This window comes from Carassius carassius, chromosome 43 (assembly GCF_963082965.1).
Source record: "Carassius carassius chromosome 43, fCarCar2.1, whole genome shotgun sequence".
Classification (NCBI taxonomy): Eukaryota; Metazoa; Chordata; class Actinopteri; order Cypriniformes; family Cyprinidae; genus Carassius; species Carassius carassius.
Genome location: NC_081797.1, coordinates 6,157,936 through 6,302,114, shown reverse-complemented (window position 1 = coordinate 6,302,114; position 144,179 = coordinate 6,157,936). Strand labels below are relative to the sequence as shown.

The following is a 144,179-nucleotide window of genomic DNA, read 5'->3' as shown; positions in this document are numbered from 1 at the left end:
CCAAGTTGCAGCTGCTCTCAAAGTCAATTTACCATTTAATCTCTGGCCCACCTAACACTACTTCAAATAAAATAATTTTACACACATCACCATGCCTAGAGACGAGATACGACACTGTTGCTCGACTTTCTCTAGCCTGTGTACCTGATTAGCATTGGCTTCTTGATAAAAAAACGTCTTTTTCTAGGCCTATTAGACGAAGCTAGTCGACAAACTAGTGTTTGAAATGAGAAAAAGCTTCAAACCTTCCAGTCAAACAGATGTGAGATCACATACACACCTGTAAGACAGGCATGCGACATGTAGTACAGAGCGATACTCCCTCTTCGCTACTGAGCTGATTATCAGTAACGCACAGTTCAAAAACACGCCCACGCGTGCAAACACCGATCCGCTGCAGACACACGGCGTAGCGCCCACTCGCTGTCGTGAAGCTGTCCGTCACAATTAGCAACAGACAATCTTGAAGTGAGCTGACTCAGAATGGGAACATGCGAAACAACTGGCAGAGTAGCCGAGGTTAGCGCAGAGTGTCATAGATGGCACACAGCTCTGATTTCTCCTTCATCTTTAGACAAAAAACTCTTATCCGCACACTTGTGGATGAGTCAAAAAATATACAATCACAGCTAATCATAGCTTCTACTACAGCTATGCAGGAAATACCTAACTTTTGTGGGTGTACACAGCCGCTACGCAAGGATGTGAATGCTAATGATAGCTAGGCAAGCCTGATCTTCTGACCAATTCATAACAATTGCAGTTGCATTCTATTTGGTGTTATAGGCTTCAGCATTAACTGTCTGCTTCAAAGCTAAGCAAGCTTGATTTAGTCACACAATAACTTGATTGTGTACTTGTCATAGTAATTCATAACAGAGCAAAGTAGCATTTTTAATGGTATAGTGGCTTTAGCATTAACTGTTTACATTTATGATAAGCAAAATTGATATAGCTGTCAATTCATAACACAACAAAGTTGCATTATTGATAGCTTATAGGCTTAAGCATAAACTGTCTGTTTGTGCTAGCAACACAAGATTGATTTAGCTACGTAAGTTAGCTTTCATGCTTGCCTACCTAAAAATGTATCATAGGATTTCATAATAAATTTGTATTTTTCGTAGTTTAACAGGCATTAGCACACATTTCTTTTTCGTTTTTCTCTACAACAGAGAATGTCAGCATTTGAGCCAAAATATAAAAATGTATACCTTGTAACCTGAATAATAAAATTGGGTTTAAGTTCACTGCATTACCCTTTTGAGCATTGAGTTTTATTAGTGCAACAGTAATAGCATGGTTTTACTACAAATTAAACCAAAAAACATGATTACTATAGTTAAACCATGATAACCACAAATTACCCATGGTTTTTCTACACTAACCACCACGGTATTTGTAGTAAAACTGTGGTTATACAAATGGTAATGAATATGCCAAAGAAACATGCTTACTAAACTTTTAATAAACTATAATAAAACCATGGTCAATTAACATAAGGGTCAGGAGAATAGCCACATGCTAATAAAAAACACTCATAGCACTTGCACATCTCACATTTCCTCAAGAAAATCTAGTTCTAATCTTGTTTATGTTAGTAAAATAATTGCCAAACTCAATATTTGTTGAAAATCAATTATTTCAGTTTCAGATTGAGACTTGTAGTTTGCCAGATATATTCAAAAAGTTATAAGAGGATAACATATTAGAGCTAGCCTTGTCCAGGTCTTTCTTTTTCCTGAGACCATATGTGACATCAATAGCCCTGAATTTCAATTTACTGACAAATAACACAATTCTGAATGCTTTTCTGCTGTGTAAGGATGCTTCATTCCCATCAAAAGGCCCATAAGAGAAAGTACTGCTACCAAGAAGCTGGTTTAGATCCTTTTAATACAAGCAGTTGTCAGTGGAATTACACAGTAGTTTAACATTAACCCTTAATCAGCATATTTCAAGTAGAAACGTCCTCAAACCAACATACTGTTTACCCGCATCAAAACACTAAGCAAGTCAAAATACAACTACAGTGTAGCTATTATTGCTAACAGTATATTGTTAAATTGTGCAACCGAGTAATACTTAATATTATGCCGATTTTTTAACAGAGGTATGTTAATAAGATCAGAGTTACATGCTTAAAACATACTTAATGCATTAGCAACTATCTAGCATCATGGCAGTACTGCTCCCCTTCACACTATATAACTGATGATAGAAGAACCAGGTGACAAGAACCGAAATTGAGAACCGTAACGAATCAAGATTTGGATTTGTCAGTGGAACAGCCCCAGCTCAATCCCAAACTCTTCTCCTGGTTGTTTATAATGAAGATCTGGTGTGCTAAAAAGGAATATGGAAAGTGATCAATAACAGCTGCTAGTGCTGTAGATGATCAGCCTGATACATTACATAAGGCTAGCCATAAAAATGACCAATATAGGGGCCGGGCCGGTCTCATGGGCGCAGATTGATTTCAAGTCTAAGGCTAGACAAGATTAGCCATTAGCAAGAACATGAAGTGGAAAACCTAGCCTGTCACACACAATCTGAAACCAGAGAGGAGGTGGAAGAGGATTTTTGCGAGTTATAAGTGAGTTGTATTTCAAAGTCCATGTTAGCAGGGAAACAAGGACCTACTGGAGAGACAGGTAGTCAAATGAAATCCAAATTTAATGTGGCACTCGATGGATTTTATCTTATTTTACATTCCTCTACTCTTGTCATATCACATTTTTCCTTCTTCTATCTCTCAATCACTCTATCATTTTATCTGCAATCGGCTGTGTCTTTCTTGTCTGACTCTTTGTGGTTAAAGCTGTGAGCATGCCTAGCAAACCGTTGGGTAAAAAAAGTCCAATTACACCAGGCTGAGAGCATTTTATAAAAAGACACGCAGCACATGGATCTTTATTATTTATTATATTCCAGAATACTGAGCACTGTCTGGTTTTTAGGCGACATTTCGTCCAAAATGTGCTTCACGTCTGAACAGATGAAGCAGTCCACATGTGTGGGCACACTTTTTTTTTTTCCTCTCTCTCATTACTCACACACACACACACACACACACACACAAGCAAACAACCTCCCTGCATGAAACAACCTTCCCTGATTTCATTATTCATCAAATAGGAAGAAATGAGACGGAGAATTGGCGCCTTTTTCACAAGACATGTTACAACACTGTCACCAAATGGCGGAGTCATATAATTACACCTTCTGTTGCGATCACACAGTAGAAAAACACACACACTTACACACAGACAGAAAAAATCTGATTAAGGTCAGCTTGCCTTGGCAGCCCTTGTCTTTATTTATTTATCTTCGTAAACACACGCACACTTTATTCTGGGAATGTGAAGCATAGCATAATTAGCAGAACATGGCTCCCTAATTGGGCTTTAATTGATATGAAGTGTGTCGCCAGGGCTGAGGCCCAAGTAGCAACACATGCTGAGCAAGTGGGCGTGGCTTCGCTGTCAATCAATCCCACTGGCACGGCTGACGAGGAGTCATTAAAAAGAATGGAGGTATGTTTTATTTGAGGACATGTGTTTATAGCTCTAGAATGATGCAGGAATATACAAAATCAGAATACATTTCAGTGTTTCATCCTCTGCAATGACTCAGTTTAATCTAGTAACTAATTTCTGCCAAACCACACAGTTAGCAAAATGCTACATTACATTTAAAGGCGGATGTGGGATATTCTGACTTGATATCTCCAAAGCTCAGACAAATATACATAGATATGGTATAAATCAACACAATGGCATTGCTAGCACTTGTTTCGCAGGTGTACGATTACCAAAATAGAAGATAATTTACCGTTTTACATGCCTGTCTTTGTAAATGTATGCTGAATTGGTTATATCACAGCAGAGCATAGGAACTTGGACTCAGTCATGTGTTTAAATTTGATTAAAACAGAATTTTTATCACTGTATCTAGTCATATGATTAAAGAAACAGGCCTGAAAAATGATTAAAGAAACAGGCCTGAAAAAGGGATTTGTGATATCAGCCAAAAAGGAAAGTTGTCTTAAAAAGTGGTAATCAGTTTTAAAAACTGGAGAAAAATAAAACATGGTCATGCATTAAAAGTAAATTGTGTACATCTTGATTTAAAGTTGACTCTGTAAAAGTTACCCAAATGCTGGATCTCAATGAAGTTTGCAGTCCGACTTCAAATGCAGTTACTTTTTCAGATGTATTTCTGATTTACAAGTCAAATGGAATGCAGCATTACCATACTGTAAAACAATAGCTCCATCCCAACTAGAACACTTCCTTATATAGTAAGTAAACCAGATTTGAATGTCCCAAATGTTAAAAAAAAGAATGCCAAGGGTATCAAAAGTCTGCATGCTTTTTCATCAGTTATTTCCCACAACATGTATACTGCAAATGGAAGGTTTGTGAAGATCCTTTCAGCTCTCTATTGACTTTAAAAAAAAATAGTTTAAAAACAGAAATGAATGCTAAAGCGGTTTTAACTACGTTATTTCTACCACTAACATGCAAATGCAAAGAGTGTGACAGAAATATTTCTGACACGGTTTGTTTTTATACAAGCAAGTTAGAAGAGAAGTGTCCTACAGTGTTTTATTTTTATTTTTTTGCAGGGGAACAAGGACCTTGCTGGAGACCTGGGTAGTCAGTTATAAGATTTATAAAAAAAAAAATATATAGATTTTTTTTTATTGATGTCAGTGGTGGCTAATACCAAGTATTATTGTAGGAACTTTGGATGTCCCCTATGGTAACCATGGTAAGTTTATGTAAAGGGAAATCTAAAAGAAGTTAATTTTGACCAGCATTTGCCCTGCTCAAAAGGGACACTTCAGGACAGGCTAAACTTAGCTGTCCTTTAAGTGAAAAAAAGAGGTCCTCACCTGGGAACAAACAATCGTAAATAACACTTAAAAGTGTATGCAGCAGAAAAAAGGGCACACCTGCATGTCAGCATTGTGTGGACAGCTGAGTTCCTCTGAGAGCCGCCCTGCACTGAAATTCTCCTCAAACGATCATTTAAGTGGCCGCTTGTGTCCAGGACACACACACCTTTCGCACAGAGTGGCTTTCATGAACCCCTCGGGGGAGATGGAGATGTCAGCTTGTGCGCTCTCAAGCTCCCCGCCATCACAACCTTCAAGGACACTCAAGTTCTGTTCTGAGGACCAATTAAGCGCTTTCCTGATAATCAATTAAAAAACAATTCTCTGTGGATTTAATAACAAACTCATTAGGCACTGCTAAAAGGACGGAACTGCCTTTTAATTAGACCCACACCTGATTAATGCACAATTACCACAGCCAGTTCATTCATCTCATCTTGGGTGGGATCAGAATGTAAACACAGGTTCAGATAGCTCTCAGTCTCATATTTTGTCTCCATGATAATGAAGAACATAATGATAGAGGGCATGACCTCAGTCTGAGAACACTACTGATGTTTTCCTGTATAATTTTAATGGTCTGCATACAGTGAGCTCCAAAAGTCTGAGAACTGTAGTGAAAATGTTTCTTATGTGCATTTGTCTTTGTTTTTGTTTTTTAAAATCACAATAAGTTCTTTAGAAATCTAGACAGTGCTGAATTAATATCTATTTTGATTTTATTTTATCTTTTTTAGATTTAAAAAAAATATATATATAAAATATATATATATAAAAATATATATATATTACTCAAATACAATGATGTTAAATAAAACCAAAGTACTGTACTTAAAACATCATTTTAAGTAGTTGCAATAAAATAAAAATATTTTTAAAAAGTAACAAAAAACATGGAAATTAAAAATAGAAATGATGCCATCCATGGCAAACGAAAAGAAAAAAAAAGTACTACAACAGAAACTTAAATTATTATTATTTTATGCATTTAGCAGACGCTTTTATCCAAAGTGACTTACAGTGCATTTAGGCTAACATTTTTTTTTTTTTTTTTACCTGACATGTGTTCCCTAGGAATCAAACCCACAACCTTGCACTGCTAATGCAATGCTCTACCGCTTGAGCCACAGGAACACTAATAAAATAATAAAACTAATATTTTACACATGTATTATATATATATTATATAAAGACAAAACAACAAAATTACTGAAAGATGAAAATGAAAAACAAACAATAAAAACAAAGTGATTTTCAAAACATTCCTCCAATATGGTCTCAGATAGATAGATAGATAGATAGATAGATAGATAGATAGATAGATAGATAGATATGGACTCAACTTTATATGAAAACTATTTTATTTATTGGTTTAAAACAGTACAAAAAGTTTATTTAAATAGCTTTAAAAAAATACATGATGCTCTTTACACTATCGCCAGTAGAGAGCACTGCTTGTACTTAAAGACAGATTGAAAAACTAAAACAACTGGAGCACTACCTAGTAGTGTTGAATTCTGCTTAAGCACCTGGAAGTCCCCATTACACTAAGTGTTAGTAGTATAAAAGTGCTCTCACTATTTGAATCAGTATTGTCTGGAAGATTGAGAACAAGCAGAACAATCTGGAATTAAATGATCACCACTTTTTGGCAGTGGGAATAAGGGGAAAGGTCAAGTGGCTCTTAGAAGATAATTTTTTTTTCTATACAAGAAAATGTTTCAATAACTTCAAAAAAAAAAAAAAATATGGCACGAATGATTGCATTTGAAGCATTACTTAAGTACTGCCCATTGCCATTATTAGTAATTTTATTATAGATTACCCAATCAGTTATAAACTATTTTAGTGTTTTTTGTTGTTGTTGTTTTAGTTAATAATTTAGCATATTTAAAATGCATTCTGAAAAGCATTTAAGTCTGCATCCCTGAAAGTGACTGTATATAATTCACACAGTAACAGCTGCAGACAACGACTATGACAAGTTATAGAGAAATAGCGTCTCTGCAACTTCAAGATCCTTTCAGCTTTATATTTCACACTTAGATAGTGAACTCTGGTAGTCCATTAACCACATTTTTGGGCATCCTCGTCCAAATAAATCTGTGAAGTCACTGTCAAAGCCAGCACTGAACATTATAATCTGTAGCTTTGCGTCTAACATCGCAGAGAGCAGTTACAGGTTTCTCATCCAGGTCCTTCACCCCTGTTGTGAGGCATATGCTCAGCTCATATATTTGGCTAGAAGACCAGTGAGACTAGAGTCTCTTCTCTGTATTTCCTTGCTACCTTCTTCCTCTTGTTCAAGGCACTGACAAATACCTCCTGAAGTCAGGATGAGACTTATGCTGTGAACGATGGCAACCCTCACTTAACGATCGCGCGTGTGCAACCTCAGGAGCCTTCCACCACATTTCGGCAGCATTTTTTAACTCCGGCAGGATGTCGGGAACCACAAACTTCTCTGCCAGGAAGACCACAGGCAGCACGGCCAATAGAGAAGCCCAACCCACCACTCCCAGCCAATAGGATGGACCGAGTCGACTGACATCATCCCTGATCTCACCAATATGTTCATGTGTAAAAAGCGCCCAGCTGAGAAAAAAGAAAAACCCTGTGGGGAAAAAACAAAAGGGAGAAGGTTAAACATGTTCATGTTACTTGGCTTATGGAAGCATAAGAGTGAGGTACTGACCTGTAGGTACAAGTGTGAACAGCAGCAGGGTGGTCGGATCAAGCACCTGGCCTGCCATCAGCAGCGAGCGAGTGTTTGAGTAGGAACGCACCGTTTGAGACGTCCAGCAGAGAGCAAACATGAGACACAGCAGTCCAGAGCTCACCGACATCAGGAAAGCCACCACTGCAAACACTCTCTCAGCCTCCAGAGCTGTGGAAACCAGACAGAGACAGAAACTCCTTTAATACTGATGCATGTCATACGGTATAACATACTCCTTGGAGCCAAAATAAGAATAAACAATGTCCCGATGATTATGTCCAGACTCAATAATAATACTTTCTTTCTTTTACACATACACACAAATATATGATATAGTTTTTATGTGTATATTTATATCTATAAGATATAAAAAAAGACTTATTTTTATATATAGAGACAAATATATATATATATATATATATATATATATATATATATATATAACATTTATTTATTATTTTTAAATTTCAAAAAATGGTTCCTACTGACTTTCATTGTATGTTGTCCAACAAACTACTTATTTTTAGATATAAAATAAAGATGAATATCTATGAATGAAAAAAAAAATGTGGGAAAAAAAAAAATATATATATATATATATATATATATATATATCATTTTTTATATTTTTTTTTCTTTAGAAACCCTAAAATATATAAATGTAAAATGTATAGTCTATAGAAACCCTATAAATTTCCCAAAGAACAAAGAAAAAAGCATACAGGTTTCAAACAACATAAGGGAACAACACACCATTTTCATTTTGTGTGAACTGTCCCTTTAAAGTGATACTCCTCCCCAAAATGAAAATTTAATCATCAATCACTCATTAATCATACCTCCATGTTGTTCCAAACCTGTAAAAACTTTGTTCATCTTCTGAACACAATTTAAGATATTTTGGATGAAAACCGGGAGGCTTGTGACTGTCCCATAGACTGCCAAGTAAATTAAAACTGTCAAGGTCCAGAAAAGTATGAAAGACGTCGTCAGAATAGTCCATCACCGTAACATTATGAAGTGTCAATGTCAATGTCAATGTCACCTTTATTTATATAGCGCTTTAAACAAAATACATTGCGTCAAAGCAACTGAACAACATTCATTAGGAAAACAGTGTCAATAATGCAAAAATGATAGTTAAAGGCAGTTCATCATTGGATTCAGTTATGTCATCTCTGTTCAGTTAAATAGTGTCTGTCCATTTATTTGCAATCAAGTCAACGATATCGCTGTAGATGAAGTGATGAGAATACTGTTTGTAAGCGAAGAAAACAAAAATAATGACTTTATTCAACAATTTTTTGTGAACCGTCTCCTCTGTGTCTCTCCACATCTCTCAAACTGCCTACGATCTTCTGTGTCAGCCAGCCATATTTTTGTTTTATGTGCATACAAAAAGTATTCTCATTACTTAAAACATTTCGGATGAATCACTGATGGCAGATGGATTATTATGACGATGCTTTTCATACTTTTCTGGACCTTGACAGTGTTAATTTACTTGGCAGTCTATGGAACAGTCACAAGCTTCCCGGTTTTCATCCAAAATATCTTAAATTGTGTTTTGAAGACAAACTAAGTTTTATGGGTTTGGAACGACATGGGGGTAAGTGATTAATGACAACATTTTAATTTTGGGGTGGAGTATCCCTTTAAGAATGTCAAGCATAAAACCATGACAACAGATTTCAGTCTGAGTGCGCTTGAAGAACAACATCTCATCATGAAACTATTTTAAACTGAAACTGATCAGTCATTACTTCATCCTTCATTATTTATAACATTCTTCATTTGTCTTGTTCTGAGGAAGAACTAAACCGAGGGGAAAACCAGACAGGCTACAACTAATAAAACATGCGAGTAATGCAAGTCCAGCGTGTCATAGCCTGTCTGCTGCAGCCCACCAAAGCGTAGAAACCCCTCCGACACAAAACCATATCATTATTTTACGCCAACGTTGGAAATTCAGTAGAAGTTCACAGGTTCTCTCTCATTTGACTACTCTGTGCTTCTCAGCATGTTAAATCCTGCAAAAATGCCACAATATGCTCTAACGCTTTCAGTTCCCATCAGACCTTCTGGCTATATCTTTTAATACTCCAAAAAACAAAGCTTTTAAAGGCCTGAGAGTGAAACACACATCAGAAAAGCATCTAATTGGGCTTTTTACTGTTTTTCAGTTATGCATCTTTTATAGAGGCCAAGTTTTTAAGATGCAAAGCCATTTAAAAAAAAAAATGAGGGCCACACGTGGGCTACTAAAATATTGCTATTGCTCACATGACAGGTCGAAACCAAATCAAATAGCGCTAAAGGGCGTATGCATACTGTTTTCTGAGGTGGTACTAGTACCAGTCATGATTTACTCCTTTCCCTAGACAGAAGATAAAACATGACTTCAAAATATATTCACATGTAAATTTTATGTTTAAAATGTAAGGTGACTCAATATTGTAGTATATGTTACAATTTAACACCACAAAATATAATATAATATAGCATATTATTCTATTTTTTTAAGCAAACATTTCGAACAACACTTGGCAATGACAAATAGCTTTTATTCCCTGAGATAAATGAGAATAGCAGCCAAACAACACACACCTTTAGCAATGTCTTCAGTGGTCCAGCTGTCATCCAGTCTGGTCTCATTCCCTGAGGTCCACAGACCCCGGTCATCCAGCCACCGAGGTGTCCAGATCGCATAGCTGATACACAAACAGCCCATCAAGCCGAGACAGGACTCAATAAATCGAAAACGACTTCTCGAGTCGACCACTTCTGGTCCTTGCATCGCTCTGTTGAGAAAAAGCAGATGGTTGGATATAACAATAACAAAGTTGCCAATTTAGCTGGAAACTAAACTTAAACTAAACTAAAATTACAGTTGGTAATATCAGACAGAATTAGGCAATCATTGTTAGGTTTGCTTACCTTGAATGGCTTAAGTCTTTAAAAATGTGTTTAAATGACAGAGATTTGACAGAGATCGCGTTCGAATATCAAATGAATCAGAGAAACGATGTGCAGAAGCTTTTCCCCCACAATGCTGTAATACGACACTGTAAAGGTTTCTCTCTACCCACGGTGGAGACCCATTCGTAATGGAAACTCCCCCTCTCATAAACATACAGTACACTGTCCGTGCTTAAATTCCCCCAGAAACCCTGCGAGTGTTTCAGTGAGTCATGTGGTTTGGAAAGTGAAAATGAAATTTTATAAATCACTTTACTGTGCTCAAAGGAGTCTGTGGGTTGAATTTAACCAAATGTCCAATACTGGAGAAAAAGAACAGATACAAAACACTCAACCAAGCAATCAAAATAAATATACATCTCATAAATATATTGTGTATATAATGTTTATAATTATTATTTTTTATTAGATTACTATATATATATATATAGTGTGTATTAAATGTCTCCCAAAATAAGACAAAATAAGTATAGTTTACTCTGATCATCCTATTCAAAAATGATCCTCCCCCAACTCGTACTGCATTATGTTGACTTCTTGAGCATCAGTAAATGTTTTCACCTTATACAGTAGTTAGGTATGAGTCCCTCAAATGTCCTCCATGTGATAAGATGGATCTCAAAATCATGAAGTCACTGTTGGAAAGGGTTCAAATATACAAAAAATGTTGGAAAAACAAAAGAATGTGCAGGAGGTGGAGGATTTTCCTGAAGAACAGCAGGCAGATGAACTGCTCAGGACCAACAAGGGACTAATGAACAACTATCACAAAACAGAAAGACAGTCGTGGATCATCCAGGAAACGACACGCAGTGTTAAGATGAAAACTTTTGAACGGGTGTGTCATTTTTAGAAATTCAGTTATTATTTTGTCTTGTAGAGGATATATAAACATCTGTTATGTGAAGTAGCTTATTCAAGACAGTATTAAACCAACAATAACATGCGGTTTTCATGATCCCTCTTATTTTGTTAAAATTAATATTTTGCATATTCTGCAAGACGCATGTAAATGTATGAGCATATATATATATATATATATATATATATATATATATATATATATATATATATATGTATATATATGTATATATATGTATACACACACACACACAAATATATGCATGCATACATGTGTGTATATGACTTTACAATTTTAAGCTTTTTGCTTTTTTGCTTCTTTTAGTATTAAGCAACACAACCAGAACCACAGTAACTGTAGTAATACATCTGGAGGGTTATTGTGTCGTCATGGCAACGACTAAATGGCACAGGAAAGAACCACTCTCTATTTTCCAGCAAGGAGGACTCACAGGAAACCCATGAACAAGGCTATTTCCTGTTGCTCACTTTCTGCCACATACCTCAGGTCAGCTTTGCCGTACTCTCACCAATACAAGCAAGACTGCGGCATCTGATCTCAGATCATTGTAAAGGAGCAACATAACACAATGGAAATATAATTCAACATAAAACATTTTAATTGATGATTGATTGATTGATTGATTGATTGATTCAGTCAGGAGCCCTTAAAACATTTAACACCAATGAAGATCTGAAACAAGGCATTTTCCATGGAAGCTGAAAAATGATAAGCAACCACGGGTTCAAAAAAAAAGAAGTAATTTTTGGAACAAATTCATCATGTAACGATAAGAAGATTCATAAAGTAAATAAACACATCCACTTTTATCCTTAAACTGACAGCCAGGCCACAACAAAATCTTAAAATGATTTAAAATCAATTTAGAGGGGTCATATACATTATTTTTCCCCTGAGGTTTACGGTTTAAGGTTAGTAATTTTGTGTGCGCACGCCAAAAACAGGTGTTTGTTATTTATTTTTTTACACATCGGCGGTCAATAAAGTTATTCCTCAATAAAAGTCTCTTTTCAAAGCTGAAACTGATTTCTGCCGCTCAAACTGTTAAGATCTGACTGAAATGATCAGGGATCTAATTAAAAATAAACATCTGCCTCTCGTTTCTAATGTTGGGATCCTTTGAAAGGACGTGCAGAGTTGTAGGTGCTACACACAGTTAGAGACACTGCATAAATACTTCTTAATGGCTATTTAATAAGTCTTTTAAGTAAAATATCTAAAAATCTTTAAAACTAGATGAATTTACTTAAGAAACAACACTTCATAAGATATTAATACTTTTAATAGACTCTCTTGAATAGCATTTTGCCTCGCTGCACTATCAAAAAAAAAACCCACTTATTATTACTTTGTACTAAAGATATAGTATGCAGTGCTGTTTCTTAAGTAAATCCATCCTGTTTTTTTTAAAAGATATTTTTACTGAATTTTGTTTTTAAACTTATTTTAAGAATAAAATTCATTGAGTTGTTGTTTTTTCACAGGAAATTGCAATGAGAAGCAAATTTTAGATACTGAAATTTACAATATATTTCCCTTATACAAAATTCTAATCAAAAAATTAAAGAAATCGATTCCTCTCAATAAGACCCCTTAAAATCAACTCCAAGATAATAGAGTAAATGCTTAGAATTTGATATGAGAGCAATTAAAGGGGCAGTCTCCAATTACTGTGACAGCCAGGGTAATAATTAAAGTACAAAAACATCCAACAATAATAACATTTTCATATACTGCTGTGGTGACTCTCCATAATTGTTTCAGTCTCTAATTACAGGGATCGCCGCTGTGTTGTTTCTGCAAATAACAGATTTTACCTTTAAACTGTACATAAGGTGAAGGTATCTTTCATGAAAAAAAAAAAAAAGTATTTGTATTTGACAGTTGCGTTGCACATACTTGTTTCTATCAACTGTTACTCTATTTCCTTGCTTTTTCAAGCAGGTCTGTGAAAACATCCAATTGTGTTGGGTCCTGTCCAGCAGCTAGCTCAGGCTTGTGCTTCTCCAGCCAATCAGATGTGTCGATCTGCTGTCGCAGAGTACCAATCAGAGAGTCCAGACTCTCTGAGTGGATGTCCGATTGGCCATTAATAACTGCAAAGTTCTCATCAGCCAATGAGACGGGTTCTGCCTTAATGTGTACTGTGTCATGTTTGGTTTGAACGCTTGAGGACTTAAGTGTCTGGTCTTTGCACTCATCTATCGTTTTAGTGTCTTCCCTACTTGCTGTCCCACAGCTGTCATCCTGTTCGTCACTTGTTGTCTGCTGTGTCTCAAGCACTGAAGAGCCCTGAAGTTCTTCTAATGCATATTTAAACCTCTGCATACCTGTAAAACAAGGATTTGAAAGGAATAAATGCCATAATCAGATCTTATCCCACTCCAAAGGAGACACTACAAGAAGACGGGGACTGAAATGGAAATGAGCGATCGACAGACCTAGCTTTAGTTTGTGCAGCTGATCAGTGAAGATGATTCTGAACCAGCCTGGAGACACACAGCTGAAGGCCTGACCGCAGCTCAGGAGAACCTTGTGCTTGAGGAAACACCTCCACAGAGACAGCTCCTCAGCAAACGTCTTCACCCTCAGATACTACACAAACACCAAAACATTATATAAGAAATCAGCTGAACATGACTGATTTCCAGAGTTTGGATGCATAAATCTGTTCAAAAGATGCTCACCTTGCTCAAGTCTGCCCAGATGAAGAAACCTGCACTCCTGTGCAGGAAAGGTATGTCCAGTTTCTTCAGCTCTTCGGTCATGAAGCTGTGAGCCTCTCTAAGCCTGCGTCTGTTCTCTGGAAGGAACTCACCATTCAGCCAGTCTGGAAACAGCAAGAAATCTCTCTCAGTTAAGTGCTGTTGCGAACGAATAAATCTAAATGATCTGTTCATGAACTAGACTGTTACTGTATTTGAGTTTAACTCAAGATACAAATCAGGTTCTCACGCAGTGAAACAAACATCGTGGAGCAAAGAGAAAACTGTCAACATGCCCAAAAACGAGACAGAGCAGGTTACTTTAGGTCTAACTCAAAATCTCTGCTTTAAAAAAAAAATCATTTAAGAATTTCAAACAATAAATACTTCTTTTGTGGCTCTTTAATGTGTCATTACAGATTGCTGTAGCGCCTCAGTTCAAGTGGCAAGTGAAGCAATCATCTCTTCCTCTTTACTAGTTATAGTATGAAATAAACATGAATGAACATCAGAAGATATTGTTTCAACCATGGAAAGACATCACTAAACACCATTTTTCAAGATCATGTTCATGCCTAAAATGGCAGATTCAGAGTTATGATTCGTCAAATCGCCTGTCAATCAAAATCACTGCGAAGGATAAAATGCACACAAGAAGGGAAGGTTATCAGTGAATAACGAAATACACGTTTCACGTATAAAGACAAAACATTGTTGTCATTTACACAGAGCCATCATGTATTATGCATGTCACTTAGTAAAGAAGTACTATGCGCAAACCTATAAACTATACATGTACGTATACATTTTCACAAATTTGCTTTTTTTTAAAAGCTTACAGGGAGACAGCATGGTAATAACAGTATGATTTAAAAACATTTGCACTTTGAAATTTGTATTCAAAAGTTGACGTATACACAGTTTTCATTTTTAGTTGAAGACGGTGTCATGTAAACACTTAAGTCTATAAAAGCATAGAAAAACAAAAACAACAACAAGAAAAATAAAAAGTATACTATCCTTTTGACGGTATGTTTTGGGACATACCAACACTAATTTTACATGGATTTACACGGGAATTGTGAATCAGCCATAGAGTGAAAAACAGAAAAAACACTGAAAAAACATTGACAAAGCCAGGGAGGAAATGTGTACCTCTGTCTCGGAGAAGCTGTGCCATCTGGTACTGTGTGGGTCCTGGGACTCCATGGAAGCAGCCCAGCTGATCCAGGGCCTGAACCAAATCTCTATTCTCAGAGTAGACCATGCCAACTCTCATTCCTGCCATAGCAAAGTCCTATATGCATACACAACAACATTTGAATGCAATAAAGCAATGCCAAGAATCTGAGGAAATGCTTTTCTTACAGTTGGAATAGTGACATACCTTACTGACGCCCCACATAATGTGGGTTCTTTGGGGATCTGGCAACCTGTGGAAAAAATTGTGATGCAATCAATTCACATGTACCTAGGGCTGAATGATATGGCCAAAATTTATATCATGATATATTTCTTAATTTCAGTTGATATATAAAATAATTCAGATATCGATTTGAATAATATTTTAAATAGCCCCAGAAATATTTTAAAAAGCCAAGAACGTCCACAATGGATGTCTGTACCTACAAATTCTACAAATCTATAAAACCTCTTCCTATAAAACCATATCATATTTTAGAAATAAAAACAGTACAAATAAATTAAAGTTCATCTTTTATTTATATTTCATACAAACAAAAAATGTGAAATCACCGTCAAATAAACAAAAAGCCAAATAAACCGTCAAAAATACTCTCAGACTCACCTTATTAATATGAAAATATTTAACTTTAAAAGTATAAAATAGGATGATTATTCTTATAGACTGAAAAAAAATGTGCTTCAGCCAGGATAAAGAAGTGCTCAGAGTTGCAGCAGAAAACAGAAAAAGCGAAAATGCTAATTCATTCTGCCAGCAGGAGGTGCTTTTGGAGCAGCAGAAACATTGTTTTCCCCGGTAACGGCTGTACACAAAATGCTCTGCTCATAAACACTACTTTATCAGATAAAATGAAAATGACATTGACACCTTTCCAAACAAAATGAAGTAAATTAGAATTTTAAAAAGCACAGAAATAAGAGAGAGAGAGTTTATGTGCATGTCTCTCACCCATCCAAGCTGAGAACACTGCGAAATGTGTCTGTCTCGTTGAAAACGGAGAGCATGTAAATCTCATCCACAATCACATGAAGCTTGTGCCTGGAGCAAATGTAAGAGAAAGAATGAATAAATTAGTCCTGCTGAGGGCAGAAATTCAAATTCAAATGACATTCCTGAACACAAATGTAATTTCTCCTCAATAGAGTGCAACTTAATGACCCATGTGAATCCATTTGGAAAACAAAGTGCGATCACAGACCCATAAGTTTGGCAACCAGTTTTTCATCAATTACACATCATCATGCCATTCTAAAACTTTTTTGAAGAAAGCCATTTTTTTCAACAAATAGGGTGCTAAGCTCTCAAGTGCATTTTGATACTTTTATGGTAGTTCCTCATCTCTGCTCTATAAATGTTTTTACGATATGGAAAAAGAGCAGCATGAACATTCTGTTGTGTTACAATAAACAAAGTTATGTGGGTTTGTAATAACATGCCATTAATATTTCTGTATTGATAAAATGTCACTGGCTTCCAGATATTAAAGATGATGATAATGAAAAAGTTGCTTTGGTTCAGTGCTTGTAAGAAACAGTTTTAACTCACATTTTGGCAAACTCTAGAAAGCTGATCATCTCTTCAGACGAGTACACTTCTCCCAGTGGATTGTGGGGGTTTAAAAGGATCAGAGCTTTGATGTTCAATCCCTATATAAAGAAAGTACAATTTTAAGAGAGTCATACGATGTGAGTTTCAAGTACGTACACGTTTAAGTAAAAAAATAAATAAAAATAACCTCTTTTTTGGCCTCTTTAAGAGAGTTCTCCAATTTCTCAACAGTTAGCTGGAACGGTCTGACATCACTTCCTGTGGGCTGTACCAACACAATACAAATACAAACAGAAATATAAGATGTATAGCTACAAGAAACAAAAACAAAACCGCAGAAAACGGACTGGACTTTCGCAAACCACCTGACTGTAAAGTGGCACATGGTGTAGTTTGACACTGCTGTACAAGCCCACATCCTCTGTTATCACACCATAGAAGGGGGACGGGATGAGAATGGCATCTGTAAACACACACAATATCAAGTGACATTTTAGAAGATATTGTTTATTGACATGTTTATCAAAAAGGGTTTGATTATATAATAATTAAAAAAAAACCATTTTCTCAATATATAAAAATGTTGGAGTAGATTTATAAAGGCTTTCCAAGGCTTTCAGTAAATTTTGGTAGTAATTGGTAGAAAAAAAACAAATCAGCGTACCAAATTTCTGAAGGGTCATGTGTCACTGAAGACTAGAGTAATGATGCTGAAAATTCAGCTTTGCACCAAAAGACTAATTTACATTTTAAAATACAAGAAAATGGGGGGGGGGGCTATTTTAAATTATAATAGTAATTCACATCATTTCCCTTTTTCCTGGCGTTCTGATCAAATCAATGCAGACTTGGTGAAAATATGGAGAAAAGAAAAAAAAATGACAACCCCAACAAATTTAGAGATGAGCCCAGACATATTCTGTGGTGACCAGATGGTCTGATACCTTCTGGGTCACAGAGCGTAGCTGCCAAAGCCGAGAACAGTGACCCACAACCGTTCATAACAACGACCTGCGGAAGAACCGAAGGAAATAAGCATGCGGTCTGAATTTCTCTTTTTACAGAAAGAGGAAGACTAACAGAAATAATACCATACAATAATTCAACACTGATGTAGAAATAGCAGAAAAACTCACGTTCTTGGGTTTTAGCGGTTTGGGAGAACAACTGTAGTCTGACAGGAACTTAGCAACTTCCTCTCGAAGGCTTTGGGGAAAAGAAAATCAATACTGTGAAATGAAAGCCGAGCATGGGATTTTACACAAAATATACAGATTACAGAAAAACGAACGCAGTTAAAAGAAGTTAAGGATAAACGGTGGCTTACAAACTGTGGCCTTTCCAGTCGGGGTATTGTAAGAAAGCAGGTTCAATCTGAAGCATGTCGGGTCGCATCAGCTGTTAGAGATACCAAGAATCAATCAACAATGACTGTAACATGTAATATCCAGGCTCAATAACATCTTTTTAAATTCCTGTGCATTTAAAGGTTTTTGGAAAGTATTTCTTGTTGTAAGAACACTGAAATGACAATGTGAGTGGTGCTTGTCTGTGCAAAACTCGAAAGGGTAATGTAGATGGTTGCTAGGACATTGGTATGCAGTTTCTAAGGCGTTCTGAATGGCATTTAGCTTGTTTTAATTCAGTTGCTATAGGGTATTTTGGGTGGTTGCTCACTGGCCAAAAGAGCACATTCCCCAAGACTCCATGATAGTGTGATATATATTTTAATGGGATTTTTTCTTTCTCAATTTCATACTCCACCAGGCGTAAATCACCGCTAATGAAAAAGGATCTTTACTAATGAATGCTAAACAAGTAAATCACATCTCTTACTCTTTTCTGCAGGAGGTCAAAGCACAGCTTGTTTTCACTGGTTCCTAAGTTTATAATGCCCTGAAATAAATAACATTAAAAACCACAGCAAATTACCAAACAGCAGAAGTTAGACAAACACAAAAAAATGTATTCAAATGAGCAAACTACACAGATTTGTTTATGAAGTCCCATGAGGTTTGTGGCCTCTGCAGTAACCAAAGCAGTGCCTGTAAAACCAAGACTTGATTTGTCTTTAACATCAGAAAAAATCAGTTCACTCATACAGAGAATGAACTGAGTGAGTGACTGTAGAGAGTAATATATTTTCACAAATGTTCTCGAATCCAAGCAGTTTTTTTTCTTGAGTTCATCTTTACTTAAACCTGAATTTTGTTTAAGAAATGAATGTCAAAAATTATTTAAAAAGGAACATGAATGTCACAATGCAAGATGATTTCAACTGAACTAATTAAGGAAAAGGGATTATTAAAATTGTACAAAAAAGGCAAGGCACAGTTACACTTTAATTAAAAATTAAATATTTTAACAATTTAATTTAAACTAGATTTATTTTAACCCCCCTTTCCACCACAGAGATTGTTTGGTTCTGTATGGTGCAGTACAATTTCTTTTTATCTTCTTCTTTTGGTCTAGTCAGTCATTTGTTTATTTCTGCATAAAGCATGCAGTATACATTTTTCTTGATTTTTCATTAACACCTACACTACAGTTCAAAAGTTTGGGGTCAGTAATTTTTTTTTATGTTTTGAAAGTCTCTTTGCTTATTTTTTAAATAATATTAAAATGTTAAATATACATTTTAAGATATTTTAAAATGTTATTTATTCCTATGATCACACCAGTCTTCAGTGTCACATGATCCTTCAGAAATAATTCTAACATGCTTATTTGCTACTCAAGAAACATTTATTATTATGATGTTGAACAGTTGTTTTTTAATATTCTTGTGAAAAATTTTAATATATTTTTAAGATTCTTTGAAGAATACTAACCCCAAAAGAGCAGCATCTATTTAATTTGCTGCCACATTTAATCAATTTAAAGTGTCCTGTCAAATTAAATGAATAATTTATTTTACAAAAATCTTACAGCTGTGAGAATATATAAAAGTATATAATTTATCATATATATATTTTTATGCCCTACAATTCATGCAGAAATGGTTAAATGATTGAAAAATAAGACACCTTACTGCAGCGTATACCTACTGTATACAAAAAAAAAAAACACAACAACATCTGCAGTAACTAATAATATTAAAGCAGTACTGTTTCCAGGGAGACTAACATGAGGGTTTGAATTCTCGTCATGTTTGTTGGCACGATACTGATTGTAGCCTTCCTGCAGGATTCCCTGATGCAGCCGCATGCTATTGCCACGGCGGGAAAGGTACGGGCTGAACTGTGTCGTCTGATCACCCCAAGGCATGCTGGGTACAACTTTGGCACTGCTGGGAAACACATAGGGGAACAAGGTTTGTGATGTGCTGGGCACCGGGAGCGTTTCCCTGCTGGTGGAGTCACTCTGGTCTTCCGTCCCACGTGATGAACTCAGGACTTTGGTCAACATGGACATGAGACGAAACTCATGATCTCTCTCCTGCTTCGCTCGCCTCTCCTCCTGCTGCTCCCTCCGCTCCTCGGCCCGTGCCTCCTGTCGCATCCGGTCCTCCTCCAGAGCCAGGAAACGCTCTTCTGCTGTCTGCTGCCAGCTTAGATATCCAGCCAGAGCATTTGATAACACCCCATCGGCCCCACGTCCCACTCGCCGACGCTTCCTCTGATGGAACGATCCGGAGCCCCCTTCCTGGTCGCCATGGCTACCTCCGTCTCTCATCACAATGGGAGCTGTTGCCGGGGAAACACCCGCACCGGAGGAGCCGGTCATGTTCTGGTCACTGCAATCTGTGGTGTGATATCATCAGATATTAAACATTCAATCAGTCAATCAGAGATAAAAGACCAAATAAACACTTCATTAAAAATTAACTGAACAATTATGTCAACATTTTATTCAAGCGACAGTTGGTGTGATAACATGCCAGTGCTGTCAAGAACATCTGCGGTGCTGAAAGTAAAGCACTGGATGGAAAAACCCTGCCAACAGCAGACAACATAGAGTTTGGCATAAATACTGCAATGAAAATATTATATACAGTTCCTGAAGGTTAGCTGATAGATAATATTACTAATTTTACTGTATTTTTGATCAAATAAATGCTTCCTTAGGTAAGCAAAAAAAAGTCTTTCAAGAACATTAAAAAAAACTTGTAAATAATGGTGTACTGTGTTAAGCAGGTGGTGTTTTGTTACTGTTTCTCTGTAGTTACTGAAATCAAGGCAGATGTTTTTTTATATTATTTAAACATGAAAAAAAAAATCTGCTTATAAATTGTATACTGTTATTGGATATTGTGCCGATTTAAATATGTGACCAAAGTAAAAAAAAATTTTTTTACCTGGCTAACAATTAATGATTTGTAAAATTTGTAACTGTCAAAATGAAAATAGCCTGTGATAAACATTAGATTTAGTTGAATATTTCTAACCAATTTGCAGTGTATAATATTACATTGCATGCCAACATTTTCCCAAAAAAAGAATTTATAGCTGTCATGAATAGAGGCATTATTTTCCAGGTGTTATTGCACATTAAAAACACTAGTATGTTTCCGCTCATATACATGTTCACCTTTATGTTCATATGCATATGTGAAAAATCATTTTAATAAAATTGTGGTGGGGCCAGTGAAAATGCTGAAAGGGCGAAGTTAAAATCTTAACTTGCCTAAAAAAAACTCAATTATTGAGAAATACGTATTTACATACTGATCTATCTATCTATGCAACAAGCGTCTGTAAGATGTGTATATTGTTTGTAAGATGTGTATATTGTTTAGAACATTATGCAGATGATGTTTGGTTTCTGTTGCACTGTGACGTGTATTTACACATCCAAATCTGTTTATCCATACATACATACATCTCAACAGACTGTTCAGGATACCTGATGGGGAACAGATGACATGCGTGTTTCCCTGCTCTCCGTCCATCTCAGTGTTCTCCTCTGTGTTCGGACCCGCATGTTTGTGCTCAGCTGCGCCTGCCTCATCATCCTCATCAACAGGTCCGAACTCATAGAGCATCTCAGGAGGGCCCGCCGCTTCATCATCCGAGCTCATCACCTCCGTCTTGATCTCCAGAATCTCGCCTGCTCTGGGCGGGTGACCAGGCGCCTCTGACCCCTGCATTCCGGTGACCTGGTTCGTCACTGTGCCGCCCCATAAAGGCAAAGTCGAACCGGAGGTAGCGGCGGATCGGTTGCTCTGCGCCCTTTCCATCAGCTCGTAATACCTCACGGATCTCAAAGTCTTCTGCTTGTACTCCAGCTTTAACTTCTTGATCTTCTCCCTGCATTGATCCCCGGTCCGATTGATGCCCTTCTGCCGCAGAGTGCTGGCGATTCGGTTGAACACATGCTGGTTTCGGAGACAGGTCACTAGCTCGGTTTGGACCGGCACGTCTGACCAGATCTGCAGCAGCTCCAGAACCTCTGGCTCGGACCAGTTGCTGCCGCGTTCGTACTTTTTACCGTAGACGTGAATCAAATGCATCGCAGCACTACAACTAAAGCTACAGTGTTATGTTTATAGATTGCGACAAGTATGTTCACGCATTGGTATGGTACCGCGTCTGAAGAACTAAAAGCAAGTGCATTAAAATATTAAAACTCCACCGTGTGAGTTACTGTAATCAATCATCTAAAACGAGGAGCGCTGGTACTTTACCCCGACCGGAACCAGATCCCTTTACTTTCTAATAACAGTCTCGATCATGCATTTTCAGTCCGATGCTTTTGTTCTTTATTCAAACAAGTCCTGATACATCCGGGTTCACGGCACATGCGTGCTGCCCTTATTCCGGGATAAATTTGGACCGTGACAACAAAGAACGGCGCTGCGCATGCGCAGAACGAGGAATGGTGAAGCAAGAAACCCATTTGATGCATAGGCGCGCCATCTAGCGTTTACACTAGTATTTTTTAAACATTGCATAATATTTACTTATTTACTTTAATTTAATATTTTGGAATGCTATTAGATAAGGATCAAATTAACACACACACACACACACACACACACACATATATATATATATATTTCCTTTAGTGTGTGTTAACATGAATTTCAACAATTACAAAAACATTATTGAATACAGAATTAAAATGCGTTTAGCCTACATTATTTGGACATGAACAAACAGATATCAGTTGAAGTATTTTAATTAATCAACGTTATCAAAGATGAATAAATATTGTAACAAATGTATTGCTCATTGTTAGTTTAGTCAATGCATTAATAAAGTGATACACATTTTCTTATGGTGATTCTCATTATTGTAATATAGATACTATTTCTATTACAAACTATTTCTTTTACAGTTAGCATAAATGAAAAGCAATCAAACAAACTCTACCATGGAGTATAAATAATGAAATAATGTATTCTCCCTTAAATCCATCCATTCAGTCCTAAACAAGAATGAAAGTACGATGTAAATGAAACATTCATTTTTTATTATTTGAGGAAGCAGCAGGGTTAAGACGTGGACCCGTACTGCCTTTTTTGTGATACTTTGGCAATAAAATAAAAATGATCGAGGGACAAACTAAATCAGCTTAGCAGGAGCTTGGTTCAGTGAAGATGAATCCTTGAAGGAAATTTTGTTTTCATTTGTGACCGGCATGCTGCTGCTTTCGGAGTAAAAATACTGACAAGACAGTAAATCTAATATATGTCTTTCAATGCAAACATTATGCTTATTACATTCGGCTCTCCACACTGAGAAGGATCCAACTGTAATATGATTCATTCACAGCAATGCAAATTCTGTCATCATTTATTTATTAGTCACCATTCACAATTATTGTGTACATATGCTTTGAAAATGAACAGGTTCTAGCATGAACATAACATATTCACATCTGTGAATATTCACAACTATTCTGAAAGCTGAATAAATAAGCTTTCTATTGATGTATGGTTTGTAAGGATATGACAATATTTGGCCGAGATACAACTATTTGAAAATCTGGAATCTGAGGGTGCAATAAATAAATAAATAAATAAATATTGAGAAAGTTGCCCTTTAAAATTGTCCAAATTAAGTTCTTATGAATGCATATTACTAATCAAAAATTAAGTTTTGATATATTTACGGTAGGAAATTTACAAAATATATTCATGGAATATGATCTTTACTTAATATCCAAATGATTTTGGCATGAAAGAAACATTTATAATTTTGACCAATACAAGTTTTTTTTTTTTTGGCTATTTCTAAAAATATACCCCAGTGACTTGAGACTGGTTGTGTGGTCCAGGGTCACATATGTGCATTCACTACTGATACTGTATTTAAAAGAGGTCTGTGTTTAGGTAAAATTCTAATTATGAACAGTGTGTCTGAATCCTGCAGATGGAGCCCGCGAATTGCAGACCTCACATGCCATGACGTAGGCATACTTCCTGGGAATTGTAGGCCATTTGTGATTACCGTGGATTTGTGTACGGATGTATTACGGAGCCCGTTATGTCTGTGGAACAATAAAGAAGACGCTACCGGTGGCACGTGACACCACAGAGATTTTGTCTGCAAACATTTAGATATTAAGTATACCATGTAAACCGGCAGACACAAGATTAATAAATAATTAAAGATAAAGAACTACAGGAAGACGCGCGCTGTTGAAAGTTTCATCGATCTGCGCGCTCTCGCCGCGTGATGCTGAGTTGAGTTCGCGGGGGTCTCGCGGAACGACGCGAATACTCCGTAACGGTCTATCAGTGGATGTACTTTAAATTTCTGTCGTGAGCGGAGTTCATTTCGTAGCTGTTGTCTGAAATGTGAGCCCGTTACCGAGATTCCGAGGCTGTTTAAAGCACAGTAATGACAGCTCGGTTCGTGTTGGAGGAGGGGTCAGCGGTCTCATTTCTGAGGTAAATGACAGTTCGTGTGTTTGTCGTTGTTTAATTTAATTAGAACGGAAAACTGAGGTGAAGTTAGAGAATAGAAAGTTTTTATTTACTATTTTATTCTTGTCATATTAAGCTTTTGCGTTTTAGTCCAACTTCTGAGAGCAGTTTCATATAATGTGCTCTGCATAGTCTTTGTAAGTTACAGCAGATTTGTGTTTCCGCTCAATTTACCGATGACAAAACGTGACTGATTAATTTTTTTCTTCTTCTAAGTTAACTTAACGTTACACACATTGATTTGAGAAACCTAATAGATGTATAATTCTGTAATATAAAAAATGTGACCAAAAGGGAGAATGTTACTTCACTCAAAAATCAAAATTCGTTCACCTTAACGTTACTAATGTTGTTCCAACCCTTTATGGCTTTATTCACAAGGTAACACACAAATAGAAATGTTCTCCAGAATGACACCGGTCACCGTTCACTTTCTTTGCACCTGTTTTCTATACAAATAACAAATAATGAACGGTAACTGGAGGTTGTCATTCCACCGCACGCCTCCTTTTGTTTTCCACGAAAGGAAAAAAGCACGTAATAATATTTTCAATCTTCTAAAGCGACTCCGAAAGATTTATTATTGTATTAAACGCCCGGTGTTTTCAGCGTAATTGAATGATTTCTGTTGCTCTGAATGATTTACGGTGCACGTGAGTGTTTAGAGCTTGTAAATATACTCAAAGCGAGCATAAAGACACTATTGGGAGACTCTTTGTCTCACGTAGTCCATATGATGAAAGAGTGATGGTCCTTAAAGTATATCAATCATTATATTATATAAATATTATAAATGTCGTTTGACTCGTCTTGAAACATTCATTCTTTTGGAAGGTTTGCCTATGAAACCTAGATTTTCCAAAGGGCTTTTTTGATCCGGTAACGTTAGTGTGGTCATCTCCTGTTCTGATCTTGATGAGAGAGAGGGAAAAAAGAGGTAGAGATAAACAGTGCTGTCTCTCTCCCTGTCTAATGAGTGACTAAGCACTTCGGTTCCTGCCCTCACAGAGCAATCATGGATCATTAAAGCTTTAGTAGTTGTGGTTGTGTTTGATGAGGAGTTATTAAGGCATAGTAATTACTGTTCTTTCTTCCCCAGAGAGCATGCTATAAAAATTTGGCCCTCCTAGCCAGCATACAGTAGCATCACCTGGGACGGCGCCTCTCGCAAGCATGCAATCTGTCAGATCCTCGGAGACAGCTAGATAATCTTTCTTTCTATTTGATTCAGGCCCTAACAGGGGGCTCAGAGTGATTAAATATGAAAAATAAGCCATTTGAAAGAAGATTGATGGCCGATCTCCAAAAAGATCCCAAAGTTCTTCATGACTGACTTCACATTAATTTGAATGTCGTTTTGGCTTCGTGACCTGTTACTGAAGCAGGAATTTGTGATTAACTAGAAATGCGCTCTGTAATTTTTCGGTTCTTGGGAAAGCTTGGATAACCAATTATTTTCATTGTTTCTGGTCAATGTTGCGGTTGCAACGCAATTACCAGAATTCCCTCTGGCCTTGTTCCACGTCCTGCTTGTAAGCTGAAAAAAGCTGGTCTTCTGCCTTGTTTCCAACACACAAAATAACACAAATACCTTGTCAGATCTAATAAAGAGAAGAAAGGACAAGCCACAAGCCCTGTTTATGTCAGCTGGCTTGAAATCAACAGCCTTTCTGTCACATCTTACATGTGCTGTGTTCTAAAGGTGAATCCTTCATTACCTCCTACGTTTATCCATTAGATGAAGCTTTCACAAGTGGCTGCATTATTAAATTAGTCTTGTCGAGACAAGCAAAGATCGAATACGAAGGATGGTTAACCTGAATGGCAGTTATTTGACAATGCTGAAAATGAGGCAGAAAATAATTTTCTGAGAGTTGACCTTTTTTCCATTGCCTGTCTTATAAACTTATTTTAGCTGCTAATTGACTGAATCTTTTTAAAATTAGCTTAATGAAATGTATTAATTGGTTTAAACTATCGATTAGGTTTAGATATGTCATGCTTTGTTTTTGCGATTACAGTGAAATGTACAGTATCTCTCTTTCTCACTGTCTCGCTCATTTTCTGTGCTTGCGGAGGTGTGACATTCGCAGGTTCCATCGGTAAGACACACATGGTTATTTTCCTCCTTCCTCTCCAGCTCACTGGTCTGTGCCAGCCCTTAATGAGCTCTGTAATGCAAATTTTAGACGTGACGATTTGTTTGTTTCTTCAGCAGGCCTTTTACAAAGATACTCACTTCTTCCTACCAGGAGCTGCTATTTAAATGCTAAACTCTGCATTGTAGCCAGTGGAATAGTTTTGCTAATGGCATTCTGTTGTTTTTAAACCTTGTTTTAAATGACATTGTTCAGGTTGGCTCTATAATTTCAACACCATTCCTAGACCTCGTGCATCGCGCCTTTGCTTTAGAAGGAAATAGTATGAATTTGCACGCTTGCTGTCTTCGAAAGCGCACGCCAGGCTTAATTGTTCATGCTCTGTTTTGTTGTAGAGGGCGTTGGGGGTTATATATCCTTATTATAAGTTATAAGTCCTGAGCCAAGCTTTGAGCTTACTTACACCGTCAGCAAGAACTGAGCTGTCTCTAAGGAGCTGCTCAACTCGCATGGGACTCTCTCTTGCTGTGTCGGAGAGCTTCTCTGATGGATGCTGAAATGCTCAAGCCACACGGTCATCGTCCCAATGTATATGGTGTCAAACCTTGTATAAAACACCTTCTGTTTTTCCATAACTTCTGATCCCAAATTGTTCTTCTGGTAAAAACAGGATTCATTATAAAAGGGCATTATAAAAGTAAGTGTAGACTCACACACACAGTTTGAGGTCATAGTTTTCTTAAAGAAATTAGTATTTTTATCCAGCAATGTTGCATTAGTTTGATCAAAGGTAACAGTATGATTTAGGGTTTACCCTGAATAGTCGAAGATTCGATACTTTATTAGTATAAGCCTGATTCAACTATCAAACTCACAGTAAAATTTTTGCAGAGGTGGTAACGAAACAAGGAACATGCCATTTTGGCTGTATATGGGTGCCCAATGTCTGATTTCACATAGAACTACCAGTTTTCTCCCAATAAGGTAATATACAGCCTGTTATGATAATGCTTTAAATAAGAATGTGAAAAGAAAGAAGATTTTAATAAATAGTTTTTAAACATGCGTGAATAAATCCAACCACCCCCTTGACAGATTTAAGTTTCACTTTCCATGATCCGTGACCGACAGGAGCATCTTGGCAGCAGGGATTTGAATCTTTAACAAGACTCAATTTGACACAGGCAGAGTGAAAGACTGGATTTTTTTCGATCAAGTACTGTACAAAATTTCTAAACATTTCAGTTGGTTCCAATTACATTTTTGAATGCTGTGAACATAAGCTCCGAAAAACTCAAGATATTATCTATTCAATGTCATATTGGCGAAACTGATCTGGCAAACTATCCAACGCTATTTGTTTTTGTGCTCTAGAGATATTCAAAAGGTTTATTTTTGTCCAGTGTGAAACCTCTCATTATAACAAAACTTCATGAGATCGCACAATGAAGTAAGATGAGGGACAGCTTCACATATTTAGGCGTTCGCGTAGTGTGTAAAAAATTTCAGGATTTTCAGGATTTTTTTAATTTTTACTTAATGTTTGAAACAGCAGGTTATCAACTTAGAATATCAACTTATATGAAGTGCCACTATGCATATCCCACAACATTAGGCTAAATGAAAAAAAAAAAAAACGATTCAGAATAGGTACAAACAATAACATAGACAACTTAAACAGCAGCAGGAGTAAGCATAGGCGTCGATTTCGGGGGGGACGGGGGGGACACGTCCCCCCCAGATTTCGTCATGAGTCATTTTGTACCCACCACTTTTTTTTTTTTTTTTGAAAACCTCGAGTTCAATTTAGCCGTTCTGCTGCTGCGCTGGCTACACGCCTTTCTGTTCATTAAAACTGCAACAACTGTAACATTGGGATACGTTCTAGGTTGGGGGAGGGGGAGGGGGAGGGGGAGTCATCGTGTCACTGAGGCAGGTGCAGCTCAGCTGACGTGCGTAACTGCTAGCTAGCTAGCTAATAACATTTTTTGTCAAAAAGAGTGACAGAATGGGTTATTCATTTAGCCGATAAGATACCGCACTTACTGTGCATGTCTGCTTGGCTTTAAAAAAAGCTCTGATGTCCTGTCCACTTCTTTTTGACATAATGCTGTTATTATTTTCTCTATATGACTATCGCGCTTCTTTTTTTTAAAGAATGTTTTTCAAATGAGTTGACAGTTTGGAATGGACAGTGAACGAGCGGGAACGAGGCTACCTAGTCTTTGCTGGGATTGGCCAGAATTTCTGGCGAATGTATCATAGACGAGCAAGTCATTTAGCCTTCATACAATATCACAAGGTTGCATCCTAGTGCCATGGACTATAACATATCAAAGTGATAACCTGTAGAACAAATGGATGTTGTTGTACACACAGCATGGGTCTGCAGACCATTGACACAAAGGTAAGACGCGATAACTTATGTTTATTAAGATTTGCTGGTATTATGGCTAGGTCTTGTGCATTTGCACACAAGGGATCGGCTGTTTTAATTCTTCTCTTGCAATTAATGTTACGTTAGACTTCCTTAGCCACCAACTTAATTAGCTAGTTACGGTTTGCGTTCATACAGCAAGTATTGGGGGAGATGATTGTTGAGTAGTCAGTATCTTGTTTAATTATTGCTTGAATCTATTGCTGAATTCTGGAATAGTTGTGATGATGATGATGATGAGGAATGGATCAAGTTTTAGTCAAAATGCCTGATGTAGATTGGATGGATGCATGTTGTTGTGAATTGAGAGCAGTCAGATCATGGTGTGATAGTCAATAGTGTTCATCTGTGCTACACGTATTTTTGCTTTTTCAATCTTGATAAAATTTGTAGTGCTTAAGTTGTGTTGTGTGTAGATATGGTAAATTGTACTGGGAATTAAATCAAATTATTACATGGCTTGGTTGAATTTAGAGCTGAAACAACGAATCGATTTAATCGATAAAAATCGATTATTAAAATAGTTGTCAACTAATTTAGTCATCGATTCGTTGCTAAATAACTTTTATTTGCCGTAAGCGGCTCATTTCGTGCATATTTCAAATCTGCGGTGACCAAAGTGTGGCAGTAATGAGCCACTGGAGGTTTTACTCAGCCAGTACAGCAGGAGAAGTAGCGAATAGCCAATAGCTGGCCTCGTTTTATGTCACGTGCTTCCCGAACAGCGTCTCTGCAGCATTTAGCGGGATGTGGGAGACTGGGAGTACTTTACTTTGAGCCTTCAAAAAAGAAGAGTAACCTGTAAACTCTGCACTACTGAACTGTTTAAGGGGACGTTCACATATCGCGTCTTTTGCGCGCTCAAGTTCGTTATTTCCAACACCGCACCGCATCGAGTTAAAAACATCTCAACTTTTCAGAATGCTGCAAGCGCATCGCGGGTCATGTGACAAGAACTAACCAATCAGCTTCATCCTTTCCCGTAACAATGTTAAAAGCTCAGTCAAGATGAAAGGAACAGCTGATCATAGTTGTATATGGATTTCCATTTTGAAATAAATTTAGTAGCAGAGCTACTGCAAGCGATTTTTGAGCTGCAAATCCATTTATCCTTTGCTGAAATTTCCGCGTCTTCAAGGAGAGAGCACGTCATGGTTGCTTAGCAAAGGCAGACGCCTCAGGGGCGCTTCTGCACGAGCGCTTTGGAAAGGAGGAGAAAGCGGCGCGCCTAGCGTTTTCCACGCGTTTTTAGGCGCGATATGTGAACGGCCCCTAAGACTTTTATTTGTGCAGATTCTCCAGTACAATGTTGTTTGCAAATGTTTAGTCGTAAAAGCTGATAACATCGCTTTTTAACAGTTAACATTTAAAGCTTTACAAACATGTTCTGTGATCAGTTTGTCGTTTAACAGTTCAAAATTCAGTCGTGCAGCCTAATTATGACTGAATGAGAGAGGTAAATGTTTAAAGATATTTGAAATGCACTTTTTTTCTAAGTATTCACTGCTCTTTTTCACACAGCAGGTTTTTTGTGTGTGACATTTTTTTTTTTTTCTGGACAACCTTCTGATGGATTTTACTTTAAATTGTGAGTTCCATTCAGGTTTCATGCCACTGGCACTTTATTCGAAGGATTGTTTACAATTTCACAGCAAAAGCTATAAAGCTGTTTCCCAGTAAATAATAAAATACAATGCACTGCAATTTTATTCTGTTTTATCCTTATTCTTCGTGAAAATATGTTCTGAAAGATTCCTTAATAAGCTTCGTTCGGGATGTTAAACTACTTTAGGAGCTCTAAGGACTGCCATGGTGAAAACATTATTTTAAATCTCCTTGTGAAATTTGCTAGAGTATGGGTCAGTGTTCTGATTGCAGAAGAGTTCGACAAAGGATTACTAACACAATAAAACAACTCCAGGTATATTTTTGATTAGGATATGACAGTGCAAAATGGTTAAAATCTCTTAAAAATCTATGCTGAAGGATAAAGACCATTTATTAATAATTTACTTGGGGAAAAAATGGAAAAAAACTAAAATATAAGCACATAAACCGATTAATCGATTAATCGTACAAATAATCGACAGATTAATCGATTATCAAAATAATCGTTAGTTGCAGCCCTAGTTGAATTCCACTGTAGAATGAAGTCTGTTATTTCTTGATAATAACACCGTTGCCATGAAAAACAGAGCACTGCTATGGACGCGGCAGGATTCTAATCGTAGAGACGGAACTATTTTCCTTAGCGGAAGCAATACAATCGTGTTTAAATCAATAAACTCTTTTTTAAATCAATATTTTGTGTCAAATTATTGATTTATTTGGTGGGTAGCCATGTAATAAGCGGGATAATGTAGAGCGAGGCCCGATTTTGGTTTAGATTTTTTCCCCCGTTTTCAGTGGTTATAAAGCAACATGAAAGAGAAATTTGGTAATCATTGTTTAGGTACATTAAACCACGTCATGGCCATGTCATATTGTCAACATGGTACTTATATGATGATATGAAGCAGATTAGTGGGTCATATATCATATGTCTAATGCTTTGTACGGCTTTCTTCTTCATAAAACGAGTCGGACATCACATTTTTGTATACATTTTTATTTATTTACATTAATAAGATACAGGACGTCTTTCAAAACATGACCTGCGCGAAAGAGAAAAAGAAAGCATCATTGTACCCAGCACTTCTGAAAATGCACTTCTGAATGTGTCTCTGTCCCCACCACATTTCAAACCAAACTGACGCCCATGGGAGTAAGGCATATAGCCTAGCCTAATTCATTTCTTAACATTGTTTGCAAGAAACACCAGTCTATCAACTTGATCTGGATTAAGTGCGGCTCTCTTTATTTACAATGTTCCCCCTAGGTTGAGAACACGTTCGGAGTGCACAGACGTGCCTGCCTGGCTACTAGCTCTTATTCGCTTGATTTGGTCATCAGCCTATGCTACAATACATCTAGAGTGCCCTCTACTGGATAAGATGGTATAAGAATAAAATAAAAAAACAAACAATCTAATCATAGACTGTAAAAAATGCGCTACACATGGCATTTTAAAAACCGGATATTTTATTTATAGTTCGATTACGTATATTTCACGTCATGTTCGAATGCATATTCGAATATCGAATAAAAAGTGACAGCCCTACTATACATTAGGCGAATACTTCTTGCATCTGTTGATTTCATCTTATTTGTGGATTATTTGGTTTTATTTAGTGCAAATATTCAGTTTCATCTGCTCTGATAAGTAATAAACAATATGATATGTGGCCGTTTGTTACCCCGTTTGTATCTGTGAGGCGTACATTACACATTTTCCCTGTGTGTTAAGGTCAGTATTTATGACTGTGAATTAATGTAATGTATTTTGCCCCTGCCCCCAAACATATGATTCGATTATAGGTCAACTATCAGATTCTGATTGGACTATACAAATCCATAGTCGGGGACACCCCTAGTATGATTTCCATTCCAAATAGGTTGCGTTATTTCAAAGACTCCTGGTATAAAAAGTATCACCATTTCCAACAAAATTTTAAGCAGCACAACTGTTTTTAACATTGATCATTTTAAGAAATTTTTATTAGGAATGCATCCATTCGATACTCGGGATCGGTATCGGCTCCGATACTGGCATTTTCTGTGGATCGGGTATCGGTCAGACGAGACTGATCCAAATCCGATATTGTGCGTATAATATTCTGTGTTATTGTTGAGCTCCATGAAAGGCACAAAAACATTATAAAGCACCAAAACTTTTTCATGCACATATTTCAAGTGATCTGAAGCTGTTACATTCATACAGTTCAATGTGAGGAATGATGAAACTCTCTTTAAGAGCACACAGTAACTGAGGTTTAAAACTGTTCAAAGAAAAGGCTCAATAAACTACTGCACAGATTTAATACACTACGTATCTACATCTCTTGCCTTTTTTACTAGTGATGTCCGGTTCGCGAATGAACTCAGTTCTTAGTGAACCGGTTGTACCAGTTCACCAAATTGGACTCAATCGTTTGAAACGGTTCGCATCTCCAGTAAGCATTAATCCACAAATTACTTAAGTTATTCACTTTTTTTAATGTGGCTGACACTCCCTCTGAGTCTAAATAAACCAATATCCCGGAGTAATTCATTTACTGAAACAGTACACTGACTGAACTGCTGTGAAGAGAGAACTGAAGATGAACACAAGTAGAGCAGTGTGTGTTGTACTAACTTTTCTATGTGGACTCGGAGGACTGCACACTGTGACTCCGTGTCGTTTCAAGCTCGTCATTGTGCACGGGGTGCGCATAAGCGCTCTGTGCCACTCTGTATTGGCGCCTTTAGTATTATACTTTTTTTTGTATAATATTTTCTACGCAATCAAAGATTATTAATAGTCTTTCTTGTTCTGTCCTATCTATGATATGCTGCCTTTATTACAGTGCTAAACATTTAAAAGAAACGTCTTTTATATTTCTATAGAAATGTATATACTTTTACAACAATACAAAGAGCAATGTGTAAATTTTACCAGATTTTAGACTTATTCACTTTTATGTTTTAATAAAATTATTTTGCACCCTTGATTCTTCTAGAATCTAGAGTATCTGTTGCTGCTGAATTATCTACAAACCTAGTTTATAGTATTTTTGTCATAGATTATGATATATTTTTCATTTGTTATTTTTCATTAAAATGAAGTTGTTTATATGTAGTAGATTGTGTTTAACACACAAAAGAGTGATGGTCAGGTCAACACAGAGAAGTATAGGAATTCTACATTGATTTAAAAAACAAAAACAAAAAACAGTGCTGGCATCGGATTGGATCGGTATCGGCAGATACTCAGAATTTTTGGTATCAGATCGGTTCTGAAAAAATGGTATTGTTGAATCAATAATATTTATTGAGCAGAAAATTAGGATATTAAAATGATTTCTGAGAGATCTTGTGACACAGAAGACTTGAGTAATGATGCTGAAAATACACTTTTTCCATCACAAAATGTAAAAATTATACTTTAAAATAGGGGTCCACCGAAATTTCTTGGCATTATCGGTTTCGGGCCGAAATAAAAAAAAACAGCCGAAAACGTAAACCGAAAATGAATGTCACCCGCCCCTCCCATCCGTGAGCAAGCGCTTAGGTTTCACTCACGGTCGAGCTGTTATCACGCATCTGCCTATCAAAGATTAAGCATGTCAAAGGGCTGTCACAATCAAAAAAAGCTTGTCACAAAAGCTGCACAATCGATCGGACCAACCAACACAAGTTTCGAAAACGAAAACAGGGAATCGATTTTAACGGCCTTCTCTCGGAGCGCGTCCAGCTCGTCACTATACGCTCGCAGCGAACGCGCGTCACACAGCAACTGCAGGTTCTGACACACACACACACACACACACACACACACACACTCACACAGAGCCTATTAGTGCATAATATCAATGTAGCCTTCAGTAATGTTTTTCATTGATGTTATGGCAGTCCACATTGCTGACTTGTGCGCGTCTCAAGCGGCCTCTTTATGTTCGCCCTAATGCCTGTTTAGTTGTCGGTGGATTTGCCTATATCAGACATCCCAACCTGCAAAAAGTCATTTCAGGGAGGTACCCCCCCCCCCCCCCCCCAAAAAAAGGAAGGAAATACATCTCAGCTTTACAAGAATTGATCCTCTTTCCTTGAAGTTCTTGATGATCCTATAAATTGTTGATTTAGGTGCAATTTTAGTAGCCACAATATCCTTCCTTGCCTGTGAAGCCATTTTTATGCAACGCAATTAGGGCTGGGATAAACGATTATTTTTTTAACGATTAATCTGGCGAATATTTTTCCGATGCAACGATTAATCTAACGATTAATTTTTCAGAACGATTCGATTTCGATTATCTCCCCATTAATTGACTACTAACAATTTATACATGTTGATTTACATATCTGAATGAAAAAAACATGAATTCCTTAACATTGCAATATATGTTTATTGCTCTTAAAATTACAAAATAAAAGACTGACTAAGAATTGCATTACTTTGCACTTGTATAGAGATAGCATTCAATAAAACCTTGAAGCCTTGAAAACACATAGCTTACTGAAACAAGCTTACTGAACACATAGGGCCTAGCTTACTGAAAAAAAGTTCTTCTTTCGGATGAAAATAACAACAACTTGATGTCTAGCATTCAATAAAAAAGTTCACCCAAAATACTTGTTTAGAGCAATTGAAAGAATACAGTAACCAATGTAAACTTGAGGGCTTTAAGCTAATACAGTGCTTTTCCAAAAAAAAAAAAAATAAGTTTAATGATTTTGATTAATATGCACGAGGGAGAGAGAGAGCAAGAAGCGCTCTTGTTGTTTGAAGACTGTGAGTGCGCGCGCACAGCCGGGGCTCTCTCTCGTACGCGCCCTGTCAGGCGCAGCACAGTCATTCTATTCTACATCACTCACTGATCAAATAAGGCTTTGACAGCCGCCAAAAAAAAAGATCAATGCAGAAAAACCCCTGGATTGGTTATATAACGTTGGACAGAATGTTGATCCGGCCATCGCGTATATTCAGCGCACATAAGGCAAACGTTTTGCAAAAGTTTTTTAGAGAAATAAAAACAGGTCGACGAATCGATGCGCATATTTTGCATCGACGTATTTTTTGCGTCGACGTCATCGATGACCTCGACGCGTTGTCCCAGCCCTAAACGCAATGATGGCTGCACGCGTTTCTTTGCAGGTCACCATGGTTAACAATGGAAGAACAATGATTTCAAGCATCACCCTCCTTTTAACATGTCAAGTCTGCCATTCTAACCCAATCAGCCTGACATAATGATCTCCAGCCTTGTGCTCGTCAACATTCTCACCTGAGTTAACAAGACGATTACTGAAATGATCTCAGCAGGTCCTTTAATGACAGCAATGAAATGCAGTGGAAAGGTTTTTTTGGGATTAAGTTAATTTTCATGGCAAAGAAGGACTATGCAGTTCATCTGATCACTCTTCATAACATTCTGGAGTATATGCAAATTGCTATTATAAAAACTTAAGCAGCAACTTTTCCAATTTCCAATATTTATGTAATTCTCAAAACTTTTGGCCACGACTGTAGGAAGAGTTCGAAAAAGTAGTTTTTTCAAAAAATTCAAAATGGCAGCCATATTTCTATGACAGAAAATGACTTCATATGGTGCAATCGAATCGGCATTAGCTCAGGAATCAGAGGAAAAAAGAATTTTGTTGATTGACCAGATGGTTCTAAAGTTATTAGCAAAATAAAAGTGAAACTTTGGACAGGTGGTGGTGCTAGAGGGAATGACTTAGACACACCAAAATTGGTGTACTTAATGTTGGCACTGTCCTCTATCAGAATGTCAAACCATTACAACTTTTCCACAATCGGTTCTATGGGCTGCCATAGACTCCTAGTCGGAGGAAGGAAGAATAATAATAATAATAGGAACGGGAACAATTACAATAGGGGCCTACGCACCTTCGGTGCTTGGCCCCTAAAAATGAAAAAAAATTAAATCAAGAGCAAGATCACGGAAACTGTTATTACCGGCTATTGTAATATCAGCATCAGGTAAGATTACTCACGTTCATTTATGCATTCAGTTACATAATGTTTTAATTACATATGTACCTTTATGAAAATTAAACATACGATTGGTTTAGCCTACTACACACACAAAAATAAAAAAAATAAAAAGGAAAACAGAAAACAAGTTAAACTAAAGGAACCACACATTAACAAGGTTTTGCTATACTAGCCATTTAGTATTTATTGTGTAATAATACTAATGCAATCATTCAGAATGAATGCAATGCACCCATACAGAGCGCGTGATCTCTGTGATGCCCAGATGCACAAATCAGACCCTCCCACCTCTGTAATAAACACGGAGATGTTAGTCCCGTCCGAATTGATACATGAACATCGCAGACGTCAGGTGGTAAGAATCGAAACTCAAACGTAGTTTAGAAAACTAGTCCCGTCCGAATAGGGTATTTGATACTATAATTTTTAAGTGAACTAACTCCCTTTAAGTTTTTAGTGAAATTATTTAAATTCCCATCTGTATCTCACACACAGCTATTCAAAAGATTGGATCAAAAAGATTTTGGAATACATATTACACCACTTTTATAGTTATTTTATGCCCTTTTGATATATGAACGCTTACATTTCTCTTGTAATTACATGAAAGAGCATAGGAAACTGTCAGCAAATTTTTGTTTCACAGAAGAAAGAAAGTTTTACAGGTTTGGATGACACGTGGTGTGAATAAATGATGACAGGATTTGAACTATTCCTTTAAAACGAGCAACATCAGCAGGAGATAGATTTGATGTCCTTTTTTGTGGACTTGCTCTAGATCCAAGCACATAGCAAGTTGGGTACAAATGAAACACACAGCCTTTTCCTTGTCCTACAAAGCGTTGTTTGTATCCCAGTTTCCCTTGGTGTAACACTATCAATAGCACTCAAGACACCTTTATGAAAATGTATGACTCGCCATGGTCCCTCTGAGAATGTTTTCTGACAGAACAGTTATGTGTAGATAACCTGAGCTTTATAGAAAATGACGAGCCTCTTGGTGCGCTAGTATTTCTTTCCAGACACTCTGTCTTATCTTCTCCAGGACATTACAGTGCTGAATTCACAGTGCAGCCCACAGATGCATTAGAAAACAAACTTCATCACCAGAAGGCTTGGAGACGAAGCACTCCTGTTCATGGAGGGACGCTGGACCCTGCTGCCATTTCTGGGGGCGTGCCTGGTCCTCCTTGGCTTGATTTCAGGCCAAGGCATATACACCAACACATGGGCCGTCCACATTGAAGGGGGAGCCGAGGAGGCTGAGATAATTGCACACAAACATGGTTTCATCAGTCATGGGCAGGTGAGTGGTTATCAGAGTTTAATCAAAAATGTATCTCTTGTATCTTGTGAGAGTTGCTACGTTTGTGTATGTGGACATAATGCTGCATGAGGCTTGTAGTGATGTTCTAGTATTCACCTTCTTGCTGTCAAGCTCTGTTGCTTTAAACAAGAGGAAGACTTGATTTGCACAAACACTCATCCACACACATACTGGCACAATCGCTATGGCCCCTTCGAGAAGTCCTTGTAGATGCTTGTCGAGTCACCTTTCCCCAGCGTCTGTCACCGTTCAATTCATTAAGATGGAGATGTGTCAGCTGTGATTGGGGAAATTAATTTCGGCTTATGTTGTATTCTTTTTTCCTGCAGCTCGCATTGTCTCGTTTGTCTTGCCAGATGTTCCCTCTTCTGTTGTTATGGCATTAAATGCTTAGCTGGGAGACGAAAAGCAGGAATGTATCTGACAGTTGAAACATTGTATGTGAATTAATCCTTGTGAGTGCAATGCCCTCTGAGCTCGCTGTGAGGAGTCTGTGAATAGCACTTGTGTGGGAGGACAGGACTGGAAAGAGCTGCCAAAATGAAGCTCTCCTCTCCTCTCTTTTCTTATCCTCCCCTCCTCACTCCTCACCTCTCACATTTACCCTACTGTAAATCAAACTGTAAACACTAGAAGCTTTTAACCCTGCTTGAAATCAAATTTACCTCAACAACTTAAGATTTGTATTTTCTTTTGGCTTAGTTGGTCCAGTAACTTGATTTGCTTGTCCTGCCAACATTTCTGCTGGTGCCACCACAAGTGTATTAATTTAATATTATTTTTTTATTTGTTAGAAATCATAATTACATTTTTGTAAAAAGTCTTATCTATCTATTAGGGGTGCACCAAAATTTCGGCCACGGAAATTTTTGGCCGAAATGGCATTATCGGTTTTGGGCCGAAATAAAAAAAACAGCCGAAAACGTAAACCGAAAATGAATGTCACCCGCCCCTCCCATCCGTGCGCAAGCGGGTTTCACTCACGGTCGAGCTGTTATCACGCGTCTGCCTATCAAAGATTAAGCATGTCAAAGGGCTGTCACAATCAAAAAAAGCTTGTCACAAAAGCTGCACAATCGATCGGACCAACCAACACAAGTTTCGAAAACGAAAACAGGGAATCGATTTTAACGGCCTTCTCTCGGAGCGCGTCCAGCTCATCACTATACGCTCGCAGCGAACGCGCGTCACACAGCAACTGCAGGTTCTGACACACACACACACACACACACACACACACACACACAGAGCCTATTAGTGCATAATATCAATGTACCCTTCAGTAATGTTTTTCATTGATGTTATGGCAGTCCACATTGCTGACTTGTGCGCGTCTCCAAGCGCCCTCTTTACGTTCGCCCTAATGCCTGTTTAGTTGTCGGTGGATTTGCCTATATTTGGCGTTGAAAAACGGATCAACGCCAAATATAGGCAATTTACTAACGATTCAATGAACACTTTGCCTATGTCTCAAAAATCGAACAGGATTTTTTTTTTCACAAAAGTGACAGCCCTATACGAGAGGACACCAAAGTTGCAATATGTAACATTTGTTCTGCAAAAATCTCCAAAATTGTGGATTTTTTTGCACAATTTTTAAAAAACTATTTTATTTGATGGAACATAAAACTTGAAGAATAATTATTATTTATATTTATTGTAAAAAATATTTTATGTTTTGTTATGTAACTGTTAATAAAAGTTTGATTATTATATTGTGATTTCTCAATTCAGATCCATTAAATCCAAGCAATATATATATACATTTTTAAAAGAAGCCATTTTCGGCTTCAGTTTCGGTTTTCGGCTAAATGCATCCTAAATTTTCGGTTTCGGCGCAGAATTTTCATTTCGGTGCATCACTACTATCTATCTATCTATCCATCCATCCATCCTGGTGTGGATTAATGCACAGGCTTGCAAAGGCTGCAGCCTAGGGGCCCCACGTGTGCAGGGGGCATCGGATTGGCCAGACATTTAATTTTTATTTTTTACTTTAAGCGCGAACCAGGCATGGCACAGTGCGTCATTACAGTTTCCAGTTTGGATGGGCCAGACAAATTGTGAACGTTATCCAATCACTGTTTAACCTAATAAAAATTACTGACTAATAGGGCTGGGTACCGAACTTCGATGCCTTTATGGTATCGAACGAAAAACTATAAAAAATTGTTTTATTTATCTTTCGGTGCCAAATTTCAGTTCCAAAATCCAAGCGGCTGTTTTTTTTTTTTTTCTGTTTTTTTGCCAAGCGGCTCTGTCTGTGTGAGCTTGTAGCATACGTGCATGTAAGGACCTAAATTTGCTGTGATTGGCTGTCCACCACCACGTGACGTGACGGGGAGGATTTCTGAAGATACTCGCAGTCACACAACACAAGTGTAGTTGTTTTTTCTCAAAACGTTTCCGTTTTACAATGCCAAAGAGGTCTAAAGTGTGGCTACACTTAATAAAAGTGGATGCCGAGTCAGCAAAGTGCAACAAATGGGATAAGAGCATTGCAACCAAAGCCGGCAATACCACCAATTTAATGAAGCATTTGTTTGGATGAGTGTTTTTCCCTCCCTCCCTGTTTAGTTTGGTCTACTCCATTCCGTATCTTGAAACACGCCCCCTTTCACGTCGTCTAAATAATAGAGAGAGAGAGACAGATTTATCTGGTACAGCGAATTTCTCTGAGCAGCAGGGCACTGTATACATTCACTTAAAACATAACCGATTGTGTTTACGAGAATACATGCAGAGACATTTATTTTGATATATTTGTGTTTGTATGTGTTAATTCAGAAGTTACAATATGCAAAAGATAATTCATTATCTGTATGCGCATTGTCTGAAATGCTGCTCGCAGCGTGTGCTTTGAACGAGCTTTGAACGTGCTTTGAACGATCAGCTACGATCCGTTTCACCCCTTCAAGCGAGTGAACAACGCGAAGCAAGTTAGGAATTTTACATCACTCATGATAGCCCATCGGACTGGAAAACACAATAGCCCCGGGATGTGGGGCTAACGAGCCCTGCACCTCAGATCGATCCAGTTTGTGAAACACTGGTTTCGTTAAACAAAATAAATGATTATTTTAAAAGATTGACTCAAAAGAATCATCGGTTCACTAATCAGATCATGAACTTGTATTACCAAGTCAAAGATTATCTATTATTGAACATCTCGAATGAATGACCTCAAGTTCATTTGTAAAGCACATAAAGCTATCATTTGAGTTTATAAACGTATATTTCATGCATGGTTCGTATGGATCTGTTAACTGAATGCAAAGTGTGAGTTCTAGAAGAATGTTTGTGTCTTGATGAGCATGTATCGCTCACTAAGAGTTGCTAAATAATTTTTTTTTTTTTTCAACGGTGGATCAGTTGCCCTATTGGTTAAAATCCCCAAACTGTTTACTTAAATATTAAATTAATAAATGACATCAAAACAGGCGCGTTTGCGTTATGGTGTGGTGGGCTGCTGTGGGCCAGAGAGTCCAGGGCCACTTTTTGGTCCCAGTCCGCCCCTGAATGGCTCATCCCTATCCAAAAAGCACAACCAGTTGTATTAATAATGTTATCCTGAGTGTGAAGTGTTACCAGAATTTGGTTTAATTAAGGTCGAAAATCTAAGTTTTGTGTTTAATGTATTTGTGTTGATGTTGAAATGGATTTTAAAACATATGGTATCGGAAAAAGTATCGTTAGGAACCGGTATCGAAACTGAGGTATCGAAATTTGCACCAGATCGAAAGATTTTGAACAATACCCAGCCCTACTGACTAATATACTGTTAAATTATCTGTAAGTATATATAATATAGATTTTAATAGCTTGATGCTCTTGAAATATTTTGTTGCATTGTAAAAACTAGTGATGCACCGAATTGAAAATTTAGGATGCACTTGGCCGAAAACCGAAACTGAAGCCGAAAATGGCTTCTTTTAAAAACGTATATATATATTGCTTGGATTTAATGGATCTGAATTGAAAAATCACAATATAATAATCAAACTTTTATTAACAGTTACATAACAAAACAAAATATTTTTTACAATAAATATAAATAATAATTATTCTTCAAGTTTTATGTTCCATCAAATAAAATAGTTTTTTAAAAATTGTGCAAAAAAATCCACAATTTTGGAGATTTTTGCAGAACAAATGTTACATATTGCAACTTTGGTGTCCTCTCGTATAGGGCTGTCACTTTTGTGAAAAAAAAAATCCTGTTCGATTTTTGAGACAGGCAAAGTGTTCATTGAATCGTTAGTAAATTGCCTGTATTTGGCGTTGATCCGTTTTTCAACGCCAAATATAGGCAAATCCACCGACAACTAAACAGGCATTAGGGCGAACGTAAAGAGGGCGCTTGGAGACGCGCACAAGTCAGCAATGTGGACTGCCATAACATCAATGAAAAACATTACTGAAGGCTACATTGATATTATGCACTAATAGGCTCTGTGTGTGTGTGTGTGTGTGTGTGTGTATGTGTGTGTGTGTGTGTGTGTGTGTGTGTGTGTGTGTGTGTGTGTCAGAACCTGCAGTTGCTGTGTGACGCGCGTTCGCTGCGAGCGTATAGTGACGAGCTGGACGCGCTCCGAGAGAAGGCCGTTAAAATCGATTCCCTGTTTTCGTTTTCGAAACTTGTGTTGGTTGGTCCGATCGATTGTGCAGCTTTTGTGACAAGCTTTTTTTGATTGTGACAGCCCTTTGACATGCTTAATCTTTGATAGGCAGACGCGTGATAACAGCTCGACCGTGAGTGAAACCCGCTTGCGCACGGATGGGAGGGGCGGGTGACATTCATTTTCGGTTTACGTTTTCGGCTGTTTTTTTTTATTTCGGCCCGAAACCGATAATGCCATTTCGTCCGAAAGTTTTCGGCGGCCGAAATTTCGGTGCACCCCTAGTAAAAACGTTTTGGTGCATAGGACGGACCTTTCCGCAATCGCTCTCCATGGTTCTGACCAAAGAAGAGTTCTTTGGAACTTCTATTACGCTTCATACCTGGGCTGCGTTTCCCGATAACGCTGTCTCTTAGCACGCTACGAAGACTCTTAAGGTATAACTTAACTAAAGGTATACTACCACTAAGGGTATACCATTGCTAGTTGTCTTCAGGGCTATCATCCACTCACGAGGCAGATGCGCTGGTGCCCTCCTAGCAATGGCACTGGTCGTGCTAGCACCCTGGGGTGGCAGAGACGAAGATGTGCTAGGTGATGTTGATCTCCGCTCTCTTCATCTCCTGGTTGCAGCGATGACTCTGAGACTGTATGTGCGCGTCTAAGGTACCTAAACAACGACAGTTGCAACAGGGCTGAGGACTGGGTTGGAAAATATGTGACGTCATTATGTTTTTTAATTTAATCAGTGTTGATTATGAAAGTGAGCATGCAGCATGAGAAAGATATGATACATCATGAGATGCGCAATATGTCTGGAGACATGGATAAAACATTTTGACCACTTCATTAAGTTTTGTTTTGTAGTCTCTTTTTTTTTTAAAAGATTTTCTTTATGTATAAATTGTATCTTAATTTTGATCAATTGTTTTATCAACCAATTGCCTGTATTTATTTAATAAGAAGCAAATATATAGCAGACAATGTAATAAGGCGCCGACACGATCACTTGCATTGCATGTGAACTGGAGGGCGCCGAAACTCAGCTTGTGCCTCACAGATTTGAGAAATATAGGCTATCTATTATTGAAAGCTTGAAATGTCTACTTTTAAACAAAAATATTCAAAACCAAAATAAATAGGCTACTCTCTGAATATGTAATCCATATGAAAAGTGCATCTCTCTCTGGCGTTCATGGCGAGTCCGCATCGTCAACTTCATCTTTGCAGCAACACAGAAAACACCAGTTTATTACTAAACAATTAAATGCCTCCTTGCTATTTTAGACACATTCAAAGCTCACACAAAGAGCAGCCTAGGGGCCCCTGACCACCTTAATCCTCCCCTGCATCCATCCATCTATCTATCCTCAGTCAAGAGTCTCCTTTCTAATGTAAACTGACAGACCTGAACAAATTAAATCACTAATTTTCGACCGATACAAACCAGCTATTCTGATGAACACATCTAAGACATCCATTACTAAGGAGATAATAAGCTGGAGGGGAGCAGCAATAGATAATTCAGTTTTAATTCCTTTGTTTATGCAGTGTCAGAAGTCAACCAAACATGTTAAAATAACTATTCTGGTGCAACCTCAATTATTCCTGTGATCCAAAGTCATGATAGTGTCTTTAAATGGAATATGTTACATGAAAAGCAGAAATAACTGGTGTCAGATCAGTTGGAAAGATACTCACTAACTGAAGCTAGTTCATTTAAAAGTTTCCATTGGAAGAATGTTACAGAAGTTTAACACTTTAACAAATGTAATTTAATCTATTTTTAATATTTCTGTAAAGCTGCTTTGAAATGGTGTGCATTGTGAAAAGCACTATGCAAGTAAAATTGACCAGACTTAAGAAGGGTCAATTTCTTCTTGATTTGGTCACAATTTTTTTCTTTTCTTTTTTTTTTTTTGTGCTACTACATGGGATTTATCAATGCATGGTGATGAACTTTTATCATAGTTTATAGTTAAATAGAAACGAAAGTGGTTAACATTCAACCCATTCTTTTTCTTCAGTATTTATGATATGAATTTTGTGAACAGGAGATCCTTGTTGCGATTTCTTGTTGTCACGTTTTACAAGAAAAGATAACTGTCTGATTTGCTTACATCTATATATTTCACTTTTTATGACTGAAAAAAGATGGATTCTTTGTTGTTCTTAATTAAAAAAAACAACAAAAAAACGGTAAGATACAATGACAAACTAGCTTACAAAACATTTATTAACAAAAACTGAAGTAAACGTAAAGCAGATTATGAATATACTTAAGATTCATAAATAACAAAACAACATGTCTACACCAGACGTGAGTGACATGATTTGACAAAAGCAAATGAAACCCAGTGATATTCTCTGCTGTGGATGCGGCTCAACGGGACACAACAAATCCATGATGGTAACCTGATGACGTGTTCCATTTCTGATTAAATCTAGCGCTCTGACACAAAGGACCATTTCAAATATTCATATGAGAATCATGGAAAAATTGTTTCCTCAAAAACATTAAGCAGCACAAATGTTTACAACATTGATAATAATCAGAAATGGTTACTGAGCAGCAAATCAGCATATTAGAATAATTTTCGGAAGGACCATGTGACACTGAAGATTGGAGTAATGATGCTGAAAATTCTGCTTTGATCACAGAAATACAGTAGCCTATATGTAAAAAAATGTTAAATAGATAATTTAAATTGACAATATTTCACAATGTTACAGTGTTTACTGCATTTTAATAGATAAATGTAGCCTTGGTGAGTATAAGGCCCCCCAGAAAAAAGTGGGGTTGGGGGGGATTGAATATATTTTTCTCTACAGAAGAGGGACCCAGCAGAAAATGTTTGAGAACCACTGGCCTATTCAAGCACACAACATTTAATTTAATTTAATTCATACAGTCCTACCTCATGTTGCACGTACACACTTTTTGAGAAAAACAATGACTTCCCTCACTTTTTCTAGTTATTTAAGGTTAAAATATTTTGCCTGGGATTTTTTTCATATCACAATATAATATAGATATCACCTAAACAGTGTTAAATATTGTGAAATGAATTTTAGCTCATATCGCCCACCCCTAGTGTTGAGCCCTGCCAGATGGCATATCAGCAACTGCGCAAGCATATTCCTCTCCATCCTTATTAAAAAAAACAAAACAAAAAAAACCTTGTGTTGTGATAGACCAGGGGTCAGCCACATGCGGCTCTTTCATCCCTCTGCGGTGGCTCCCTCTAGCATGGTTGTACAATAAAAAAAATATATCTAAATGAATAAATCCAGATTTAAATAAAAATAAAAAAAGCAAGGTAATCGCATCGTTTTATTATTTTCCAAAATGATGTAAGCATCACAAAGCGATAAACGCTCTTATTTGATGTATTTTTCATCAAAGAGACTTTGGTTTCATTCATACTCAAAGCCGGAGGGCGCTCTTGTACAGAAAGTCCAAAATGGATATATGGATAGAAGCGGTGTTGCCAAGTTTGTGGATTTCCTGCGGAATTGGGCTACTTTAACACTGTTGCTGCTGGTTGTTTTTCATGTCCGCGGGTTGAAGCATCCCCAATAACGTGATATTTAGACCCTGGAATGCAAATTTTACCGGAGGATCCCCCCCCCCCCCTTGAAACATGATTGGGCTAGGTTTGAGTAGCAGTTGGGCGGGTTTTCTTGCAAAAATCTGGCAACCCTGAATAGAAGTAACTTTTGACGCCAGGAAATAGCTAATGTGGACAAAGGCATCCCGATGTAGCTAAGCTGGATAACAAGCATAAACCTTAACTGATGAAACATGAATACAATAAACGATTGCAACAATCATCTTTTATATGAATGAAACGGTGGTAATTGGCATATAGTAGCAGTAGGGGTGTAACGGTATGCAAAAATCAGGGTTCGGTACGTACCTCGGTTTTTAAGTCACGGTTCGGTTCATTTTTGGTACAGTAAGGGAAAGAAATGCAAACATTAAACTGCAGGTTGTTTATTAATATAAACTTTTTTTTAACAATTTGTTTACACTTTTTTAAAATACTTTTTAATAAAATATATATATATATATATAAAAAAAAAAAGAATAAGAAATAAAATACTGCTGCAAAGTTCTCCAGTAAATAAAATACTCTCAGTCTCAAACCAATATCATATAATAAAATATAATAAAAAGTATAAATAAATAACTAGGATTACAGTGCAGCATTACCAATCCCAGCTTGTAGGTCTGCTCATATTTAAAAAATATATATAACTTTTCCAAAGTGTAAAGTTGCAGCATCAACAGTTTCAGATTTTAGACCTGCTCAGATTTCGTTATTGCGCTGGACCGATCGGAATTAAGAGCAAAGGTCTGTATAAAAGCCGACGGGAGCTGCGTTTGAATTACAATCGTTTTTTTCCTAGTTGTAGTGATGTTCACACTCGCGTGATGCCTTTTGAAAACCTTAGGCCGGTGACACACTGGCATATTGCACCTGTCAAACATAGTCTATTTTGCCGTCAATACTGTTGACGGTGTCCTTTATCAGAAGGCTTTATATTTATGCTCAACATGAAGTATAGATATTGTTATCGTGAAGACAAGATCCTGGTCTGTCGGCGGCTTCCCTCTATGTCACCTACAGCAGCAGCAGCGTGCCATCGCCGTGTCAGGCACGATTCTGGTGTGTAAAGACACAGAAAACGCGAAGCAGCCGTCACGCAACTGACACGCAGCAGAAACGTCACGCTCACGCCACGCAGCCAGTGTGTCACCGGCCTTAGAATCAGCTGCAGGGCGGGATTTGCGCTGAATGCGGAGACTTCCGCCACTTAATATGTTCGTTTGGAAACACGAAAATGTACCTATGTTCCGCATACAAAATATTGCATTCGGTCATTCGGTACACACGTGCACCGTACCGAAAGCCCTGTACCGAAACGGTCCGGTACGAATACACGTACCGTTACACCCCTAAGTAGCAGTAATTACAGTACAGAAGCTATAAAATATATTTTCTGCCTTATTCTGATAAAAATGGAAAATATGTTTGTAGTATATAACTATTACACTGATTATACAATCATAACCATACAGATTCACTAGCTAAATATATATTTCAAAAATATCAGAGAAGACAAATGATTGGTTATTGTCCAGCAGTGTATTTTATTTCTTTGCCAATTAAAAGTAAGAGCTAAGAGAAGGCGTTTTTTTTTATCAATTAGACATAAATAAATATTATCATTAGACCTATTATTATTACACTTCTGAAATGATTGCTACTCCCCTTGCACTGTAATATAACTGAATATAACACTCTAGCTATATGCCGTGTTATCTTTAATTGGGGATCAAATATTTTGTGGCTCCACGTGAATTTTATTCTGTGGGAAAGGGGCCAAAATGGCTCTTTTGACATTGAAGGTTGCAGACCCCTGTGATAGACTGATGTGTGAAAGTGCACATCTTGTGTTTGCATGGAATTCCTGGCATTCATTAGTGTGGCATAATGAACAAGCTCTCCCTGCATCTCCATTGATTTATGCCTGACACTGACCTGTCAATCAAACACGGGACACTTTCACAACCAGCATGGTGGATTGATTTTTCATTATTCATTTCAGACTCTCAGACAGATTGTGAGAGTCCTTGAAGGATCCCTGTCTTCTGAGTTGAATTTTTGATGCCATATGGTGCCATCTCTCGTCTGCCTCTCTCTCCTCTCCATTTGATGTTATTTTTCTTCTTCTCAGAAAATGTGACTTGAGCTGAGAGCTTTGCAATGCGGGGCTCTGGGTAAGAAGGCGTGGCATGCAAATCCAAAGCACTGCCACCACGGCCGTGTCTTGGCATGGAGCTTTCTTGCAATGATTCACCAGAAATCCTACACCACTGAAATCATATCGCTTCAAAAATGTGTTATATAGATAGAGGAACAGTAGCAAGACTGTGAAAACGGAAAGAGAAAAAGTAGCAAAAGAGAACAGATGAAAGTGAGAAAATGATTGAGGGAGATGATAGGAAAGTTCAGTAACACATGAATGAATGGAGCGGATGGTGGATAGATTGGATGAAAATGGGCAGATGTGAGATGTAGACCAAAATACTGCAAGAAGAGACAGAATCGCAGAACATTTTAGAACAGTTGACTTACAGCTATTCTGATTTCCAAACAATTAGATTGCGACCTGGTTAAAACAAAAAGATCAAATTGAATAGATTTTATAAGGGTTATTAACTAATAAATCAAAATTCCCTTCATTTTTATATATAGAAGGGGTATTTGTGCTGTAAAAGCAATCCATAAATTTCAAAAATCAAATCTTTCTTTGTTAGTCTAAAAACTATTAATAATGAATTTGCCAATTTGCCAAAACGACAGGTTTTGTAATGTACCACTTTATGATGCAATTTGTCTGTTATTACAGATTGTTTGATACTGAGAATTTATGCACATTTTACCTGCTTTTTACACCTTTTTACCTTTGCAGGGAAGTCATGGCCTAATGGTTAGAGATTCGGACTCATAACCCAAGGTTGCAGGTTTGAGTCTCATATCGGCAGAGATTGTAGGTGGGGGGAGTGAATGTACAGCGCTCTCTCCCACCTTCAATACCATGACTTAGGTGCCCTTGAGCAAGGCACTGAATCCCCAACTGTTCCCCGGGTGCCGCAGCAAAAAGTGGCTGCCCACTAGAGCTTAAGATCTTTGCCCGAACCCGACGGGTTCGGTCGGGTTTGGGCTTAATTTCTATCATCTTACGCGGGCCTCGGGCCGGGCTCGGGCTTGTGCTCTGGTTTGCGAGGTAAACGAGCGGTCATGTGATGTGTTTCGATTAGCGCGAGAAAGATGCGAAAATGGATGCTGAGTTGGTGTAATGGAGGCCTGTCTCTGGTGATTACGTTTTGGTTGCACCAGCAGCTAAAGCAAAGTCTGAGGTGTGGAAAAGTTTTGACCATGTTTATAATGAGAATAATGAGTGAATAATGACGCACCATCAGTGAGCGCAGGAACGCACTGAAGCCATCTACAGTGGATTCAATCATTTTCCAAAAACATGTAGGCTTAGCCTAACTGCCCACTGCTCCGGGTGCGTGTTCACGGCTGTGAGTGTGCACTGTGGATGGGATAAATGTACTGCACTTATTCCGAGTATGGGTCACCATACTTGGCCACATCATGTCACTTTCACTTTTAAATCACAGCAGCATCCATCTATGAGGAATGTCACTGTCAAACATACACAACTGTTCATAGCAGTGGGCATTTACAGTCTGCCACATCTATTCAAACAGAGCATTCTGATGAGGGTAGTCAAAACAGGACAGAAAATAGCCAAATCAAAATTATGTTTTTTTTTTTATGTAAAAATCTTGATAACAATATAAGTGGACATCATAAAACATCACATAAAAAACAAAGGCAATTCATGAGCCTTCTAAATTAGATTAAACACTCTTTATATCCTGGTTAGGACACATTGTAACATAAAATACAACTGTCTTTGTGCTCTGTTAGTCCGGGGTGTCTTTGGTCTTTTAGTGTCACCCCTGAGGCTCAATGTGAGTACAAAACAGAGATTAAGGGTGACAAAAGTTACATCAGGTCAACAAATGACTTGTCCATAATGATGGAAGACACCTTATTCATCTCTGAAAGCGCTTGTCACTCTCTGCGGGAGAACAATGGGACGCAGGAGACATTTATTCAAGCCCATAATTACTTGATTACCTGGCTGGAATCCTGCAGGGAAGGCTTCGGCCTGTACTTCGGTGAGAACAGATGGATAGATGAAGAAAAAAGGAGCGAAAGCGGGGCTTAAATGTCATGTCATGTCATCCCTCAGAGCTATAGGATATTCCTGGGAGGAGGTGGAGGAAGGTAGAGGGGACATGGGAATGAGACTGAGGTCCACATGCTCTCACGCTGGAGGCTGTGAATGTCACTGAACAGGTGAAGAGTGGGTGCATGCATTGTCTCTTAAGCCTGCTTTCAACACCTTACCAAGCCCTGGCCATAACTAATGTCAAATTCCTGCTGTTCAGGTAATTGTACAGTTCACTTAAATACATCTTGACCTGTTCCCTGTCATTCCACAACCAATTTAAGAGCTGTCACAAGTGTGGATACGTTGATTCACAGTAGAGCCAGACACACACACACACACACACATCTATATATATATATATATATATTTTAGGGGTGTAACGGTACGTGTATTCATACCAGACCGTTTCGGTACAGGGCTTTCGGTACGGTGCACGTGTGTACCGAATGACCGAATGCAATATTTTGTATGCGGAACATAGGTACGTGTTTCCAAACGAACATATTAAGTGGCGGAAGTCTCCGCGTTCAGCGCAAATCCCGCCCTGCAGCTGATTATAACTGTGCGTTCACACCGCCGGCGTCGAGAGTGTCAAAGTGGCTGGAAGTAGGGCTGCACGATATTGGGAAAAAATGACATTGCGATATTTTATTTTTCTGCGATATATATTGCGATATTTTTTCTTACAAACAAAAATGGGGTGAGCACACTTACATTCTCATTTTAAATGATTTAAACATCGACACCATTGTGTCAATTGATTCATCATATTCATTCATATTTTTACAGTGCTTTATACATTATTAGGTAAAGGAACTTAATACTTTGTCCACAACAATATTTAATGAGGTTAACTTATAACGTTACCCTCCTTGTGGTTAGTCTTCACGAGATCAAAAAGCTTTTTTGCTTTGCGGCCACTTTAAATACAAAATAATCATTCGATCTACGTCAGAGTGTCTGAGCGCTCACGAATCTTTCTGCAGCGTCGTGAGCAGAGCGGCAAGAGCGTTTTTTGACGCTCTCGACGCCGGCGGTGTGAACGCACAGTAAGGCCGGTGACACACTGGCTGCGTGGCGTGAGCGTGGCATTTCTGCTGCGTGTCATTTGCGTGACGCCTGCTTCGCGTTTTCTGTGTCTTTACACACCATAATCATGTCTGACGCGGGGAAGATGCGCTGCTGCTACTGCAGGTGACATAGAGGGAGGCCGCCGAGGCGCCGACACACCAGGATCTTGTCTTCACGACAACAATATCTATACTTCATGTTGAGCATAAATATAAAGCCTACTGATAAAGGACACCGTCAACAGTATTGACGGCAAAATAGACTATGTTTGACAGGTGCAATATGCCATGATTTTTGCGTACCGTTAAACCCCTAATATATATATATATATTGTTTTGCTGATTCTATCGGCTGATATGATTCTATCTGTCGCAGATATATCAGTATCAGCGAATATGCTGCCGATATGCCACTGATATTAAAGTTTTTGTTCATCCCTTCAGCTCGAGGAACACTCTCAAACGGCAAATCGAGTGTTCATCTTGAGGCCCCCTTACAAATGAGACCACCCCCATGCCGATAACCCCCAGGCGGTAGTGATGTGATAGTTACAGGTGGTTAAATTCGTGGTCAGGCACTGACAAATCTGGCGATCCCAGGGGCTACAGACGAGCAGAGGGTGGCATTCGAGAGGGCTCCTCGAGCTGAAGACATCCCCAGGATTTGGTGGAGGTCTGTCGGCACGTTTGTGAGATAGTGACACCAGTCCACATTTTCTCTTCAGTAAGGAGGCCCTTGTTCAGGCAGCAGCATTCAAACATTGTTTTAATTGATTGTAAGTGCCCTACAAAGTGGATTTCACATGATATTCCATCATGACACGTTACTTTCAAAGGGCATTAAAGTGAGTGACACATGAATTTAAATTGTATTTATTTACATAGGTATATTATGTCACACTTAACACTTTTTTAGTAAGTTTTGTCTGTGTGTGAAGACAATAGCGTAAATCCGTGAATGAATGTTCCGAAGTGAAATAAACTTCAACGGAATAAAGTTGAATGGAATTTTATTTAAATAAAGTTGAATAAACTTCAACTTAACTGTTCAGTGCACTGATGTCAGACTCGTTTTGGATAATAAAGTTTATTGTTAAATAACCTGCCTCCATTAAATATCTTTGTAACGTCATTATAAGTGTTTAATCACCTGATTTGAGTGATCATTGCAAAAAAATGTGTTTATGTAGATATTCTGTTTATGTATATACTGTCTTCTATATATACCAGTCAAAAGTTTGGACACGAATGGGAAAGTGTCCAAACTTTTGACTGGTACTGTACTATAATATACACCAAGAATATCAGCCGATATATCGATATCAGTATCAGCCCCTAAAAAAACCCATATCGGTCAGGCTCTAATTCACAATATAACACAAGCTGAACAGGCTGTTATAAGTCAAATTGAATTTCCCAACTTCCTGACTATTAGACATTTCAAGGGCCTCCCACTGTCCACACACCTGCCACTTTTCACCACTTCTATTGTAATGAGCATACCTTAGGTACATGAATGTTCAGATAGGGAATGAGGGGAAAAAATGAAGAACAACTGGTTCTTATCACTGCAACAATAAAAGGAATGAGTTTAGGGAGCAGTTCGGGAAAATGAATCCTAAACCTGAGAGTAGTGAACAGCTGCTGAACCCATTCAGTGGAAAAGATATGAAATAATTAGCAGTGGAGTAACGCCATATGCTCTAGTTTTGCATTAGTGTTGTACGTGGCTGTGGTTTCAGAAACCATGGACACCTTCTTTGTCTTAAAGGTCAGTAGTCATTTTGCAGACCCTTTTATCTGAAGTGATTTGCTGCACATAAAAAAAATGGATAAAATGTTGCACCTCAAAGGGTTTTTACCCACTACATTTTGGTTATCTATTTCTTGAGAACCCTGCAAGTTATACATCTGTCACTCCACTTCTTGTCCCTAAAAAGCATTTGATTATTTTTAGTACCTTCATAGTATTCAAGACTTTGGTGCTGAATGCAGAGGGCATTGTTTCAGAGAAGAGGAAGGCTGGGGATTTGCTTTTGGAAGAGGATTCTAGCATTTGTGAGGGTTTAATTTGGGATTTGAGCAGCTTTCTTTGTCCCGACTGCAGTTGGTGTTGTTTTTGCGTTGTGCTTCGTTTATGTCGCGAGTGTGTTTTAGAATAACAGCTTAGCAGGCAGCTGATCAGCACACTTCAGTGACGCATTTCACCCATATCTCCCCACCTCTCTGCGTCTGCACACAAAAACACTTGTGATTGCTCCCATCGCTGAGCACAGCTCTCAAAGGCCTCTCTACACTCATAGCTGCTGTTGGGGAAAATGGTGGCTGGTGTATTGTGGGCTGATTGCATTTGCCACAGTACCTTGATATCATTGTCTTCTGTTTGTTTTGAATGAGACAGGTCCTGGAATTGGTTACACAGAGCAAGTCTTTGGTTTCTGTGGTTCTGAGAGTAGTGTAAACTACTGTTACGTGCCCCTCATGTATCTTTTCTCCTGTATTGATTCTTAACATTTAGCTGAACACACCAGTACACATACGACTAAGGGTTATGTTTTTGACAGTAAAAATTATAATGGATATGTTATATGGTGCATAGATTTAGCAAAATGCCCCTCTCTACAGTTTTGTTTTCTATCTTGACTAATAAGTTTATGGTCATCCAAATAAATGAGACGTTATGTGACATTGTTTACAAGACGTTATAAACTGACGTCTTTGTATCCTTTTAAGTCCTTTTAAGACAAGTCATGTCACTCGGCGGCCATCTTTGAAACGCCTCTCCAGCATGCAGGTGTAACTCCTATCTCTTTAAATGGGGAAACATCAAATTCTCCAAAACTGTTCACAAAGCTTATGATTAAATGTCATATATTTGAAATCAACATAGAAATCTGACAAGAACTGATTTATAAATGTTGTTACTTTTACTTAAATAGCGTTATTAAAAGCTTATTTTTTTCATGCTAGATCAGCCAGTCCGCACGCGCAGTCCTAAGAGCATGTCTCAGAAAACTGACTGTTTCTATAGCAAACGGGACTTCTAATGGCAGCTGCAGTGATGCGCTGACTTTAGCGATTGGCACTTTCATTCAGAAGGCGGGGCTTCCTGTGATTGAGTGGCCATATTGGACATTGTATTTTTCCCCGTTCAAAACTATACGAGTGCCATGACTTGGGTATTCTATAATCTTTTTATTTATGTGGAGGAGATGATATGTTCACATTGCCGTGTCTGTTGAACTGAGGTGCTACAGTGATCTGTCAATCCACATTAAACAGCGCCAAAATGGCATTTATTGTTTGAATACTGCAATACAATGGACAGAATTTGAAATTTGAGACTTTGTTTCATATTTAAAGTACCAAAACACAATGCTTATTGCGATTTATTGGATGGGAAGTGCACTTCAGTGTTCTGTCCATTCATTGAAAACAGGGTGGACTAATCGATTCTTGGGATTTAAGAATCTATATCATTCCATAAGAATGAGAATCGATTAATATCGAGATATCAATATTTTTTCCCAGCCCTACATAAAACCCAAAAGGGAGCAATGATTTGGTGCAAAAAAGCTAAAAGAAATGTTTATGTGATGTTGAAAGAATCTCAAATGGCTCAAGCATAGTTTCAACTTATTAAGTGTTTGAAACATCCACTGTGAAGCTGATGTTATCTTAATAGAATTATTATGATCTATCGAAACAGCACTGTTATTGCCCTATGATTTCCGTGATGCGGAATACATGGAATCCAGTCATAAAAACAGAATTCACAGTTTAATGCGGAATGTCACAGAATTTGTCAAATTTTGAATGAATCAAAAGTAGGTCATTACACTTGATCTGTAATGACTATTACACTAGACTATTATCTGTAAATATTAAGCCGTAAAAGTCAAATTAAATATGAATCCTGCATGTTCTGCGTGTCTCTATTAGTGAATAGAGCAGATGCGCGGTTTCATTTACTACACACATTCTGAAGCCCACGTGAAACTCGTGGTGATTACAGCATCTGCTGTCTTGAGTAAACTAGTGTCATATCACATACACAGAACTGTAAAGGTATTCCCAGCAACCCATCAAAATAAATGTCTGGTTTGATTTGAAGACATTGTGCCTATTACTATTTTTCAGTAGAATGTACATAGGCTACTACTACTACTACTACTACTACTACTACTACTACCTCTACTAACTTTATTACTACTACTTCTACTACTTCTTCTTCTTTCTTCTTTTACTACTACTACTACTTCTTTTATTACTACTACTACTACTTTAGATAAGATTAGATTAGATTCAACTTTATTGTCATTATGCAGAGTACATTAAGTGCAAGAATATAGTGTTTTTTTATACATTTAAGAGCAGAGTAAGTGAAACTGATTTACAGAATGAACAGTGGAGTTGCTATATACAGTATTAAGCATGTATGTGAGTATGTACAATGTAAGTGTGATGCAGTGTGATAGCTTGAAAAAATATATATATTTTGTAGTCTGTGCAAAATATGAGTAGTGCAAATACATGTATGTAAAGTACTGTGACCAGTGCAGTAAGAAAGCAGGTGCAGGTTAGATTAGTTGTGTGGAGTTCAGCCTCGGGGAAGAAGCTCTTCCTGAGCCTACTAGTGTGAGAGCGTAGGCTCCTGTAACGCCTGCCAGATGGAAGGAGGGTGAAAAGTCCATGATTAGGGTGAGAGGCATCCTTAATGATGTTCCTTGCCCTGCCCAGGCAGCGCTTATGATAAATGTTCTCAATAGTCGTTAACTGAGTTACCAGTGATCCGTTGAGCAGTTTTCACCACCCACAGGAGTGCATAGTGGTCAGATGTGGAGCAATTGCTGTACCACACTGAGATGCTGTTTATGAGTATACTCTCAATAGTACAGCAGAAGGATTCCACAAGGCTCCTGGGACTCAGGTGAACTTTTCTTAAGGCCCCGTAAGAAGTAAAGGCCCTGCTGAGCCTTTTTGACCAGGGTGGAGGTGTTTAGGGACCAGGTGAGGTCATCAGGTGACCAGGTGAGGTCATACAACTACTACTACTACTTCTTCTTCTACCACTACTACTACTACTACCACTAAAATGAAACAAACATTATTTTATAAGGAATAATCACACAAAATCTCTTCCTTGTTTTAATTTTAATTGTAAATCCCCTTTGTTTGCCAAAAAAATTAAGTTTGCTTAATTCTCAATAATCAAAAGATAAATTAAATATTATGTCTTTTATTTGATAACCAGAAAAAAATAAATACATAACACAGAATTTCTGAGGGCAATAAATTATAAGGCTACTTTAAGAAAACAAAAAAGAAATTAAGTTGTTTTATGCATTCAAATAATTAGACATGCTAAAACACAGAATATGGTAACAATAATAAATATGGTTAAATAAATTGATCAGAAAATGTGTAAGTTTCATGATTTTAATTGAATAGACATGCATTTTGATTAATGCAATTAAATGTAACTGTTAAAAAGGAGTCAAAAAAAAATTAACTAGAGAAAAAAAACAACCCAGAAACCAGGAAAAAAAAGAAAAAAAAAATGGAATTTGAAAAAAAAAAGAGATGGAATTTAGGAAAATATTAAATGGATTTCATAGGGCCCTACACTGTGTCTAGCAGGGAAAATGATAAGATATCAAATTAGAAGAGGTAGGCTATTAAGTTTCTAAAGAAAAAGTGGCATTTTGGAAGCTTTAAAAATATTTTGAGTTAAATACAAGTTAAGCTCTTGTAAATTTTTGTATCTGTAGCTTGCTGTTGATTACCAGACAAAACAATTTTGAACACAGTTTGTAAAAACAAACAGAAAATCTATTTGTAGTCGAGGTCTGATTTTTTTATTCTATGGCACACAAAAGATATTTTGAAAATCTCTCAGTTGAAATGCCTTCTTTTCAAATTTACATTTTGGGCGAATTATTTATTTAATAGCACATAGGCCTATTCTTTGTCTTATTGTTACCAGTTGTGGACATTAAACATTTAATCACATTCTTTCATCTAAATACAATAACTTGCTTCTCTCTGTAACAACTTTCCTTTGTATCCTAACTATTTATTTTTCATCTGTATTTTTCCAGCACACCCTTTGTCATGCATCTTCAATTACTATAGAAACAACTTTTCACAATCCAATTAATTCCTTATGGGGAAAAAAAATTACTCTGGACTATGAACATGTTTAATGCACACTTTAATGTAGTATATAAATACAGATTATTGCAGTGTTTCCCATACATTGATATATTAGTGGCGGTCCGCCACAATAGCAGAATTGAGCGGCACAAATAGATTTTCCAAAAGGCTTTGACTTCGTTAAATAAACTTAAGCACTGCATGTTTCAAAATCTAAACTTTATTTCTGAAGGAAACCGACTATCTTTAGAAAATTTTTGATTTCATTTTCATTTCATTTTGCATGTAATGCCTGATTAAGCGAGATGTAGAACACAAGATCCAGGGGGCGTGGTTGGATTCAAATCCAACTCCTCCCACCTTACATATACCTAAACCTACCCGTCTCCACCCCCTGATCCCTAAACCCACCCATCTCCACCCCTAAATTTACAAATCTCCACCCCACAGATGTGGATCCAATCACGGCCCCTGGATCTTGTGTTCTGCAGTGAGTGGCTACCGGATAAAGCAGCATTGTGTACAGCAATTTCCAGGAAAATATCTGTCTCTTTCTGCTCTAAAAGAGCCTCCTACTGGCAGAGAATGAATTTGCATATATATATAAATATATATATTTCCCTGGGGGAAGGATCGCCACACATAGAGTGTAAGTCTGTGGGAAACACGGTATTGCACATCATCTTTTTACTATGTTTTCATGTCCCCACATCCACATTTCTTTAATCTAAGTTAATCACAAGTCCCCACATGCACACATTTCCCCTCCAAAACCCATCATCAATTCACATATACTGATCATTGATGATGAACTCTCACTGCCTGGCTGTCTGTTTCTTTCCTTTACTTTCTTTCTATATACCAGGTGCCAGAATACATCCAAAGGCTTTTCTCTCTGCCAACTTTTCAGAAATCATTACTCTAAGAGGGCTAGAGAGCTAGGAAAAAGTTGGACACCCTCCTCAAGGCTCTTAGTGCACTAAGAAAGAAATGCATATTGATGGACCACTCTGCAGTCACAAACACACATACACACACACACACACTAGTGTTGTCACAATACCAAAATTATTGTTTCGATACCGATACCTAGTCAAGAATTGCGATTTCGATACTTTTTCAATACTTTTCCTGAAAAGGGAAAATACACATACACATTTTAAAACCGGGACAAAATTCTAATCATATAACACACTAATAAATGAACATATGAACAGCAGATTATATTAAACATTTGAACAAAATATGAAATGTCAAAATATAAAAAATAAGAGCAATGACATTCAAGGTAAAGAAACAATAAATTTAGCAGCATTATCTCAGTTATCATAAGAAACATAAGAGTAATAAATTTATCTTGATTGTAAACTTTGAATAAAAATATGAACAGAGATTATATTAAACAATGTTTCTGAACTATATCAATTAAAAAAATTATATCAATTTAAGCAATGGCATTCAAGTAAAAAAAAAAAATTTAGCAGCAATATCTCAGATATTGTAACTTATACTGTCAGTTGTGCAACCTTTTCTTTCAGAGGAGAAAACTCAGCCAGTGAGCTTTAATGAGCGTCATCTTTATTGAGCGTCATCTTTTTCTACCAGTCATGGACCGGCGGCTACAGTATCACTTGTGCTCGCACATGCAGCCTAGTGATGCGCGGGTCGGGTTTTTTTCCAACCCGTGGGTCCCGCTTTTATGAAATTATTTGGCCCGCCCCAGCCCGCAAATAAAGTAAAATTTCTTTAATCTACGAATCTTTTAGGTGAACGAATCGTTCTCGTTCAGGTAATCCACTGACTCATATTTCTCGTTCACTGAAGTTCCCGCCTCCACAGCAGCGCGCGAGCACAGCGCTATTAGCAGCACATGCGCAGCTCGTGAACAGCTCTGTGAACGGTTTCATCCTGTCAAAGAGTTACTCAAGATGTGACGGAGCATGTGATTTGTTGAATGTAGTGAACGAATCCACCCTTCACTGAACGAGATCGAGAGATCTTCTCATTCGTGAATGAGTTGAATGAACTGATACATCTCGTTTATGAACGAAATGAATGAGTATACAGGGTCAGTGAGCCAAGCATGTAAATCTCGATCAGAAGTCAGCAGATACAAAGCGCACATATTGATGCTATTCAGATACGCTCGTTTTCATATTTAGCATTCAGAACACAACTCCACGTTTAATCCCCGATTAATGTGAATATTATATATGAACTGTGTGATCAAACAATTAAAATGTTAATTATGCAAGAAAACCTCGTGCTTTGTTCATCTGAACAACTTATTTAAACAATTTAATGCGATTATGCACACATTTTAGTAAAGCCAAATCAGTTTAGTAAAGCCACTAATGCAGCCATCTCGCTGTAGTGCTTTTTTGCTGCTTGCATAAGGAGAAAAAACACAGCCGTCCATAGGGAGGCACTGGAAGCGTGCGTTGCACACACCAACATGAAATACGTCTCTTACAAATCTGGAACGCAGTCATTCTTTGAAGTATCGATACTAATAAATTTAGGAATCGTGACGTTTTTAATTTCCGAGAATCGCGATACTTTTGAAGTATCGGTGCACCGTGCAACACTAACACACACACACACACACACATCAACTCAAAGATGGAGCCATGATGAGACAATATCTGAAAAATTAACGTCTATATGACAGCATGGGTGTTGAAATGCAATCAGAGGTTTGTCGAGACAGTTTAGAGCAAAATTTACCACAGCGACCTCTGACAGCCACAATGAAATGCAAACAAACACAAATTGCACAAATAGAACACTTTTGCATTCCTCTTGAACTTCGCTTTAACTGTTTTGCACGTATGATACACTGACATCTTTCACAGTGTTAAAAATAGTGTACCGAAAATGAACCGAACCGTGACTTTAAAACCGAGGTACGTACCGAACCGTGATTTTTGCATACCGTTACACCCCTAGTATTTACATATGGAGAAGTGAAGTTATTGTAGTAGCAGTGGTGTACAGGAGTTAATATGCCAATAAACACACCTGTTCTATTCTGCTGTGCTTCATTTATCTGTTTCTGAAGCAACAACATGTCCTCTGTAAAAGGCCCCTTAGCCTGCTGCATTCTCTCTCAACATCTGATCCCGCCTGGCAGACTGGTAATAGAGGAGAATACAGGATTGTGCCGTTGTTGCAGGGTCGGTGAGAAAGTTTGCTTTGATCTGGTGCCGTGACCCAGAGCTTTCATAGCTTTTTTTAAGTCCGGGTTTTAGACTCAGTTTACTGCCGATTTCAAGAGCATTTGTTGATTTGAGATGATGAGGGGTTCGAGATGAAGACATGTTAATTTTTAAGACTAATTATCCATCAGCCTCAAACAGCACTTCCTCTAATCTTTAGACGATTCATCTGTTTTGTGTAGCCCGGAGCACTTGAGAGAAAACTTTTACTTACAAAGCGCTTGATGAAAAAGTTCTCATTTTGCCAGCTCTGACAAGGGGAAGAGAATCTGTCTTACAGCTGGAGACGATACAGTCTGAAGTTCTGCAGGAGGTCGATGGGAGATTGATACGATCAGCAGAGATGGTGGAACTTGAAATATCAAGTCTGGCGGGCTCAGTATGACTCAAGGGAGTCAGTGTGGAGGAAAGAAAGTGAGAACACTTATGCAGTGTGTGTGTGTGTGTGTGTGTGTGTGTCAGTGTGTTTTTTTGCATCTACTTTGAGCCGTCCAGCATCAGCTGGACAAAAGCATTTTCACTTCTGTTGTGAAATATAACAGGTCACTGAAGGGAGAATTCAGTAAACAGTCAAGCTACCTTTGCATAAAGTATATCAGCTACCTAGCATTCAGAACCTGTCCTCAAGATTGTGGCATACAGATTGTTACAGATTGTTTGCCATTACCCAAGTTGCATGATTTCTTTAGTCAGTTGCTTGCTAAAGCACCGCAAAATGCACTATTTGGGCACAATTCATTCTTAATTCCCCACAGACGGCAGTACTGTGTAGTTTCTACATTCAGAGCAGAGATTTTACTTGGAATGTGCAGTTGGAATTTATTCCCATAAATAATACAGCAACCCAAAGCGACTGGAAACTCTGGATGCCTTAACGCAGTGATGTCCTGATCAAGCAGCAGCATCATTTGCTTGGCAGGAGTTAGATTTCAGACTTGAAAAGGAATACATTTATATCAGTGGTTGTGAAAAGACTAAGATCATTTCTTAAACGAAGCAGAAAAAGATCAGGGTTTTAATAAAAATATTCTGTCACCTGTTGTTTATTTCCAGTGTTGTTGATCTTATTTGTTTGAATTGTTACTTGACTGCACCTTTCTCCAAAGAGAACTGTCAGAAGGGAAGATTTCCATCAAGCAATCTGTCACTCTCCCTCCCTATCGCCCATCTTCACTCATTCTATTACACATATCTCTCTCTGTACCGGCGTTCTGCAATAAAAGGAGATTAATGTCTCTCATCCTTCTCTGTTGTATCGTTATTTCCATAATTCACAGTACAGATAGAGCTGTTCTGGGTGAGTGAGTCACAGCAGAGTGGGGTGGGAATGAATATTCATAAGGCCACCGAAGGCACTCTTAGCCGACCAACATGGACCACTCATCACTTTCAACTCACGTGCCACCGCCGGACATTGTTTGTTGTGAGCAGGGATGATGTCATGATCCTTCAATGTCTCTCACAGGTGTCTGGTGACATATGAGAGCTTGTTGAGGTCAGTGAATTCATCTAGATTATTTTTTATTTCCTTATTTGAGGTTTATTTTTTTTTATTATTAATAAATATAAATATAATACAATTACTGAGGGATATCAAATCACTTGCCACAAGCAATGTTCTCATTGCTTTACAACTCAGTTCTGATTTTATTTACTGATCTTCTTTTAAATGCCATGTATAAAAAAATAAACTTTTTCAGTTTAACGAACATATCTGTAATGATACAGGCATCATTAAATGTAAAGAAATCTTGCAGTTGTAGTGAACATTAAGTGAAGTGAGTGGATTCAGCAACCAATTAAAAGTTTGTTAGGCTGATTCAAACTGATGGAAACTTGTGAACTGTTTTTCTTTTCATTATATATAATCTATACCAGTGGTTTTCAACCTGTGGTCCGCGGCCTAGTGGGTCGCAGTGGTATTGCAAGTGGGCCGCCAATTCCTATTAAAATAAATAATAATATTGTTAATATATGTAAAAATGTCTAAGTCATAACACAATAACATAATTTCATATATATATAATTAAATAACAAAAAAATTATATTAAACTGTTACTATGCTTCCACTATTCGAGCTCGCTGATTGGTTTAAGAATAAACAACAAATTTATCATATATATTTTTGCTGCATATGCTACAGAACAACAAATTCAAACGTGCATAAATGGCTGCCAAAAGGCTCACCATAAATGGCTGTCAACGTGTTCCCTCCTGACTGCTTGCTCCGCTGACTATCCGCTGCCGAGCTCTGCCTGGATCTGGTTTTCCCGTTTTGCTGAGCAGTGCCAGCCGGGTTATTTTCTGTTCATTTCCAGTTCATTCTAGGGCTGTGTGATTAATTGAAATCGTCATAAAATCACAATTTGAGCTTCGCGATTTCTAAATCGCTTTATAGCATGATTTTCTGCAGCCCTGACAGAACAGAACAGACTGGGCATATGCCTAACTCCAGCTTCACACATTGTCTGTGATGCGCCTTTTTTCTGAGCCCATGTTCACAGCGTTCACACTGCACACGGTAAAAGGCTAGAAATAAAAATGTGCGAAAATAATTAATATCTAACACATGAGCATAGAGAGAATTGTGAGTGCACAGGACGCAGTTTAAGTGAGAGGAGACACATTTTAAGTGCGCGCACTCTTTCCTGGGAAAGCACGTCTGGTTTTGTGACAGAGCAAAGGAAATCTGGGTGCGAACAGAGATTCGCGCTCGTGCAGTATTTTAATGTGCTTTCACGTTACAATAATGCGAATCTGTATAATGTATAACAAATCTATTTCAACACCTGAGGCACCGCTACAGTGAGCTCTATGAACAATGCATGGCAAAAAAGAAAAAAAGTCCCTGGACACGGGATTTATTTATTTATATTTTTTTGCCATAAGTCAATTAATTTTGTTACACCTTTACTATAGTTATAATTTTAACTTATATCTGTTCTAGAGACATTACAACTTTTTGATAAAGCTCTAATTGGTTTTCTTTTGGAAATACGTTTCAAATTCATCCTGAATGCATTTATGACTGTAAAGGATATTTGCGTGTGTCACAATTGTGATTAAAATCGAAATCGCAAAATTGATAAAAGAAATCGCAATAGATTTTTTTTCTTTCTTTTTTTTTTTTTTTTTGTCCATATCGCACAGCCCTACTTCATTCAATAAAGACAGTTAACAATCTAGCTTCTGAGTACTAAGTTATTAACCCAACAATAGTGGGGTCAGTTAATTTATTTATTTTTTTTGCAGTGGGCCGCACAAACATGTGTTTGGTTGTGTGGGCCGCGAGTTGAAAAAGGTTGGGAACCACTGATCTATAGGGTTCCATTTTTCTGAACACTGGGACAGTTTTATGAAATAGAAAAGTATATTTTTAACTAAAACAAAAATGGGCGTAACTACTTTAGCACCTACTAGCCTATTAAGAAATTCCATGTATGTATGTAGCATTGCACATCCCCATTTCATTTAATACTTAAAGGGGTCATCGGATGCGACATGGACTTTTACAAGCATGTGTGATGTCACACAGACAGGCCCCTCCCACGATTGTTTGAGTGACAGTAGTGATTCAGCACAGACTGGACTGGTGTCTTACCACAGAAGCAGATGTAGATAGGAATGACTCCTAAGAGACTGAGGTGTTCTGTTGTTGGATGTAATAATGAACATAGCAGTCGTCATTTTCTCCCGACCTCTGAGCCACTGAAGACATGGTGGATTACCTTTGTTTCTGAAGGCAATTCTCCCCCCGATCTACTAAAATGCGTCCACACAAATTATTCATGGTCCAGCTTCACCTCCAGAAGAAGTGAGTGCGAATCACCTTTCCTAATAATGTGCTAGTTAGCGAGTTTTACGATGAATGTGGCTAAAATTTACCGTCTCTCAGAGAGCATTTTGGAAGAGAGGAATGGGGTGAGCAGAGCTCATTTGCATTTAAAGCGGAATTCAATAAAACAGCGTGCTGTAGTGCTGTTTTTTTTACACTACCATTGATAAATTTTAACCAAACTATGTTCCAAACTTGTCATTAAGACCCTAAAGAATCATTACTTGTTAAATTAATTTGCCTAGAAGAAATTAAATTTTGCTAATACAGTCAATACAGCTAATACAGGATTATGAAAGATTTGCTTAATACCTGGTTTGGAATAGAAATGTGGCTCTTCACATTGGCTTTGGAAATGTTACCAAACACCACTATATATTATTTCCCCAAATGCACTCTTAGCACTCTTGTTCTTAGCAATCTGTGCTGACTGAATTCAAATCATCACAATGTTAATTTAAAAAGATCTTAGAATTTGACCAGTGGATATCAATTGCAGTTCAGTTCTTCCTGTAACTCTGCAGAATGAAATCTCCTAATAGTCAGTATTGATTCCTTAAAACTTGAAACTCTAAATTACCATTTATGTAAGCAACCTTCTCCCAGAGGGAGATCCCTCTCTCTCACAGCTGATCTGTTCTTTTTTTCTGCTTTCATATTGGATGAGGGATTTTGGGAAAAGAAAGTTACAGCCACAGCTGCATCCTTCATCTTGATCTTTTTTGCTCTTAAAAAAGGTTGTAGTCAGGAATTCATAACAAGGTGGTTCGTTGGCACGCTTCTCGTGCCAGAGTGCATCCTGTTATGCTCATTTCTGCATGTTCATTTGCAATTTTAGGTGCAGTGGCACCACGCCCCGTCTGGAGCGCACGGGTACCATTTGTCTTCAGTGACGGATTTATGTCACAAGCTTGTTATTTGAACAATATGTGCGCACACACAGGATTCACACATGGTGGAAATGTCCTCGGTTAACAATGTGAAGTGAGTATGCCTGATTACGGGGTATTTTTCTGCCTTTGTAAAGGAGTTCCTCACAGGAGATGGCTAAATAATTACTCCCCCACTGCTTCTGTTCTCTGCACAGCACTTTCTTTTTCTCTGCTTTCACCATTTCTGCTCACTCCTCTTTTATTTTTCTTTTCTTTCATTTTTAATTCTTTTCTATACAGCTTTGTTATTATTTTTAGACATTTCTCACTTGTTTATTAACAGTTGGAAGAGACAATGGAATAGGTATCGGTGATTATATGTAAATGTCCATTATTTTTCAGACAGTATTGAACATAAACTACTGAAATGGCTTAGAATTTATCAAACAAAACCATTTTTTCACCCAAATCATTGTTGACAACTCTGTTCAAGAAGATTTAAGATTCATCAAGGCTTGAAATTGCTAACAGTTTGGTTGCATATGCTCTCGAAATGTTATCTGTGGGACCTCTAAATATATTTGGGAGAATTTGTGCGAGTGCAGGTAACAGCGTTCACCCTGAATCTATTGTATATTGCAAAATCCAAACAAAACACACCTACAGAGAGTCTATTATTTAAGTCTATTAGGTTATATTAGTGCAAGTGCACATTTAGATTGCGTTCTTTCACTGCATGATTCAGTCTATTAAAATGAATCACAAAATTCAATATATGGGGCCTTTATATAATTTCATATAGTTAATCAATATCACAAGAAGAGTGCTGTTTTTTTCCTCCAAAAATCAGCGTGATTACAAATGTGCAATAAACAAGAAATTGAGCATTGCGTTAGTTCAGTCAGGCCACGTTAGTCACGCTTACATCAACTGACATTCAGCTGTTCCTGACGTGTACCAATCCAGTCTTGACACCTATCACATGCAGTCTATTTAAATTCCCATTCTTCAGTGTCTCTTCCATCGCATCGCTGGTTGCAATTAACTCCCTCCTCCAACCCTTTCTTGTTCTTTCTTTACATTCTCTTCATTGGAAGCAGTCTCTATCACATTTTGTTTACAACTCAAGTAATTGTAATTTAATTGTAATTATGTATGCTTATAATGGTCCTGTTCTGTACCCCAGGGGGGTTTGTCTTGCTGCTCTCCCCGCTCTGTCCAAGCATGGCTGCATGGACAGGCGTGTTGAGTGTTGCCCAGAACATAACCATACCACCAACACTAACTGTATGCAATATAATTGTCATTAAATATACTTGATGGAAGTGGTCCTGATTGAAGTTGATATTAAGAGACTTACGTTTTAGAAACTATATTGTCAGTGCTGTTTTGCATCTCTAAGCAACATGAGGGTGTTTAGTTCCTGAATGAATTATTCGTTAAATGATTTAGTTCAATCGCAATGACTCACTTATTAACAGTGACTTTCTGCCACCCTCTGGCGGTTTTAATTTCACATTTAAAGTTTCAAATATTTCAAATATCAGTATTCAACGTTTTGTTTACAATATTAAAATATTATTTATTCATGTGTAACTGAAGGCTAAATGCCATTTCAGATGCAGCTTCTGTGTTTCCTCTGCATTGCAAAGATGAATTTTGTTGATTGATACTTATTATAATTGACTGATTAAATGTAAGAATTTGACTCAAATGATTATACACACTTTTAGGAAAAAATTTCTTTTAAGGTAAAAATGACCATAAAAGGTAAAAATCAATTTAAACTTATTGGAAAATATTAATTTCTTTCACTGCTGTGATTTAACAACCACACAAAATATGAAGAATATAAACATTTTTAGAAGTCAGCTGTCCACTGTTGTCCTCAAGATATTAGCACAGTAACACTTAGTTTGAAAACACGGGGTTGCATTTCAGTGTAAATTGACCAAAACGGAGACTTTCGAAAATGATGGCATGGCTGCCCATGTGATGTCTGCGTATCCTTGACGACTGTTTAACCACATCATGTCTTTGTCGCTGTATTTGTTTTGGCATGACTGCCAATCGACATTTTTCGGCTGCCACGATTACCTTGTAATCATTAGTTACTTTGAGTAACAATTCCACCTCATCATCTGTCCACACAAAGACGTACTTGCTTTTCCTCGCCATCATGCTCATTGTTGAACCTGCCACTGACTAGCAACCGACTTCTTGTTTACACATTTACGCGCATGCATGAATGGTCACGTGACATGCATTTGCGGTTATGTAGTGTAGACTGAGATCGTTTCTGAAACGCCAGTGTAAATGCGGATCATTTTAATTCTAAAATGCAGTTTTAAAACGAAAACACACTAGTTTAAACGGGGCCTATAGTGTCATATAGATTTATTTAAATTATTTAAATACTTTTTCAGCAGCTTCAGTCTTCACTGTCACATGGTCCTTCAGAAATGATTCTAATAAGCCAATTTGCTGGTCAAGAAACATTTTATTATTACCAGTGTTGAAAACTGTGGTTTTGCTCAATATTTTTGTGGATATTGTGATCCATCCATTTTTTTCCTTGAATAGAAATAATATAATTTGTATTTAAAATATAAATCTTTTGGACATTTTAATGCATCCTTCCTGGATAAAAGTATTTTTTTATTACTTTTAGTTTTAATTACTTTAAATGTAATTTATTCATAATAATTTATCATCATAATAATAACTTTAAGACCCCAATCTTTTGAATTATAATGTATATGGTATCTTGATGCATATAAATAAAAATATACAAAATATGCAATATTCATAATTTTTGTTAAAATGTAAGTAAAAGACTATTATGAAATATATACTAATATGAAATCACCCTGCACTACTCCAAAATAATTAATTTCTGAAATAAATAGCTGATTTTGTCAGCTATATGGACACAAACAGAGAGAGAAAGAAAAGTTGTTGCACACACCCTCAAGAAAACACCCCTGAAGGGTGAGGCATCTCGCTCAGGGGCTCAACAGCAGTGTTAGAGAAACTGCCCCAAGCTGCTTTTGAATACGGATCATCATTCATGGTACAGTGATCATGCTGCAAAGACACTCATCCCATGTTTCAAGCTTGAAAAGAAAACATGTCTCTCCTCTGTCCATGCACACTGTTTTTCTTGGCCGATAAATGCGTCATATTTTTTAAGAGAATATACAGAAAATATGTCTGATCTTTCAAGGCTATTTCTTTTCAAACTGTCAACTGTATACTTACGACATAGAACGTCTCCATAGAAACATGAAGCGTTAGAGGACGTTTTCAGTCTTAGTACAGCTCAGCCATGTGAGAAATCCCTCCAGAGCCATCGTCTCTCAACTACAGCAGTGTTTCACAGAGAGACAGAAAGACTGAAATAAATGCACTGGCTAGTTATTATAGTCATTACCTCTGCTCTAAAAGCACTCGTGATAAGCACCGAAGCTTCAGGGAAAATGCTCCTTCTGTTACAAAGAAAAGTCTTTTTGAAATTGTGGTTGGACTTTTTTTTTTTGCTCCGAAATGTCCACAGGCACAAAGGATAGATTATAAGCTAGGCAAAAGTAAGTGTCTTAATGATTTCACAAACATTGCATGGATTAAGAGATTTGCAGGGCATATTCTAAAGCTTGACATAAATATCATAATTTATTTGCGTGGACTTTCACAGAAACATAATGGTTATTTACAGTTTTTCAAATATCACATCCCAGAAAATCTTATGGGCCGTTTGGCTTTAAATATCTTATATCTATATTAAAACTGTTCGCTTCAAACAGAGATCTGAGGTCTGATTTATGACTGTAATGTTCAGTTCTGGTTTATCTCAGCTGTCATTGTCACCTCATTCGCTTGGCAGTGTATGAATTTGAAAATATGAAACGATCCATATCTAGAGCTCTTTCGAGCAACCACATTGCATTATCCTGGTTACCCATTCACTACCACAGAAATACTGAACTTTTTTTCAACATGATGATGATGATCATGATAATGTTAAGAAATGTTTCTTATGCAGCAAATCAGCATATGTGACCCTGGACCACAAAACCAGTCTTAATTGGGAAGTCGTGGCCTCGTGGTTAGAGGGTTTGTGGGTTTGAATCTCGGGCTGGCAATACCATGACTGAGGTGCCCTTGAGCAAGGCACCGAACCGCCAACTGCTCCCCGGGCGCTGCAGCATAAATGGCTGCCCACTGCTCCGCGTGTGTGTTCACTGCTGTGTGTGTGCACTTTGGATGGGTTAAATGCAGAGCACTAATTCTGAGTATGGGTAACCATACTTGGCTGAATATAATGTCACTTCACTCACTTCAAGTGACAGTTTTTCAAAATAAAGATTTATACATCATCTGAATAAATAAGCTTTCCATTGATGTATGGCTTGTTAGGATAGGACAATATTTGGTCAAGATACAACTATTTGAAAACTAGAATCTGATTTTTACATTTCTCCAAATGAAGATCTTAGCAATGCATATTACTAAACAAAAATTATGTTATCTTCATGTAACATGATCTTTACTCTTTACTTTTTTTGACTATTGCTAAAAATTTACCCCAGCGACTTCAGACTGTTTTTGTGGTCGAGGGTCACATATTAGAATACTGAAGAATGAAGTAGTGACTGCTAACAAGTTCAGCTTTGCAATTACAGGAATAAATTACATTTTGAAATATATTTTAAAAGTTATTTGAAATTGTAATTATAATTCACAATATTGCTGTTTTTTTGTGTAGTATGCGTATATGTTCTGTTAACGCCAGCTATGATGCCATTCTTAAGTCCAGTCCAGTTTGTGCAAACACGGCTTGGGAAAGACTTTCTTACTCTTTCATGCTGAGCTTTTTTCTACAGAGGCAGAGAGAAAGCGTGTCAGGGTAAAAGAGGCTGAGAGAAGGGATGAAACCTCCTGCCACTGAGTTACAAACACCTTTGAAATGGCTGACATTAAAGTGTGGAGGATGTGGTCCACTCTCTCTCTTTCGCTTTTCTCTCTACATCCCATCATTCCCACACATACAGGCGTACACAGAAACACACACAGCAGCACGCTTCATCTTCAGCTGGCACATCTACTGAGAGAATGATCTTGTTGTCACTTTGAGGTTTTTCCCTTTGAATCTCATCTGTGCAATCATGTCCCACCAACCTTTGCTGACCGCTTTGGATCAGAGGCGGTGGTTTTTGTCACAGCTGAAGTCAAAAAATTGAAAGGTTTCGTTTTAATTCATGGTCTATGCTAGTACAGTTAATTAGTAAGTAATTTTAATAACCTCACATCACTAATATGAAGTAAAAGAGCAGACTGTGTCGTACTAATTAGGTTCACCACCTCTATGACACACACAAGTGTTTATTAAGAGATGCTTCCTGTAATTCAACCTGCCATCATTCTGTTGGGGAACATATTTTGCCAGCGTTTGTACAAGCTGGTTAACCTCGACACAATAACCATCAATCCTCGGGTCACGCCCCTGCGAGTCTCACGCTCAAATAAAACATGAACATGCAGTCCTTGTGTTTTTTTTTTTTAAAGTTACGCAGTTCAAAAGAAAATGAGCCACTGTGGAGAACGCTGGGCATAAGTAACCCTTGCCTATGGACATCTGAGCTCCATTGATTTGTTACCGAATCTCTTGTGTGCCAGATGCTGAAGCGCACCGGGAATGAATCATTGTCGTTACACCGCTATGTACAGAATGATTCTGAATAAGGTAAAAGCTGGTCGGGACAGGTAATGGCTCTCTGGAGACGAAGCAAAATATTGTCAGTCAAAGTATTCCTATTAAGCCGATATGAGTAATGAGCCATTTGAGCATGTTCTTCTAGGAATTCTTCAAAAGGTTATAGTTTGTAAAATGCTGAATTTCCTATTAGGTTGGTTATATAAGGTGATCCCGGGGTTGATGTTGATGAATGGTCCCAGACGGTGCTTGACATGACTCTGGAAATATATTTCATTATAGACCTGGTGTTTTTGTCTCTGTTTTGTTTGTAATTCTTTGTGCAGCTAAGTTCATCACCTACAATGTGCAGTGTGAAGTGGTAAGGTTTTGACCGGGTCAGAGTCCCTGTAAAGCAAGTTGGTGCACACGACAGTTATTTTCTGTACAGCTTGTACATCTAGTTTAAAAGAGGCCAAAATGTTTTGTTGAAATAATGTTTCTGACAGTAGTATCATAAACTGTGCTTTTGAAGCTCAAATCATGCAGAAAGGACTCTAGCTAATTTTTGTCACTCTTTTTGTTCCTGAATAAATCCATGTTTTTGATTAAAGCATTCAGTTATATGGATAGGCTGTGTATGAAATCACATACTTTCTGACTTATGAATGTAATCTGGGAACACAAAAAAATTGACAGCAAATTTAACGGTAAAAGTCTTTATAAATGTTACAGTAAAAAACCTGTTAAATGGTTAACGTTAAATTACCCTGCTATAAACTGTGAATTACCGTAAATTGACATTCCCAGAATTCCCTGCGTTGCACTTCAAATTTGATGTTTGTTTTTTTTAAATTGAACTGACTATGTTTCTTCTTAGTTTTTTCTTAGGGTTGTGTGTTACATCTAATGTTTATTGAAATGAATGTTTAGTGCATTATTTCAGTTTCATGTGTGCTACCATGATGGTGTTTAGTGTTTGTGTGAATCACACTGTGCATCTGCTATGTATGTTAATATCTAAAAGCTGCTTGTGATGGGCTTTGGTTCATCATGTGACTTTCTCATCACCATCTGCAGTTGGTGGTTATCAGTGTATTACAAAAGGTACAAAGCCGATTTTAGTACTTCAATAGGTTGGTATATTAACATTATATCAGTTAATGAAATTACAGTATTTAACTGTAGGTTTAAGTTAATAACGTCAAACTTAAATTGTTGCTACAGTTTTTTTACTGTAAATTTTACGGATTTTTTTTTACTGTGTACTTTTTTATGAATACTGGGAATTTGACATACTACTCTGTTCACATATTGTTTTTATAATGATTTTAGATGGAGCCATAGTCACATGTTTTGTTCCTGACTATCTGTTTTTGAACAAATCGTTGAGTGTAAGATTCATTGACTGTATTATAATGCCAGATACTTGTTTTGTTCCTGAATGAATCAGATGGGCATCACCTACTGTCTGAGGAACAGTTGGAAATTCCTAATTTTATTTATTTTTTAATTTTTTAATACTGATTTAGTGACTCGCTCATAAAGACGATCCAGTGTTGCCATCTACTGATGTGCCATGTTTTACCTAAACTACAGGAATCTATGCTCATATTTATATTAATCAAAGTATGACATTATGTTGCTCAGTTTATAAGCTTGCCCTCAAATCACAGTCTGCAGTGATGTCAGTGTGCTCACTGCTGATTATACATGCTCATGTAATTATGAAAATTAGAGGGAGCATTGTTGTGACTAGGCACTTGGCCAGAGTAGCTTGAAAACCATTAGTTTAGACTGAATGTAGCCGTTAAGCACTAAATCGAAACAGGCCTCGTTAGTCACGATCAGAATGGTGTAAAATCTCTGTCTGTCAGCCTCGGTGGTGTGTTAGTGGGAAAGAGGGAGTGGGAAGCGATTGCTTTATGAAATGAAAAAGGACACTGTGATTCATTCAGAAGAGCTTAGCATCTTCTCACCTCTTCACTGCAGCTCTGACCTGATCAAGGTAGCGACGATATCCTTTTAGTGCTGGTTGTCATCTGCCTTAACACTGGATTTGAGGAGTGAAAGCAGCACCTAGATCAGTGTGAAAAGACTTTTACAAGCAGGAGAAATTAGCAGATGCCAGATTCCACTATAGGTCGGATCAATAGATCAACATGGTTTTGTTGTACAGGCTATTATTCCTCTGTGCTCAACACTTAGGGAATGTTGGATCGCTTTTTCTCTGCTCCACTTTAAGTTGATAAACAATGGGGAATTTTTTACTATGGCCTTTGAATAAGACTTTTTTTCTGAGTAAATTAGAGGCTGCTTCTACATAAATAAATAAATAAAATGAATAAATGAAAAAATCAGAGAACATAGATAATGTATAAAATAAACAAAATAAGTAAATAATAAAACTAAGTGAATTTGACATTATTGCTGTTTCACTCTGTTTTCTCACAACTGGTTGGAAATAATGTTTCTCTTCAAATTTATACACGGCCATTCAAACATTTTGGTTTTTTATGTTTTGAAAAGAAGTCTTTTATGCACATAAAGGGTGCATTTATTTGATAAAAAATGCTGTAAAAAAATAATGTTGTGAAATATTTTTACAACTTTAATATATATATTCTAAAATCAAATTTATTACAATGAAGGCAAAGCTGAATTTAAAAGCCATTGCTTCAGTTTCACACGATGCTTCAGAAATCTTTATTTATTTATTTTTGAAGATTTTTGATGAATAAAAATTTCAAAAGAACAGCATTTATTTGAAATAGAAATCTTTTGTAACTTTATACATGTCTTTATAGTCACCTTTGATCAATTTAATGCATTCTTTTTTAATAAAAGTATCAATTAAAAAAAACAAAACTGTCCCTTTTAAACAGGTTTTAGTACCTTTATGTCCTCCAGGAACCTTGTTTCCTGTTGATAACAAAATCTTTGATGAAGGTTTAGTTTGGAGTGATGCCATGTGATCGTCCTTTCACGTGGAATCCCTGATGGTATATAATGAGTTGTTGTACTGGATTAGTTCAGTCACCTTTTCGGTAGGGGTCTGGAAGACAGTGAAGATCTCACGGTTCCCACCGATCATTTCAGTGAATCAAAGGCAGATTCTAATGACATTAATAATGACTTCTTATGAATAATACATTGAGAGATTAACTTCTGTGTGTGCGTACGTGCGTGTGTGTTTGTGCGCATCGGAAACTCTCACATCTGAGTGGAGCTGAGCAGAGTGCTAATGATCTCTAGTTTGGTCCGTGTGTGCCTGTGTGTTTGGGTAGGTGTGTGTGTTCTCCAAACTTGGAATGTCTCTCTCCGTGTCATTAATTCTGTCTCAGTTTCCCAGGTAATGACCCCTTTCCTCTCGCTAGCAGTCTGACTTTGTGACTGTATCGTTCTCTCTGCCTCTCTCCTTTTGGCTTCAGACAGTCATTTCCCTTTTGATTGTGAGATGTTTCTCGTGACCTTGGACTGCCTGGTTGCCCTTGAGGAGGAAGAACTGTTCCCGGGAGCCATTCAGCTGTCGCTACCTGACAATTTGCATTATTCTTAGACAAACTTTCATTTCGAAGACAATTTAAGTCAATGTTCTATTATGTTTTCTCTCGTGGAGCTGTAAAATTTTATAGTCTGAATAATCTGAGCATGTTTCCGTTGACATAAATTAACTCTCCCGTTGTGATTTCTCAGCGTTAACTGATTTGCATCCAATTTCAGCCCATATAAAATTCCTATCCACTTGTTCACAAAGCGACACACGGTGACATTGAGGATCATGAGGGTCACTGTAATGGATAATTAATCAAGCTCGTCTGCTGTAGTGATTGCATAAAATGACAGTGTTAATTAGGTGAAAAGGAAATGAATCTCAATAACGATCGTCAACCCCTATCATCTGATCTGGGGTCAGGTGAGGGTTAAAACCACTGTCTTATCTGATAGCCTTTATTTTTTTGCTCCCAGGAAAGTCATGATCGAACAAGAATTGTGCCGTTGTGACATGGCACAGCTGACGGTTTGATTTCTTTCACATAGAGACTAGTGAGGTTTGGGGAGAGAAAGATAGAGATGGAGGAAAGAGAAGGAAATAGACTGGTGGAGGAGCAGCGAGTGTGCGGTGTACATGTTGACTCACAGTCTGTGGGGATATAGACTGAAGCGAGTGTGTGATTGTGTGTGTGTGTTTCTCTGAGAAACAGAATAGAAACAACATGACTGCAGGAACAGAAAAAGGTTTGTGGACTGTAGAACAGAAAAGTAAGGGATAGATTCTGTGTGTGTGTGTGTGTGTGTGTGTGTGTGTGTGTGTGTGTGTGTGTGTGTGTGTGTGTTTGTGAAAGAGAGAGAGAGAAATAAACGCAGTGTTATTACTGTGCAGAAGCTTTTTGATATTGCCAGTCTGCCAATACAGCTTCTGTTGAACTGAACTGATGTCCTTGACAGAGGAATAACATATAAGCAAGCATTTTGGCTGTCACTATATATTCTTAAATTATAAATTTGGTCTATAACAGCATAATACTGTAAATAAACCTGTAAATAAACAAAGGGTTTGCTTTTTTAAAATGTCTCAGTGTTTTGATCTCGTCCAGACAATGGAGCCCACATGGGCAAAACCAGCTGAAACATTGTTCAGAATATCTTTTTTCATTTTTATTTTGCAACTGAAGAAAGAAAGCAGGTTTCTCAAGACATTTTAAGATTATTCACTATACACAGGTCACAAATCAATCGAGTCCTGGTCATTTTTAGATAATTAAAAATATGTGTACAGTGTGAATGGTTCAGTTTGATTCTCAAACAAATGACTCTTATGAAATGATCGTTTTTAGTAAATCAAAAACATACAGAGAGACCAGCCTGGTTTGTTTCCTGAACAAATTACTCTTATGAATAAATACGTATATGCGAGATGGGCATTTTTAAGTGAATCAAAAACGAACTAAATGACAAGTGTAGTTTGATTCCTGAATGAATGACTCATTTAATGACTTAACAATAGAAAACATACAATGCGACCAGTGTTGTCTGTTTCCCAATCAAATGATTCTTATGGGCCATTTCTCTCTCTCTTTTTTTTTTTGTGTGAATCAAAAACATACAAGGTGACAAGTGTAGCTTGATTCCCAAAACTAATGACTCTTGTAAAATGGTTCCTTTTAGTGAATCTAAAACATACAGCATAAATTAAATTAAATAAGCATAAATCAGTGTAGTTTGATTTTATATATATATATATATATATATATATATATATATATATAGTTATATATACGGACACAAAAATCAGTGGCCGGAACGTTATAGGCTAATTATAACATAAAAACAGCAATCAGACTGCCTGTGCATTTTAATAATTTAATATCAATAATACAAACTGTAACAGTTACATGTAAAAAAAAAAAAAAAAAAAAACAGTTTTGAATAAAATAAACTAAAATTTGTTCTTTAAGATAAATTAAATAAACTTATTAGTAACTTAGGCCTAGTACAAAACAAGGCAAAAAAAATAAAAATAAATAAATACTGTAGCAAAAACGCTGTTTGGTATAAAAATACAGTGGAAAATTAATATAATTTTTATATTGTTCAAAAGGAAAATTAACAAAAACGAACAATTTAATAAATGCACATGGCACATGGCACATCGCACAACGCCAAAACTTAGAATAAAAAAGAAGGCGGCAAACAAATCAACAGCCTAAGTATTTGATTAAATTGTTTAGAACAACTATATTTAAGACAAAATGTGGAACAAATAATTTAAAGAACACTAATACAAATCAAAAATATCAGAGCAAAGCCACAAACTGCCATTAAGACGACGAATGAGTCTTGACCTGAAACAACAAATTGCAAACATCAGACTAATTTTTCTTACAGAATAAAAAACAACTTCTGCATTATATAAAAACGAATAAATAAAAATAATATGTATTTATTTATTTGTATAGCCTACCCATTATAAAAATACCCGGTTTTTTTTTTTATATAGCCTAACAGATAGCAAACAGAAACACTACAAAAAGGAAATTAAGCATTCTTACCTAAGCTTTCAATTCGATTTTATTTTTTTCATATTATGTGAGAGGAACACCAGCTTGTCCGCATTGTTGGGAAGAAGGGAGATTCTCGACTTGTTCACAATGAAGCCGGCCTTTGAAAAGATGCGCTCTGATGGAGTGGATGTGGAAGGGATACAGTGGATGCGTTTAGCTGCTTTAGCGAGCTTTGAAAATCGATGTTCATTTTTTTGTCACCATGCCAATGGTCCCGAATCAACCTTTGTTTTTTCTGCCAAGTACATTTTTAGTTCATCCTTCTCTTCTGCATGCTCCTCCTCATCAATGGCCATCAGCATGGATATCTCAGCCTGCTTTTCCTTTTTCGGTTTGGGCTCACCCTCCTCTGCAGGGCTAATGCTGTCATGATCACTCTCTGGCGCAGTTTCTATGGATAAACTTTCTGCCAGATCCGACACTGTGGAGTACGCATCTTCTCGTTCGTGTTGGTCAAAGAATGACAAGCTCTTAAAACGTGGGTCCAAGACAGCAGCTTGAATATAAATGCTGGTCGCGATATTTTCCGTCAGTTGCCATCTCGTGTCAATTTCTTTTGCTAGATCTGTCTTTAGTGCTTTTGTGGTGGGACTGTCTTCGTTGCGCAGCACCAAATGGCGTCTGTTCATGTTTATTAACATGGGCAGTGTGGCGGATAGGGATGCGTTTAAATCCTGAGAAAGCAGCTCAGTGAGAGTGATCATAGGCTTTAGCTCTGCGACCGTGTCCTCCGCTGTCAGCCAATGTGCTGTTGTGAGATCTAGACCTCGTTCAGACCGTTTGGTAATTTCAGGGTCTGACAGCACAGCTGTAACCGGCCATCTCTGTTCCAAGAGTCTCTCCAGCATGAAGTACGTGGAGTTCCATCTTGTGGAGACATCTTGGAAAAGTTTGTGTTCTGCAACATTCTGCTGCTTCTGTTTATGAGTCAGAGCTGTTGTAGCCTTAGTATTTTTCTTGAAATGCCCCACAAGGCGTCTAGCAGCAGCGATGCATCGACATATGGGGTCAGTTTTAAGAGCCGCGTTTATGCATAACTGTAACGAGTGCACAACGGACGCCCTTCGCATTACCCCAGGATGGATCATTAGAAATCAGTTCTGTGCACAACACCATATTAACGGCATTGTGATGTACGACTGCTACCCTCTTTTCTGCAGGTATTTTAAATTCTTCCATCACTTCACTGAGTCGCTCTTTTATGTTGGTAGCTGTGTGGCTCTCCTCCAGCACTTTTGTTTCCAACACAAAAGAATGTAGTTGCCAATCTTCAGACATGAAGTGTGCAGTAACGGTCATGTAACCCTCACTCTTGATAGAGGTCCATGTGTCTGTTGTAAAGCTGACTGCTGTACAACTTTGAATTTTCTTAACAAGAATTGTGCATTATCGTGTCGTGTTTGGGAATGGTGTAGCCTGGTTCGAGGAATTCAAACATTTCTTTGAACCCGTCACCACGGACAACGTTGATTGGTCTCATATCAAGCGCAATGAAATCAACAATTTTCTCTGTGATTTCTCGCTTTCTTTTCTCACTTAGAGGGGGTCTCAAAACTAATCTCTGCTGCATCATTGTTGACTGCGAAGTCGAAGCGCACAACGCCACATCATCGCTGCTATATTGTGGATGAGTCTAGAGACAAATGCATGTCAAAAACCATGACTATGATTTAACTTTACAGCGCAAATGTGTTTACATCCTTATTGTTAAAACGAGGGGCCATGTGTTGGTTAACGTTACTACTTACATGTTTTAAATGATAAGACATATTCGATGTTGACGAGTGATAGGCAAATGTTCGCCTGCAGAGTTTGCAAACAGCCTTTTTAGGGTCGTCCTTTCGACTTTTCAAAATGATCCCACATTTTAGACTTTTTTCCTGACATAATTATTAGCATCAGCCAGACACCTCTCCCACAAGTGCGCTTTGGTATACCGCGAGACACGAGATCTCGTTGATCTCTCGTTGCTTTGAAGTATTGTCAAACACTAACTGCGCAGCCCCTGATTGCGTAATTTTTTCACGTTATTTTTTTTTTGCGACTAACCACCTAATGAAAATGTATTCGACCAAGCCCTCTTCATATCGACTAACATTTAGTCGACTATTTGGGGGCAGCCCTAATATCTTATGACCGTGAGATATAAAATGCATTCTTATGTTGATTTATTCCTGAGGAAATTGACTCAATCCGATCACAATTTTGTGCAAAAATAAATAAATACATAAAAATAAAGATTTAAAGCAGTTTATTCTACCAAATAGCACATTCTACAGAATACTGGAGCAGAAATCAATTAAACAAGGCATGAGAGAGAGGGATCAGTGAATGTAGTGGATGGTCACATAAGATGACTTCATATCCTTCTGTGTTGGCTGGAGAATGTGAAAATCTGGACCCAAGAAAGAAGTCACTCAGCAGGGAAGATGAATTACCACCACCTTTGTTACTCTCATTGTTAAAAACTTCCACGATTCATTTTTAAAGTGCACCATCATTGTCATTTAGCTGGAGGCTACATAGACTTTGTTAGTAGAGTGTGTGTGTGTATGTATACTTCAGTCTATCTCTGCCCTTCCTATTTCCTTTATTTTATTCTGAAAAAAATAATATTATCAAAGAAAACCTCCATGGTTGAATAAAATTCTCTCTCATCGTGGTTAGATTAATGTTATCCCTCGTGACTGTGGAGGTAGGACAGAAAGACCGTTCTATCACCCCTGTCAGCTGCTCTCAGATCTGAGTGTGTGGAAAAGAGAGTGTTTCGATTTTAAGGCGAAAAACTTAAGAAGCGCAGCCAGCAGATTCATATTCTATGCATCGTCAGACCAGAGGAAATATGCAGCGTATACTAATTTAGTGAACATATTCTTCAGCCCACTGGGAGGTTTCAAAACTTACGATTCAGCCAGATGGATCCTCTTGATGTTCACTGCTGCATTCTTTCTGGTTTTATCACACACACACACACACACACACATCTAGGTTCATTAAACTCATATCTTATTAAGCCTTATTTACTGTTCTGGGTCAATTTGACCCAATTTGATTTTTGAGTTGTTTTTCTCATTTAGCTCATTAAGCAACATGCATACAGCGTTTCAACATGCTGATGTGTTGTGAAATCTACATAAAGAAATTTTTATACGTTTTTGATGTTCACAGATCGATTTGACCCACATAGGAAGCCATTCAAAAGCAACTGTACAGACACAAGATAATAACAAACTCCTCAACTCTAGTCCTGAAGTGCCTACTAGTGCCAGCATCTTGATGAATTTAACAACTTTTGATTTTTTAAAGTTTGGGAAAACAAACCGGTTTAACCTTTTAATTGTAAGTCCTATTTTTTTCATAGACAAGAAAATGACCCTTCCAGCTAAAATTTTTATAAATCTTGAATACTTCGGAGGACACACTTAAATTTGGTATCTTTTTAAAGGTGAAAATTCACAGATTATTGTAGAAATAATTGTAAATAATTGTATTGTAAGAAAAAGTAGATTAAAAGTAGATTTCTAAAAAGTTATAGAAGTTTAAATTTATGAAATTGTAAAATATATATTTTGATATTTTATATAAAATATATATTTACAAAACATGTTCACCTCCAAATCTTCAGGACAATCAAAGGCAAACATCTGAAAAAGTTTTTCTGCCAAATTTTAGATTGATATCTCAAAAAATTAACTTTTAATAAGATTTTATTGATGCAGTATTAATCTTTTCTACTAGATGATATCCAGGGACTCCATATTTCCATTTATTGTTTGAGTGATCTGAGCCACATATTTCTATTATTTTCAAAATATTTATGGGCAGTAACTTGAATTTGATTGAATTCAGTCTCTAAAACACATAAAAACATTTGTATAGAAAAAGAGTGTGTTTGGCACCACATCACTAATGGTCCAAATTATATATAGTTTGTCAAGATTACTTTAAATTTAGACCAAGAAATTATTGTTTAAAAATGTGTAATCTCAAACATCCCACAGGTGTGGGAGAGGGCCATAAATAGTGTTAAATTTTTATGAATCTATGAAAATTTTTTATGTAATGTGTGAAAAAAGTACTGATATTAAAGGTTAATCAATTTATATTTTAATTTATATTGTATATATATATATATATATATAAAACGTGACTTTCTAATTATAAACAAGCCCGAAATACACCGGGACTTTTATTTTGAAATATCTATACTATTGCGATCTGATCCTTCAGATGAGAGGGAAAATATGCATTCATACAACCGTATAAAACATATTATATAAAGGTCATTAAGTGGACATTGTCATAATCAACTCGAGTTCATAAGCAATTGTTTGCTTTAAATGTGCACTATTCATTGATTGAGAAGCAGTCTGAAGCACTGTTGAGCTTGTAGAACACGCAACATCGCTGCCTTGTGACACTGCAACACTGCAGCGCTCTCTTTTTTTTAATGAAATATTTTTGAAGATTAATACTTGATAGGCTGTATTAGCACACATGCTCCTTAAATACATTTAAAAGTTTGCACACATCAATTTTTATTTGCGACCTAAGCGAACCACTGTTAAGGCACGTGAAATATCCGCTGTGTCTTTGCAGTGCAACGCACGTGGAAATGTCAGCAGAAGGAGACAGTTCTCGCACACACAGAACGAGCAGACACAAAACATGCAGGGCGAGGGGAGATTTAACACTACCAGGTGGTAGCCAGGTGGAAAATTTGATATTTGATGAGGGTTAAGCATCATTACTGAATAGCAATCAAAGATCATCATTACGGCACTAAATGTGTACGTGCTTGCTATGGTTATTTCACAATAACTTGAATGCAAATAAGAAACACAGGACACACACAGACCCTCCTGCTCAAATGTAGTCAGTAAAAACCTTCTGTACACATTCAATTTGTTTTACCAGAAGTGTTGTTGCCTGTCTGCTAGATAAAATTTACTCACTCAAATTCTGTTTCAAACCTGCATTAGTAAATGTGACAGTGCCATTTATTTTGTGAGCTATTGCCTTAAGACGGATATTTTCATCGCTTCTTTGATTTAAAGATGAGCAGCAGAATTGCTGAAGTTGTAACAATTTAGGTTTACTGAACTCCATGATTCAGCAGTTGTTTTGTATCATCACTTAAAACTGTTCACAAAGTCCATCCATGGCATATTATTTACATTAAAGAAGTTAGCAAGTAAATACTTGAGTTAATGTTGATAATAAACTTTTTGAATCCAGGTATTTTAATTTAACATATTCAATCTTGTATTAAATCTCAATCTCAAATTAAATCTTTAAATATTAAATCATGTTTATTTGACAGAGCAAACTATTGAGATTTTTATCAGATATTTGAATCAAATAAAAAGACTGCTTGAACAATTGCTTGTAATACAACTCTGTGTCGAAAGAAAGGAAACCACAGATACTCTGCCAACATCCTCCTCCGTCCCTCACCTGGGCCTTGACTCCCCTCATTCCCCCGAAAACCTGGATTTGAAAAGGATGTTTGATAAGATTCCTATTGATCGAAGGCCATTTCTGCTACAGTTCTGTATTCCCGAGGTGTGCAGCCCCCTCTGAATTGAATTTAGCCGTAGAACATCAATAGCTCAACGTCAGTGGCTCCATCACTTACTTTGGACCCCAGTGGGGCAGCAAAAGCTGTTACGATGATTTCCCAGAATAGTTTTTTCCCCAACATGTCCCTGCATATAACATAAATCTATTCATTACTACTCGCTGCAAAGGCAATTATGAAAAATAGATTTTTATTGATTTGTTGTATTATGTAAAACAATTATGCAACTGTACTGATGATGGCGGTGAGTAACATGATCAATAGCCCTCGCATGTTTTTCAGATGAGATTTGGTGTTCAGTTTGGGAGTGCTGGAGCTGGTTACATCACTGGTCTAATTCAATGAAAACATCTCCAATGGCTTGCTTAACATAAAGGTTGAAATGAGCACTGCTCTCCTGAAAATCAAAGCAGGTGTTTTAAGCAGGTGAAAGAAAAATAATTATTCTTAGAATAATAAAAGAATGCTTGAGGGAATGCAGAGCTTTGACTGTCTGGAGAATTGCGAATTCAAATGCCAGTGTATCTAAAACCAATTAGACTTATTCCTTTTTTTTATCACTTTCTATTTATTTCTTTACCTTGCATTGTTCCAAAAATTTTGATGTTTTTTTTTTCTGATACTTATTGCATGATGCTGATTGGCTGTCTTCATGCAGCTTCTGAATGACGAAGGGTGTGGCAAGCTGACCGAGGGCGGAGTCAGGGAAGATGCAAGTTTCTTAAGAAGCTTCTAGTTTATTTTTTTTTCTTTCTTTATATTTTCAAACACGTGAAAATATTTACAGTGTCAGGACAGTAAAAAAAAATAATGCAAAACAAAAACTGTTCATAAAGAAAATAAATAGGCAGTAAGTTGCCAGGCTACGTCTCGTGGGACCCTGCACACTGTACCAACCAGCATTACTATGCAACAGTTCTTTCTCTCAGCACAGCCCTGCTTCAACTGAGGCCATGGGGCCTAATACAGCCTTAAAATAGCTGTAGCCCCACCCACTAGATCGCCCTACTGCTAAGAAAACAATTATCCATGAAACCACATAAAAATAATTAAATAATAAATCAAACAAGCAAACAACAAATAAACAAACACATATCCAACGTTTCTCCCCTACCAAAATCACATTTGTAAAGAAAAAACCCATACAAGTAAAAACACAAAAACAGCCCTGCAATAATGGTTTATCCCGCCCATCACCCGCGAAACCCCTCTATTTCAACCCAGTGGTACATCCCCTCGGCTTCCTCACGCGAAACCAGGAAGTTGAACCGGAGATCTGGACGGTGGTGGGTTAAATGTGTACATTGTTATAATAACAAAGCTTTTACTAAATAAAAAGAAAGGTTTGACAGCCAGTGTGGATATTTTCATTACTTGATACCAAAAGATGTTAATACAGATGGGCGACAAAATGTCAATGTATAGTTTGTGTAATATATGCATGGAATCAAGCACAACCATTTGCCATTTAAGAATGCCGGTAGGCCTTTCCCTGCACCTTAGACAACATTGCATGCTAGCTGGTATTTATGGCAAACTGTAGTAAACGATATTGTAAATAGTGCACCCATAATAGATCAGCGAAACAGCAATGACAGTGAAGGTTAGCGGCGGCGTTCGGCTGGCTGCTGGCAGCTCAGCTCGTGACAAAGGGTTTATAAGTTACTTGGCTGATGTAATACATAATTTTCAGGGAAAAACGAATATGTTTGCCAGGTTGGAGGCATAGTATTGAGCAAGTGTAACTTTGTTTTATATTTGTTTTATATTTGTATTTATGTTTGTGAAAAGATTGGTGCTTGGTACTTATGGACGAAAGTCCACATTAATGCTCTTTTCTCCCAATGTTCTCTATACAAACATTCATGGAGTGAGACCTCTGTGAGAGCTGTTATTTGTATTATTTTTATTTTCACAAGATGAGCTGTTATTTCATATATTTCAGATAAACCCTCCCTAAATGACACAAAAACTAAATTGATTGGGATTGATCTCTTTATATGTCTAAAATGCCCTCTTTCTGAATAAGTGGGCGTCCCTTAGCCAGAATAAGCTGCATTTAATAGTCAAAATTAAAGAGTTAAAATTTAAGAAGTCATATCATTGGAAAAAAATTTTTTCCAAGGAATAAAGAAGGATCAAAGAAAATGTGCAAAATGGTGTAAGAAAAGTTCACTAACAAAAACTGATACGAAAGTGTAAAATATGGCCCTTTTAAAAGTTGATGTTCTTTTTACAGGATGCCATAATTACAGCAGTAAAGCACTGTGGTAACAAATATTCCTCACTTCTCAAAGGTTTGTGTGTGTGAACCTTCTTGCTTGTAGACTAGTAACTCCTCCATCTGGGTGTGCTGCGTTCGCAGACTGCCAGTAAAAGCATCTCGCCATTTTTAGGTCTAATAAAGGCACAGTCTCTCAGTATGTGTCATGTCCAGAGGAATTGGCTCTGAGAGAAGCGAGCGAGTCTTTCAGATCTCTGGTCTTTGGGTTTATGAATTATACAATCACACATCAGGCCAAAGAGAGTAATGATGTTCACATTCACTTCTTCTGTAGATCAAAGTAAAGGTTTATCCATCTTTCTTTCCATCTCTCTTTTTGGTTCCATCTTTATCCATCCCTGTCTCTCTCTAATACACACATTGGCTCACATTGGCTCACAAACACACTTATACACACAGTAGTAGTATTAAAATCTTAGTGTAGGTGAAAGAGACAGAATAACTGTGATTCGAAGAGTATAAAAAGGGAGTGAAAAGAAGTAGAGGATGAAACGAAGTTGTGTTTGAATTCTGTGACACATCTGACAGCACATGCAGTGTGATTTGAACTGTAAAAGCTGGAAGCTGATCTCAGCCGCCAGAGCGTTAGACCCCATCCTTGTTAACAACATGCTACACAAGTCCTGCAGACCCTGTCCAACACACTGAGGCAGACAGGAGGCTTAATGGAGCTCCTAAATAACAGATTGCAGATGCACAAACTGCTGATAAAATACTAATTCTAAATTCTTTAATTTTATATTTATTTATTTAAAATGCATACACAATAGTAATTTTATAATCTCTTTGATCGATTCAGGTAGCAATTTGTTAGTAGATTCAAACCCACAATTGAACTTTTGAGCATTTTATTAAAGGGAACTGCTCATAAGAGTCATTTGTTCTTGAATTGGACAACACTGGCCACGTTGTATTATTTGTTTTTGTGTGAAGGAGATTGCATGCATTGTTTTAGTGTTATTTCCGGTCTGTTTATCTCATCACATTCAAGTCAGACTGCAAACTCATAACTCTGATAAGATATGATTTATTTTGCTTTGTATACTTTGTATATTCAGTGGTTCAGCAAACACTGGTTGACATGAAGTAAGAGTTTAGAGCTGTAAAATGAATATGAATATCAAAGCCCACATAAATTGCTATGTGCAGAGTTTAATGAGAAATGTGTTGGCTTTTCTGACTTGATTGCAGGCCAAAGCTGGCACAGTTTGTGACTTGGTTGAGATTTTTTCTGGAGACAGCTAAGCAAAAGTCTTCATTTGCTTTGTCCAGGAGACTTTTTTTTTTCTGAAAGGTTTCAGAACACCAGGCATGACTTTACCCAATTTACCCACTTCAGACACTCATGCTGAGTCTTGCTGGTTTCGGAAAGCATTTCCATACCTGTATGATCCCAGGGGACACCTCTGTAGTTTCAGTGAGACAAGTAGATGATGGCAGCAGAGGTCATGTTATTGATCACAAGGACATGGAGTGTGAGAGAGAGACAGAGACGGGAAAGGAAACCAAGAGAGGCCGTCTGCAGTGAAGCGTCAGGGGAACAGAAGCCCAGCAGGGAAGCGATTTGATAAATGGACGTCATTTTAGCAAGGAGACACTTGACTGTATAGTGCAGGATCTATTCATTGACGTCACTTCTGAAAGAAGTGTGTGGGTTTTTGGCCGTCCAGAAGTTGCTTTCAGCGTTCTACTGGGAACAGAAGAAGATGACTAATGATAGAGGCATGATTCTCTCACATACGCACACACAAGCTCAAAGTATACAAGGTTATGAGCTGCCCAACTAAGCACCAGATCCCACACATCAGTGTGTGGCGGTCCAGATACAGGGAAGTTTCTGCTTCTATGTGCTGCTTTACTGAACCGAAGCTTCTGTGTATCAGATTAATAAAAGATAGTTAGATCTTTTCTTCTCCATCCCTCCTCCTTTTCGCTGTGACGAGTGGGGCGGGGCCGAGGGACATGGGAGCGAGGCCGGGGGAGTGATTGGAGATGAACTACACCTGTTCGTCCCACCGGTCTCGAGGCCCATGGAGGAGATGGAAGGATATAAAACTGGAGCGACGACAGTGAAGGACGAGAGAGGACCAGGCCTGGGCTTTTAGTTGTGTTTTGGTTTTTATTTTATGCGCACCAGTCGTCCGTGAGGGGCTGGTGCGCTGTTTTGTGTTTATTTTGTTATTAAAATGTTTTTGATTGTCCGCCGGTTCCCGCCTCCTTCTTCCGGATGACTATGAAGGTTTAATTCGTTACAGTGGTGCCGAAGCCCGGGAGAAGGAGGGACGCGCTGCTGAAGATCCCTCGCCGCTGTGGTGAATCCGCGGTGCCAACGAGCTGGCGAGGAGTGTGCCGCCATGGACGCTCGAGGCGGTGGGCTGGAGCGAGTTGCCGGGGACGGGCGAGCTCGCTACCGGCCGCCCACGATGTGGAGAGACGGCTGCCGTCCGTGAGGGAGCGGAGGAGTCGGCGCCGTTCGCCAGGTGGCCGGAGCCTGCTGCCATCCGCCGGAACGGGGAGGAGCAGGGAACGGGGGACTCCTGCCGGCTGCCCAAAACCGGAGGAGCCGTCGCCGTCCACCGGGCGGCGGAGGAGTGTCGTGCCGTCCGCCGAGGGCCGTCCAGTGCCACCGCCAGGCACCGCGGAGGAGATCACCCAGCTGGTGGAGGGCCGAGCAGCGGTGCGTCTGGGAACCGGAATTTTTTTTTTTTTTTTTTTTTCCTCTCTCCCCTCTCTCGTCTCTGTCGCTCCTCCTTCCATCTCCTTTTCTCTCGCCTCGCCTGTCCTACCCCCAGGTTCCCGCAGGTCCCCGGGAGCGGCCCCCCCGGAGGGAGGGGGGGGGGAGTAGAGCGCAGTCTCGGGAGTACCCCCCGGCCTGCGAGGGGCGATGGGGGTATGTGACGAGTGGGGCGGGGCCGAGGGACATGGGAGCGAGGCCGGGGGAGTGATTGGAGATGAACTACACCTGTTCGTCCCACCGGTCTCGAGGCCCATGGAGGAGATGGAAGGATATAAAACTGGAGCGACGACAGTGAAGGACGAGAGAGGACCAGGCCTGGGCTTTTAGTTGTGTTTTGGTTTTTATTTTATGCGCACCAGTCGTCCGTGAGGGGCTGGTGCGCTGTTTTGTGTTTATTTTGTTATTAAAATGTTTTTGATTGTCCGCCGGTTCCCGCCTCCTTCTTCCGGATGAATATGAAGGGTGATATCGTTACATTCGCCATTAGACATTTTTACATGTGTGTATTTTGCTCTTTTTTTGTGTGCAAATAGTACCTGAAATTGTAAAGAAATACTTCAAACTTGTCACCATGTGCGTGTGTTATGAAAAAACCTGCCTTTCATCATTTTCAAAGAATCTGTCTCTCAGTGGGGAGTTCTTTTTAGGGTGTGTGTGTGTGTGTTTGGCTCTGTTCTGTGTTTTGTATTAGAACTTTAAGAGATAAATATATGTGGCTGAACCTTTGCTGTTTGGCCCTTAGTGTGTGTGTGTGTGTGTGTGTGTGTGTGTGTGTGTGTGTGTGTGTGTGTGTGTGTGTGTGTGTTGGAGAGAGAGATGACCTGGTCTGTGAGCAGGTGCTGGAGTTAATGAGTGTGTTTCCCTCTGGAGTGTAAGACACGACTTCTTTGCAATAGCACTCTAATATATCACCTCTGTGTGTGTGTCCACAGGTTTTCGGGGATTATTATCATTTCCAACACAGGGGTGTGGTGAGGAGGTCTTTGTCTGGCAATCGCGGGGTTCATGTCCGACTGCACACTGAGCCACAGGTAAAGAAAGTCACTCACAAACACGACTGTACAGTTGACAAAGTGGAGAAGTGAAGTGGAAGGTAAAGAAAATATAAGGTGAAAAGAAGAAGGAGAAGATAGGAGGGGGGAAGAGATTAAATAAGAGGAGAGCAGAAGAAAAACACAATAAGAGAAGATAGGATGAACGGAGAGGAGATTGGACAAGAGATGTCAGAAGACATTGCAAGAGGACATGGGGAGTTGAGACAAGAAAGAAGGTTGGAGATGAAGGAAAAGAGAAGCAATACAAGGAGAGGATATGAAAAGATATATGACAAGACAGGAGGAGACTTGAAAGGGAACAAAAGGAGAGGTGATAAGGGAGGAGGAGAACAGATGAGATGGAAAAATAAGAGGGGAAGGAACAGATTAGACAGTTGTGTAAAGAGAGCAGAGGTAAAGAGGAGATAGCAATGGAGAGATGAGAAGTGATGAAAAGAAAAGTGGGGTAAGGAGAGAAATAGAGGAGAAGAGACAAGACAGGAAAGGATAAGAGACAAAAGGAAATGGAAAAAAAGAAACTAGACAAGAAAAAAGGAGACTAGGTGAGATTATCTCCATTTCTCTTCTTGTACCACTTTTCTTTTCTTCTCTTCTCTTCACTGCTATCTCCTCTTTTCTTCTGCCCTCTTTTCCCCTCTCTTCTCTGTTTGTGTGGGATCTCCTCTCCACTCCAAATGTCGCATCTGTTCCCTCCCTTCTTATTTTTGGAGATGAAATGAAAGGAGATGTGAGGAGAGTTGGAGGACAAGAGAACTATGACAGGATAGTAGACCAGACGGGAGGAGACAAGATAAAAACGAGACAAGATAGGAGAGAAACAGATAAAACAGGAAGAGATGAGATGAAAGAGATGGAGGCAAGAATAGAAAATGTGAAGCAGGAGCTGAGAAAGCGGGAGAAGTGGGCAGAGGAAAAGAGGAGATAGAAGGGGGGGGGGCAAGAATAGATGATACACAATAGGACACAAGATGAGAGTAGGAGAGGGAGGAGACAAGATGAAAAAAGTAGAAGGAAGGAAGGAGTAAAGTGTGAAGAGATGAGACAAGAGAAAAGGAGAAGACCAGGCAACAGGAAAGAAGAAGAGACAACAAGAGACCAGAGGAGATGTGACAACTCATGAAGGTTGTAGATGAAATAAGAGGAGAAAATATGAAAAGATAAGACACAAGATGTGAGGAGATGGGAAGAAATGGGACAAGAGAGCAGAGGAACTGACGAAGCAGGAAGGGATGAGATGAGACGTATTGAGGCAAAAAGATAATGAGAAGGATGCAGAACAGATGAGACATTAGGAGAGGAGATGATACGAGAGGAGAGGTCATTAGCATGCCATGACAAAGTAGTTTGGCCAGAGCCTCAGATGGTTGACTGTGATTTTTATTGGTGTGTGTGTGTGGTAGTACTAAAGTGCAGGACTGGCTATGCCGATAAGTTATCTGAGAGCAGCACAGGCATCTCGAGCGACTGCATATTTGGGCCGCTGGCTGCAGGCTTCCATAGATCTCCTGCTGACAAGCCTCTTATCTTCACTCTCTGAAGCTTCAGACACTAGTTAAAACTCCGTGCACACTCTGAGATCCAACTACAGGGCTAATACTGATGCCCTCCCAGACTCCACCTGCCCAAAAGACCCCAGCTAAAGAGACCGAATGACTCCTAATGCTGATCCATGACAGCGGAAAACGAGAAAGGGGAAGATACAAGCAGGATTGCTGCTCCCTTGTGTGCTAGCCTCTATTTATGCAAGGCTAGAAGCATTAGGGTTCAGCTCTGGGCCTGTGTCTGTTGCGGCGGGTCAGGCATTCTTGTTGCCAGGGTTCATTTTGGCACAAGCCTCACGCATACAAAACACAAACACACATGCATTGCCTGCTCTGCATTCCGAGGTCAGCACGGTTTTATGCTAATGAAGCAGATTTCTGAAGGCTGCCGCTTGTAAGCACATTCCCTCAATATTGAATGTAGGTACGTGATCATCTTCTCCCTCGCTAACCAGAATTTCATTTGCTCGCAAAAAGTCAAAGTGGACTTCTCAGAAGTTTGCTAAGGTACGAAGTGCAGCAAGAGGTGAAAGGAACAGGAAATGCATTCTTCCTCCAAATTTGACCTGGCCTTGCTCCACATTTGCGGTTTTAGTGATAAATTTAGCCCAACGCTGGCATTACTGCAAAACAAGGGCGTAAAGGACGACTCACTCAGAGGATTTCAAGCGTGTGTGTGTGTGTGTGTGTGTGTGTGTGTGTGTGTGTGTGTGTGAAGGATAGTGTGTATGTGTGTGGTGTTTGTGTGAATCAATCTCGACTTTCAGCAGAACACTAGCTGTGAACCATTGCTACGTTACTGTATTACTACACTGAAAGATTTTAGCTCAGTGTTTCTAAAAGATGAGCCTTTGGTTTAGTTTGAACCGCATTACATTGTCACATGGTCATGCGAGTTGGCTCCTGTTGTCATGACACAGACAAAAAAGACTGTTTGCCACATTTTATTATTTTTTATTATTATTATAACAGTTTTCCATAACAAGAATAAATTTTTAAATACATTAAAAGAGTTAAAGCATGTCAAAACAGTTATTTTAAATTGCAATAATATTTCAGTATTAATGTTTTAGAGAATTATATATACATATACTTGCCTTATATATACATATACTTGCCTTGCCTTGCCTGCCTTGCCTAAATTATATATATCTATATAAATAAAACAGCTAGCTAGGTTAGCTGATTAACTTCAGAGTCTATAGATATCAGCATGAGTTCATACTGCTCTTAACACTTTCTCTGAGAAATGGATACAATGAGACCTGTTTTCTGGTTTGGTCAGGTGATGCTCAACATATTCGTGTCAGTTAGGGTGTTTTCACACTTGGTTTGCTTGTCTGGTCCGAACCCGAGTTCGATTGCTCCCCCTCCCCCTGCCCCGCTGGACTGCGTTCATATTATTTTACTGGGTCCAAACCCGCAGTTCGTTTGCGTCATCAAGCCAGCAGCTGTTTATAAATATATATGGACAAAAATGAACTCAAAAAGACTTATAAATGAATATCAGTACATCGCTTCACTCCATATTCATTTATATGTAACCCACACATTTGACTATCATGTTTATAATCACTTATTGTGTATGTCTTTATATAATTATGGGATAGCTTAAGGATTCATAATCATGTTTGGTATGTATATGTTTGAATCTGCTTGCTTGAAACAGTCATGACCATCAGTTATTTGTCAAATGTATCATATTCTTGTTATAGGAATCATGTCCAAAATTAGACCTGCAAGAGCGGGAAAATTCGGACCATGTTCTTGATAAGATAACATATGATTTATGATACCCCCGAGCCAAGACAATATCTGATTGGTCAAGACAACATTTGAGGTGTGGCCAACAGGCCAGTTTAAATACTTAGGACACCATAAAATTTCGCTTTTAGCTTGCGTTTAGCTTTTGCTATCAGTCATGCCGGCTTTTAGCTTCTAACTTTGCTTCTTAGCTTCTGCTATTAGTCATGTATGCTTTTAGTTTGCTTTTAGCTTGTAGCTCTGCTTCCTAGCTTTAGCTTTTAGCCATGCTTTTAGTCATCACTTTAAGCGTTCTTTGAGCGCGGTTCCAGCGTGCTTCGGCCTGCACGCCTGCTGCTACTTAGGCACGATGAGAAGAAACCTAGTCTCGTCAAACTTTACTTCTTTTCTTTTCCGTTTGAGAGTTTCGTGTTCTGAGTTAAGTTTTGTAACACCGTGTCTCCGAGTCTGACCTCGAGTGCCCGTTCAACTTCAACCAGCCAACACAACTCTGCATCCTCAGCCAACGTCCAACCACGGGTTCCCAAGACGTCACTTCAACGACTACAGAACTTCCAGCCAATCAGCAACCTCGGGAAACCCCCTTTCAACGACAACACAGGGAACACAGGCAATGCACCTCCAGACTGATCTATACTGATGTATCTACTATAATTTTAACCTAATTGAGGAACTCAATGCGAGGGTTAATTAAGTGATTGATGGTTGTTCATGTCTATGCAATTTCACGTATTGCTGTAAACTTGGGATTTCACATTTTCATTCTCTTAAACTCATCTTTCCCTAACTTTCGATCTTCCTGCAACTTGTGTGAATGTATGAGTGCGTGCGTTTATGTGCTAGATTAGTTTATATGTCTTAGATTTATCTAATAAAGCCTTATCCATATTGAAAAGAGAAGTATCTTGTGTTTTGTGCTTAAAAGTTAATGTCTTAAACTGCCGATCTTGTTACTGTGCTAATTGATAGTGTTTTCACTATAGTTTGGATATTAATATCCAGCGCAGATTTGATGTTAAACGGCTCGTTCAGTGAATCGCAGGGCGTCTCAGTGATCAGCCGTGAAACTGAACATGTGAAGCCGTGAACATGTCTGATGAAGGCCTTGATTATGGTCAAACGTCATTTTAACCAATAAAGATTTGATCTTTTCAAGAGTGAGTGCTGCAACCTTTTCTAACTGACATGGCTTTTTGATTTTTGGTTGCACCTCCTCTTTCGTTGGTAGGGCACCTCTTTTCAGTAATCTTTGATGTTTAACATATTCCTCATTATTACATGAACAAAAAGTTATTCAAATGAATTTAATTTTATTAACTTTAGAAGTTCGCACATTAATAAAAACGGCTATTAATTGCGGAAATTAGCTGACTGATTCTATTCATTATTCAGACCATCTACTGGTTTGATTTGTCAGTCAGTTTAATTGATTCATGAAAAAAAGAAGTTGCAAATTGGACAGTGTGTAGTATGTGCAGTTAATACTGTAAGTGCAGAGTTCAAGGCAATATGTCTTGACTATTGTACATGTATGTTGTTTTTCAGAGCACAACTCACCCATCCATTAACCAAGAGATGGTTAGTTTTCAACCCTCTGACACAACCTCATAAATTACAACTTCCAAGCACACATGTAATTATATAAACAATGCTTTGTGCTGAAATGCCAAACTGGTGTACAAGAAAGAACATTTTTCTATCCTATCAGAGCAATAGAATGGACATAAGAATGAAAAGAGGCAAGACTTAATCGATTTAATCAGTGGGCTCTCTGGTCATCCCCTCGAAAAGAAAAAAATGAATCCTGTATATGAGTCAGGGGCACTGTGGACCTTTAAGCTCATTTAAAACAATTGTTTTGCAGAGAGAGCACTTCATACATCTATAAGTCTCTGGTTCCTGATTAGATTTTAGCCTCCGCTGCTAATACCACTGATGTGAATGCTAATGTGTATGCACTGTATGTTAGCCATGTCCATCTCATAATGCAAAAACATTTTTTATTGCTCAGAGGTAGCTCTTTAATAGATCTTAAGACTTAATTCGGTTCTAAATGATGTTTCATGTAAGTGTTTGCTCAGATGTTTCAACAAAAATTCCCATATATAAAATCAGCAACAAATGAGTCAGTCATCAACATACAGCAAGAGTACATCAGGGTGGAGGGTATTACTCAGATCATTTGATCTGGGAGGAATTGGATGAGAAATGTTTGAGTTTATATGAAATCTCTCACTTTTCATTGCAGATTTGTAGTCTTTGCAAATACTGAGAAGCTACTTTCATTTTCAGATGAAACTTGTTTTTTTCACACACACACACATACACAGCTAAATGAAACACTATAAAAAAGCAGCCTGAAAAGCACACCATGGGTTAGTGTGAAATGTCGATATTTTTAGCGCTAGGACAAGCTGTGCAGAAGAGACGTACATCCCTAGTTAAAGGTGTAAATTGAGATGTGTGATTTACAAGGATGTAGGTGTGTAATATTTGAGATATTGCCTCTAATCTGTGTGTTTGTGTGTGTTTGTGTTTAGGTGATTTGGGCAGAGCAGCAGATTGCCAAGCGAAGACACAAGAGAGACATTCATATTGAACCCACAGATCCAAAATTCCCCCAGCAGTGGTACCTGGTAGGTAAAAAGCTATTGTATGTATTTATATTGTGGTTTTACATTGAGCTTTTGGATGCAATGCGTTAGTGCTGGGCGGTTTGACCAAAAATTTATATACCGTTTTTTTTTTTTAATTATACCGGTTTTCCAGTTTATGACGTTTTTTTTTCATGCATAATCAGGTGTACAATGCATTTTCTGCTGGTTGATATTCCAAGACGTGCTTGCGGCTAAGGTGATGGAGAAAATTGCTCGTGTTGCCGCCTTTGGCGACAATTTTAGCCCGACAGCACTTGCATAAAATGGATATTATATGCATAATCTGCCTGCAGTGCATATGCAGTCCGCAGCACGGACTCATTGTGCTTTCAATTCACACAGGACGTGTTTGCAGTCCGCTACTGATCCGCGTCTGTATAGTCCACAAACACAACATTTGTTCATTGTTTTGATTTCATATCATGAAAAAAAAAAAAAAATATATATATATATATATATTTTTTTTTTTTTTTCTTTTTCTTTTTTTTTCAGCATCGTAAGTCTTTTTTCACAGAACAGTTACAGTCTTTCATATAGACATTAGTTTAAACTCAATAAATATAAACAACGCATTATTCATGCATTTTATTTCTAGGTTTGTATAATAAGCTGCTCAAGCAAGCGGCAAAACATTGAAACACAATAATTAGCCTACGTTTCTTGTTAAAATATTTAAAATTAAAACACCACAGACAGAAACAGTCATTTTGCATTTAAATCTTTATCACAAGCAATCCCACGGGACATATAATGAACTTTGTTTTTCTGTTTCCAAAATAGTGAACATATATATTGTTTTCCTTGTTTATCTAAAAGTGCTCTTTTTCTTGTTTTAAACCTAGCCAAAAAGCCATGTGGCTGCGTTTACATGTCAATCCATGTTCATTTTTCCCGCAAACAATGCGCTTTCACTTTAATTCAGTGCCTGCAGCACAGCAAAAATAGACTCAGTACGTTAACAATCGCTGCACTGCTGCAGAGCACCGCTCCTTGACACCTCGTGCAGCTGAAATCCGTTAATACGCACTGCAGACGGACTGTGTGAAACAGGCGTTATAACGTAACACCAGAGCACTGCTGTGTGTACCCCTTTCTTTTACTGTCTATGGTGTACCCTCACCACGCCTCGCAGTCGCTGCTTAGAAGTGCAACATTGTAAAGGGTCCGTCTGAAACCGTGTCTCGCGGCCGCGGTGCAGCATAACGTTCGTTCCGAACGCTGAGTAATGAAATACACCGGTATGGCGGTATATTCAAAATTAACATCGTAACGAAAATATACACCGGTTTTCAGTATGAACCGGTTTACCGCTCAGCACTACAATGCGTCTAAAGTGCTTCTACAGTGTAAAGGAGTCCGCCCTTGATCTGTGAGCTTTCTCATTCTCTCTGATTCTTTCCCGCTCTAATTCCCCCATGTCTGTTTTGAAATATATAAACAGTATTCTGTGTGCTCACACAGTCTCAAGATGACATGACATCGGAAATTGATCCTTTTTGCTTGGTTATTATATGTCTCTCCTATTATTGTAAATGATACATCAGTGCATGCTATTCTAAAGGACAGAAATGTTTTTCTGAATTTTTCATCACAATATAGAAGCTTTCTCAGCATCTGAAACAACTTTTCTGACCTAACCAAGACTATCGGGTGAATCTGATTGGCGACAACAGCCAAAGAGGTCAAAAGAGGACCTTTTCAGCTTCCATTAAAGTAACATTAAAGTAAACTGAATGTTATCTCTGAGGTGTACTGAAGTAGAACTTGAAAAAATCATCTAACCACATAAATCAAGTGTGATGAACACAAAAAGAGAATACATGCCTTATGAACTAATATAGAGAGATTATAAGGGTAGTTCACTCAAAACTGAAAATTCTGTCATCATGCATTCACTTTCATGCCCTTATAAATCTGTGATTTTCTTTGTGCAAAGTACAAAGAAGATTTTATAAAGTATTTAAAACTGTTAAAGCAGATTGGGTCCAAAAAGCATTGGACTCCAGTGGATTTCTGTATAAGAAGAAAAAGTGAGAGATTTTTCTAAATATCAGTTTTGGGGTGAACAGTCTATGCATAGTACTGCACTGTATCACGTTTGTTTGGGAGAAGAATCATTTATCCATTAAATTATTATAAATTAATCAAAGTTAACTTGTGTTAAATGTATGCATTAAAAAAGCCTTTTTTATAAAATGAATTAGACTGTGAGTCAGATTTTTGACCCCACTAGTTATAATAGATACTGTTCGAAAGTCAGTAAGATGTTTTGAAAGATATTACATTACATTACATTTATTCATTTAGCAGACACTTTTATCCAAAGCGACTTACAAATGAGGACAGCAAACAGCAAAAAAGAGCAATGATATATAAGTGCTATAACAAGTCTCAGTTAGGTTAACACAGTACACATAGCATGGGCTTTTAAATAGTATAATAAATAAAAAGAAAACAGATTAAAAAAGAATAGAGCAGAATAGAGCAAAGAATAGAGGTCTTTACACACACACACACACAATTGCATGATAAATGAAAATAGAATACAAAAAGATTAGAAAGGTAGTTAGATTATTATTATTTTTTTTTTAAAAGAATAGAATTAGAATAGTGAGTGTTAAAGTTAGAGGGTCAAATAAAGATGGAAGAGAAGTAGAAGTTTCGTAATTTAAGCTCATGTAGCCTTCGAAATATCAGTTGTTCACCACTAGGAAAATTTGTTGACATTTTAATGACACGTAATAAAAAGGAAGAATTGTAATACTCTCTAGGCAAAGCTATTTAATACAAAATAAGCTAGAAAAAAATTATAAAATAACACATTTACATATTCATGGCATTAGATGCTTGGCTTATTGCATTTAATAGATATTCATTTAACATTAACATTTAATCATTTAGCAGACGCTTTTATCCAAAGCCACATACAGATGAGAAGAGCAAATAAAATCAATTCAAACCAATAGGAGGGCAACAGTATACAAGTCTCAGTTAGTCTGACATAACAGTTTTCCCCCAGAAAAAGATAAAAATAGAATAAGAACATTTTAGTAATAAAACATGTTTGAATAAAACATTTGCACGATTTTTCAATGCATGTTTGGCTTGAGTTTTTGTTGCGCTTGACAGATGTGTTTGACCGCTGCAAGTTCATAACGTAACGTTAAATATGAAAAGATTCTACTATAAACAGTCACACAAAACTGTCTTGAACAGAAGATTTAGGGATCACTTGAAATGAAAATAGCCTACTGTAGTGTGTGTGTGTGTGTGTGTGTGTGTGTGTGTGTGTGTGTGTGTGTGAGAGAGAGAAAGAGAGTTTATGCGTGAGCGCGCGCCAATGCGTTCAAGATCAATATCAAAAACGCGTTCTGTGGGAATGACCCTTCATTATGCATTTATGTTTATTAAAAAATGTTATAAATTAAATTACTTTAAACAAAAATGATTACAATCATTAAAAATAACTTTGTTTCAAAATGTATTTGGTATTGAACAAATCAGTCCCAATTAAGGTAAAGTTGGACAGAAATGACCGTAAGTGGAGTATCACGAATCTTCAGTACACAAAAAAAATGGCTTAATATCTAAACAGACTTGTACTTACTTGTACTTTTTAGATATTAATACTTTTATCCAGAATGGATTCAATAAATTGATCAAAAATGACAATAAAGGCTTTTACATGTACAGTCAAGACATTTTGATAATGTTTTTTAAGTGATACTGAAAACTACATTAGTTATTAATCAAATAAATGCAGCTTTGGTGAGCATAAAATACTTTTTTTTTAAAGTCAAACATTTGATTGTTAGTGTAGATATAGACAAAAATATTTGCCAAATAAACATACATCAGATATATTTAGGGAGTCCAAAATAAACCATATTTCAATATTACAATAGCAATTCAGATTTATATCATATTTTTTTATAGAATGAAAAGAAGGCAGATAGTATTACAGCCTATTGTGTTGTTTATATCAAATCACTGTGGACAAAACCCACCCTACATTATTTCCTGAGGAATATTCTGTTCCACTCTGAAATACATCAGAGTTGCAAATTTTGGGTTAGTCTTGTGACCTGCACACACACGCAGACAACAAACCGAAAACGAAGTGAGCTAATGTATTGACGGTCACGTTCACTGACAGAGAAGGCACAACATCATATTAACCTTCGCCAAATCTTTTTAAATCATTTTATTAAGTGATGACAGATTCAGAATGAGTCTGACTCACTGAGTTTATACGAAACTTACACAAAATAATGACTATGTGTGGGTGTATGTTTGAATACTCGCTCACATCGGCGTGCCTTCAAATGTTTGTTTGCGTAACTGCTTATAAAGCTCTGTTCTGTATTCAGAGCATGAGCCCTAGACTAAAACATATTAATGTGTGAACCGACCAGAGAGCATCCTAGGCCACGGAAGACAAAACAAACACCAGAGCTGTCATTCTCCATTGGCATACTAATCTGTTAAAGTTTCGGCTCCTTCACAACCTCTTTAAACCACATCTGTACGTGTTACTGTCAAACATTACCCGAAACACACACACTTTATGTTTTTGTACTAGAAAATGGTGATTGTATCATTGTTGACAAGGGAATGAATGCTTTTTAAGTTGTTTACTCTGAAGAAGCAACACAGAACGATGAGCAATTTGATTCTGTCTGCTTATTTTTATGCTTTTTGTCAGGGGGAGAGAAGGTTGCGAAGGGGGCAGTTATCTGAAGATGTGCCAATTGAAGTTTTTCATTGTGTTTCTGCACCCAATTTCCACATTTACATTTAATGTTCTTCTTTCTTGCATTGAAGGAAATATTCTGCTGTGGCGTTTTAACAGATGGTGTTGAGCATAAAGCAAAGTGTGAGCAAATGAAATAGAGCGAGAGAAGGAGATAGGACAAGAACTTCACTGGGGAAAAAGCTGTCAGGTTAAAAGGAATGAGTTTCCACACCTTTTTGGGATCATCCTGCCGACAGGGTGACATCTGGGAGGAAAAAGCATGTGACTGTGTGAGCAGTCATCTTTCATTAGCATTAGCTCCTGCGGCTGGGCCTTTCTCACTGGCAAGGGTAAAAAATCAGTGTGTGTGTGTGTGTGTGTGTGTGTGTGTGTGTGTGTGTGTGTGTGTGTGTAGTGTGTGTGTAGTGTGTGTGTAGTGTGTGTGTGTGTGTAAAGTCCTGTAGGTGTGCTTTCCTCTACTGGGAGGTCTTGGTCAAAGACTCTGTTAACTCTCCCCTCCCAGAATGGCTCTGAGGGCTCCTGTTCTGCACACGGGAGCTTTACACAATCCGACATTTACCTTTGCTGAAGGGAAATAAAGAACTGAGGAATCTGCCACCAGTAAACTTGCATGTAAAATCTGACTTATTGATGAAAGAATCCATTTTCTTGCAGTACAACCCCAGTCATGGAGACCTGAATGTGAAGGAGGCCTGGGCCCAGGGCTTCACAGGAAAAGGAGTAGTCGTGACCATTCTAGATGACGGCGTTGAGAAAGATCACCCCGATCTAGCGAGAAACTATGTGAGTCATCCTTTTTCACAAACTGTACATTTTGAAGAGTGAGCAATGGTATTTATATGACTGATTAATATATATCAAGATGTTTTTAATTAAATGAATACTGTTATTTAGCAAAGATATATTTAATTGATCAGAAGGGACAGTAAAGTATTTATAATGTTGTTTTTAAATAACAAAAATAAATTATTCTTGAGCACCAAATTAGCATATCAGAATGATTTCTGAAGGATCATGTGACACTTAAGACTGGCGTAATGATGCTGAAAACTCAGCTTTACCATAGCATGAATAAATGAATTTTAAAATGAAGATACAAAATAGTTGTTTTAAAATTTTGGTCATATTAAAAAAAAAAAAATGTTTTTACTGTATTTTGTTCAAAGAAATGCAAACCAAGAGACTAAAAGATCAAATAATCTTATTAACCCTAAACTTCAAAGATTGGAATGGTAGTGTACATTTAAATGTAAATACGTTGGTATTATTTACTTTACTGAAATGAAAACTTTTTGAATAAAATCTTAAAAAGAGGCTTGTTATAAATCATTTGATATGCTTCAGAAATTGTACATGCAGTGAAAAATATGTTTGTGTTGTGATCAATCAATCATCACAAATTGTGGATGTACCAAATGCATTAAATCATAAGATTATGATTTTTCTGACCTTTTATTTCATATACAAATCTTAAGCAGTTAAGATAAATAGTGTTTGCAAATTTAACATTTTCTGTAGTTCTTCAGGCATTTATTATTAATTCACTGGCATTGACGTTGTCATTTATAATTAATTTATTGACTTTCCAAACCTGAGCTGCCTACCTACACAGTCTTTATAAGCATTATATGTAATAGTCAGTTAGTAATGTGGACAAGTTTTTGTGTTTTGTAGTCTTTGATTTTAACAGTAGTACATTAAAGGGAATAAATTAACAGGTGCAACTGTTAGATGCTTATAACATGCTTCTGGCATGTTGTGCTGTTAGACCGTCAACACTGCCAGGGTAAACTCTCTATCTGTAAAGCTCCATCTTGTTAAATTCATAACATTTAAGGCAATGCTGCTATAGCCATCTAAACACCTCTTGAGCAACAAATTTTCTGATTATCAATTTATATTTTGTCAAAGCATAATGAACGGAATGTATCAGAAGGGCTGTGCAGTCATTGCTATTTTTAATCACTGGCAAATGGACACCGTCACATCAAAAATGTCTCAGAACGCTCTGTTGCATGTCATTTCACTCTGTCTGAACACATATTATATGAGCGTCCCAAAAGAAACGCATCTGATCTGCATGTGGCGGACATGACCCTAAATCAGCCTAATTATACAGGGCTTCATTAACATTGATGAGTCACTCATATGGCCCACTTACTAGTCGATTTTGATAATATGTAATTTTGTACATTTCTGGTTCACTGAATTCTTAATGCTCTGATTCAGAAATACATAATTTGCCGTTAAAGCACGGTAAAAATGTGGTTTCAGTAATACAGTCAGGGTTATTAAAACTTTGCTTAATACCTGGTTTTGCACAGAAATTAGACTCTTCACAGTGGCTTCATGAGGTAGTTGTGGTTACCGAACATTTCTGTTCAGCCTTATTATACATTCTGTCCCATAATGCTTTCTGCTTAAGTCGTTCTTGCCTCAGGTGTCTCGGGTTTGTGGCATTTTACCTCAAGCCTCTCTATGAATTGAATTCATATCAGCAGACAGTTTGCTACTTAAGAAGCATATTGGTGTTGTGGACATGACCCAGTATTGGTCTAATTATACCTAGAAGTGCTTGATTATTAAAATATGTGGTTGTGCACATCCTTAATTTGAATATTCAAATTCATATTCAATGTCTTATAATGCCGTCTTGGTAGGTGTGCATCCAAGCAATGCAAGATAAAATTCAGTGTATTTCTCAGTGACAGCACAAAAGCTAAGGTTGAGTGTTGCAATATGATCTTTTTGATTTATGCTATATTTTATTTTAAGGATCCTGATGCCAGTTATGATGTGAATGACAGAGATCCGGACCCTCAGCCCAGATACACACAGCTGAATGACAACAGGTATGAATTTATCTCTCGTCTTTTTCTTTGCCGTTCCAATCAGTGCATCCACAGCAGGGTTGCCAGATCTGTCAGCCTGCAACAAACATGCCATATTGCAGGAGCTCTTTGGTTGTAAATGTTTTAGAGGTTCTTTCAAGTGACGAGAGCCAGGAACTGTCTTGTGCAAACATGCGTACTGCTAACTCCGGCTGTGTTTGGAAACCTAGTGTGCCACCTACCTAGATTGTATTTTGGATGTGTTTGATCAAGGTAGGCAGCTCGCTAGGGCTCTTCTCTTTGGTGCACTGATTTAAGCTGTGATGTACAGTACCTAACTGAGGCGTGGGGATGCGTTGTTCGGTAGGTTTACAGTCAGCGAAGGACCTGCCGTTCAGGGACATGCACCAACGGCTGTTAATTACTCATGAAAAATGCATTTCATAGGAAATCTTATAACTGCACAGTTTGCGTTTGGTTTCTCCAAAGGGAGCACTTCTTTTTCTGTGCTTCTGCCTATCTTTTTTTTTTTTTTTGTCTCTGTCTGTCATGCAGCAGCAATCAGTCGCCTGCTGCAGCATCGTTGAAATTAACCGACCAGTGACCTCTCTCCCATCTTTCACTCTCCACGGCCCTTTCCGTTTTTTCCATCATTATGTTTGAAAAGCATTTTAAGCACTATTTAAAGATGCACAATCTACAATATAACAGTCCTCCGTCTCGCCTTCCTCTTGCTCCGTAAATCATCTTAGATTTAATTTAGTGCACTGAAGACATTTGGATGTTTACTCTTTCTTTTTGATTGACTCATAGCCATTAAGCATCACTAGATGGAGAGTAGCCCCATCCCACCCCTTTAACCTCCAGACCACTTCTTCATCCCTCCACCCTGAAATCTCCCAGCAGCCCATGCATCGCTCTGCCGTCAGGGGGATTTGCTTCAAATCTCTTGCACTCTGGGCTTCCTGCCAGGGCTCTTTCTCCCTATTTCTTTCTCTTGTTGTTTTGTGTGTGTGTGTGTTCTGTTCAGAATCTCACAGCAGAAGGATGGAGGGGAAAGACTCAAATTTGGTATCTCCTCAGAACAGTGCAGCTTACAAAGTTGCAGAAGCAAATCTTCTTTAACGAATCTGTTAACTGGCATAGTCGTGTTGGAGTGCCTCGCTCTGCTACTAACCCGCTGAAGTTACTTTCTTCACTCCTGCTAATACCGTCGGCTGCTACTTAAAATGTGACAGTCGCTTGGTGGCAACAGTGGAGCCGTAACAAGCATTCGTTATCCTCTCGGTGTCCAGACACACACACACATCAATCAGCTGAGGAAAGTAGGGGGAATCCATCCCCAACACCTCTGCAACCCAGCGCACAGGAAGTGTGGCACATCTTGAATGCTTTGGCTGTCAAGATCATTATCCTGAACTGAATCGGTTCAAGTCCATGAAATGAGAAGCAAAATGCATGACTGTGTCAATAGCTGAAACGTTGAGGCGGTCTCATAGATGGCAGATTGCATCAGAGGGATTTATTCCATACAGATGAAAGAGGCACATTATGGATTCTCAACAAAATTATATGTTGTGAAGTACAACCGAGAAACAGGCTTCTCTAATGAAAAGCAGCTTGTTTTTACCTCTTCGAGTCCCCTGTAAAACCTGATCTTGAGATGAATTGGAGCCTCGGCTACAGAGAAAAGCACATGGCAGAGTCATCAAGCCATTCAATGTGATTAAATGGGAGATAGTGCCAGCGTTGCCACGTTAGCATTCATGCATCTTTTGAAGACAAAAACACATTTTTCTTTATAGCCTATATATTGACACTGGCGTCACTGTCCACACTAAAGAGTAATTGTTAACTCCATGGCTTTTATGCACTGATGACTACCAGTGCTTTTAGAAACAGAGGCTTTTCATTGTTTTGTCAGGAAGATTGAGGGTTAGTACAGCTTTTAGACCGCTTATTTTTTATTTATTTTTTTTCCTGAAAAATAAAAAAACTTTCAGTCTGGCACTGTATTTTTCTCTGCAGTCTCTTTAGAAAAAAACTGCACATTTTTGGTCACCATCAGACTTGGACACTTCATAGCTCAAAACTCACATGATGCTTTTGTTGTCCTTGATGATTGTCCAAAAATCCCTCAGGATAAGAATAATAGAAATAAGATGATTTAATATTCTTTCATCATTAACAAATTCAGATCCTTTTTAAGTAGAGATGCACCATCAGTACAATATCGGCCCATAATTTTCAGTTGATATTGTGTGTATACATCTTACAAAGTAAGGTTTTTTTCAATGTTACAGCTGATTTGCATTTATTTGACCAGAAATACAGTAAATCATTTTAAATAACAGTTATCTATTTTAATATGCTAAATGCTATTTATTAGCATCATTACTCCAAGCTTAAGTGTCACATGATCTTTCAGAAATAATTTTAATGTGCTGATTTGGTGCTCCAGAAACATTTCTTGTTATTATCAATACAGGTGTGCTGCTTAATATGTTTGTGGAAACCAGGAAGAAACTTTGATGGCTAGAAAGTTCAAAAGAACATCATTTAAAAAAAAAAAATTAACAGTATAAAAGCATTTTTGTCACTTTTCATCAATTTAATGCTTCCTTATTTAAAATTTTAATTATGCTGAAAAAAGTCTTACTTGAACTCTACATTTTGAAGAGCATGTGCATGCTGATATGCCCTATTTAAAAAAAAAAGCTGATCTAAAAAGTAATACTAATAAATTGTAATACTACTTAATTGTATTTCACTCGTGATATTTCAGTAGTAAATTTCTCCATACAAACAATGCAAATTACTTTACTTTTGTTAAAAGCACCGTCTGGGTTTGATTTATAAATATATTATTTGCAAAGAATGGCTTCTCCATCATTAACTAATAAACTCAGTTAGAGATTTGTGTGTGTGTGTGTGTGTCACAGCTCTATTCAGTCAGAAATCACACAGCAAATGATGGATATTTATAATGTCTAATTGAATAAACTAGGGGTTAAACATTAATTAGTCAAAGAGTCAAATATAGATAACGGAGACAAAGAGTAAAGTATTTTTATTTATTTTTTTATATGTATAAAAATGTTTGTTTTAGATGATTCCAAACATGAGGTGCTGGCATCTTCAACAGGCTTAACTAACTAACTTAACCAACCAGACTTGCTTTTTCAGTCAGCTCAGTTTCAATGCTTTGTAGTGATTTCTTCTGAAACCTTAGAGGAAGTAGATGTGAGAGTCTTTTTCTCAGGAGAAAAAAACTGAAAACAGGAGACGCGTCTCCATCTGCTCTTCATTTCTATCTAGGAGAAACAATTGAGATCTCATATTAAATACATCAAATTTTCTTTCCTACGAGACATTGCCAGGTGTTCAGAATGATACACTGATCCAAAGACAGCTGTCGTTTTTTGATATGTTCTCAGAACATGGCACCAAGAGACTATTTCAATGCCTATCTACTGAGAGAGAGACGGAAGCAAACACAGAGACAAAGGGAGACAGTTTACTGTATTGAAGGGCACCGTAAAATGTTTTTTTTAGTTCAATGGTTAATATCCACAGAAACGCTTCTTACATTTCTTTGAATCAAATTCACACAGGCACTGCAAGTGAGCTGAAATCTCTGTGTCATTTCAGCAGCATCATGCTAATGTTAGCTACTCATCCAGCTACTGAAGAGGGTAGAGGAGCATGGCATACATCTTTGTTTTCGTAGCCACAATTGTACACACCTGCTTTAATCAGATCCTCCATAACCCATTTCATCTGCCATTCCATTATTTCCCGAATTTGAAGCTTTTACACTAATGTTCAGTGGGTCTGGTTTTATTTGGAATGAACTCTCTGCCAATGACGATTGGGCAGTAAAGTGCTTATTCAAATTCAAATAGAAATTGCAGAAATGGTTTGGCATAGACTGAGAGCTGGAATGACATGAATGGTCTCTCTCTTCTTCTGTCTCTATGTCGCACTTTGTGCATTTATTTATTTTTATTTAATTATACATGCTCATTTAGCTTATTTTTACATTTGGGTCATCTTTACATTCATCTAAAAATCTTTAATAACATTAGTTATTTAATGACACATTAACTATAATGTTCTCTAAATAAATATATATATTTTTCATACTATAAATTATAATAGTATGATTTGGTTGTAGCATTTAAAATGATTTTATTTTATTTTTATTTTTATCTAGTAATTCCTTAGCAACAAGAATCTTAGACTTTTGCACAAGCAAGCATCAGTAAATATTTCCGGAAAGCTTTAAATTAATATGTATATGGTATATGGAGAGTTGCAGGTTCGAGTCTCAGGTCCAGCAGGGATTGTAGGTGGGGTAGTGAATATCTAGCGCTCTCTCCACCCTATACCACGACTGTTAAAAAGTTGGATTCTCATGCTAAACATGGCCAAAGTTTCAAAAACGCTTTAGACGTATAACAGAGTACACACCCCCGGGGTGCGGAAAGTTTTTTTCAATCTTGGATTTTCATTACATCATGAATGTTGGAACTCCTTATAAGGGCACTCCCCCTGGAAGAACACACACGCATCGACCAGAGCGAGAGCAAGAGTGCACCCATCAACACACTTCACTCGGAAGCGCTGTACAGGACTCACTCAGGAAGAATGCCTCTAAAGAAGTTTTTTTGGTTTTAAGGGAAAGATAACCTTGTTCAGCTTCCCGAAAAACCCAGCGTTATGTGAACAGTGGATGCAATTAATTTTTCAGGGCAGCAACAGAGTTTTGCAAGTGTGTTTGTTGACGAACATCCAAACAAGGCCCAGTTCGACTCTGGATTTGCACATCATTTGATAGTGAAAGAGTCCCCGCTGTAAAAGATCCCGGTCATGATTGTTAACATATGAAGACGTATATGATGCGTGGGGACATAAATGATTCTGCGCCGCAAACATGTTGTCGTTGGAAATGCTATGATGTTTCGAAAAGCAATGAAATATTTGCTATTTTTCATGTATGTTTGGCATTGATGATATGATGAATAGATGGTTAATTTTTAACAGCAGATTCAGTGAGGTTAGAAGTGATCTGCACATGACTGCACACGTCTGAGGTGTGTTACGGCTCCATGGGAACCGGAGCAGATCACGGCCAGTCTAGTCAATGCTTGTGTTTATACCAGCCAGCCACGGCATGCTTCAAATGCAGCTCTCCACACTGCTTGTCTAAAAATGGTCTTTTATGGAGGATGGAACAAAACATTGTCAGAGCCGTCAGGGTTAATGGTAATATAATAAACTGAACATGGGCTGCTTTTTAAATGAACATTTATTTATTAAACAAAATATCTTCTTTGGCCATATTAGCCTACTTAATACCATTTACACAGACTTTACTCCTTTCTAACTTGATCTGGAATGTCACAATTTCTGTCACTGCAACTTCTCGATCGGACGAATGCACACACAATTGAAATCGTCTGCCTGATGATAAAATGTATTTAGACAAATTTAGTTAATATTTGCATCATTTATGATTCAATTTATCCACCCGCAAATAATCATAATTATTTTTTTATTACCCGACCCGCAGATTATCCACAGTGCCCGTGGATATAACCATGACCAAACTGTTTTGTTATTTCAGTAGTTAAAAGGTTTCTATTTATTTTTTTCCTTTTCAGTCTTATATTGGACAGTATTTAACTTTATGAGTTACATTAGACTTTTCCATGTTGGAGTTAAAATGTTTCTATTTATTTTGTCCAATGTTAAATTAAACCTAATGTGTTGCATCAAACTTCTCCAATTAGTTATTTTAGGAGTTAATTTTATTATTATTATTATTATTATTAATAATTTTGTCCTGCTCAGACTTGGACCATGTTTAAGTTACATCAGACTTCTCAATTTTATGAGTCTAAATGTTTATTTTGTCCTCCACAGTTTACTATTGAATAATGTTTAAATAAACCTTGTGGGCTGCATCAGACTGCTCCATTTTGTTTGTATTTATTTTTGTCTCATATTAAGTATCCTGATTATCCATGTTAAGATTCCTCATTATGCATAAACCCCATTTTAAAGGCATATAAAAATGTTCACCATATAAGGAATAATTTGTGTGATTATTTATAACATTATTACATATGTTAAATAAAGCTTGCCTTGAAGCAGACTAGGTGGAAGTCAGCTTGGAGACACTTTTTTCGTTTGACCATCAATATCCAGGTCTCGTTGGCTTTATTGAATCAATAAACAAGACCTTAAAAGTCCTTCTCTTCCTTTCTCTTTCTTAAATTCTAATAACACCTGTGATGGATAGATTGTGTAAGGTGGCTGCCAGCCAGAGGTCTAAATAACACGGTTAGGCACGAAGCCCCTGCCTCTCTTCTCAACCCTTTGCCTCACGTGACCCAGACCTGTCAACCTGCCTTTCCAGCACTGTCGGGCCTCTGGAATCTCATCTGAGATGCTGAAAATCTGACCCAGCATCCGCTGCTCCCTGCCAGCCAGGCAACTGAATCTAGAGACTTAACCATGACAGTGACTTCAGGCTAGGAGCAGCGCTTCTGACTTCTGGAATGTGCTTCTGTAGTTGCGTCAAAGAGCTGGCGATGGTTTCGCTGCCACTTCCATCACCCTCTCATTTCTCATCCCATTATCTGAGATTCTTTCTGTTTATTGCTTGCTGACTTTCTACCTCCTCCGTTTCGCTTTCTCATTCAGGACATGTGGGTTTCCGAAACTCTGCCCGAGGGCTGAGTTTAGCTGGCTGGAAAATGCACTAATCCTTTTTAGAGTGCTTCCTAATCCAAGCCTATTGAAGAGAGGAATAGAGATGCACTGCTCTACGACACATGGCCGGATTCCATCAGCATACTGTACACAGACTCATCACGAGTTTTCAAGGGCACCCTATGCCTCTGAGCGGGGGAATTGTAAAGGCATGAATCAGGGAATTGAAAGGAACATAAAACAAGCTGATGGAGGGCTAAAAAACAAGGAGACGGAAAGAATTAGAGCATGTCTCTGGTCCTGCTTTCAGTGTAGTGGTTTTGTTGTTGGCAGGAATGGAAAAAGAAACTCCACTTCCATTCAGGTTCATTTTCACTCTCTTCTCTGCCTCTCCCTGGTGGGCCCCAGGCAGATCGTTGCGGTCTCCGCAGGGAAGGTTGAGATTGGTGGTAATTTTGCTCCTAATAGTTGTCGGACAGGGAGAGGAGAAGATAAGAAAGTGATCCGGTCCACCATGTTGTTTTTCCTTCTAAGATGTAAGCAGCTGCATCCACAAACAATTTCTGGCTCACTTTGTGCTTTAAAAAAAAAACTGTCATAATTTACTCTCTCTTATATCAGTCCAAACCTGAATGAGTTCATTCTGCGGAACACAAAAGATATTTGAAATAATATTTCAAATGCTTTTGTCCATATAATGAACAACAGTGGGGTTCAAAACAACACTGGACCCCACTGACTTTCATTTTATAGAAAGACAAACAAGTCATACAGATTTGGAACAACATGAGGTTACGTTTTTAAGTGAACTATCCCTTCAGGAAACTGTCAATAAGAGGTGAACCAGCAGATGGAGGCTTACAGCAGATATTCTCCAGCTCTTTTAACATCGCTCCCTTGAGTAAAAGTACTTCACAGATTTCCCACAGGGTTGTCACTTCATAATGTCCGACAAAGTATGAAAATGTTCATTTTAATTAGCTTTTTCCAATGAATATTTCTTCGAGGAACTCTCTTATATAAGTGTGAATAGGCGTCTTAATGAATATAGTCTAGTTGTTGCATCAGTTTGACGTTGATTTGTAGCCAATCAATTAACACGTTGCCACCGCCATCTTTTTACAGGTTTATGGTTGAACCATCATTTATGTAAAGGCACACAAGGACGATTGTTATTGCATCACGTGTTGGCATTTTTTTCCCCACCCGCACATCATTTGAGCTCATCAGCGTTATTGTGACTCATGGCACTTTAAAAAATACTGAGACCACAGTTATCTGAATCAGTGTTTTTGCACCTCGCTGAGCTGTGAAAGGTAAATTAGCTGAACAGCATCTCTGTAGAAAAAGCTTTCTCTGCAGTAGGGAACTCTAATCATCCGGAATAAGGTTTCGGGTTTATAAAGCCGTAGATTGGATCTGGTCACGAGGTGCCGAATGAGTAAAATCTGATTGTGAAACATTACGTAGAGACGGCTATGAAACAAAGCCCAGGATTGAGTCACTATCCATTACTGTTGTGAATAAATGAATGCCAGTGCCCGAGGTTTGCATTCCCCACATCTTTTAAAGAACAAACACTAACTTTTTACAAATTGACAGGCTCCACATGTGCTGCCCACAAACAGGAGTAAATGATAGGTTGATTGTTTTTATGCTTGAATAGCTGCCAGCAAAGCGAACTTGGTGTTTTTCCTGATTTTAGAAGAATGGACTTTTTCCTTTTTTGCAAGGAGGACTGTTTGTGTTTGGATTGGTTGTGTTATGGTCCTGTGACTTCTTTTGAAACTCATAGTGTAAAATAACTGACCTTACCCTTGACTGTGCCAAGGCTCTGTAATGGTACCCATTGAGCCCTTGAGTTCAGGACATGGCCACTGATCTGCCTTTTTGACTGCATGTGGGTGTCTTTGAAAGTTGTAGATTGGAGTATGCAAATCAAAGCAATATCACAGCATCAAACATTTTACATGGTGAATTTCAAAGAAGAATTTGTACATTACACAACCTCGAGATTATACAGCCATTCACTTTAAATCACTTCCAGTCAATCTTAAGGAGGTCATGAGCAATTTGAATAAAATGTTGACAAAGGTTGAGTTTAACCTGCACACATTTACCGTAATTTGGCAAATTTCAGTACTATAGAGCCCTTAAAGGAACATAGTGATGGAAAAAATTATGAAGTAGGAGGAAAAATGTTCAGTGTGATTGTGGTGTTTTGCCAAATGTTGTGTTCCCTCAAGTTTTGAGTTTGTCTGAAAAACTTAGCATTGTCTTGCAAAACCTTTTCTTGGAGGAATGCTAAACATTTGTGAGAGAATGCGAAAGTATTAATAAAAATGTTTCCTTCCATCTCAATTTATTTTCAGGTCGATGTCCCTTAAGGGGCTCTATTTAATAAAAAGCCACGTGATCGGGAATTTTGTGTGGGTAAAACATTTCCCCAGGCAGATTTCACATCGGGTTCAGATGGTCATGCGAATTCACAGCTTTGACCAACAGAAAGCTGCTTGGTTTAAAAAATAACTTCTGTAGCAATTCATACATTGCTACTATTTACAATAGACAATGGGCTTTTTTCAAATGAAATTTTGTTGAAATTAGGCTAGTGTGAGTAACAAACAGTTAAAATCAGCACATAACATATTGAACTGTCTAGTTTGCCTTGCTACCACCTGACTAGTTGGCCATTCTGAGCCATCTTTCTATAAAAGGTGTGCATAAAATATCATTTTTACTGTAGGCTATTCCCTTATGCAATACATTACAGCTGCAAACAACCTCCAAAACGAGCTGATATAAAAACTGTATTGTTTATTCATGAGGTGTTCCCAGCTATCAACCATTCGTCATGATTACTGTCACCTTGCCTAAGACAAAATGCAAAAATGACTCTTTATTGCAAACGAAGGCTTTACAACCTCAGTACGAAAAGAATTTGTTGTGATTCAGGGCCTTTTGGCCTTCATATGAGCATGCGCAAAGGCGTCATTAGACTGGCAGAATGATGTTAATTGTGAGGAAAGGAAAAAATCGAACCGCCTGCTAGGCAGGTTAACTAGCTACCGTGCTTGTTAGCATAAAATAGTTTTGGTCTCATTCACTGCTTGAGAGAGATAGATCCTGATGGATATATGTGAATAATACACGTTTTCTCCTCTATGTGATGAAGGACGTTATCCTGAAAGTATGTCCTGTAGTTCCACATGCCCTGGAGAATAAATTCAGTCCCAATTACGGTACGTTTTGAATTACTAGTACACAGCAGGTTTTGTGGAAGGCTGAGAGAGTGTTTTCACGTTGTGTATTTGCTCAGTAGCCAGAAACAGATCTTAACGACCTGCATAATGGCCTGTCGAGAGCCCCTGCTTTCAACATCCGTGGACACCTACCTCCTCAGCAATTATTGATTAGATGAAATACAATACATCTAGAGCCTTAATCAGAAGCTATTGTTGCCCACCTGAGCTTTACACGTTTAACAAGATCGCCCTTGTTTGAACTGCTCCTTGTGTTCCGATTTTACAGATTTTATTTGAAAACTGATTTGAACATGCAGATGTTTGAAAGATTGGTAAATAAGTTATTTATCCACTTAATTTGTTTGCATCATTACTCAAAATCTTTCTAGATTTTTTTTTTATAGATAAATACAAATTATTTTACCTCTACTAATTAAAGTGATAAAATATCATTATGTGGTTTGTTGATTTCACATTTTTATTCATTTTTTAATTTAGTGTATTTTACTTTTGTAATATATAATGTATATTGTACAGTGCGTTAGTGCTGGGGATGTTTTAGTGACTCTATCTGCATGCTACAATGGCATATGACTAACACAGCCACTGATTCATTTAGGAATTAACCAAGTGACTAACTTTGAATCATTCACTCAACCGATTCATTTCGATTCACGCCACTACTGTGTGTTGCTTGTAGATGCTCAGCAATTGATTCTACCGTGCCATTTTTTTTAACTACTTTTTGTTGATGGAGTAAAAATAGCAAATAACTGGCAATGTTATGTCAGAAATGTACTTTACTCAATATTAAATTGTTTACATTTCTTGAAGATTTCTAATTTGCTTACGCAGACAAAGGATCATGGCTGGTGAATTAATTGCAACTACAAAATAACTGTTGGAATGCTGTCATGATACTGCAGGGGTGTGGATTAGCTATTATCGTTCCTCTCAGTGTGCTAGACTTATTTTTTTAGTTATTTTGTGTTCTGGGCACGAGTGCATAGAGACCAAGAGCATGAAGCATATTCATGTGTTTTTTTTCCTGTTGTGTTGTATGTAATGTTCATGTGTGCCTTATAATCTTAATGTGTATGTTTTTGTGTAAAACGGCAGATGTAATGAAGGCTCTGGTGAAGCGGGGCCGCCGCCTCAACACATCTGCAGTCTCGTGGGCTCTCCAGACCCTTTTCTCTGGTCCCTATCATCCCGTTCTCTGCTTTGTCTCAGGGAAACAATGAGCTCCAATAGAACACAGATGAATGGAGTGAATAGCTCTAGCAGTGCACATGCAAAACCCAGAGCCAGCTGCGATTTCTTTACACAGTGAAGTTCATCTCCAACATCCCACAGAGATTTGTGCAGTACTGTAGGAACCATCAGTGACAACTATTTATTTATTCATCCTTGTCGCCTGCAAGGACTAAGTAGAATTTAATTAAATGATAAAGATAATGCATCTGTATTTGGGTGTGTCAAGAGCTCTGTTGTGATGACAGCACCCAGAGAATTTGTGTTTAAAAACGTGGACTGAATTTGAAGCGAGTTGGACTGAATGTGAACTGGATGTAAATTGGACAACGCCACACTGTTCACTAGTGCAGACTCTGTCTTTGTCTCTCTAGACACGGGACACGTTGTGCCGGGGAGGTGGCGGCAGCAGCAAACAATGGTGTCTGTGGAGTGGGTGTGGCCTACAATGCCAAAATCGGAGGTGAGTGCAGAATCTGATTGATAGAAATTAGCATATGGTAATAGGATCAATCAAATAGGTTGCGCATTAAAACTATCCAAGCATTCTCTAATTTCCTGCCCTTTGTGCATTTAATGGCTGATGTCGTCATGCTGCTTTGGACTAATCTCAAATGCTTTATCTTTCAATTATAAAACACATCCATTAAGGTGAATATCTTCGAAATATCTTGGCTATTCCGGTCACACTGAGTGCTTTAAGGGTCAGACATCGCTGAAGGCATACACAAGTTCCCCATCTCTTATTTTAATAGTCTTTGTAGGAAAATATTTCTCCATCTAGATGTGGGTGATTAAGGCAGAGGGCATTGCCTGAGTCTGCATGTGATTTCTGTGTTTGTGTGTGTGTATCTTTGTAATAAGAGGATAAATCTGCCATGTGTGTGTATGTGTAAAGACAGCAGATGTTGCTGATCTAATTGGCCACTGGGTCATGTGTGTGTGGGGGTGCGTGAAGTGTCTGAATCCTGTTGCTAAGATTATTATTAATCAAACAAACGGCCACGGAATCATTCTTATTTATTAGATTCTTTTTCCCAATATTACACCATGTTCTAGCCAGACACAACATAACACTGCGACAAGCAATTCATCTCAGACCAAAGAAGTCCGATTTTGGAAAAGTAAAATTTGCACATAGCATTGTGACAAAAAATTAAACAAAATCTCAACTTTAACTTAATCAAAAGGAAATATTTTCCAGATTTAATTTTAACATATTTGACCATATAAAAACTATAATTATAAAATATTTTATTTAGTTTATATAATATCGCACGGTAGTTATTATTTTTTATTATTTATATATTTATACTTAATTAGTTTATCTATATTTATATTTCTCATGCCATTTTATATTTTTTGCATGTATGAATGCCATTTTTTATTTTATTTTATTTTATTTTATTTTAATTTAATTTATTTTATTTTAAATTGTAAAGACCAGTGGTAGATCATATTTAAGGTCCTTGCCATCAAGTCTCTGTACAGTTACTAATTTTATCCATTAAATCTTTGATAATCAAAATGACACATTTAATTTTAGGTGGGAATGTGATTTAAACTTAAAATGCTTGTAACTACACCCTTACTTCATTTAGTATGTACAGAACCAATGAATATGCAGATTAGACTCCGCTTCCACTCAATCACATCAGCTCAGACTACAGGTCATCAACAAATTGTAAGTGACATTCAGCCAAGTATGGTGACCCATACTCAGAATTTGTGCTCTGCATTTAACCCATCCGAAATGCACACACACAGAGCAGTGAACACACACACACACTGTGAGCACACACCCGGAGCAGTGGGCAGCCATTTATGCTGCGGCGCCCGGGGAGCAGTTGGGGGTTCAGTGCCTTGCTCAGGGGCACCTAAGTCGTGGTATTGAAGGTGGAGAGAGAACTGTACATGCACTCCCCCCACCCACAATTCCTGCCGGCCCGGGACTCGAACTCACAACCTTTCGATTGGGAGTCCGACTCTCTAACCATTAGGCCACGACTTCCCACAACAAGTTAATGATATGAAAATTTGACAGGATTGTCAGCAGTAGTGTTGACTGATGAATTTGCACAATTTCTCTTTAAGCATAATAAAAACCTCATTGGTCTAAATCCTTCTCCATATACTTTTATAGTCAGCTTTATAACAGCATTTTCACCTTCAGTTCCAATAGAAAACTTTGTGCTGGAAACTCTCTCTTCCAAATGTCCATCACATTTACAGACAGTACATTTCCACAAAACCCATTTTTCCTGTCTCTCTGGTATCTTCATCAGTACTCTTTTTGTGTGCTTCTGTTCTGCATGCAGGTGTGCGGATGTTGGACGGAGAGGTAACAGATGTTGTGGAGGCTCAGTCTTTGAGCTTGAACTCCCAGCACATCCACATTTACAGCGCCAGCTGGGGCCCAGAGGATGATGGGAAGACTGTGGATGGCCCTGCCAAACTGGCCAAAGAAGCTTTCCTGCAGGGGGTTACTGAGGTCAGTAAAGACTGGAAGAGATTTTACCGCTGGAGGTCACCAGGTCGCAGTACTGTTGGTTGCTAGTAGGCGTTTCTGACACTGGACGTTCTAGCATTATTGGTGGGTTGCTTAACTGACCATAGCTTCTGAAAATATGATTACAATTGAGATGTATTTTCAGTAACATTAAGATTTTCATTTTATTTTGATTTAAAAAAAATCTGTTTCCTTCCTACTAAAATGTGTTCTTATATCAAATGCAGGAGTGCATAATACATCACAAATGCTTGCAATTTCTGAAATCCATTTATTTTTTATATCCATGCAAATGTGCAGAAACAAGTAATTTTGAGCATCTCATAGGAGACTCGGAGCATTCATGCTCATTTGCATTATTCAAAAATCAAAAAGACGTGCCTACAAATCACTCATGTCACTGTCTCATCAAGTCAGTGTCAGCATGAATGCTCACATCAGGTCATGCGAGCAGATTTTAGATCAGCTAAATGTGTCACAGCTGCCATCGACTCCCATCAGCACCTCTGCTGGAGGAACCAGGCTGGACAGGGTGAGCTGTAGAAGATGTCACCCCCTGCATTTACAGACAGAGAATTGAGAGAGATTACAGGATTACAGAGAATACTATATTCAGGGAGATTACTGTGATCTTGGAAGAAGATGAGCATTTGTTTTCTGTTTTCCTTTTTGATATGTTAATTAGGGCTGGGCGATATGGAGCAAAAAATATATCTCGATATATTTTGCTATATCTTGATATACGATATATATCTCGATATCTTTACAGGAAAAATAACCCCCCAAAAACTACTGCAAAAACAAATATGCCAAATATTACATGTTTAGGGCCCTATGAAACGTTTTATTTTTTTCTTCACCGTATGTTTTATTGTTACCTAATTCTGTGTTTTAGCATGTGTAATTATTTAAATGCATAAAAACAACTTAATTAGTTAAAAAAAATTATTAGTTAAAAATTATTTAAATAGCCTTATGTGAAATGTTTTTTCCCTTCAGAAATTCTGTGTATTTACATTTTTCTGGTTATCAAATGAAGGCATAAAACATTCATTTAATTTATCTTTTAATTTAAAATTAAGCAAACTTTATTTTTTTTTTTGGTAAACAAAGGGGATTTACTATTAAAAATAAAATATTGAAGAAATGTTGTGTGATTATTCATAAAACAAATTTTTCCTTTTATTTAAATAGTAGTAGTGGGCTATGTACATTCTGCTGAACAATAGTAATAGATTTCTTGCAAATACTTTTATTTTGACGGGTTTACCATTACAGTTCTGTGTATGTGATACTACAGTCTATGATGTGATATATGACGCTAGTTTTACTCAACTCAAATGGTCAAAAGCTGAAAAGTGACTCTCAGAGCAGTTCTGGAGATGTTCCTCGTGTTCACGTCTTTATTTAGTTAGACGAAAGACGCTTAAATCACTGGAGCGTCACGCGCGCTTCAGTGTGTGTGTAATAGACGAAGACGTGCTTCTGCGCCATTCATTAACACAGACACGCAGAACATGCAGGATTCATATTTAAATAGACTTTTCCAGCTTAATATTTGCAGATATTAGTCCATATAGCGATTTGATTTAAGTGCAATGACCTACTTTTGATTAATTCATTCAAAATTTGACAAATTCCGTGACATTCCATATTAAATTGTAAATTCCATTATGACGACTGGATTCCGCGATTCCGTCCGCTTTTTCTGCATCGCGGAAATCATAGGGCCCTACAGTAGACATCTGCCTGCTGTTCGCCCGACGCCTTAAAACCGAAATATCTCCATATAATGGAGCCAGTTGTCCTTTTTTTTTTACTTTTTATTTTAAGACTAGTTCTGTACACACGAGGGGAGGGGGGAGAAAAGCAAGGAGGCGGGGGGCGAGCGAGCGGGGGCGAGCACAGCACAGAGAAGGCAAACAAGCAAAGTGGCGGAATCAGAATTAAATATAAACAATATATCGATATATACGATATGTCAAAATCCATATCGAGTTAAAAAAAATCTCGATATATTTTAAATATTGAGATATCGCCCACCCCAATATCTTAATATGTTTTCAGATGTCATTTATTCCTGTGATGGCAAAGCTGAATTTTCAGCATCATTACTCCAGTGTCACATGATCCTTCAGAAATTATTCAGATATGCTGATTTAGTGCTCAAGAAACATTTCTTATTGTTATCAAGTTTTGAAAAAAGTTCAAATAGAAATCTTATACATTATAGATTAGAGCCAGACCGATATATTGTTTTATTGTATTCTATATATAGTACCAGTCAAGTGTTTGGACACACAAATGGGAACGTGTCCAAACTTTTGACTGGTACTGTATAAATATCGGTATCTGCATTTTTTACTCCCTAATATCGGTATCAGTATTGGCCCCCAAAAAACTTTATTATTTATGTATTTACTGTGAATTTTGATCCATTCAGTGTGTCTTTGCCAAATAAAAGTATTCATTTCTTAAAAATAAAAAAATTCTGCAACCCCAAATGTTTGAGCGGTAGTGTATGTATGGTTATGGATATAAACAAACCACTAAACCTATGTGGTAAATCATCGGGCACCATTTGTGCTACAGAAATTAGTGATGCCTCAAATTGTGATTTTTGCCTGAAGTCTAGGCTTTTTCACACACATCTTGTTTGTTCATGTCAGTATTCTTTTCATTACACTTTCTTTTATAAACATTGTGCTATCAAGTTTTTTAAACTATTTTCTCACAACTTTTCTTCTCCTCAGACAGAGTGTCACAGCAACATTGACATTTTGTTGAAAATTCCATCCTATCTTCTTCCCAATGAACATGTTAAGATATTCTAACAGCCATTTAGGAAGCTTGCCTTATCTTCAGAATAACTTAGTAAAATATCTTTAATGGAATTAAAACCACCTGCTTTCACCTCACACACAGAAATTTTAAGATTTGACAGCAAGAAATAGCATAATGTTTGAAAGGCAAAGAATCTGACCTTTTTAGGGTGGCTGCCCGCCGCGAGTGCTGCTTTTGTTTCATCAACATGTCCTTGGTAATCGCAGACATGCTTTTGTCAGAGCGTCGCAAAAGATTTTATCTTTTGTCTTGTCTGTGTGAATAATGGCACTTTGATACAGCCACGCAGTTTGACTGCTGTTAATTTTGGTGGGATTTAAAACTGATTTCTCCCTCTAGTAATTTACTCAAATTACGCATCCCATAAACATCTGCCTCAGCAGTGCAACTCGCATACTTTATCCCTTTAGGATTTTATCCACAATTTTATCATTCCTAGAATTGTACCTTTAAATATTTTTTAACCAGATTCCGGTGTCTCAGACAAACAAACAAACTGTTTATGGCCACAATAATCCTGAGTCAGTCAGCTGTGAATATTACCCATATGGACAGCAGAAGATAGAACAGGAACTTTAATCAAATTCTGCCGACTTGCTTGACTGCAGCGTGAGAGGAGACTAATATATGAAAAAAGAAAAGTGGAGCTTTGTCAGCTGTCCAGCCAGTATTACTAAAGCATTAAATACAGCAGATTTCAGAGGTCACAGTATTGGTTTTAAATTAATCATGACAGCCATAATTGGCTCGTTCAGTTGAATTTTTGTGGGCTGTTGTAATAGAGATGAGGCCTGTGCACACAGACATTAATGGACACTACACAGATGTTTGATTCATAAATTAATTTGTCTCACATAGCCAGGCATTTGATTTGCATAAAGACTATCAGAAGCTTATTCTGGCCAAGTTAAGTTTTGATGCCAGAGACCTCACAAATCCCATGATTAGTTATACTTCAGAACATTTGTATGAGCCTAGCAACTTAAATAACAGTTCGTTTCCAGAAGGGATAAAACTTTGTGTGAAGTCTCAAAAGGCCAGCCAATCAGATTAGAACTGGTGATTTTTAATTAGCACTTGCCAGTTATGTAAACAAACAGGTGGATGAGAATATAAATAGTTTTAGACTAGTTTTAGATATCATTCAAATATTTGGTCCCAATTTTTTTATTATATATTAATTTGTTGGTGAAATAAAGATTTCTTTCAAAAACATAAAAAATGTCCAAACCCCAATCCTGTGAATGGTAGTGAGAAGTACTTTGGAAGGAGTGATTGATCAGGTTTTATGCATCTGTTCTAGGGTCGAGGTGGCCTGGGCTCTATCTTCGTGTGGGCATCGGGTAACGGAGGACGAGAGCGGGACAGCTGCAACTGTGACGGATACACTAACAGTATCTACACATTGTCCATCAGCAGCACCACACAGTATGGAAATGTGCCGTGGTACAGTGAGGCCTGTTCCTCCACCCTCGCCACCACCTATAGCAGCGGAGACCTCAACGAGAAACAGATTGTAAGTTCAAATGTGCAAACAGACCTCCATACATATTTAGCATAGTCACATATGTTAAAGTGTTTTCATAAAGGAACACACTACATCTGTACACATAAATCTTTTATTTCTGTTCAGAAAATATGCTTGGATTAATTTTTTATATTTTTAAATAATATAAGATTTATAATAAAAAATTTATAAATACTACTTTGTAAATATCTTTTGTGCATGTGTGAAGCATAAACTTTGCTAAAAGTTTTATTTTAATATAATATATTCATATTTATATATAATATATTAAATGAAAATGTAATATATTTTTGAAGCATAACTTGAAAGAAATTGATAGTTTTATTCCGTAAGAAACTTTCACTTCATTAAAGAATCTTAAAAACTATCACAGAAGGATCACATGAAGACTGGAGTTATAGCTGCTCAAATTCAGTTTTGCCCTTGATACATTGTTTATATCATTAGTTATATAACTATATAACTATATATATATATATAGATAGATAGATAGATAGATAGATAGATAGATAGATAGATAGATAGATAGATAGATATAAACAATATGTTCTCAAAAGTCCTTATGCAGTGAAAGTAATCTATGCAAATGCTTACAAAAGCCTTCAGATGTGTTTATTATCAGAAACACATACACACAGTTTGCTATAACCATGTCTCATTAAAGGCTCCAGAAATAGAATGAATTCAGGTTTCAGCGCTGCAACATTTACACATTAACAGCACACTGACAGATCATCATGCCCTCACACAAACACTAGCATTCTGAGTTGTAAGCAGAACTGTAAACGTCCCGTGTGTGCCAAATTTTCTGCTTGGTTTAAATGGCCACGTCACGACTGTACACAGGAAAAGTGAGTGATGGAGTGCCGCCCCATTCAGCGTGCAGTGAAGATGAAGTGTCAGGCTTTGAAATTATTTCCACATCTGCCGCTGTGATTTCCTGTGGGCTATAAGAAAAAGAGCTCTCTGAACGTCATGCCCTAAGGAGGCAAAAAAATCACTTTAGAGCAGTGTCTGAAAACTTCCCAATCACAGGTGCTCCTGCTGTATGCCATACACATCTGCTTCTCTGCCCCGACATTTCCTATGAGAGTGGAAATGAGAAAAAGGTGTTTGAAAAAGCAAAGAGAAAAGGAGCATAGAAATTCGACCTAGTGAAAGACAGCAAAAGACATAGAGGCAGCAATTTTGGAATACCAAACATGCTGCATTGCCGATTCTTTGGATCTTATTTGAAAGTTTTCCCCTCTTTTCAGTTCCATACCTTCATTTTAAATGCATAAGCTGTATTTGAGCATGCCTGAGCAGGCTTTTTAATTAGGGCAAGCTAATTAGGCCAAAAGACGCCTATAAAAAGAAAACGCCCTTCACAAGTTCTAAAAGTCATTACTTTGGATCATCTTGATGAGAATCTGGGCTATTAGTTTGAACTGTGGCTGCGTTTCTAACAGAATTCAGAAGTCATTTTAGAAAAATCTGTCATTTACACACACACTCATGTCATGTTGAAGAATTTCCTAGTCACTCTTTTCTGTATAATTAAAGTGAATGAGGACTGGAGCTGTGAAGCGACATAAAATTGGTCTTTACAGCTTATGAAATATTTAAGTCTACTGAAGTCATATGATAGAAGTCGTGTAAGTCATATTCACTAAAACTGTTGACATCTGCCTCAGATCTCCTTGATGTTTTAATGATTCATTAACATTTTGTTCACAGGAATTGGAATGACAGTTCAGTCATTGATTCAACGACCTCATTCAGTTATTTATGATTCATGAGCATTTTGCTCACTAAAATTGGAATGATTAAGTTGGGTGATTGATTCAAAGATCTGATTCATGATTCATGAATGATTTGTCAACTGGAATTGGAATAATCCACTTCAGACTATGATTCAAAGACCTAAATTATTGATTAATGATTCATGAATGATTTGTTTATTGGAATTGGAATGATCCAGTTCAAAGAAATAGAATATGTTATGTTTTTGATATTATATATTATCATCACAATGTCCTTGATGTTCCTTATTTTATATAGCTAGCAGAATATCTTGCTGGCTGGATTTTCTAACTGATAACTCTTTTTGACCAGTTGAATTTGGTTCGCTCAAATTCACACTCACATTGAGGGGAAAATATGATTTTTTTGTGCTGTGGGTAGTTATGCGAACTGTGAATCTGATTCGCTCATTCCTGTTAAAGTGGTTTCTGACTCTCCAGGCAAATCTATCTCTACCAGCTCATTGAAGCTCATCTGAGGTGTTTCAGGTGGTTTTAGAGTGTTACTTTGCTTGATGTCAAGTCTGTCCCAGTATGTACGACTGCGATAGCTCCCCCTCTCTCTCTTCTGAGACCTCCAGTTCCATTAAGAGGACAAAGGAAATAACAGATTCAATTTAAAAATGGACGCAAACTTGCCGACAGCGGTGGGGTGGGATTTTGAGCAGGGCTCTGAACCGTTTCAAGGAACGAAAATGAAATCCGGTAACGAATGAAATTTTGACAGGATGAGAGATGCAGGCATCAGCTTCAGCTTAAATTAATTTGTTTTTGGATCGAGGTTTTTCATAGCCTAGACTTGTTTTGTTTTCGAGAGAAACTAATAGCTGTTTTTATAATGTTTGTAAACATTTTGCTTTAGACTACATGCATTTTAGCCTTCATTATTTCGTAAAGTAATAGGGCTAATAAAATGCAATGCCGCAACTTTAGTAAATGTTTTTTTCACTTTCATCCTTTTTTTTTTTTTTACAATGCAGCAAATATTTTTAAATATCTTTAAAAAAAAAAACTTTGTCTCTAATTTTTTTTTGTAGCCTACATTTGGCCAAAATCTAGAAAAGATGACTAACCACAGCGGGTTATTGACTAACGTTAGATCTCTATTTTTTCTTTTTGAGTAAATACAACGCTGTACTTTGTTATTATTGCATTACTATTATTGTAGGGAGTGTAATTTAAGGTTAAAATTAATGTTCTATAACTTTAAATAAGATATAAAGGTAATATCGCGAGAACAGAGACACACGATTAGAAGAGAATAGTCTGCGTGCAGTTATGAGAAGTAGAGAGAGAGAGAGAGAGAGAGAGATGACGCACACTGTCTAATCAGATGTGGCTAATTCCTAATGTTCACCTCTTCATGTTTAATAAATCAAGTGTTATGATCTGCCGAGCCCCCTGTCGGTGTCCTCCTTCCAACAAAGCCAACGAGCTAGCGCACGGTAAGAACTGTAAAGCCTGCATATAAGCACGTTTATTATTAGGCAAATTATAGACACATAATATTGTTTTAAAAAAAATAACGTTATTAACCGGTATTTTTTCCACCCGAATCGGTTTCGGAACGGTAATAATTCAGAGGAACGCAGGAACAGAAACGTTAAAATATCGATTCTGCTCGGAGTGAACTCTTCGTTTTCAAGCCCTGATTTTGAGTATGTATTTGTCTGTATGTGTTTAAATCAGACTGAAGGGACAGAGACAAATAAAACAAGAGAAAGAGTGTGTGTGTGGGTGTCTGGCAGCTGCTCACCTGTGTATGCTCTGATGGTTCTGTAGCCTCGGGCTGGTCGTACTCTCATCCTGACCGTTGTCAATCACACAGGCATGTCGCCATGTCTCTTATGGTGTGATTGAAACCCCAATCCCTCATGTGTGGGGTGCCAGCTTATTAAGTCTCCCAAGCTGTCACACATCTCATCACAGAAGCGGCAGTGAATTTGGTTTTTCCTTCCCTCTCAGACTCGCATCCTTGTCAGGTTTTTTGACAGGCGCCTCTGACTGACGGACACCCTCACATCTTATATATAGTTGCAAACAATGTCCTTCCGATGGCTGACCACTAACACACCTGATCTTTCCATATTTTTGTTTTCATCTGTGCAGGTGACGACGGACCTGAGGAAGAAGTGTACAGACTCACACACGGGCACGTCCGCCTCGGCTCCCCTGGCCGCGGGAATCATCGCTCTCGCTCTGGAGGCCAAGTGAGTAATGACAACAATGACACCTGTCTCTACGGACAGACATTCCTCACACACGCTCTTCACACTCCTGTCCATCATTCCCCTTCATCGGTTAGACTTCATTACCCCTCGTGCATCATCTTCAGCCCTCTGACACACTCTGACATCACCTTGACATTGCTCATCTAAAAAAATGAAGGAGGGATGGAGAGAGATGGGGGATGACTGCCAGTCAACACTCCTTGTTCAGGGCCCGATTGACCCCAAGGCCCTTATACAACATCAAGTCATCACACTCGATTAAAATCTCCTGCAGAGTATTTTATCCTGTACCATGGGAAGTTGTAATAACACATGGAAATCACATCTCACTCAAGCATAAGGTTTCTTTGAATGTTTTGTGTGTGGCGGAGTCACGGGGCTCCTGGTTCACACACAGTGTTTGTGCGTGTGTGAGTTCGGCCCCTGCTGTTCAGGTTTGTAAGACTTTGATCGTGCTTGGCCCAACAATGAAAGAGATGGGGACGTTTTTGGGGGCATTTTTCAAGACCTCCATCTCTGTTCTCTTTCTGTCACAACTCTGCTCTTTTCATCGGTTGGAAGTCTTTGTGATGTCACGCTGTAGGTGACTTTTGAACGGCTGAGTTCAGAAAAAAGACTATTCACTTTCCAATGAAATGTGTGCTTGTGCAGTAGCCGATACTCTCAGAACTCATGATTTAAAATCCTATAATAATGAATTTGTATTATAAAATATCATATATTATATAAAATACATATCTATTTATTATATATTAGACTTGTATGAACTATCCGACAAAATCCGTCAACTACACCATTAGCGAGCATTTGAATTACTTTTTTTATGGAAAAAAAACAAACACTTTAATGATTAAATTAAATATTTAATTTGTTTCTGGATATTGATCTAGGGCAGTGGTTTTCAACCTGTGGGTCGCGGTGTTCAAGTGCTTTATTTTAGATGTAGACATTCAAAAAGAGATCGAAAGCTCAGCCAAGATTGACGAACAGCTGATCATAGCTATTTCTCATCTCTCTAAATATATCTAGTAGTAGAGTTAAAGCAAGTGCTGGAAATCCATTTATCCTTAAAGTAATCTTCTTCGTCTTCATTGAGAACGAGGCTGGCATTTTTTATGCGTTTTTAGACATGACAGCTGAACGGCTGAATGCATGTCTCAGTGCTTCTATTATAATTTATTGATTATAATAGGCATGATCTAATGCGGTTTTGCATTAGTGTAGCCATGTTGTTGTTATGTTATGAAATCTTTAAGTGGTGAGGACATTATTCCACCCCGTCCATGAACAGATTCCTGGTTTGAATCCAGCCTGTTTAAAGGCTCTGGCATGTTTTGCAGCTCTGGCACCTCATCAATATAAAAGGATATCTGTTCGATATCTGTGCAAGTCTTGCCATGTACAACATGAGAATTTCAGTAGTCTTATATCTATTAATCACTGAATGTAAATCACAGAGAATCTGTGCCTTGGCTTTAGGTTCATAAATCGTGCATGCGGCATTATGAATATAAGTCATTTATTGTGAGGTCAAAGATATTGAAAGCTTATGAATTGGATCCCCTTTTTCATAAATCACCCTGAAAAATATATACGGACGCCAGAGCAGGATGTTTTTCATTCTGTTCTATGGCGTATCTTCATGCTAACTCCATTTCTTTTGGGTGGAAATGGCTTGTCATGCAGGTATTTTTGGCTGTGCTTTATGTCCAATTCCTGACGTGCTTTGCCCTGAAATACCCTGTTGAGAAATAACACAGCTTTTCAACTTTTGCCGTGGGGGCCACGAGTCTCAAAGCCGCTTGTTTTCGCCATGTAGAGCAAAAAAGGACAGAACTAATAAGCTCGAGTCGTGAACCAAGGAAATACAGTTATAAATTGAATCTGATATTGCTGTGTTTTCGGGGAATACAATTTTGGGTCTTCATTTGAAAAAAAAAAAAAGCTTTGTCAGCTGTGTAATTACAAAATGATGCATGGCCCCCAGGATGGAATATTTCCATTTGCAATTTTCTGTGACTCGAGTGAAAGAAAAGCTTTAATTATGTGTCTTTCAAAAAGACATCCTGTCACATCCAAGAGGATAATTATGTGCAAATTATCTATGTGAATATGAAAATAAATCTGTGGCCCTGCTGCAATGTAATACTTGTGCATTTTTTTCGTAACACATCCAGCATGAACCTGACCTGGAGGGACATGCAGCATCTCGTTGTACGAACCTCACGTCCCGCCCACCTGATAACCAACGACTGGAGGACCAATGGTGTGGGGCGATTAGGTAAATGATGGTTCTCGTTACCAATCGGAGAGCTACGTTTATTTATTCAGTAGACATGTCTGACCTTGTTACTTTTTCCATCTGTGTCTCTCTCTCTCTGTCTCTCTCTATGTGGCAGTGAGCCATTCTTACGGCTACGGTCTGTTGGATGCTAGTGCCATGGTCGCTTTGGCCCAGAACTGGAGCAGCGTGGGGCCGCAGCACAAATGTGTCATTAATATGCTGACCGAGCCCAGGTAAGGACGGTCAAACACCTCATGCAGCACAGGCAGTACATCAATACACCAGCTAGGTAATGCCAGCTAATGCCTGCTACCTGGGGACCCAGAGGTCACCATTTAAGGACAGGCAAACTAGACACATGAAATTGACAGCAAAATTACGCTTCATCATATAGTCGCTTGTCAGAGTGGAGTGTAATTTCAGATTCTTCTGTGTTGTAGGGACATAAGAAACCACCTGATCTTCAGCAGAAGTCTAGATGCCTGCTCTGGGCAGCCGGATTTTGTGAGCTCTTTGGAGCATGTGCAGGCCAGACTCACCCTCACCTATAACCACAGAGGAAACCTGGCTGTTCACCTCGTCAGCCCACTGGGAACTCGCTCCACGCTGCTGGCTCCACGGTAAACACACTCAAACACATCATTAGCAAAAATGCATTTGCATACACTACAGTTCAAAAGTTTGAGGTTGGTAAGATTTTTAATGCTTTTGAATGAAGTCTCTTATGCTCACTAAAGCTGCATTTATTTGACCAAAAATACAGTAAATCTGTAAAATTGTTTTCTATTGTAACATATATTTTAAAATATAATTTATTCCTGTGACGCAAAGCTGAATTTTCAGCATCATTACTCCAGTCTTCATGATCCTTCAGAAATCATTCTAATATAATGATTTGCTGCTCAAGAAACATTCATTCTTATTATCAACATTGAAAATGTTGAATAACTGCTGAATATTTTTGTGGAAACTGAGATGAATTTATTTTCAGGATTCTTTGTATAAAAAATAAACTATTTATTTTACAGAAATGTTTGTAACTTTAGAATTGTCTTAATTGTCACTTTTTTAATCAATTTAATGCATCATTACTGAGTAAAAGTACAAATTCCTTTAAAAAAAAGGAATCAGCTTCCAGAAGGGATCAGATGTGCTAAAACACTAGTCACATTTAAATCTAGACTCAAAACTTATCTGTTTAGCTGTGCATTTATTGAATGAGCACTGTGCAATGTCCGAACTGATTGCACTGTATTTTCACTGTTTTTTTTTTAATGTAAAATCATTTTCTATTTCTAACTGTTTTAATTGATTTTTAAAAAGTAAATTTTTTAATCATTTTCAAAGTTTTAAAATTGCTTGTTTTATTTTTATTATTTTTCTTAATGATTATTTTACTTTCTTTTATGTAGAGTACTTTGAATTTCCATTGTGTACGAAATGTGCTATATAAATAAACTTGCCTTGCCTTGAAGTGTGTAAATGTTGCACGCTAGCATGTACAGAAAATGCATCTGATGAACAAGAAAACACATTTGCGCACTTGTCTGGCCATATACAAACAATTCACCCCATTATCTTTATGAAACGTAATTATTTGGATTGTAAATACAAACTCAGTTTATCTCATATTCAATTGATATCTTGATTGATATCTTGTTTCGGCTTCTCCGATAGACACACACATGAATAGAGATCTCTTTCTCTTGTGTTCAGGCCTCAGGATAACTCAGCCGAAGGGTTCAACGACTGGGCATTCATGACCACTCACTCCTGGGACGAAGACCCTCGGGGAGAATGGACGCTGGAGATTGAGAATATGGCTGGACTTAATGATTATGGTACTACATTCAGCTTTTTCTTAATCAGTGCTTTGTCTAGGTTTTCAGTACAAACATCCAACCACCCTTTAAAACAAGATAAAGTTACTTAAAAAAAATAAAAATAAAAGGAAAATGGCTGGGAAGAAGACAAAAGACATTTCAGAGAATAAATTCTGAGTCAGGATAATTTTTCTTATGAGAATAAATCTCTTTCAGTTTTGTTTGATTTATGCTTGAAACAAGAAAATAAACAATTTGCCAGCAGGATTAGAAAAAGTAAGCTTAATTTAAGATATATTCTCTGAAAACAAGTCTAAACATCTTACGTAAACTGCTTCTCAAGTGAATTTATCTTGTTTTAGGGATGTGTAGATACTGTTACTGAAAAACAAGATGAAAAATACTGATTAAGAAAATTATTTTTTATGCTGTGAATGCCATTTGTGTTTTGGCTGATGATCAAAGCATCTTTAAAGTTCGGTATCATTTCCACAGGCGTTCTTTCTCAGTTCACCCTCATCTTATACGGCACCGGCTCCAGTGCCACAGATCCGTCCATATCTGATTACACCCGGCCTTCAAACAACAGCTGCAAAACCTTTGACACCCAGCAGATCTGCATCGGTAAGACACACACACACACACAACCCTTAACAGACGAGCTTTTATAGGTGGTGACATTCATGACTAGAAGGAAATATTTACACACTCAGTAATTCCCTTGGCAGACCCTCTCTGTCATATAGAAATGTTCATATGTCTCAGTATGACTGCGTTGTGCTTATGAATATTAATATATGTTTATGAGTATAAATATTCCAAAACGCTTGAAACTGATGCCAGAGAGGTTTAAATTAGATAAACTGTGCATTATTAAAGAAGTGGAAAAGTTTTCAAATCCTCAGCCCTCTTCTTGATGTGAGGTCGTACCTTCCTAACCTTCAGAGGGCAGTAAACAATCCTTAATTTGTTAATCAAATAAAAAAAGTTTATTGTTCAAAGCTGCTGATGGATTTCTCCATCATGACCCCATATTGTGCCTGCAGTCGAGGACAAACTTTGCTAATAAGTTATTTCACTCATTTTTCATAAGGTCTTCTTGCACTGTTACTCTAGGTAGTACTGAATTTTACTAGGTGAATCATTTGTCCCATTTGAACCAAAAATGAGAGCACAACATGAAATGACCTTATGCAAATGCAAACGTGAATGCTTAGCTCATGTATTAAAAGTGTGCAGACTGTAGCTTAATGTGTGTTCTTCCTCTACTACAGAATAAATACCTTAAAATGTGTGCACCTTTGTTTTTGACAGGGTACCTAGTTATAAAGATGCTGACAGTTTAACTACACTTAAATACCACCATGACAGCAGTTCAGCAGACAGGTTATGCTAATGCCCGCTATTTGAATGTTATTTTTTAGATAACAAATGTGCTAACATTTTACAATAGGATCAACACAATATTTAACTAACAGTGAACAATACTTTTACACTACATTTTTCATACGTTACCACATATGTGTGTGAGTGTATATTTATATATGTACAGTGTTTCCCACAGAATTAGATTCTATTTGTGGTGGTGCGGTGTTTGGGGGGGTAAAGTTGAATATATCATATATATATATAGGGCTGCAACTAACGATTATTTTGATAATCGATTAATCTGTCGATTATTTTTACGATTAATCGGTTTATGTGCTTATATTTTAGTTTTTTCCATTTTTTCCCCAAGTAAATTATTAATAAATGGTCTTTATCCTTCAGCATAGATTTTTAAGAGATTTTAACCATTTTGCACTGTCATATCCTAATCAAAAATATACCTGGAGTTGTTTTATTGTGTTAGTAATCCTTTGTCGAACTCTTCTGCAATCAAAACACTGACCCATACTCTAGCAAATTTCACAAGGAGATATCAAATGTTTTCACCATGGCAGTCCTTAGAGCTCCTAAAGTAGTTTAACATCCCGGACAAAGCTTATTAAGGAATCTTTCAGAACATATTTTCACGAAGAATAAGGATAAAACAGAATAAAATTGCAGTGCATTGTATTTTATTATTTACTGGAAAACAGCTTTATAGCTTTTGCTGTGAAATTGTAAACAATCCTTCGAAAAAAGTGCCAATGGCATGAAACCTGAATGAAACTCACAATTTAAAGTAAAATCCATCAGAAGGTTGTCCAGAAAAAAAAATTGGACACACACAAAAAACCTGCTGTGTGAAAAAGAGCAGTGAATACTTAGAAAAAAAAGTGCATTTCAAATATCTTTAAACATTTATCTCTCTCATTCAGTCATAATTAGGCTGCACGACTGAATTTTGAACTGGTAAACGACAAACTGATCACAGAACATGTTTGTAAAGCTTTAAATGTTAACTGTTAAAAAGCAATGTTATCAGCTTTTACGACTAAACATTTGCAAACAACATTGTACTGGAGAATCTGCACAAATGAAAGTCTTAGGGGCCGTTCACATATCGTGCCTAAAAACGCGTGGAAAACGCTAGGCGCGCCGCTTTCTCCTTCTTTCCAAAGCGCTCGGGCAGAAGCGCCCCTGAGGCGTCTGCCTTTGATAAGCAACCATGACGTGCTCTCTCCTTGAAGACGCGGAAATTTCAGCAAAGGATAAATGGATTTGCAGCTCAAAAAATCGCTTGCAGTAGCTCTGCTACTAAATTTATTTCAAAATGGAAATCCATATACAACTATAATCAGCTGTTCCTTTCATCTTGACTGAGCTTTTAACGTTGTTACGGGAAAGGATGAAGCTGATTGGTTAGTTCTTGTCACATGACCCGCGGTGCGCTTGCTGCATTCTAAAAGTTGAAATGTTTTAACTCGATGCGGTGTTGGAAATAACGAACTTGAGCGCGCAAAAGACGCGATATGTGAACGTCCCCTTAAACAGTTCCGTAGTGCAGAGTTTACAGGTTACTCTTCTTTTTTGAAGGCTCAAAGTAAAGTATTCCCACATCCTGCTGAATGCTGCAGAGACGCTGTTCGGGAAGCACGTGACAAAACGAGGCCAGCTATTGGCTATTCGCTACTTCTCCTGTTGTACTGGCTGAGTAAAACCTCCGGTGGCTCATTACTGCCACACTTTGGTCACCGCAGATTTGAAATATGCACGAAATGAGCCGCTTACGGCAAATAAAAGTTATTTAGCAACGAATCGATGACTAAATTAGTTGACAACTATTTTAATAATCGATTTTAATCGATTAAATCGATTCGTTGTTTCAGCTCTATATATATATATATATATATATATATATATATATATATATATATGTGTATGTATGTATATGTATATATCATAAATATATCTCATATATTTTTAGTGACAAGTACACATTTCCATTGCCAACACTTAGTGTCAGATACCTTAAAGGGATAGTTCACCCAAAAATGAAAATTCTATCATCGTTTACTCACCCTCAAGTTGTTCCAAACCTGTATTAGTTTCTTTCTTCTGCTGAACACAAAGGAAGATATTTGGAAGAATGACAGAATCAAACAGATCTTGGTCCCCATTGACTTCCATAGTAGGAAAAATATATACTATGGTAGTCAATAGGGACCGTGATCTGTTTGGTTACAAACATTCTTCCAAATATCTTCCTTTGTGTTCAGCAGAACAAAGGAACTCATACAGGTTTGGAACAACTTGAGGGTGAGTAAACGATGATAGAATTTTCATTTTTGGGTGAACTATCCCTTTAAAGACATTGCTATGCCATTGCTACACTTTCTATGCTATGACTGCTCCACAGACTTCTTGTTGCAAATTTTGCTCACACACAGACACACAAACCTGGACCTGGAGATGGACACACACACACACACACACACACACACACAAACACACACACACACACACACACACTCAAACTCACAAACTTACTGACACACTCAAACACAGGCTCACACACTCAAACATTCAAAAAGACTCTGACACACACACACACACACACACACACAAACCTGGAGATTGAGGTGGACAAAAACCAACACACACCAACCTGAACCTGGAGATAATAATAATATAATGTCTAGTCTGGTGGCTGTGATATATATAAACCTACCAACGTCCGTTGGAATAACTGATCGCGAGAGGAAAAAAATGACGTTTTAGTCGCATAACATCGGTTAATGGAAACGCCGTCATTTCGCAATAGTTGTTTATCGATATTTAGAAGAAAAAAAAACACAAAAGTTTTGCGCGAATCTGTAATGGGAACGCGACAGCGCTTAACATAGATTAACTTCTCAGAGTTATGTTGAGCAACAGTGTTCATTACTAACCATTCAACTCCGGATTGATTCTGGAATCTTCGCTGGGGGAATAAGCATTAAGCACCGGTGATCCGTCCTCTAACTCAGTGGTTCCCAAACTTTTCCATTCCACGACCCACCTAGACAAGTGTAATCTATTTCATGACCCACCACAATATTTGAGGAAAAAAAAAGGTTGATATTACTTTAAGCCTAATCTTACTTAAAAGTTTGATGACAGAAATGAAGTATTTAAGAAAAAAAACCTTTTTATTTTAGAGTAGGCCTACACCTGAAAAAAATCACTATTAATATTTAAGTTTTAATTTTTGTTTACAGACTTTAGAATATGTAGTGTCCATAAAAACGTTAAACAGGCTCACTCCAGTGAACTGTAATCTGCGCTGCTGTGTTTTGTTGCAGAAAATGCATTCACGATCCTTCCGTGTGTGTCGGTGAGAACGGAGCACAATCCAACACTTTTTTTAGAAAAAGCATAAGAAGCAAAGCAGAACTATCTAAAACTGTTTGGAGATTAAAATAATTGTGAAATAGGTAAAAAATAATAATAAACATGTGTCTCGTTTTAAATAAACAAAAAAAAAAAAAAACTGGATGACATTAAGTTCAGGCAGAAATTTATTTTAGCAATGGTTAAATTAATGTTCAGCAATATCTTCAAAAGATTTCTGAACTTTGGCAAATTTTTCTCTAAAAAGAGATGATACGTCAAGGAGTATTGCATTATTTTTTTGTGCATTTTGTTATGTGGAAATGTTTAAATCTTGTAGTGTTACAATTAACCCTGCGTTTGTGCACTGCTCACCCTGTACATGTGAAATGCTTTTTACAAACCGTTTCCCGAACGAAAAAAGTGCACAGAGCTCAAACGGACGATAGAAATGAATGAACATGGCCTACCTGAAACCGTTTTCGTAACATTTGTTTTCTGGTGTATGCAATCTCATGCGGAATATAGTGTATTGAAGTGAGCAAGTTTTTCTCTTTTAATAATGCGGACCGATTGAACCTTTTAATGACATTGCTCTGAGACCTTCACTGTTATTACAACTCGTGCGCGCCCGCGCTTCAAAACACGCAAAGCACGCGGACTTAATTGCAATTCGAAAATCACACTAAGGATATTGCAGTCCTTATTAATGTTGGTGGGCTATATCATTGTGACGAGTGGGTTCCCGGTTCCCGCCTCCTCCTTCCCGTGATTGAGAAGTTTTTAATGTGTTAGACTGGTGCCGAAGCCTGGGAGGAAGGAGGGACGCGGTGCCGAAGATCCCTCGGCACTGAGGTGAATCCGCAGTGCCATCGAGCAGGGCGAAGGAGGATGCTCGAGGCGGTGGGCTGGAGTGAGTTGCCGGGGAGACGGACGCTCCTCTTTTGTATCCTTCCGATCTCCTCCGTGGTTCTCGAGACTGGTGAGTCGAGCAGGTGTCGCTCAATTCCAATCACTCCACCGGCCTCGCACCGTTCCCACTCGTCACTTTCGTGCAGCCCTAGACTGAACTGTGTGTGTGTGTGTCATTGAAACGCAAATTTAGCTGCAGCCAAGTGACTTTGTGCGACCCACCTTGTTCCATTCTGTGACCCACAAGTGGGTCGCGACCCACAGTTTGAAAACCCCTGGGCTATATCATTGTGACGAGTGGGTTCCCGGTTCCCGCCTCCTCCTTCCCGTGATTGAGAAGTTTTTAATGTGTTAGACTGGTGCCGAAGCCTGGGAGGAAGGAGGGACGCGGTGCCGAAGATCCCTCGGCACTGAGGTGAATCCGCAGTGCCATCGAGCAGGGCGAAGGAGGATGCTCGAGGCGGTGGGCTGGAGTGAGTTGCCGGGGAGACGGACGCTCCTCTTTTGTATCCTTCCGATCTCCTCCGTGGTTCTCGAGACTGGTGAGTCGAGCAGGTGTCGCTCAATTCCAATCACTCCACCGGCCTCGCACCGTTCCCACTCGTCACTTTCGTGCAGCCCTAGACTGAACTGTGTGTGTGTGTGTCATTGAAACGCAAATTTAGCTGCAGCCAAGTGACTTTGTGCGACCCACCTTGTTCCATTCTGTGACCCACAAGTGGGTCGCGACCCACAGTTTGAAAACCCCTGCTCTAACTAACGCATGCTCATGTTTTGATTCAGATCGTGTTCGAAGAGGAGGGGCTAGTCGTGCGTGCCTCCGTTGTCAGTTTGTGAGAGGGAGGGAGCAAGCAGCGCGCAGCTCTACAATAAAATACAATTGTACCCATATTAAATAGTTTAAAAATCTGAATCAATCCGTGGCGGTCAGCGTTGATATTGTGGCGGGCCGCCACAAATTAATGAATGTATGGGAAACCCTGTATGTATATATAATCCTACTTTTTTTCTGAAATAGATCACGATTAATCCCACAATATAAAGTTTTTAAACATATTTTTTCAATTGCAATAATTTCACATTCTATCTTCAAATTAATGTAGAAACAACAAAGACAGTACATTTTGAATATTTGTTTAATGGCATTCTTTAATGACTAAAGGCGAGTATCACTGATACCAATACTACTGATATCTCTAAGAAATTAATTTTTTCCTAATATTTAACCATTGACTTTAACCATTCAGCATTACAGTAAGAGTCCCCAACAACAGGTTGACATGCATGCAAGGTCAAAAAACACGTTCATTGTCTTATAATATGCATTTGTTTTTACCTTACTTGCTCAACAACTCCCAAACGATTCGCTCAATTAGTCATTTTTCCAGACCCCTTTGTGTGACGCTAATCTGCGGTGATTGGACTGATTGTTCTCATTTTCATTTCATCGTGCCTGGAATGCCTGATAAAGCAGCGTTTGTGAGTCCAGTGCTGCTTTGTGTACAGCGTACTGCTGAACGTGACGTGAATGTGTTTTGTGTGTGTATATATATATATGTATATATATATATATATATATATATATATATATATATATATATAATACACATACATTAATCTATTCATATATATCTTACATGGCATGAATATAGCTGTGGTAGTTGGCATGGCCGAAATTATAAATAAATAAAACGTTTATTGCCAATTTCATTAATTACTCAGTGTTGCCAAAAATGTTTATTTCAATATTCACTTTAATCTCAACAACATTTGAAACTAAATTTCTCTTCTGCTGACAAAACCCAATGCTGCATGAACAGGGCAAACTAATATTAACCAATAATATCCTAGCGCCATCTGTTTTCTCTCAAAGTTGTCACATTATGAAAGTAAAATGTGTTTCAAGTGCCATTTCATGTTCGTTAAACATTTGCAACAACTGCAATTAAGTGTCTTTCGATCTCTGTTTTCTAGAATGCAGCACTGGTTTCTTGCTGTTCTTGCAAGGCTGCGTGAAGTCCTGCCCTCCCGGCTTCAGCTCGGGGCTGCAGGTGCTCAACTTGTCGTTGGACAACTGGGTGGAGCACTCTACCGTACAGGCGTGCCTGCCCTGCCACCCATCCTGCCTGATGTGTTTCGGTTCCGGGGAGAACGAATGTCTTTCCTGTCCCTCCCACAGTCACTTAGTGGTCACTTCTTGTTTGCACCAGAACCAGCGAAAATCGGCCAGCATTCCTGTGCTCCAGCACGAGGTGGATCCGAACTCGGATAATTCCTTGAACGAGCCCGGCTTTTCCTCGAGATTGCCGGCGCTGGTGGCGGTGCTCAGCTGTGCCTTCATCCTGGCTACATTTGCAGCCGTTTTTATGCTACTTCAGCTGCACTCCGGAGCAGCCAGTGCCCCGTTCTGCCGGAGGAAGAAACTGCCGGTGATGGACACGGGTGGAGGAGGGATACGAGTAGGCTTTGGGTTCGGACTCGGCCGGGGGAAAGTGTCATACCGGGGGATTCCCACTGTGTGGGGGGATGAGGATACGGCGGGAGGAATGAACTCTGAGTCAGACAGCGAAGAGCTGGAGTATCACAGCGAAAAGACTGCTTTTATACGGACTCAGAGCACTCTTTAGCGCCCCACGTAGGTGTTTTAAAAACGTCGGGTAGGAGTTTTTTTAACATCTGTCTTCCTTGTACTGGGATACAGAACTAGTCTGCACTACTCAGACTTATAGATCCACTGCTATGTTTGTGTGTGTGTGTGTGAGAGAGAGAGAGAGAGAGAGCGCGAGAGAATGCCTTAATGAGCTATAATAGTGCAGTTGCGGTTTGACGAGTTTGACCCGAATGCGATTATACTAAGGACATCTCTGCTGCACTGAATGACTCCCTTTATTTTCACTTTTATTTGTCTTAGTGGTCTAGCTCTAATGCCCTGAGATTTGAACCACTAAACAAGATCAATACCATCAGTGTGTGTGTGTGTGTGCGAGCTCCAGCTGAGTGTGTGAAGGCTTTGAGTAACTTTGAGTGACTTTGTAACACAACAAAAGGGCTGTAATTTGTTCCAGTCAACTTTTATTAAAAGTTCGGACTGTTTTATGCACAAAACTTCTTGCACTTCTCTAACTTCCATCGCAGTTACATCACTCATCATTTGTGCGATAAGACCCTGACAATAAAGTCTGCGTTATGCTTTCTTTGCTAGTCAAAGGCAGCTCTGGGAAAATTCCACTGATTCGATCAGGAATGACTTATCTGTGCATAATTTCTGTTGCAACAGTGATGTAGCAACAGCATCAGCAAAGTGAACCATAACAGCAAGGAATTAGATTACACACAAACCTCTGCCTGCTAAGAGCCTCCGGCACGGATTCAAAACAGTGGGAATCACAGACAAACAAACGATCGAAATGCTGAACTGAAACACAGCTCGATGTGCAGAGATCTTATCTGTCAGTCATGCAAGATACAGTACGGTCTTAGGTTAATTTGAGGTGCCCGCGATCAGAAACACCTTGATAAACATCACATTTCTTATTTTTTATGTCATAAAAATAACTTTTGACTTTACTTTTTTTAGATAATTTAGGTTTGTTTTGTCTCCTCTGTCTCTGAGCTAATTAGCACGTACCTTAACAAATGGCTCAGTGGATTTCAATTATGGGTTTTCAGTAGTAGTGTTTGAACAAAAAGAAAGCTTTGTCCCAGAGGTTATTTTATTGATTTTCACATTGGAGTTTGACTTCAAAACTTGTCAGTGCTAACACAAAGGAGCCTCAAGAGGAAATGTGTCATATATTTCCCAAAAGGTCAGAGTCAGCCCTGAGACATGAATTCAACTGCTATTTGTGGAGCTCTGGTTGGACATTATTTATATATATATAATCATGTGACATTTGAGTGGAACAAAGATACAATGGACCTATAAACCATACAGTTCAACTGTTCCAAAAAGCTACTATGCTGCCTTCATAGGTAGCTACTTTCTAAGGAAGCATGTTAAGCAAAAGAGGAGCTCATTCGGAGAGCCCTTCATAGGCAGCCACAAAGACAACCCAACTCAATTAATTCAAATAGAATTGACTAGCATGCAGCTATGCTAATGATGCAATTAGAGTTGTAATCGGGCCATAAAAGTTAGGCCCGACAGGACCAGAGCCCGACAAGTACATTTTGATTGACAGCTTTTTAAAGGCCGAACCCGTTTACAGCCCGACATTATTCAAATGTGCGCACACACACAGCTCTTTTGCCTTTTGTCAAGATTGAGTCATTTATACATGTTTTAACCATAGACTGTATAAAAACATGGACGTAGTGTCCGTGACGTCACCCGTAGACTTCTGAAGTGTGGTTTCTGAAGGCTAAAGTGTGCAGAGCGGGCTGTCGCCATCTTGGCAGCGCGTCACCGCGTCACCGCGCGACTCTCCCGGACAAATAAAAAATGGGCAAAAAGTCGGGTGACTGACTCCCTTTTGCAGCCAGCCTCAAGCGGCCAGTCGAAAATTTGCAGTTTTAGTCACTTCCTTATTGGCCTCACAAAAGAGAGCGGGAGGTTGGCGCTCGGTTTTAACATAATTTATTCATAAGGCCTAAAAAAAAAAATTTGTTTGGTTCCGGTTTCCGACCGACCCTGTCAATCTATGTGCAACCCAAATTTATTTTATTTTATTTCTTTCACACATCGTTAAAAACCATTAAGTATTGCATCAAAACCCTTTAACTGTCAATTCCTAAAGTGAGCTATAACTTAAGGTTTGGAAATCATAACATTAAGAGAAACACGGGGGGAGGGGGGAGTAAACAATATATCGCGGAACAGAGAGGGCACTGACAACATGCTGACAGACAGGACATTAACATTACCAGCTTACTTTTCATATGAAACAAAGTCTCATTTGGTTATTTCACCTTTCAAATGTGGTCATTTTTTAAAGAAATGTAAACAATAAATACCGTTTTGTGGCTCTTGAATGTGTCGAACAGATCGCTGTAAGTTAGATCATCAGTTAAAACTAACTGATCGTCTCTTGCTTCTAGTTAATTTATAGCATCAAAATCAAATAAACCACATAAATGAACATAACAAAGACTGTTGTTTGATTACAAAAAGATGTCTGTACACTCCGTTTTTCAAGTTCAAATCCTCCATGTTAATCTACTATGAGATCGCCTGTCAAACTCCCGCGAAGGCTTTTTGTGTGTGTGTGTGCGTTTTGCGTGTCTATGGCAACAACAGACTTTAAACGGGAATACAGAATCACTGTCGTAAAAGTACCGGTACACACATTTAAAATCAGCGCGCGTGTGTGTGTGTGTGTGTGTAAAACTGCCACTGGAGAAAAAATAAAATAAATAAATAAATCCCTACCGACCAATGACCTCAACTGACAACCAACCGGAACCAAACTTTTTTTTTTTAGGCCTAACTAACGTAGACTAGACCACTTGGAATTTGGAATAAAGAAATGAAGTAAGTCCCCTGTGACATCTTAACATCTCAGCACTCTAAATAAACATAGGCTCATACACGCGCTCTAACACACACTCTACAGATCACATAATTCAGATGAGAATTAATAGAAATATTATTCTGTATAAAGAACGTGAGAATAAGTCTGTTCTTAACTCAGCATCCACTCTTCTCTCTTGTGGGAAAAAAGTCCTCTACTTCTGTCTTCTGAGCTTTTAGTGCCACCGCGTCGACCTTTTTGGTAGCACCAGTTGCTCTGGCCACGTGATGTAATGCTCAAATCTTATTGGACGGCCTGTGGTTTTTGCTTTGCGAAACTGAAAAGATTTGTTGGACTGGTTCATAAAAAAAAAAAACATTAACATTTTCGGTGTGCGAATGTTCGTGGTCTATGTGGAAGCATCCATACTTAAATGTTTGGTTATTATAAATGTTTGGTTATTTCTTGATGCCAATTGGCCATAATTCACATGGAGAAACGCACCATTGGGCTAAATTAATAACGCACGCATTATGCACTTCGCTACATGAGGCGTGCAGTGGGTGATCATCAATATTTCATGTGCACTTCATAGGACGGCCTAAACTTTCCACGTTTCGATGACGGCAGAGGAAAACTTACACTGACTGTTTTTCATTCCAGCTCCCAGAAGAGGGAGGAGAGAACTAGTTTATGGAAATGGCACATTTAAAATGCTTTCCATAATTAGTTCAGCTGGGAGGAACTGGATCTCATATTCAGCGCTGGAAGCTTTTGCCTTCTTGGCATTAAAAGTTAGACTGAGACTGCTACATGCATACTAATTGAGCAATGAGACAGAAATATGCATGGTCCAGCTACTAGTGAGGGCGATGTCATGTTGTTCCTCATCTTCGCTGCTCTTCTAAGGGAATACTGGATATATATTTCCTTCATGCTCAGCTCACTCCCATTGATTTGCCACGCGACCGCCAATGTAACAAGCTTGTCTTTGACTTATAGTACAAGAATCAGTGCTGCCGTCAGTTTGCACTGTTGTATTTTTACTTCAAGTGCTGTGAATATCTGCAAAGCGCACCTTATTATCCTCCTTAGATGTTCTGCAATCATTTAATAGGTTTTATCAGACTCTTTAATGGACCGAAGGAGAGGCACAGATCTTCGAGACGAGGGCACTATTTCTGTTCTATTGAAATGATTCTATTAGGCTGAATTTAGTGCGATGTATTGTGTTTGTCATGTTTTTAGAGGAAAGGTTCAATGTGCTCTTTGGAGGTAGAAAAGAAAAAGTTCTGCAGACATTCAGAACGAGTAGGTGGTGCCAGATTGTTTGAACTGAAGCTCGACTTGCATCCGAAGCAAAATAGAATGCATTTCAGAGCTGGTGTAAGGATGTTTATTCAACACTTCAATGAGCATATCAGATGAGTTGCTATTGAGTTCGGCTTAATTTTGCAATAAGCATATTGTTTATTCACTCACAAATATGCTTTGATCTTATTTCAGTGAAAAGTCTGTTCTAAACCAGTTTTTAAATCTTCTAGAGCACATCAGATGTAGTGAACGATCTTCACAATTCTCTTTGCTATAAAATGAATACACTCAATCTCCAAAAATAAAGTGTAGCAAAACTGCTTCATGTAATTCATGTGCAGTCTTCTGAAACCATATGACATATTAGTGCAAGGGACAAAAGGGAATTTCAAAGGGTCGTTCACACCAAAGATGACAAATATACTCATTTAAAGGATTATTAGTTCATCCAAAAAATTAATTTCTGACATTAATTACTAGCAATTGACACCAATGGATGGTACCTGATTATTATAAGTGCCTTAAAGGGATAGTTCACCCAAAAATGAAAATTCTATTATTAATTTCCTCCCCCTCATGTCGTTCCAAACCTGTAAGACGTTGGTTCATCTTCAAAAAATCAAATTAAGATATTTTTGATGAAATCCGAGAGCTTTCTTACCCTGCATAGACAGCAACGCAACTGCCAGAAAGGTAGTTTCATTGTTAAATTGTTCAAATTGTCCATGTGTTCAACTGTTATTTCATGAAACTACGAGAATATTTTTTGTGCATAAAAAAAATAAATAACGAATAACGGCTTTTGAATAACAAAAACATTGACAGCCAATCAGAATCCACCAGCTTTGAAGAGCTCAAGCATTTAAAGCGGCAGATGACAAAACTGCAGCGTGCGTTTATAATAAGCAGACCGTTACTGTGTGTTTTTACATATGCTATACAGTTAACATTCTTGGTGTAAATGGCCAAATTTATGCACAAATTTGTTTGCTTGAGAAATGCAAGAACCAATCATCTTTGTGTCATTTTTGAATATGTAAAATCAATTCCAGAACTAAGGCAGAGGAAAATTTTCTGTGGTTATAATGTCTTGCATTTGTCAAAGAATGCTTTAGAATACAGCAAGAGTAATATGAACTACTTCCTGGAGCTTTTTTACAGCCCATGGACATTGTATGGGAAAAGTGCAGCTAGGACATTCTTCAGAGCTTCTCATTTCGTGCTCCACCTGGCAAAGAAAGTCATATGGCTTCTGATCAACATGAGGGCGAGTATAAATGACAGCATTTTCATTCCTGTCTCAACTAATTCCTCATAAATGTCTCCAGCTCTATCAGTGCCTCTGTCATCTTATTGAAGTCCTCAGTGGTGAGATTGAGTTTTATTACCATCTCAGATTTATTTAGAAGAATTGCCTCTTTCTCAAGCGCCTGGGCTCAGGGAGCAAGCTGCTCTTTTAATACACAAACCCGTCTGCTGTGGAGGAAACCGAATCTGGTCTCAGCTGAGCGTGAAAGGGCATTGAAAAAAAATAACAACCATACAAACAAACAAAAAAAGGCCAGTCTGACTTCAGTAGACCTGTCAGCACTGTGAGAGGACAGCGGTTTTTCCAGTTCTCTCCAAAGGCTGTCTGGTAAATCAGTACCCGATATCCCGGCTCTCACAGAGGATGTTTAGATATAAAAAGCATCTATTGTGAGCTTTTGTTAACTGAACTCAACATTTCAAACCCCATGCCATTAAATGCAGACAACTCCATACTGCCCCCTGTCTGCGCTTCATAGCACAACAACAAAGCCTCAAGACATCTGACAACAATGGAAAGCAGATTCTAATGCAAAAAAATATCACTTCAAGATGTGAATCACTCATGTGGGATCTTTGTTAAACATCGACTTTAATGTCTTTGCATTTGCTTTTATGAGTCATTTTTATGAACACACACTCTCAATGTCAAACCAAGATAGAAAATAAAAGAAACGACAACAAAAGAATAAATTAACCCCTCATTTCACTGTCATTTCTTAAAAAAAAAAAATTCAATCTCAGAACACTCAACAAATAAAGGACATCTAACAAAGAGATCTGCCAGTATGGAACGAATATGCACAGGAAAAACAAGTATGGAAATGAATCAGAACGAATTACAGGAGCAAATGCTAGCTACTTTGGGTGCCAGAATGTGTTCCAAAGCAATCACAGAGAAGTTTGGCACTCCATACTCAGAGTTCCTCCTGCAGGGAATTATCTTCCGGATAGGACGCTACTCCGGAACTTGATTAGCTTGAGAAGCCGATTGATGGCCTGACTGATGTAAATGGACATGGGCGCACTACAGAGAAAAGTCAGTATAAGTGAGAACATTTTTCTGTAATTTCAGATTTTCCCTGGGGAGACAGACAGACCGGCTGGGAGAGGTGAGACACAGACAGCATTCCCATGTTCAGAATTTTCCGATTCAAACAAACCAAGGTGACAAAAGCCAAAAGGGACGACTGAAATGGCTCTGCTACACATTACAGATGGGTTTCCTACAGCAAGATAAGGCCTAAATGCAGTTTGTGTGGGGAAATGGGCTAAATCTGAGCACAGGAACCCGTCAGTACCCGCACTACAATCGGATATGAGTTCCGTTTACCTGAAAATACTGTGAGAAGGTATATCAAAGCAAATAGGTCGATGACTAAACTGATCTAAGTCTTGAAATAAGACC

General features: G+C 37.9%; 4 protein-coding genes across 6 annotated transcripts in view; 1 reads left to right on the top strand and 3 right to left on the bottom strand.

Annotated features, from left to right (window-relative positions):
- Positions 1-6,641: 6,641 nt before the first annotated feature.
- On the bottom strand, positions 6,642-10,602 carry si:ch211-256a21.4 (uncharacterized). Its single transcript, XM_059536119.1, has 4 exons — positions 10,560-10,602; positions 10,230-10,423; positions 7,599-7,790; positions 6,642-7,517 (listed from the first exon to the last, which is right to left on the bottom strand). Exons 2-4 carry the CDS (start codon positions 10,417-10,419, stop codon positions 7,207-7,209), a joined length of 693 nt encoding a protein of 230 aa, XP_059392102.1. The 5' UTR covers positions 10,420-10,423; positions 10,560-10,602; the 3' UTR covers positions 6,642-7,206.
- A 1,457-nt stretch (positions 10,603-12,059) lies between these two features.
- On the bottom strand, positions 12,060-22,694 carry accs (1-aminocyclopropane-1-carboxylate synthase homolog (Arabidopsis)(non-functional)). The gene is made up of 15 exons (XM_059535628.1): positions 21,787-22,694; positions 20,068-20,684; positions 18,778-18,837; positions 18,269-18,339; positions 18,078-18,147; positions 17,886-17,952; positions 17,307-17,404; positions 17,129-17,206; positions 16,939-17,039; positions 16,342-16,431; positions 15,577-15,622; positions 15,345-15,486; positions 14,172-14,314; positions 13,926-14,079; positions 12,060-13,814 (listed from the first exon to the last, which is right to left on the bottom strand). The coding sequence occupies exons 1-15, from the start codon at positions 22,391-22,393 to the stop codon at positions 13,405-13,407; spliced, it is 2,754 nt and encodes a 917-aa protein (XP_059391611.1). The 5' UTR covers positions 22,394-22,694; the 3' UTR covers positions 12,060-13,404.
- A 15,262-nt stretch (positions 22,695-37,956) lies between these two features.
- On the top strand, positions 37,957-137,338 carry furinb (furin (paired basic amino acid cleaving enzyme) b). Its single transcript, XM_059535618.1, has 15 exons — positions 37,957-38,253; positions 89,157-89,255; positions 95,125-95,220; positions 100,652-100,780; positions 102,773-102,849; positions 114,422-114,510; positions 116,366-116,538; positions 120,704-120,916; positions 124,822-124,922; positions 127,121-127,224; positions 127,343-127,460; positions 127,668-127,847; positions 128,944-129,068; positions 129,546-129,674; positions 136,674-137,338. Exons 1-15 carry the CDS (start codon positions 38,086-38,088, stop codon positions 137,324-137,326), a joined length of 2,454 nt encoding a protein of 817 aa, XP_059391601.1. The 5' UTR covers positions 37,957-38,085; the 3' UTR covers positions 137,327-137,338.
- Positions 137,339-143,494: 6,156 nt separating this feature from the next.
- Positions 143,495-144,179, bottom strand: part of man2a2 (mannosidase, alpha, class 2A, member 2) — a 33,400-nt gene continuing 32,715 nt past the window's right edge. For all 3 annotated transcript variants that reach the window (XM_059536775.1, XM_059536777.1, XM_059536776.1), the window contains one exon: positions 143,495-144,179. This exon is cut by the window's right edge and continues 1,197 nt beyond it. The gene's annotated coding sequence lies outside the window, so the exon portion shown is untranslated.

What these genes read in the sequence shown, in the direction of transcription:
- si:ch211-256a21.4 (XM_059536119.1), bottom strand. Translation starts at nt 10,419, where the DNA reads ATGCAAGGACCAGAAGTGGTCGACTCGAGAAGTCGTTTTCGATTTATT. An exon ending in CACTGAAGACATTGCTAAAG is followed by an intron (nt 7,791 to 10,229) that starts GTGTGTGTTGTT and finishes TGGTTTCCACAG; the next exon opens with CTCTGGAGGCTGAGAGAGTG. An exon ending in GTTCACACTTGTACCTACAG is followed by an intron (nt 7,518 to 7,598) that starts GTCAGTACCTCA and finishes TTTTCCCCACAG; the next exon opens with GGTTTTTCTTTTTTCTCAGC.
- accs (XM_059535628.1), bottom strand. Translation starts at nt 22,393, where the DNA reads ATGCATTTGATTCACGTCTACGGTAAAAAGTACGAACGCGGCAGCAAC. An exon ending in AGTGTTCTCAGCTTGGATGG is followed by an intron (nt 15,623 to 16,341) that starts GTGAGAGACATG and finishes TTTTTTCCACAG; the next exon opens with GTTGCCAGATCCCCAAAGAA. An exon ending in GCTGCACAAACTAAAGCTAG is followed by an intron (nt 13,815 to 13,925) that starts GTCTGTCGATCG and finishes CTTGTTTTACAG; the next exon opens with GTATGCAGAGGTTTAAATAT.
- furinb (XM_059535618.1), top strand. Translation starts at nt 38,086, where the DNA reads ATGGAGGGACGCTGGACCCTGCTGCCATTTCTGGGGGCGTGCCTGGTC. An exon ending in CTACAATGCCAAAATCGGAG is followed by an intron (nt 114,511 to 116,365) that starts GTGAGTGCAGAA and finishes TTCTGCATGCAG; the next exon opens with GTGTGCGGATGTTGGACGGA. An exon ending in GCTCTCGCTCTGGAGGCCAA is followed by an intron (nt 124,923 to 127,120) that starts GTGAGTAATGAC and finishes TAACACATCCAG; the next exon opens with CATGAACCTGACCTGGAGGG.